At 40.1% G+C, this 144,179-nt stretch overlaps 1 protein-coding gene across 4 annotated transcripts; it reads left to right on the top strand.

The window, feature by feature from the left end:
- The first annotated feature begins 24,465 nt into the window (after positions 1 to 24,465).
- On the top strand, positions 24,466 to 139,382 carry NRP1 (neuropilin 1). Of its 4 annotated transcripts, none has more exons than XM_068173335.1 (18): positions 24,466 to 24,625; positions 24,817 to 25,263; positions 28,521 to 28,695; positions 71,028 to 71,209; positions 75,691 to 75,918; positions 83,413 to 83,568; positions 86,295 to 86,461; positions 105,530 to 105,685; positions 108,389 to 108,533; positions 109,948 to 110,279; positions 114,790 to 114,934; positions 117,812 to 117,895; positions 120,898 to 120,957; positions 128,047 to 128,178; positions 131,890 to 132,164; positions 132,654 to 132,747; positions 134,337 to 134,396; positions 135,630 to 139,382. In XM_068173335.1, exons 2-18 carry the CDS (start codon positions 25,197 to 25,199, stop codon positions 135,917 to 135,919), a joined length of 2,748 nt encoding a protein of 915 aa, XP_068029436.1. In that variant the 5' UTR covers positions 24,466 to 24,625; positions 24,817 to 25,196; the 3' UTR covers positions 135,920 to 139,382. The 4 variants fall into 4 exon arrangements, with proteins under 4 accessions (XP_068029436.1, XP_068029418.1, XP_068029410.1 ...); XM_068173317.1 differs by having other exon boundaries at positions 117,812 to 117,916; positions 131,893 to 132,164; XM_068173309.1 differs by having other exon boundaries at positions 117,812 to 117,916.
- The last annotated feature ends 4,797 nt before the right edge of the window (positions 139,383 to 144,179 follow it).

Below are 144,179 nucleotides of genomic sequence, written 5' to 3'. Positions count from 1 at the left end.
AGTGGAAAATCTCATTTTTACAGTCAAGCTTCATCTTTCAGACTAGTAAAAAAAGAAAGATATTTACAAATATCTTTTTGGTTTTTATCAAAAAAGTAGTTTTCATTTTCAGTGAAGTTTCAAAACTTGACAGAACCTTGAATATTTTTTTATCAGTCCAAAATAATATTTTGTACATTCTTAAATGTGACACAGTGGAGACTTCTCAACTTTAGAAGATGGGTCATCCTTCTGAACGAGGGTCATCCAAGGTCAATACACAATCCTCAGCACTAACAGTGTGGAGACTATGATTAATAATTTCTATACACAGGATAAAGTCATGAGACTGCATTTTTCTTCCAGATACACTCATTACATTGCACAAAAATTGGTGGGAAAAAAATTAGCCTTGAGACAGGCAGAACATCACATCTCTAATTGAGATGGCTTGTGCTTACTTCAAGATTAAATTTGATATAGTGGTTGTACATTGTTGACTAGGAATTGTTTTGATTCTGGCTGTGTGGTTTCATAGCAGCAACATTCACTTTAATGCATACTGACATCACTGTAATTAAATTGAATTCATAAAACAAAGCTAACTTTAAAAAACTTTTAATTTACTTTTGTTTCTATACAAATGCTAAAATTGAAAAATTTAAGCACATGTAGTCACAGCAGGAGCCAAGGAACTAAATATGTAGTCCTACCTCCAGACCCCTTAAATTGGCTACTGTTGAGGCACATAATTTACATCAAAAGGACAGAATTCCAGCAGAGTATGTCCTCATTCATTACTGTGGCAAGTGAGGAGATGCACAATCAGATTACCATTACACGATGTAAATGCAAAGGATCAGAATAGGACCTCAAAGACATATACTTTGGGCTTCTCAAGAAAAAGATTTCCTAAATGTTATGCAAAATATTATGTGTCATTTAGTCTTCTAAGAGATTTAAAGAAAATGTCTTCTACTTTATACATTTAAGGGAAAAAGTCTTTTCTTCACCACATTGGACAGAACTTTTATCCTTAAACTGTCAAGATGATAAAGGTATCAGCATACATTTAAATTCCTTACCTTGAAAGATGGTAAATGATGTATGCAAAAGAAAACGAGATTGCACAAGAAATTTCTTTACACAGGGATTGTACCATGGAATAAGTTCAATGAAGAAAAAGTAGGTGTGGGTTTTTAAAGCTAAAGTTAATGCATGATGAGGTCAATTTCCAAAGAAATCCAGCCAGCTAGAGGCTTTTTTTTTAATAAGAAAAAGGCACACTTTTTTTTTTCAAATAAAAGACTTTTTTTGCTTTGCTTTTGCTTATATTGACAGACTGTGAAGGTCAAGAAGAGATTGATCCACAGAGGCTAGTAAAAGTTAGAAGTAATTTAATTAGAGTTGTCCAAATCTGAAATATCTTCTAATCCGATTATATACTTATTTCTTGAGGGACAGTGTGTGGGCATCTATATTTGCTATAAAAGATCCTTTTTTGTAATCTAAAAGGATTCATTTATCAACTCTTTTTCAAGAAGCAGAATGAGTCATGAAAATAAAAACCTGAGGAATTTTTCCACTGTTAAAAAATAGAGTATGCTCATATTAGTTTATATTTCAAATTAACTGTATGTATGTGTACTTATCTTTTGCACATTATATCTATACTACATTAAATAGTCTTTTGGAGTCCAGGTGAGTGCAGGCAGAGTTGCTTAGATGTGTTGTGAGGATTTGTTTTCGTGCTGTGCTGCCTGCCTTATGTAGCTGGTGTGATTCATGGTAACAAAGGGCATAGTCTGGGACATTTAGAGATATAATTTTGTCTGACTCAATATAAAATAGACAAAATGCTTTCTGTGAAGAAGAAGGGTGTCATCCATCAAAAATTTTTAATCCCTGCTTTGCCATGGTCATCCTTTGAGGGTTTTAAGGGTACAAAATGTACAGTAACTGTGCATACAAAACCTGAGGTGACTCTTAACAACTGTGAAAGCAAATGAGTCATCATGTGAAGGTGAATATGCTGTAAATGAGAGCAGAGAGGCTGGGAAGCAAACTGGAGCATTGACTGAGGGCAGTGCAGTTGGCATAACAGAGCCCTGAGCTGTACAGAAAGGTCTCAAAATAGCAGTGCTACAGAGAGGTTTCTAAGAATGCATCCCATCCTCAGATAAGCAGAAATTGCAGCACAGGAAAAGAGATTTGCCTGAAAACTCTTCACTAAAAATCTTGAGGTAAAGTACATTTGGGTGTATAGAAATCATAGGAGAGTGAGTCCCTTCCTCTCCCTGTGCCTATTTGTAGAACCAAAACAGAAACAAAGGGGATTTTTTAAAGAGTGAATTACATTTTTAAAATTTCCCCTCCCTTTCTGTTCTTAAGTCCAGAGCCAGAAATAGCAGTGCCAAAATTCTGTGAGAAAGACCACTCTTGCCCTTCTGGGAAATACCATCGTTATCTCCATCAAGTCTGTTGCTGTAAGATTTGGAGATGTTTTGCTGACTGCAGAGATCTGGATGTTCTTCAGATAAGGAATTGAAAGTTTGTCTCATTACCAGATGCAAATCTCCACTCTAAGGTCTATCCATTAACATGTTAGACTGTTGAAGTATATTGAAGTATAACTATCGTACACATTTGGTTGGGTGTCCTTGACATGAGTTTGCAGCACTGCTTTCAAGAGATTTATAAATATGAACGGACTGGTGATGCCAGCCAACATGATTAAGATGCTCCCTAAATCAACGCTACCACTGAGTTGCCCACAAATGGCACAGAAATAGTTTTATTTTGATAAATAAAATGTCAGAGATAAAAAGGCCCGAGTGCTGTGCCTCCTAAGCTTTCACTTTTTTACCTCAGATGAGCAACTGATACAAACAGCAGTTAAGGGCTTACTTTAAGCAAGGACTTAAGTTCCATATGCTCAAGTGCTTTGCCAAGCAGGAATGAGGTTATTCATATAATTAAATATTTGTCCTGCTATTAGACAAAGAATGCAAAATTTATATCCATGCAAATTTATCCACATATAACAGTTTTGCAAATCATAGAATGTGTTGTATTTTTTGAAGCTGTCTGCATCCTGGGAAATGGAGAGTATATTCTCTGTCTCAGTGGTTATTTCACTGCACAACTGAATTTCTTGAGCAGTATTAGGCAGACCATGCATTCCTAATGATAAATATGCCAGCATGATGACAACTGGTTTTACCTTGAACATTTCCCTTGATAGTGATTTTTTTCTAAGCCGATAATAATATGGCTCAGTCTCCCAGAGGGGAATAAAACACTTTCCTAGGAGCCATGTTAGTCCGTGTTGAATGAGGGCTCTAAAAGTAAGAAGTCACACAAATGCTTTCTTAGACAAAAAAAAAAAAAAAAAAAAAAAAGAAAAAATAAAAAAGGCTGGCCTAAAAGAGTTTACACAGCTGTGAGTGATAAAATATAGCAGCCATGGCAACCCACTCTCCAGTATTCTGATAATGCATCAGAAATGAGGCTATTAGAATTATTAATTCACATTAGCGGCTATTAAAATTACTACCTGCAGATTCACAGCCTGAAAATCCTTTTCTATTTCTAAGAGAAGGTTCAATTGCAGAGGGAACCTTTTTGCTAAATAGGTGCACTGTATTGTATGCTAGACATTATGGGAAGTCCAACAGATAATAAAGCTCACATTGAGCTTTATGAAGCTGCTTTGTAATGCAAGCCTAGCAGATGTAATACTTCATTCTTTTAATGATGGCAAAGAACCAATACACCCCTAATAGCAGTAACAATAACTGGACTCTTACTGGTTTCCTGGAAGCTAATACTAGAAATCCAACTTACTGCAGGGTATTTAATTAAATAGCAAGTGACATACAAAATGTTCTACACTGGTCGGTAATAAACAAAGCCAACAGAAACCAGCAGAAAACCTGAGCCAGGCCCATAGAAAGGTTTTGTAGAGATGCTGTGGTGAGACTCAGGGAGTCCTGCAGAGATTTGGCTACATCCTTTCCATCCCCCATTAACTTAACTCAAAATGCAATTGCATGCTGTTTTAAGTAAAAGAAGAAACACTATTACACCAAGGCCACAGCAGGAAATAATCAGGGGGAACAGCAACATGGCAAAGAAAGAATGTTTTATTTATGGAAATGAGCAGAAAAAGTAACACACCAGCTAGAAGCCAAATAGGTACCAGCAAAAATGAAAAACAAGCAAAGAACATGAACTTGGATCACAACCAGTTTTTAGGAATTCACATCACAGTCTATCTCCTTTAAGATCCCATGTACCAAAAATGGTTATGACATCCAGTGTTCTTTTTAAAAACTATCATCCTCAGAAAGAGAAGAGGAAAACAAAAGTGACTGTAAAATGAAATTTAGCACATCCCCACAGGCTAGATACAGAAAATGATGCAGGTGTACACAATGGGGCCTGAGTAGCCTTAACACTAAATGCTATTCTAAATTCTTTTTCCCTGGTCACTACCTAACCCAAGAGCAGCCAGAATTTCTTAGGGATTTATTTTTTCACAAAGCTCCCTCTGTGCCTCCAGACATTTGTTTCTACATATTCAAATTTTACTTCCTGCAAAACTCTATCAATAATATCTGTAGAAGTAGATATTTAGTCATCTGAATTTCCTTTGGAGCTTGGAATGAGGGTCTCAGCAAACAAAGACACTCTTATTTTCAGAAATGGTGGCAAATAATCTTCTAACAAATAAAAAGGTGGTAATATTTAAGGTTATTAATTAGATGACCTAGGGTTTATTTTTTACTGTGGATGTCCAGAGTGACAAACACTGGATGTCCATATCACAGTCTCCCTAATGCTCTTGGGGCTGCGCCTAGAAAAGTTTAGTGCCACCAAAGAACAACAACAAAGGGTGCACTTATAATACTAAGAAGGTGGAAGTAGAAACTGGGCTTAGACCAGTTTGGAATGTAAAGTCAAAGAAATTAGGCATGTCAGAAAATGTTATTGATGGTCCTTACAAGAGATGACCAAGTAACAAAAGTATTTGTCAATGACCTTAACTGTAAAATTTCCAAGAGCTACAGTTCTGCGGTGTCAGTACCCTGCCCTTTTCCCATTTCTCCTCAGGCATTCAGACAAACATTGCTGGATATGGTATTACTCACACAAATAACAGCATCCCTGCACAACCAAAGGGCTTCATGCATGAAGAAAAGTATTTGTTATTTCTTTTCTCCTACTTGCTGTTCATCAGCTCAAGTTCATGTCAGCAGGATGACTCACATGCTTCTGTTTAGCACGTGTTTAATGCTCAGCTGAGTGGGGCAGAGCCCACTCTGGCTGCAGAGCCCAGTTTCAGCAGGGATGGGAGAGTAGAGCAGCTCGTGCCCCACGGACCAGCGCACTGGTGCCACCACGCCAGCAATTACTGAGCACTGCTTTGTGCCATGGGGAGTGCTCGCCCAGGACCCCGCAGATACAGCCACCCTTCCTAAGGTCACAGAACTGTTAGGGAAGTATTTTTGCCTCAGAACTTGCTGACTTGTGAAAAATGAAAGTTTCAGCAGAAGTGGATTTGTTTTCACAACAAGTTTTGGTTTGTTTCCCAAATTAATGCTGGAAAAAAAAAAAAAGATTAAAATCTTAAAATCTTCTAAAAGGTGAAATAAGATTTCTCTACACAGTTTCTGTACAATGGACTAATGAGCAGTTATTTTTCCCTGGATCAAAACGAGATTTTTAGAAAACATTTGAAGTAAGAAACAAACAAAACTTTGGAGGGAATAGCTGGAGGGATCATGTGAATCAGAACAGGCACTAGAAAACAATACAGAGTAGAGTAGGCAAAAATCATAAAGTGTTTTTTCAACTTTTTCATCCTTTTTCAGCTTTTCACCTCACAAGGTGAAGACCCCAAAAAATTGGCTGAAGTAGGCAGAGGAAGTAGTGGATATGATAAAACACTTCCTTTTTTTAAATTCTTGCGCACCATAAGTACATTTGCAGAGATTTGCAGTATGACATAATAAGTCCCTAAAAATACACCAGAGTACATACCCCAGAAAGCAGTCCAGTATTGGAAGAAGAGGAAAAGTTGAAGTATCCAAGTACATTATTATTATTCCTTACAAAAGTGTCCACAGTTTAGAGAAAGAGTCAGGTTTATAACAAAATTTAGTTGGATGCTTGCTGAAGGATACATGACGAAATTCTCCAGTGGGTCAAGGGGGATGGACTCCAGGAATGCCCAGGTCACTCCAGGCATAACTCCTGGGAGGTACTCCCCATGTCCCACACATCACTGCTTCAGAGTGGCTCTGCAGAGGGAGCAGACGCACAGCAAAAGGGGCTTTCCCCATTAAACTATTTCTGCTAATTATGGCATCTGACAAAAGCAGATTAAAATCATTTGCTTCTTTGTTCTTTAACATTTTCTGTGTGTTTTCCTTCAGATCATCATCTTTTACATCACCACAAAGAAGTAGCTTTCATACATTGCACATTGACTAAATGACTGCTGCTACTTGTAGTCAATTTGATTTTAAATAAATCTCACATTAAAATCTAAATAAGGGATGATTTCAGTTTTTACTTGGAAGATGGAAGGAAGAGCAATGTGGGACTGTACCAGCTGCAGCTTTAGAGCTTTATTTGGAAGGCTACAAGGACACACTTTATTTCCTTAAGGATCTCAAAGGCCTGAACTAATTAGTACTTATTAGAAAACAAATTAGAAATGCATTTTATTTCTCCATATGGTGAAAGATGGAGCTACAGTAAAGGAGTGGGATATCATAAGAGCTGAGATATTGATTTACAATGCATAATTTATTTGAATAATTTTGCCTTTTCTTTTATGTCTATTAAGAGGTAACAACTTCCTTCAATGTAACCACTGTTTTGAGTTATTTGTCAAATAATTTTTGGTATGTAACTCATCTGTGAACAATTAATTGCATATCTTTGATAATTGCAATTCAATATTATAGTGGCAAAATAGTTTATATGCAGGTTACCCTAAATTTTTATTTTTTTAATAACATAGATACCACTATGCCCCTTTTTATGTGAGTGTACTTGATTTTACTTTTTTCATTTTTGTCATCATAAATTCTTCAAAATTAACTTAAAACTGCTTGAACTAGAATTCCTGTGGAAAAGAAAACAGGTACTACCAGAATTAAATAGAATTCACAGAAGTTCAGACCTTTTTCTCACTGTTTTATGAATGTTTCTCCCAAGATGTACTTCATGTATGTAGAAGGTAAACATGGTCAGTGAGTAAACACAGTTATAGAAATCCAATTTTTAAACATTAATGAATACTCAGAGACAAAGTAGAGCTGATCTCAGTAACTGCTGTCCGAGACACCTTATGGCAGCCCTGTCATAACCTCATAACCAATTCATTATTTCTATTTGTAAAAGACAGGCATTTCCAGTATTTGAGGTTGGAAGGAACAACTTGCTGTTCATTATGCTTTGAGTACACTAGAAATGGGAACCCTGGTCACTTTGCTGATCACTGTGTTGATCTCCTCCTGACACTGTTCAGCACCAGAGGTGCACTAACGCCTGCAGAATGCTACCACAGAGATGGCTCCTATCCTGTGCTCTTGGAGGTCAGAGCATCTCAAATTCACAGCTCTTACCTCTCTTTCCTGAGTAGGACATCAGCATAAAGCCATGGTTTTATGCTCACCTCTAGCTCTGGGACTAGTTCAAATATGAAAGGATGGTGTTTTCCCCATGCCCAAAGTTCAAGTCTTTAATTTCTGAGTAGACTGCTATTCAACAGGTTGCCACCCACATTTGTTGTGAACATCATGTGGTGTGGATGTCAGTATTGCCAGTGTGTGAGGTGTGCTTTCAACCCACCTACAAAACAGGGTTCATTAGGGAAGAATGAGCAGAAATGCCAGATTTGTTCATCCCAAAGTAATTCTCATATTTTTCTGCTCCAGGCAATTTCAAAAGAGAAAATTATGCACAGATAGAAGTAATTATGTCTATATGCATGCTGACCACGTAATTGCAAGAACAATGATTCCAAATATTCCTTTTAATTCCCCCTACACCTGCCTCTCTCTAAATTGTCATCTTTAGATCCCAGTTTATGGAGGGCACCTGCAGCCTGGTCCCATCAGTAAGACATCTATATCCTTTGGAAACAACCCCATACCCTTCACACTACTAAATGTTCCAATAAAAGGCATTTTATATACCTACTATTAGAATAAAGTACAAAAAGCATCTATGTAAGCACTAAAATTTGGAGGAATTGATTTTATCCCTGGATTAAATGTTTTTTTCAATATTCGTAGATTCCAGCCAGACATAATTTATTTTACTCCAGTGAGAGGAAAAGGATAGGAGATCTGTTATCTTCCTTAAAATGTTTTTTGGCTAGAAATTGCTTCTAATTTGTATGATACGTTTCTCCATCAATGTTATAGAACCACATGCTTAATTTATACAAACTGTAAGTATGCATGGATCATATATAGATTTTCAAATTATGAAAGTCTTGTTTTTCTCTGTTTATTTCCTTTCTTGACAGGACTGAGCTCACCTTTCAACCACCTCTTTAACAACAGTTTGCTAATCTCTATGTAGTTTATAAAGTCTTTTCTCTCTTCAAAAATGTTTTCTTCAGCATGTTCCACACTCTGAACTATATTTCAAAGTACCACTTTAATCCTTTTTATCTTTCTGATAACTTAGGGGGTTGGTCATTACTTGGTTATTCTGGTCACATTTAACTGTTCTTCACTGAAATCTCAATAGAGAAAGAATGCTTTAGGCAAAATGAACTCTGAACTTTTGTGTCATCAAAATCTTAATGTAAGTATATTGAATACACCCTGCACAGCTAAGCCTAAAATCATAAGAAACATATCACATCATAAAAATTGCACCAACGCAAAAGTGGATCATTTTGTGAAAAACAAATTTCATTTCTTGGTGTTACTTCTTACAGCTCCAGGTATTTACTGAGTCTAAAAATGAAAAAAAAAGTTTTGAAAATATTTATATAAAATACAAGAATGGCAACACAAGATAACACCCAGAACATTCTGCTACTTCCTATACAAAACCTAATGATTTTTATTCCCCATAAGCTATTAAATGATTTTGCTTTCTACAATTACAAAACTAGGATGTTTTCTTCATTTGAATACTTACAGGTCATGATGACACCATAAAAGCTAATGTGCATACTCTTTTTTAAATACCATTACAGCTCCAAGGAAGTAGTGCTTATCATAAAATTGTTTTTAAATTAAAAAGATATATTAGCATGAATTAAAGTATCCTTTTCTCTTTCATTCTTTTAATACTTTGTCTCTTAGGGATCAGAAGAAAACTAGTTGTTTTCTAAAATAGCCATTTCTGTCATAGGTGTTTTGGTACATACTTTTCATGAATGTCCCCACATAATAATTACATTAAATTATCACTTCTGAAAAGGATTTTGTCCTCTTCATGTTCTGCATTAGTTACCAAACCTGCTGCTTCCTTCTTGGTACAGACCAATTTTTCACAGTTTAATACTCAAATTATTATCTTAAAATTCCTAAAATGCAGTTCTACTGTGGCTTAGCCACTTCTGCCACTTTTCAAATCACTACTTATTAATGTTAATCATGTTAGAATGCTGGGTTTTCTTAACTAGTATAAGAGCTTAAGTTTTTAATCTGAGTCTTTTTTCCCCTCACAAATTTCCAGAAAATTGCTAGGATTAAAATACCACAAAGATTTCCTTTCAACTCATGTGAGCCTGTAAGCCAGGCTGCTGAGAAGAGAACCTTTTATCTCATTCAAAGGACACACGTTCAGACTGATGTAAAGCATGATCTGCAGTACATGTGTGTTCACTCCAGCAGGACATTTGCACACCTTGCATGCTGTGGTTAACAAAAAAGTAAGAACTGAGGAAAACTGGTTACAAGCAGCTATTTCTTCATGCTGTATGTATCTAGCACTCATTTTTTAAACACATTTTAAGTGTCAGTCTAGGTTAAATACATAAGGCTTTTAAGCTGTGCAGACACTGAAGGATAGTGAAAGCTGGTTTTCCATTCAGAAGAATAAAGGTGACCCTACAGAGGAAGCCAAGCCAATCTACTTCACTGTAATTGATTACCTGGTGGAAAGGAGATGGACAAATGAACACTTCACCCTCTGCTCTCCAAGACAGGCAGTGTATCCACCTGTGGTCACACTGGGACTGCAATAGATAAATGTGACTTCTTCTCTGGCAATATGTCAGCCAGTTTAAGCAGCAGCTTGGAAGTTTGAGGAACAACTTAATTTTGCAGCCTGGATTTTGGAACTGAGTTGAGCACAAATGCAATAGACCTGATATTTCTGATTCCTCATAAGACCTAAAGACAGCATTTTCGCAAGACTGGATAACCATTAGTTGTCTTAAATGATGCATGTCTCAGTCCTTGCAATTCTGTTGCTATTATACTGCTCCACAATCTCTTTTATGTGGGTCTTCAAGAAGGAAGCTGGGGATAAATAAATCAGTTTGGAACCTTAATGTGTCCTTCAACTTTTTTTTCAGGTCCATTTGTGTTAGGAGAATAGTACAGAGGCTGTTCTAGTCTCACTGATTGGTGGTTTCTCCTTAGCAGTGGAAAAAATCTTAGATGTCTGTTGTAATTTCTTAGATCAGTCAGTGGTGTTTGATACCCATGGCCCTTGGTTGTGATAAACAGCACAGCTTTTATGCTATCACTCACTTGAGTGATTTTGTTCTTTCCTAACGTCAACTCCAGTTCCCACTGAACTCAACTGCAAAACTGCTTTAGGCTTCAACTAAAACAGGTTTGGGCCCCAGGAGATGAAAGAAAGTGATTTTGATCAATTGCTCATCTGCCCAAAGAACACTTTCACACAGGTTCTGCCAGGCTATACTTTAGTGCACCTCTTCTATGTGATGCTGAGAGAGATAATAACACAGTTTGGGCTGTTGTGCTTTCAAGATGCAGGTGACACGCTGCTCTATGCCTCATTTTCATCAAAACCAGATGGTGCAGCATCTTTGCTTTGCCTGCGCCTGGCAGAGATTGATACTTAGATAAGGGCAAGCCGACAGAAGCTTCATTTGGACAAGATGGAGGAGGGGCTATTGTGTAAAGGAAAATGGGTGTGATCTCACTTCTTTCCCACTTCCCATTTGAGAGGATTTTGACCTGGAGTGAGTTTGGATTCCTATTGCTATTTGAAATTGCTGGTGGCTTTGAGGGCCCAAGACAGATTTTCATATCTGCTTCAGTTAGACATCTATCACCTTTCTTCTTGGCTTTGGACAGTGCCATCTCTAGTCCATGCCTTTTTAAATTCCAGACTTAATTATTGTGATGTGCTCTATATGGGGCTACAGATGAGGACCAACTGGAAACAATAGTGCGTGCTGAAACCAGCTGCTTGCCTGGCTGGCAATGAGAACCACTGAGCACATACTAGATAGCTTCTCTGGCAAAAGTCCTGTTTTCCTCACCATCAAAGGAATGGTTCTCTCCCTACTGAAACTGGCTCCTACACTGAATTAGTGTTAAATGACCTGGGTCCTATCTTCTTGAAAAAACATTTCCTGCCAAGTGAAGTCTCAAAGCAATTTCTGACAGTACAATGTTAGAGCTCTAGATTTAAACAAATAGGAGGCAGTAGCAAGGCTTTTAAAACAAACAGCTCTCAGCTTCAAAATTGGCTTCCCCAACTACTCCAACAGAGACCAAAATGTGTTAAGCTTGGCACAGTAAATGACCCTTCACTTTTCCCTAGCTTTGGATTATCATCACACTTATCACACTGGACTGGTTTGAGAATCCCTTAGTAATTGCCTCTGTATTCATGAGCTTTTTAACAACATCATTAATACTGCACTGGAGTTATAGACTCCTCATGAAATTATACTAAGCTGACAACAAGAGCTTGAACTTTGGATTCTTATTTTAGAGATTCCATCCGTGACCCATTGCCCCTCAAAATGTGTGGTTCAGATAAGCACTCTCAGGGTTCAATATTTTTCTGACCTGCCTCTTGGGTCAGCAAAGTCATTTGGAAAGCTCAAGAGAGTAGCCTTATTTATTGCATTTCAACACTTATTTTTTCTAATTCTTGCTAAAACCAGGACCTACAGAAAGAAATTCTTATGACATTAAAAAACTCCTCTCAAATTCCAGAAGACTTTTTGTTTAGTCTTAAGATAGGAAAAGCCTGTCATTTCTTATTGCAGCCAAATCATCCATTACAGGGGACAGCTTAAGCAGAATACCCCTGTCAGAAGTTTTACTACAATCTTTCTAATGCAGAATACTGAAACATTTTCTATTAGACAAATATTGTTATCTGTATCCACGTCACATAATGCTATTCTCCATCAGCAGTGAAACTGCCAAAATGGTGTAAGATACTCAGGACTGAGCTATGACTATGAGAGTAACAGGGGGAGGATCTGTTTTTTATGATAATAGACCCAAGAATCTAATTCCTTCCTCCATTACTCCAGCTGGCCAGTTCAGACATATTTATCTGAATTCAACATCTCTGTCTCAAATACTCTGAATAAATGGGATTTAGATGTAATTTATAATTCTTGGAAGGAAAAATATTTCATTACTTCCTATATGGACTACATATGCCAGTAATAATTTAAATTCCTAAAGATATGCAGGTGCTTGGATGGAAAAAGTAGACATTTTGATTCCTCAGTCTCTGCTTTGCTTAACTGGATTTTACTGAGCATTTTTAATGGGTTGAGACTTTTGATCAACTTCACATTCGCCATCATTTCCAAGAGCTTTCACAACAATACAGACCTGAATATCTATCTGACAGACATATTTTTGATTCTACTAACAGTTCCTTACTAAGATATTTTCATCAAAAATGTAAAACCTTATAAAAAATTCAAATGTTTTGGTTCAGTTGAGGCCCTCAGTTAGAATAATGTCATCTCATGTCTACATGGCATGGTGTTGTTTTTATTTGGGGGCTTTTAATGCTACAGTGATAGTGATTTCAAAGGTTCTAGCTCCTTTTTAAGAGATAACTGCACTACTCTTGATTTTGATCTGTCACCACCTTGCCACAGTATGATATTCCAGGTTTCTTGTTTTGAGTAAATGTATTTTTTTTTATCATTGCAGCTTGATAAAACAGAAGCCCATTTTGAACAATAAAGCATAAGTAATGTATTTCTATTTTTATATGTTTTCTTGGACATGATTGCAATTTATGAGAAAAACCACTATAATTATGAATGCAAATGATTTCACAGTTACTGCAACAGATTTTGTTTATATATGTTAAACTATGCTGAGAAAGAGTCGGCTTTGATCTGGGAAACTCATTAATGTCTTTGCAAAACAGCAATCAGAACATGGTATACAGCAGAGATAGGGACTGTGGTTCACCAGGATGTGAGTCAAACGCCAGCTTTGAAATTCAGACACCCTCTTGTGTCAGTACACAGAGGTGGATCATAGGCAATGTAGCAAGACTTTTTAAATTAAATTGTTTTAAGAAAGTGTTTCTAGCCTGATATAAATAATACTGTAATTTATTAAATCAATAGAGTTATGTTTCCTACCAAGTCAATGCAGAAGTTCTAGGGAGGACTGACAGCACATATCCATATCCTGTGAAATCAAAGAGGCTGAGGGTGCAAGCTTGAGCATTCAGCCCTTGATATCTGCTCTGCATTCTTTTTCATAGTGGTTTGGACTATTCCCTTTAAATCTCTTCAACATGAAGCTTGGGTTCATCCCGAGGTTAGCTTCCACCAAGGAGCAGCATGGATGAGGCCATACTGTGTTTAGCTGTCTCCATCTGTCACCATCCTCCAACATTAACCCAGAAGACCTCGTACTCTCACATGCAACCCAAAATATTCACACAACACTCCAGGGCATGTGTATACTCTCCACTTCACACTTATTAAAATCCCACTCTTGAGGCTGTAAGGCGGTTTCCTCATTAGCAGCCTGGCCTGTGGACCCAGCCCTGACGACAAGTGCTGTTAACACCATGTCAACAGATGTCTGAGGAACACTGTGGAGCCAGCCTGGGCCTCACAGAGACAGCAACCCGCCTCTCAGCGTGCAAAAGGAAAGCCCAGGAGGGGAGAGCCAGCCAGATGCCCCAAATGAATCATCAGGGTATTGCACCATTCACAGGCCATACCAATTGCACCACATGAGTTCAAAAAACAGTAGTTACCCCAAGAGTATCCCAACAGCGATATCCAAAAGTCATTCCTTGCCTTCCCCTTACACAGTTCCTAATACCTATTCACACTTCAGCGCTTAACTCATTCACGGTTGGCCCAGGTGAGCTTAGAAGCATGTAGGTGGACCTTACACAAAGCATAGGGAATATCTGTGAGCCATCCAGCAAACGGGCACAGGATGGGCACTGTGCTGGACAGGCCTGAGACCTGGAAGAGGATGCCAGGAGCTATGGCATGAGAAGGGTCGTTTACCACTGCCTTCAGTGTTTTCTCAGAACTTGCCACCACACAGATGGCCTTCTACAGGTTGGTGGAAACATATGTAGGCCCCTCTTGTAGAAAACATAAAATTCACTCCTGGATGCTATGGGGATTTTATCAGCACAGCAGCATTGGGTGGTGCCCTCTGTCCCTCTCAAAGACACCCTCCTCCCTCCAGCATTTGAAGTAACAGACACTGTACCCACTCCCCCTGGCCAAAGAGCAAGATCTCACACTGTGGAATACTGAAATGCTTCCTAGACCTGTCACCCAGAGCAGCTGAAAGCCTTGTGCACCCTGGTTTTTACACAGAAATCTGAGCTATCACCTAGTAGATGAATAATAGGAAGTGGAGGGATGATGAATCCTTTGTATGTCCTAATGCTCAAAACCCTCCTAGAAACCCTTCCTGGAGGTATCAGCAGAGGGACTGCTCTCCACAGTGGGCAGCTGAGCAACAAGTATGTAGGGTCACCCTTCACTTTAATTGCTTCCTCTCCATACCAAAAATATGTTCATCTAAACTAGCCCTTCATTTTGATTAACTCTCACATTAATAGTTTTCTATTTGCTGGACAGCATCAGTTTTTGCAAAGATGTAGTAATTCTCTGGGCAGCTACTAAAGCTGTGTCTATGTTTGTTGACTGAATGGATTAGAGATTGTGCCCTGGCCTCATGGCAACTAACTCAGCCTCCTTTCTGCAGGACAGCTTCATCCAGACTTCCTCTGGGGAATGGTTCCTGACCCATGTTGCCTCCCCTAGGCACTGCCTGCATGCACTAGCTCTCAGAATTAAACCACACTGAAATCATGATGACAATTATCAGCAGTGCTCAGGTCCACCCCACACCCTCACCAGTGTATCAGTTTAACTATGGCCTGCTTAATTCTGAAATATGAAGCTACTTCAAGTTGACATAAGTAGGGATTGGAATGACTGCAAGTTACAGTGCAACACTCTATCCTTGATTTATCCTTTAGACAAAGAAAGTTTTCTTTGGACTGGAAAACAGGTTAGCAACTGAACAAAATTAACCTAATCGGTTTTAATACATAGGAATTTGAGTTTGATGAAGACAATTTTCCATGGGGCACAGGCAAGCAGCAGAGTCTCAGAAACATTGACTTAGTTCAGTGAGTGTTTCTTAGGTAAATCATCTGATTAGTTGCCAAGGAATTGTTTCTTTTCAGTGTTTGCGATACCTTACACTGCAATGAGAGCCAGCTACGGCTGGCAGCATTCTCATCCTGAGGCAGTGGGTCAGTAGGTTAATGTCTTGGCTAAAGACCCTGAGTGTGTCTTGGCAGAGCAGCAGCATGGGCCAGAATGCAGCCACAGACCATAAGAGCGAGCTTCACTGCCCAACACTCCCCTTTCACCTAGGGAGATATTACACTCAAATATCCCCAGCCTCTCTAAATACCTGTTGCTGCCTTTCTGCTGGGTTTTAGCATCTACAAGCAATCTTGTCACTGTGTCTAGGGATACTAAACTTTTAAGCTACCTTTTTTTCTTTTTTAAAGCAGTCAATGTAGAAAATCTTCTCATTTCATCTGCAAAAGTGTGGGCCTTTGGAAAAATGAGCTCTGGCATGTCTCTGATCTTCTTTAGCCATAAAAAAAGATTACATTTAAAAGCAGAAATTGTTTATTACCACTGTCTCATCATGAACTTAATTTTTTTTTTCTTCAGGTACTACATTTACATAATTAAGAACCATTTATACACTTTGGTTCTAAATTTTAATTCACCTTAAACTCTCCAAAATAATGTGTCAATACTTTACTTCAATGGAGCCTTGGAGACATCCTGAATATAAGAATGAATGCAAAATGTGTTATTTATTCACTGATTGCAACAGGATTATATATGTGTGTCACAAAATTATCTTGTAAGACAAAAATCAAGGCAGCAAATAAAAAAGAAGCCCTTTCAATAAATCCAGTAAATTCTGGTCGTTCTCAAAAATGTTATTTCAATTAGATTCAGGGAATGATACTGCACATGTCAAAAAATCAACTTCATTAATTTTCTCATGTTTCATCCAGATACTGTATCACAAAGGTCTGGAATCCCTTTTCTAATTATGGGTAATTGGGTGAAAGAACATTTGAATTTATATTAACATGTGAACTTTCTGCATGAAGGATGCAGAGCTTTCCAGCAACGTGCTCGGTGTTGCACTAAGGAGCTGAAAAAACATCAGCTACTATTCGGTGTTGAATGGCAGCTCAGGTTACTCACTCTTTTATAAGATTGCTCAGTATCTTGCAGGATTAATTTGAAGTGGGGTTCTTGGCCATTGGTCACAGCATGTTATTTTCTGCCTAGCTGAAATCATCTTCATTCCAGTCAATAAAACCCAAGCACCTTTTGGATTCACTACATGCAATTGCCAAGCTGTTAAAGTGGGCTTTGACCTTTTTCTAGTCTATATGTGGTACCTGCTTTTTGTCTGTTTATTACTCATTAAGATCTTTGTGATGGAAGAATTTACCCCAAAGGAGTAGAAAATAATTGAAGGTTTTATATGCTATGGCATGATGAACAAACCATGAAGAAAATTTCAAAAACAACATAGCATATAAATGTCAGAGAGTTTACATCCAAACACAAATCTCACTAGAATAAATCAAGGACTGTTACTAATCAGAGTCTGAAGTGATCTTAAAGAACAAAGGTGTGTGTAAAACTTTAACTACAGGGATGAAAAAAGAGACTATGTCATGATTATAAATTCTGCAATGATGACAAAGAAGCTTCAACATGGTAAAGCCAACAGAGCAGTTGAGAACAAAAAAAGCAATGTCTCTGGATAGATTTAAAATAACATTGAATTTAATTTTTTTTCACAGCAAACAAGATGTTCTCTGGCAAATGATATGAATCCTTTGTCAAGGCTGTCCAGATGGCCTTTGTGAATAAAATACTGCACACAGCAGTGACATACTTGTTGGACAGATAACTTACAGATTTGGATACAGCCTGTAGGAGAGCTCCTTCATTAAACTAATAATGTTTCTGGTGATTTGGTTACAAGAAGCCAAAGGCCTGGTGACAATTGCACAGAAAAGAAAGTTTTAGCTGCTATGACAACCTGAACAACTAAGTTTCTCCTCATGACAACCTGTCTGATTTATATAAAGTCATGAACCCACAATGAAAAATAGATTGCAGAAAGGTCTGTAAGAAATGTTAAACTATACCTGGAAGATGACAAAAAAAAAACCTAATACAATGATTCTGTTACCCTTTTCATGAAATAAGATTGAGAAAATTGTAAGGATGTTGAAAACTGCTTTGGTTATTGCTTTGATGCTTCTTTTACAAACCATTTTCCCCCAGCAAAGTAGGTAAAGCTCAAAACAGGGGTTTTTCAGTTGACTTTATTGACAACATAGTGGTCTCAACACTATGTTAAAAAATGAAGTAGAAAAGACAGGATGGAGAAAAAATATGAACAAAACATTTTTTTAAGAAAAATGAGGCTTGAAAAAAAAAAGCACAACAAATATCCAATAGGTGTTAGGCCTTTTAAAATATAATTTCGTATTCTTTTTTCAGACTGTCTTTTAATTTCTTTTTCTAATTCTATACCAGGGAGTTTAGTAATCCAATTTTCTAACACTCCCATTGGGTCTCTCTGATATCTCTCTACTGCCCCCTGTAAATTCAGTTTTAAAAAAATTTCCGCATGTATTCCATACCAAAAATGTCTATCTGTTTTGAATGTATCTTCCTGATAAAGTAACAAAACAAAATTCCACATTGTGATTTCTTTTCAAATAAATTTTATGAAACATGGTATTTAAGAGCAATATTCCTACAAACATAGCAACAAGGAGAAAATACTGAAAGAAACCAACATTCTGGAAATGAACCCCATAGATCAGACCAGTATATTTCTTGTTTTACACTTCCAAGCACTGATATAAAACATAATTTACCCATGCAGAGCCGAAGAGCTCCTTCTAGGTCTCAGTCCAAATTCTTGCTCTGCAAGAACAAGAGCAGCAGACATATAAACTAAGTATATTCTATTTGTTTGAATAATACTCCTACCATTGTATGTAATCACCTGAATAAAGATCTGTGTGCTAGTTGTTGTTTCCATCTCCTCCAATGAAGCTAACTGACTGGAGGTAATCCACTGCCTAAGAGTTAATCCCTCTGAATACGATTCCCTGAATTTCTAGTTAATCCACTATAGCCTACAAATGGGTTCTCCATTGCATGTTTAACATCAAAGTCTGCCAATGTAAATGTTCCCTCGTTAATAAATAACCCAAACAAGCATTTAGCTGAAAAGCCATTTAACATCAGCTGTAATAAGTGACAAAGAAAATTATGATAGAGAGCATCTCTTGAAGAAGATGAGAGAGGGCAGAGAAAGGGAATCTGATCGGTAACGAACGCAGTTCTACTGCTTGTTTACCACGACTGCTGCACTGTCGCTGAAGGGGGTGCATGACAATCATGCAGTGTTGCTGTGGCAGCTTCCATTCCCCTAATAACATTGCACCCTTCCTAGTATTATTCTATCAGATGAGGCAGGTATAAAGTAGTGCACATAATTCTCTATAATATGATATAATCACATGGACCTTTACAGATGAATAGATGATATGAGCAAGACACTAATTTTCCAGACAAAAATAGAGCAAGACAAGAAATACAAAGGTACATCTAACACTGTTTTTTACATACTCCTTAATGATTATAGACCTTCAGTCTGGCAAAACCTTACTTTGAAAGAATTGCTGGTTTTGGTTTTTTGCAGCAGTTATCTTAGTGTAAACATGGACACTGATATACCCATTATGCAAGCAAATGGAAACAACTGAAGCTGATAAAAACAAGTTTATAATCTAAGGGTCCATTATCATCATACAGGGCCTGCTTTTCTCCTTTGAAGTCAGTGGGATTTTGTCATTGCCACCACTGGAAATATAGTCAGATATTTAGTCCATATGGTGAATTTGCTATGTATTACTTCCTTAATCACAGAAACAGCTACTTCAGAACCCCTTGAGTTGATCAGGCATTATTAGTAAAAACATAACTGTAAATCATATGTTGTATATGCTGTCTACTTCCTATTTCAGATAAAAGCAGATTTCTCTGAGAATATACAAATGTTACTGAAGAAAGAAAAAGAAACAAAATTTAAAAAAAGAGGAGTGGGACAATTTGGAGGAACATGGTGACTGTGTCTAGATTTTGGCAGCTATAGCAATGCAAGCAATAGAGGAATTAGGCTGTGGAGAGACCTGATGAGCTTGTTGTCAAATTGAAAATGGGAGTATAATGATATGTGAGATAATTTGCCTTTGACACAAATGAAAACATTGGACTTCTGATGATCAGATAATCAGCTAATAAAGCCTGGGGCTGTGCTAATTTTTTGGAGTGGAATGTGTTTAGACAGGATGATGGACATTGATAAGGCATTTATGTCACGGCACAGTTGTGATTCCAAAGAGTTTGGTAAGTTATTTGTGAAATGAATCTGACCCTAACAATGTAGTCAGTGTGGAGATGATGTAAAAGCAAATGAATCTGATCTCTAACCAATGGAGTCTAGGATATGAGTGTACATTGCAACACATGGCCATATGCAAATTTAAACTAAGTATAAATCAGATGGCGCAGTTTATGAAAATAAATGTATTTGCAGTGGTTCTTTGGAGAAGGCTAAAATGTGCAGTGAAAGAAGAAGGATCATTTAGATTTGTGTGGCTGTGTGTGGAAAAGAGGTGTAATGTGAGAGGACAGGGTAAAAAAGCATTGGGTGTGAGAGACTGAGTAGGAGGATAAAAGATGCAGGAGATAAAAGGGCTGAGAGAGGAGAGCTATAGACAAGGTAAAATGTATGTCTGATCTTAAAGATAAGGGTAAATAGCTTTGGTTCAGTACAGTAAGCAACAGGAAGCCAAGTAGTGATTCATATGGCCAAAACAACAGATGAGGAGATGACACAAAAGCCTAGTTTTGGAGAGATTATTGGGGAAGATAAGTGAAAAAAAAAAAAAAAGGAAAACACTAGAGAAAAGGATATAAATGAGCACCAGACTGTATATGAAGATATTAGTAGACACAGTCATAAAGCAAACATATTTTTATTCTGCACTAAATACTCACAGGAAGTCTCCATTTTCAGGCTTTTAATATTATGGATGAGTTTAATTTGTTGTGTTTCTTTTTCAAAATAATACCAAATAAAGGTGTCTTCAGCCATTGATTAATCATTTGCCAAACTTAGTTTTTAATTAAATGTGCTATGTGAGTACATAAAGGAAAAAACATCAAAGTTGCTCCGTTCTGCTATTGTTAAAATGGGAAAAATGTTTTTTTCCTTTGGAATTTTAAGTTTTATATTACATGATTTAGCCCAAGGCAAATATTTTTTATGACTGAATTATAAACTTCTTGAGAAACAGGTTTATAACAGAAGTGCAGACAATCTTCAAAAAAGCATTATAAACACCAAGTCAAATTATGAAGCAAAGATGGGCCTGAACCCAAACCCCAAAGCTAGCCACTCCATTAACTTTTACATACATTGGATTCAGTCTTTGTAGCACTAACTCATCCTTGCCATAAAATCCTATTACTGATGTGAAAATGGAGAGCTGAACAAATGTGTAAGCAGTTGCAGGATCAGGACCTAAAATTCTGTGACTAAAATGTGAGAAGTGGATTATAAAAAGAGACTTCTGAATGTTTCATTTGATGCCAGTTTATATCCAAGATTATTAAAGATTAAACATTTTCAGGTAAATACATGTAAACCAAGGATAGAATGTCTTCACTCATCATTCCAGGGCAATTTATACATAGAAGAAAATTGTGCTTATATCCATGAACTAGAGAGAAAAAGATGGGTGGAAAAATTAAAGTAGTGTCATTCATGTTATGATAGGGAAGGACATTAACATACCAGACTCTGGTATATTTGCTAGGCCTTGAGACATCAACAGGAAATAAATAAATAAATGAAGTCCTATTGTGGAATCCAAAATCCCTGAACTCAACTGCTGAGGAAGAGCAGAAATCTTCTTCTATGGTCCATGTTAGCTCCAACAGAGGCCATTCCTGTTCAGCTGTACTTGCAGCCTGTTGCACATCTGTCTCTCTGCAAGAAGAGGAAGCACTGATATTTGAGACATAAGCATATTGAAATAAACCTCAGTATATGGATTAGTGATTACAGGCTAGGCTCAGGTGATAAAAACAACTTTCATCATTATCTTACAATTTCTCACATTGTACCATCTCCCCTAATGTACGTGTTCTGTCTGCATTTAAGTGTTTTCTTCCAGAGAAAGGAATTTAAAATTCACTAGCTACTAAAAAATCTATGTCTCCATCTGCAAAAAGCAACTTATTAATCAGATAGGAAAAAAAAATGGATGAAACACAATGGCTAGTTGGTTGGTTGGTTGGTTGGTTGGTTGGTTTGGAGCATCTTTACAGCACACAGCTGGCAATGCTTATTTCCTTTCTGCAGATTCCTAGAAATCACCTGACAGACAATGCTAATCCCAAAGCAAGAGGGCCATCACTGTCATGCAGTAAGTGTATTTTTTGATGTACATGCTTTCTGGGTATCTGTCACTTAGAGAATTAATCTTGGTTTCTGAAACAGGTTTTAAAACAAACATGTATGTACATACTTCTGCAAACCCTTAGTAAGCAACTATCAGCAGTAATTTCTGTTTTCAAAAATAGATTTACTTTATTTTAGAAGCTATATTGCTCAAAGAGTCAAACTATGATCAGGTCAGAACCCATTTATCTCAAGGACTGTCCAGCAGAATGAGTTTTAATAATCAGAAAGCGCTGTTAACTCTCCCCTTCCCCCGTGTTCTGGGAAGGTCTCTAAAAGAAAAAAATAAAGGGGCTTAATGTGCTACCCATAAAATATACATCCCAATCAATCAGGAAAATGCATAAGTATTGCAAATGATGATCCAGAGACTGCCTAAAGATGGGGAAATGAGACTGAACCCAATAACTCAATCTGACTAGTTCCAGCCTGCCTGTTTCTAGCCTGCCTGCAGACACAGGCATGGGCAGAAGCAGGGTCATGGGCAGGGGCAGAAGCTGACAAAGGAAAGAATTAAGTGTACAGAGAGTATAACAGGATCAAACTGCATTTTAGTGCACAATATTAGGGAATTGTAATCACGGAAGAGAAGGGGAATGTCTGGAAAACACTCAGAAAGTAGTGGTGAGAGAGTGTGCAGTATGAAACCAGCAGACAGATTTCCTACAGACTTAATCTCCAGACTTCAGCTGACCTTAAACTCAGGGCTTCAAAAGGGCAGCAAGAGAGAGTGAGAGTAGAAATCTCAGACTCAGAGCTAGAGACAAAGGGATGGAGGAGGTTGGATTTGTGTATGATTTCTGTACACAGATGTAACACATTTGTAGTTAATCTGTGTGGCTGCAGACTGACAACTGTGTTTGAAAACTATTTCAAGCAGGGCTATATCTTCAGAGTGGACAGGGGTTTACTGCCATGGCTACACTTGGAGGATGACCCTGTCCTCAGTAAAATCCAGCTCTTTTGCCACTGCACCCTTCAGAAAAACTCCTTATGGAATAGGTCTTCTATCAGGCCTTTTTCCTGATGAAGCATTAACAAAGTTTGTCTTGACTGTGCCCCAGTAACAAATTGTTTTCAAACTGCCCTGGGACATGACAGTGGCTGACATCCACCACTGGCTGCAGGTAATTTTCCTAGCACACACCCATCTTCGGGGACCATTTCACACTGTGTTTCAGCTTTCAGCCTTGGAGCTCTTCCTGTAACCCCTACCCCAGTGACTGGATTGTCCTCACATAGAGGATGTACAAAGTATTCCACATAAAAGAAGCAGTTGGGTTCAGCAAGGTGATCACTCCCCCGGTGCAGGGACAGCCTGTAAGGCAGAGCAATAGCGCAAGGAAGAGACAGGGCCCGTAGGTGGTGAGCACCAGACCGTGCAGCCAAAGCAGCAGGATTCAGAGCCCGGTATGTCCCCGCTTTGTTCCACTCCTCTGGTGCCAGTGGTGGTGGGGAGAATGCTCAGGAGGAGACACACACTCCCCAGTGGGGATTTCATGCTGCACAGCCTCCTTCGGGAGCAGAGCCGGCCCTGGGGGATCCCAGCAGCTCCTCAGCCCCTCAAGAGGCTTCATGAGAGACAGACAGACTGAGAGGGGCAAAGCTGCAACGGGAGCTGAGAGAGACGGGAATGACAGCAAAGTCATTTGCTGAAGGGAGGTGGGAAAAGGGTGGGAAGGGAGGGGCATACAGGGAGGTCTCCCCCCGAGATGCAGCTATGCAGTGGCCAGATGAGCCTGGCACCTGGGGGGTCCTGGCAGCTCACCCCACATCAGCACAGCCTGCTTCCCCTAGGACAAGAAGGGACGGTGGTGGCCCACTGGGGAAACGGCAGGGACTTCGAGGGACACGTACTCTCGCACGAAACAAAAAAAAAAAAAAAAAAAAAAAAAAAAAAAAAAAAAAAAAAAAGTGTTGGAAGGGGAAGAAGGTGGCGGAGGAGGAAGGGCGGCAGAGGGGATGGCCCGGGAAGGGACGGGGCAGGGTTCCCACGGGGTACCCGAGGCGAGCGAGCCGGGAGGTGGGCAGGGATGGGTGTGTGAGTGTGTGAGTGCGTGTCTGTGTGTGGGGCCGGGGCGGCAGGGCACAGCAGGACATGGCAGGGCAGGGCAGGGCCGGGCCGAGCCCGCGGGGCGGCGGGCGCAGGTGGTGCCGCCGCCCGCATCGGCTCTACCTGCCGTGGCGGGGGCCGCCGCCTCTCGCCCCCCCTCTGCTCCTCGCGTTCCCCCTCGCCAGTCCCCGCCTCGGCTGAGTGCCAGAGCTGGGGCTTGCCGTGTTTGTTTGTTCGTTCTTCCGCGCTGCCGATGTCTTGGGGGGCTGAGAAGGAGGAGGAGGAGGAGGAGAAGGAGGAGGGCGGGGAGGGGGAGGGGACTGGGGCTTGGGAGACGGCGGTTCCTCGGCCTCTCTTATTGCCGCTGAGTTGCGCTCCTCTTCCTCAGGCTGCGAGCAGGAGCCGCCCGGGCGCTTCCCACTTCCCCGGCCGGCCGGCAGTCCCTGCTGCGGCAGCGCGCTCGCTCGCTCGCCTCCCGCCGGGGCAGGTGAGTGCGGGGCACCGCCGGGCACCGCCGGGCACCGCCGGGCACCGCCGCCCCGGGGCTCCAGGGCTCCGGCCCCGCGGGAGCCGCGGCCGCTGGAGAGCGGGGCGGACAGGGGGGAAGCAGTTTGCCAAACTCCAGCGGGGCTGGTCCCCGCTCACGGCCGCTTTCCCTTCTTTATATCCCCTCCGCAGAGCACCCTCGCCCAGCAGAGCTCTCCCGAGGTGTCGGCAGCCGCCAGTATTTTTTATCTGTCTTGTTTGTGTGTTTGTTGGGTTTTGTTTTTGTTATTTTTCCCTTCGTTTTTATTTGGCTTTCTAGTCTCGCTGGGAATGGCAGGGGCAGCGGCGCCTGGAGAAGGAACAAGTGTGGGGAAAGGGAGAGGGAGCCGGAGCTAAATGACAGGATGCGGGCGGCTTGAGGCACAGAGAGAAGCCAGCCTCCTTCTGTCCCCGAGACTGCCCCTGCGGACCGTGCTTTCTGCTCCTCACTCCGGCTGGAGGATTTAAGGAAGAGTTGTGCGTGGAAGGCATTTTTATTTTTTTTCCTCCTTTCCCTGCTGTCGGAAGGGAAAATGGATTGGGGACTTCTCCTACACTGTGCAGCCCTCACCTTCACCCTCGCCAGGGCTCTGCGGAGCGGTGAGTGTCACGGCGGACGTCGGGTCTCAGCTCGGGCAGCTGCGGGGCCGGGCTCCGGGGCTGCCGGCGCGGGGGGCGGGCGGTGGTGCCCGGCGGGCCGTGGGACCGGCACCAACATAAACCCGGCTGGGGGGAACTTTCTGCAGGAGGAGGGATGCGGCGCAGTCCTCGTCTGAGGGTCGCCCTCCCTGACTTTGCTTTCCGACTTTATTTTCTGCTTTTTTAGGTTATTGTATAAAGCAGGCTGCTCATTCTCCCTAGATCAGGACAGCCAATTATCTTAATAATGTCCCGTCCCATAGGCAATTAAACGTCTCTCCTTCGATATCTGAAAGATAATGAACACTTTAAAGGGAAGGCTCTCTTCCTCGCCCGCCCTTTCTTTTTTCCAAAGCATAAAATTTTAGATCATGCCTCCTGCTAGCTGTGTGTGTACCTGCGAATAGTCTTCACACAGAGAACTCTCTAGAGTACCCCTTTCCCAAGTCTGCAGTTTACATGCAACTTACACTGTGCCAAGAGAGGAGCTGAGCTTCTCTGTGGAGGCTCGAGACTCCCTTCCAAGAGAAGAAATCCCATAACAAATGAATGATGTGGCTAGTTTACTGTCAGGCAACCCTTGAAAACACAACTAATTAAAAGCAGCGTGCTCCTCCTTCCCCGAACAATGCCAGGGCACTGTGAATATTCCACTGCATGATGCATTTTTAAAGATGGTCTAATTGTGGGACTGCTTGACGTTTAGCTCTTGCACATGAAACAGTTCATGTGAATCTTCCTTTCCTGACAAATCCTGAGCAATTATTATTAGCTAATTATCAAATATTTACTTTTGCCTGACTGCGTTTCAATCAGAGTAATTAAAAGAAGAGAGCATACTCCACTTACATTGGTATATTGTTTTAATAAGGGACTGCAAGTGGAGTGTCAAGCAAGAGTATTAAAATCACATGTTTTATGATGGAAGTTAATCTCTTTCCCAATATGTTTTGAGGAGGCTGCTTAGTTTAATCAGGATGAGCTTCCTCCTCCAGTGCTGTGGCACAGGAGCAAAGGTGCTAGAGGGGTGCACCAAGCCTGGTGTGGGGATGCTCCGAGAGGTGCACTTTGCTCGTCCCCCCAGCCCAGCTCAGGGTGTGGGCAGCTGCCTCCCACATAGACCCATACTGCCACCCTGTACCTCTGAGGGACGGAAGGGGGCCACCCCCATGCTCTTGTTGATCATTTCTCCCTGTGAAGAGGAGGAGAGCGAGTTGCTGGGCAGAAGCCTCCACCACGAGTGGTTAATGCTGGAGTGGTCCTGCTGGAGTCACCAAGGCCATTAACCTCCTCTACAACCTACCAGACCTACTAATGCCACCTTCACCTACATGCACTATTAGTGTCCACTAAATTAATTCATTAACCTTGTTTGGAACTAATGGTCCAAAGTCATTAGAAACTGCTCTTCTTAATCAAGTGTGAGAGAGATTGCACAGAGCCAAGGAGTCTAGCAGACCGCATTATCTTATTACACTGTCACTTTCCCAGAAGTCGCAGATTAAGGAGCGCTGGTGGTAGTGAGTCCACCTCAGCGTCCTCTGAAGTGACTCTGTCAAGTGACTAGAAGCAGCACTGCTTTATTTCAGGCATTTAACAGATGCCAGACCCTGCCATGATGTTTGCAGGGCTGGAGTGGGCTTAATGAGACAAGATCACTTTCTGAGTATGCTTACACAGGGAGGAAAAGGCAAGATTCCCTGAGAGCCCCAGACAGCGGATTAGCAAGATCACCAGTGACAGCTTTTGAGCTTTAAGCACCAATGCCTTTTGTTCTGGTCAGGGGAAAACAGCCCGTTTGCAAAGGAACAGCAGAAATATAATAAGATAGCCTTTCCCAGTGACATGCTTGGCAGTATCTGGGTTTTGACCATACATCTGAGTACCTATCAACCCCTTCCCTCCTAATTTATGGCAATTAATTTCTATAAAGAGTGTTGCTTTATGCATTTTTGATGTGCGCTTCCTCATTCATTTCCATTTGACCTGTTTTTTCCTACAATAAAATCCTGTATATTTATAAATTCATGCTGAGAGCAAGGATTGCCATTTTGCTTTCACAGGGAATGTATTAGAGAGAGCTCTGCAGCCTGTAAATACCATTATTGAGATGTAGTGATATATAGTCTTGCTTTAGTGGGGACATTCTTTCTTTCCATAGTTTACTGTCATGTTTTATTGCTCAAAATTAAACAACCAACACTTGGAAAAAGTTTTTCCTACCTAAAGGTCCACAGAAAGAAATCCATAGTAGTAAAAAAAGTCATAACACAAACCTGCACTGGACAGTGAAGTGAGTGACTGTGTAGGTTGGATTTTTTTGTCCCTTTCTTTTTTCCTATAAACCTTAAAATGCAACCCTGACAATGATGACCAAAGGAGAAGATGCAGCATACCACATTTCACCATCACACTTTGTGATTCTGGAAACTTTTGCAACTATTTTGCTATTAAAAATAAATCTTTGTTGTTGTTCAGGGGAGGAAGGAATGAAGGGAAGAGGAAGGGAGGTTGTTCTGCTCCATTACTTTCATCCAGTCTCCAAGCATGAGCAAACGTCCTTGAAAGAGTAAATAGCGGATGATTTCTGCTTCACTAGAGCTACTTTGTTCTCTTCTATCCTGGGTTTGAAGAGCACAGATAGTTTCAACCTGCCTAGATTTATGGACTGATAAAACAAAGGGAGGGTGTCCAGTGAATGCGCTTGGATCCACCAATACAATCCCAGTGGTTGGTGACACAGACCAGACTTATCCCATAGCTGGGCAGGGGTCAAATGGCATCTCTTAACATCTACTAGCTTTTCTTGGAACTTTGTACTTAAGAAGAGTATAGTTTTTGGAGTTAATTTTGTCCCATGTACCTTTCTCAGACAACATTAACTCTGTTAGGAGAATGCAAGGCCTTAACACTGTAAGGCGTACTGTTGGAGTGGAGGGCTTTTTAAAAGGATACTGTTTATAAATTGGGATGTCTTCTGCAATCTGCTGCCTGTCCAGCCACTGAATTTAAGGAGTGAGGGACGGAGAGGGAGTCCTCTTCCCTCCGGCAGAAAGTAGCCCAGATGCCTTTAAAAGCAGAAGGATGCTAAGTTAGCCTGAAGAAGGCTGCGGGCCCGCAGCATTCCCACGGCAGTCTGCCGGGTCCGCTGCTGCGGGCCGCGCCCGGATTCTTGCCGGGGGCACTTAGACCAGCCCGTGTGTTCGCTTCCCCCGCAGACAAATGTGGCGACACGATCAAAATTTTAAGCCCCGGGTACCTGACGTCTCCCGGCTACCCGCAGTCCTACCACCCCAGCCAGAAGTGCGAGTGGCTGATCCAGGCGCCGGAGCCCTACCAGCGCATCATGATCAACTTCAACCCGCACTTCGACCTGGAGGACCGCGACTGCAAGTGAGTGAGCGAGCGAGCGAGCGAGCGAGCGCTGCGGAGCGCCACGGCGACACCTGCCGGCCGCCGCGGGCAGCTCCGCGGGCAGCTCCGCGGGCAGCTCCGCGGGCAGCTCCGCGGGCAGCTCCGCGGGCAGCTCCGCGGGCAGCTCCGCGGGCAGCTCCGCGGGCAGCTCCGCGGGCAGCTCCGGGCCGGGCGAGCGGGGGAGGGAGCTGCGTGTGTGTGCCCGTGTGTGTGTGCCCGTGTGTGTGTGCCCGTGTGTGTGTGCCCGTGTGTGTGTGCGTCTTTAAAATGTCTTCACAGCTTTCTGAGGTTGTACGCTGCGTCTGAGCTGCGCCCGCCCGGTGCGCTGCGAGCGGGGCGCGGTGGTGATGCGCGGAGTGGGGGTGCGGTGGTGGTGAGGCACCGTTTGCTGGCCCGCTTGCTTTTGTAAGTCTCTTGCTTGAGTTTGAGTTTGAAAATGGAGCTCCTTTTCCTTTTGTGCCCCCACGACTACAAACAGCCCATGGAAGAGACAGGCCATTTATAAATTGGCAAATCTTAACGCAGAGTTAGTCTGGCATTTACCCTCACCCTTCGAGGGGCAGTGGACTGGAGAGCTAACTGATAGTCGTATTTCCTTCTTTCTCCTTTTCCTGCTGATTTATAGCCAGTAGCTTTTCTTTCCCCTCCTCCTGCTCTCCTGTAGTGCCCTGAGAGGAGAGAGAGCTGAGCTCCCTTTGTCCCCTGTCCTTGCATTCCCTTTGACCGCCCGTTCCAAAAGTGAGAAGGAGAATCGGAACCTCCCAGAAGCTGTTCTCCACTTTTCCCCAAATCTGTAAATCTCACAGCTTGCACAAGGCAACATATGGTCAGATCATTCCCCTCTTCAACATGCCCTCTGAATTCAGCCAGCTTGTTGCACGAGGAAAATATTTTAGTGATTCATTATTTAAATATTTCTGGAGTATCATAGTTATTTAAGTATTTCTTGTGTATCGTAATTTTTTATCCCCTACTGATAACTGCAAGAGAGTTGCAATTGATTAATGCTACCAGTCAAGATTTTCTCTGCATGTCAGAAAGATTAAACTCAATAGCCAGTGGTGTTTGGTATTTCACGGTAGTATACAGGATTTGGTCCCATAAAATGATGCTCAGTTTATCAGGAGTGGTTGTGATAGACCATGAGATGAGAATGTTGGACTTAGGGAAAGAGAGCAACTGTATTCAAGCACTTAATTTTTACTATGCATGTCTTTGTCCTATTACTTAATAAATTGATTACTTAGATCACAATTATTATTTTCTCTTGAAGTTTTTAATGATGTGTTGTGGTACTTAGTTACTTTTTTGTGGTATTTTATACTTATAGATCAGCATTTCAGTGCCATAGTTGAGTGATAATGCAGGAAAACCCTGTGCTCATAAAACTAAACTTTGTGAAAATGAGATTTTACTGTGGTGTTGGAGCTGCAGCTCATATTCACACCATATGTTCACACGCTGACTTCCCATTCTTTAATTTTTAATGTCTTGTACTCAGGCAATGGTTCACTTCTCTGTGTCTTCTTGATACAGGTTTTGCTTTCATTCTGTGGAATGCTGCTAATGCTTTAAAATATTTGTCACTCTTTGCCTCTTAGAGAGAAATTAGGAAATTGAATCAAGCATATTTCAGCATCAAATCTTTTTTCTCCCTTGCTAGAATGCATGTTTTTCCAACTCTGTAAAACCAACATGGTCTTTGGCAGTAGTAAAATGGTGTGCAGCTTACAATTATTTGAAGAACAAGTAATCTTTGTGGCACAGTGTTGTGCTAAACAGTGCTAGACTGAGCTGAACTGGGTCCAGGGGAAGGACTGACTCCCTCCCTCTGTTGCTTCCTTCTCAGTGTTCATTGTCCACTCTCTGCTGCATTATTTCTGCCCCTGAAATGGAGCCCAAAGCAGTAATGAGATGGTAGTGGGTGGAAGGAAGTCCCTCAACAGGGTTGTTTGCATTGTGTTTGCAGTGTATGATAGTGATGACTTTACCATTATTTTGTCTGTGCTGAAATGCTAATTTTCTAGGCTGTGCTAAATTACTCAGCTGCTATTTCATTTATATTGAAAATTGTTCTTTTTAACTTGAGAGCGATTGTATTTGTGGTGGAAAAACCCAACAACAACAAGAACAGCAACAAAAAAAACCCCCTTAGGACCAGAACAATTATTTCAGCAACAGGAGTTTGTCAACAATTTCCGTGGTCTGAAATTTCAGCATCTACTTACAAAATTCACATTCCTTGTACTGAATATTGAATACAACAGGCGACTAATGCAATAAATGTATCACAAGATTTTTGTGTTTTCCAGCTAAGTACATTTTGTTTCTCTAATATGCTTAGCTTATTAGAAACCCAGTTTGCAATCTAGAAATGTGTAATTTAGGTTACAGTCTAGTTTATTGAAAGGTTTAGCACTGGAAATTAATAACCACTTAAATATGAAATGCAGATAGAAAATGAGAGATAAGGGAATTCATGTCTGGGAACAAAAAATGTCCCATACAATTAGAGTAGACTAGAGAAGATTAGCTTGTTGGCCTAGCTCCCAAAATCCTCTTTATAATGCTGTTCATTGCAACTTGGACCTTAGTTAGCATTGAAAACAACTTTAATAACAGAGACCCCCTGAGCCCAGGAAGGGAAACATTTTGACTTTGGAAAGGTTACCTTCTTATTCCATAGTCCCAACAAGAAAATCAAGAGGCTTTACCTAACTTTAAAAAATGTTGCTCTATATAGAGGGCTAGATGTATTGAAATGTAAAACTGATGAAAGGTTGATTCTCTGGGGAGAATCAAAAGCAGCACATTTAAGCACTAGCTGTTACTGAAGCTGTTTCCAGTTAGTCTCTTTGTATGTTAGGGTTTGGAATTAATTTAAGAATATGCCCTTGATTTACCTACTTATTATGCTATGCTTTAATGAATAAGTATTTCTCAAATGACTGCTAATAAAATTCATATATGTATGTTTTTCTGACAATCAGAACCATTTGAGTTGTTTTAAATTTCAAGTAAACATGGTGAAAATTCCTTTTTCTCTGGAGGCATTCCAAAGGACTCAACTTTCACAGTTTTGAAGAATAAAGATACGCAAATAATTAAAAATATGTTCACACAAGCTAGGTTCATCTAATAAAGAATCTTCTAGACAGGACTACTGTACCAGCATTATGGAAATACTGGTTTTCAACAGGAAGTACACAAACGTGTCGACCACAGATTGTTATCAAGGACATATATAATGAAAAAATTCACAGTGTCTTTTTAACATTTAACTCTAATGAGTGTTATGCCTCCTCTTCAGGAAGCCAAGAAACAGAAATTATGGTTGTACATTAAGAGAAAATTACGGTTTTTTTTGCCATTTTGCCTTTTCTCAAGCAAGTCCCAATAATAAGCATGCATTCTTGGAGTCAGGAACATGGTTAAAATGAACAGAAGAGACAAAACATATGGCCACTTATTAGTTAAAATGCTCCAGTGTTTGTTGCATGTGGTAAATGCTTTTCAGCACTTAGTGCAGGCTGTACAAGTCTCGTGTTGCTGAAGTATCCTACTGTGTAAATGTAGCCATCTTGAATCCAGTAAAACTTTATACCTAGATAATAAACAAGAATGTCACTGATACAGTACTTTGAATTTATGGAACTTTTCCGGTTTCCCAGCAATGCACACTATCAGCATGATAATTTATAATGGCTTGTGACAAATGTTGCTGAGCAAAGAGGTGTGTGGTTACATTCAGATCAGATGTCATTATCTAGGGAGCAATAAAAATTTCACAGACACTAGGTTAAAAACATTAAGAAAATGAATGTGAAGCTTCAGAAGAAAAAGGCTTAAGAAAGGTGGAGGGTTGGGTAGAAAAAGCCCAACAGTGGTTTTCTTACTGACAAATTATTAACTTTGTTGCCAGACTTGACTGTATTGTTTTACAAGGTTTTCATAGATATGCCACACAGCACTATTATTGTAATGGCCATCATTTATAGATGTGGTAAATAAATATCATTCTTGCTTAACACTTGTGGATTATATACAACAGTGCTGTCAAATCTCTCAGGATGGAAAAATGACCCATTTTGGAAACATTCAAGTTATAGGAGAGAGTTACAGGAGAGATAATTATTCTTCATGTTGCATTTACTAGGGATTAGTTACATGAATGAGAGCAGAGCTGTATAGAAATTGTGGTCAGTTATAGAATATAGAGAAAAAAAATCTATGTTTGTTTATATAGAAGAAAATGCCTCCTCCAGATCCTTGGGTAAGGAAGAAAGCAAAGGTATCAGACCTACAGAGTGAAAGTATAGCTCCATATAACTCCCATAGACCGTAATGATGTTAGAAATTCATTCATCCATTTTACTTCTAAATAATGTCAATGGATTTATGCTACAAATCTGTAGGTATAATAAACTCAGGCTGGTAAAATAAACAGGAGCAAGTGAAGTCACGGCTCAGCCTTCTTTTAGTTTCTGCATAGTTCAAGCTTTCATTTGCTTTTGTCTAAATCCTGGTTCCTATTCTTCCATGCAGAGAGGTGTGCTTTCTGCAGGCCTTGTGCCTCGCGTTTGTTCCTTTTGTGCAGGGCCGGTTCAAGCCCTTTGGGCTGAGCCGATGGAGTAAGGGTGCCCATGTCAGTGCTGCCCAGCTGCAGAACCACCCATGAGCCATCCTGCTGGGCTGCCCACTGAGCCTGTCAGAAGGCTTCTGCCATCAGCTGCACACAACAGCTGCTTCTTGACTGCCCCAGGGGCACCTGGAGCCTGGACAGGCTGCCTGCACCCTGAGCTGCTCCCACAAACTGCCCCAAGGCGTTCTGGGCTCAGTGCAGCCCCACTGCCCATGGAAGCAGTGGGAACTTTGCCCTCCACTCCCGCAGAGCTGTCTCCCATCATTCGTGATGACTGTGGGGAAGGGTTCAGCGCAGGCCCCGTGGGATGGTTAATGAGTGGATCAGCTGTTTGGATAGCAAATGTCAGTCAGAGCTTCCTAATTCCCTCTGCCCGGCCACCATGGGGCTGGGCAGGCAGAGAGTGCCTGCAGCTGACGAAGCAGGGTGAGCAGCACAGGAACAGAGTTGCTCAGGTCTGTGGAAGGCAGGGGTTGTGTTTGCCCTCCACTGGCAGAGAGGTCTGAAGGAGCCAAGGCCTCTGAGCTTTCCAACAGAAATATGGCTTGACTGGCTTGGCCCCATCAGCTAGCATCAGCACTGGCCTTTTAGTGGATTTCAGCAGGACAAGGTATCCAGGAGACATGGGAATGCCCCCTCCTCACTGCTGAGGGCAGCTGGAAGGATGCCCACACTCCCCTGCTTGCTCTGGACTGGATTCACTAATCCACCCAGCCCACAGATGTGGAGTCACCCACCGTGGGCTGCGCTGCCCGGGCAGAGGTGGGCAGTGACCTGGACATGTCTCCATCAAAGCTGGAGTGGGATGTGGGCACTGACACACTGGGAAGGCCATACCTGGGCTGAAGAGGCAGCATCTTAGCCTTCTTGTCTCCCTCAAAAAGTCTGTCCCTCAACAGCTGTTTGGGGTTACCAAGAGATAATGGGAAATACTAAGGGGATGAAGGGGGCCATCCTTCGTTCTATTCCTAAAACAAGAAACAAGTGGTTTTGGCTTGAGATGAGTTGTTGCAGTATATTGGGGGCCATGTGGTATCTCATGTTTCTGGGTGTGCTTTGAGGGCGTTTCTCTGCTATATGTATTAAGCACATGGAAAGCTTTCTCAGGGAGCACTCAGCTAGACTCAGACAGCCCTTCTGGAGACCTCTGCTGTTTGGTACCCTCCATATGGCTGCAGAAAAGTTTCCTGTCAAGGAAAGGAATCAGCTCAGACCCTGTGCATGATCAAGGAAGCAGAAAACAATTGTACCCCAAAATTTTTTCTTTAACTTGAAGATTTTGCATTATGAAAGTATATAAAATGTCTCTTTGCCACAAGAAACATGTGGAAACATGTATTTGCACACACAGATGCAAGTATTTAAAGATAAAGATGCTGTTATTTTATTGTAGGAACCAAATGAGGGTTAAAAGAAGTTGCAAATTATATTTTCTGATTATACACAGTAATGAAACAATTCCTTTGGTTTTCATCCAAGCAGTTAACTAATGTGAAAGAGTTAACTATTGTCAAACTGTTTAACAATTCGTTCTTTTAGAGTAGTCGTTTGAGTTTGAATTTTCTCAGGAAAAGGTATTAGGAAATCCATGACCAAACTGTCTGGTCATAGCTAGAGAGTCTGTGCAGGACTGTGTCAGGGCTGAGAGATGGGATGCAGAGCCTGGTGTTGCACTCTGTGTATGGGTGCATCCCCTGTCACAGCAAAGTCTTGACTTGGGTCTTGGTACAGCAGCACCTTAAAACTATAAAACCAGTCATATATGGATGTTTCTATTACTCTGAACACTTAACTGTGAAGAGAATTCTGTCTAGATGTGCTACAACCAGATGCCCTTCAGACAGGAAAAATTTGAGGGTCAAATGTGGATTCCCTTAAGCCTAATCCTTCATCCTTTCTGTGAACAGAGATAAACAATTTCAGAACAAAGGTCTAAGTCCTTTCTAAATTGAAACCCAGAGTTATTGGAATTAGCCCCATGAAACTCTCAATATGTTTTCAGTCAACCCCACACTGCTCTTCTCTCCACCCTCTTATCCTGTGCTAATCTAATTGAAACAAAAACCTATGTGCTTGTTTCTGTTAGTTTCTTAATTATAGTTTATTGAAAGCTATAACATTGGATCATAATTTGATAATTATGATATAGAGATCTTTTTACAGCTAATGCAAAACCAAATTAAATTATTTTCTTTTGCAGTATTTCCAAAGAATGAAATTATGTTTGTAAACTGGATATACATGCACTCATATGTATATGTCTAGGCTTATATATCATACCAAAATGCTTGGATATAGGCAAATTTAATGTGCACCTCTTTAGGGCTGTGCATATATGCATGTATTTATGTATATGTTATAGATTTCTTAGTTTATGTAGAAGTTCCTAAAGTAAATGTACTCATTAAAGAGCTAATACCCATCTTAAGGCTGATAATTAGGTATAAAGAGAAAAAGAGACAGGATTAGTGTTCAGATCATGTTCCAAATGCCTCTTAATTGGGTGTTTGTAATCAATCCTGATTGCAAGAGGCAGTGGTTTGGCAGAATAAAGAATGAAAAAGGCTTAGCCCTACGATTCTCCTGTTAGTTGACTTGGCCGTAGTATTTTAGGACAGGACCCAGTGTTAAACAAGGTAATTTTGTCAGCCTTAGCAATCCTTATAAAACATCTAAAAAATACTTTCTAATGATATTTTTTTCAAGCTAATAACTCTCTCAAGCTAGAGAGTTATTTTTATCCATAATCTTAAAAATTGTTTTCAAGTGAACCACAGGAAGCACTTTGTTCTCCTGGCCTCAGTCCACCACTGACTTTGGAAATCATGTCTGAGTTCACTGTGGGTTTTTCATTGCATTGACCTTGGTACTTTTCTCACCAAGCCACAGTTTTCCATCATAAAACCACACAGCTTGGTATAATGATTATTTCTTTATCCTGAGTAACCAAACAATTTTTTAAACAGGGTGACAGATTTCCCTCTTGCACTGTGGGAAGCAAGCACCTGGCCACTTCCAAATAGACTTTTAATTAACTTCCTGAAGGAGATTTGAGAGAAGTTTAATAAGTCACCTGCCAACTTTTTGGGAGCATAGGTCATTTGCTTTTCTGTAGGATTTCACAAAAATGTGAGAATAACCCCCTTCCCAAGTCCTAAACTTCCATGGAGGAAATTGATTTTCATGGACAGTATCAAAGGTTTATAAAAGTATAACCTCAGAAATCGAATTTCTGATTGTTTCTCATTCATAAGGTACTGTGAAACTGCGTGAACTTTATAATAATTTATTTAAACATGATCAGATTTTGCATATTTAGATTTATCTTTAAGGTTAATATCATTACAAGTATTATATGTAATGCTACAAAATGAAGAATTTAGATGGCTCAAAAGGACCATTGAGAAAGTATCTCCATATGTGCAAGAGACACACATTTAATGTGACAATTTCTTCTGTGACAGAAGAAACTATGCACAACCCAGAAGCGCAATAACCAGCTGTTGTTCAGGAGAAACTGGCCAGTTATCTGCTGCCTTCCACACTGATGTGGAGTTGCAGTGGCCACACGTCCCATGCCTCCCCTAAATACAGATGGGCTGAGCCTCACGCTGAGTGAGAGCCTGGCTTAATCCCTTCCCTATGCTCCCAGCACTGGGGCCCTGTTGCACATTTGTGCTCTGGGCTGCTCTGTGTCCCCACGTGAAGACAGAGCCCATCAGAGCTGTGGTGTGGGAGTGGAACTGGAGCACCCCACTGCAGGTGGGGCAAGACTGAGCTCACATCTCAGCCCTGCACTGGGGCCATGCCATTCTTTGAAAAAAAAATATACTGGTAGTCCTTTTCCTTTTCCTTTTCTTTTTTTTCTTTTTTTTTTTTTTTTTTTTTTTTTCTTACAACACTGTATTAAATTGAAAGTTGGTAACCAAGAGAAAACTAGTGGTCTGTTCACACCAGAGTGATTATTCTGCCTCGAGCTTTGAGAAATGCTCCCTCAAAGCCAAAGTTTTGCTCATTCACATAAACAGTCACACTGAAGTCAATTAAAACCACAGACTCACTTGAGAAGGGCTAATGAGTAGGACATACATTTCTGGCACTACACAAATTAATAATCGCTTTTTATAACAGTGGTTTTCAGATATTTGCAGAGTAATTTACAGTACGGTAGAAGATTCAGCCTCATACTTCATAGATCACCATGAATAGGTTATTAGTTCTTCTCCAGCTCTTGGGTCTTACTAGGGGAACAAGTTCCTAAGTGCATGAGTAACAATCAAAATTTGCTTTCTTATGCCAATCGGTCATTAAGCCAGACAACTTCTACTGACTTTCTTCTGATGTATTCATCTGTAACAAGGACAGCAGATCAGCAATTTAGAAAAGGTTTAGTTTGATCACCATGTTGAAATGCAGGCTACACTGCCTATTTCCATAGTGATCACACCGCTTTGCCAGATGCAAAATGAGAGGCTTATATCCCTCATGCTAAAAGCCCTTCTTAGAGGAAATCCTAGGCTGTCGCTTCATTTGAGTAGCTTTAGCTAAGTCTAGAAAAATATGCAAAGGTAGCTCTTAAATGAAAACTCTTTTTTTTTTTTTCATGTTTCAAAGTCACCTCTATAATCTCTTTTGGAGACAGAGACATAAGATATATTAACATGGAAGGCATGTGTTCTCATTGCTGAGTGTTTTTTGACATTCCCAGAAAACCCCTGGGACTTTGTGTCACAGTTCTGTAAACTTTATCTATTTGTATATTCATATCTGGGCCTAAATCCAAAACTTCTTTACATGCATTACAGAAGACAGTTTAGGTTCATCTCCTTGTGTTCCAGATGGCAAGCAGTTAAATCAGGTACACATTTTAACCACTCCACATAGTCTAATGCTCTAATGCATTTCAAAAGTTTTCCAATGCATTCTTATAGCACAAAGACTATAAAATATACATATATAAAATAGATACAGGACTACATTGAGCTGTGAAGCAAGTGAAGACAGCTCCACTGATGCCAGTAGACTGCACCTGCTAATAGCTCAAACATAGAATACCATAAGTATATTGTATTATGTTCCTTACTGGTTTCCATTTTCATTTATTCTCCACAGCTACACTAGATGATGGCCTTCCAACAGCATAATAGTCATCTTTATCTCATTTCTCTGACATAATTTTCAAGCTCCTTATTACTGTTGAGCAGTGTAGCTAATAGTGCCCAAATTGCTTCTCATTCTTCTCATTATAGTAAGTCATTATTCAAGAAACCATCCTTTCCCACACAAATGGCTCTCCCCCAAATTTAAAACTTACCTCCAAGCACCAGTCTCACATTTGCCAATTAGACTCCTTCTACTGGCTATTACATTTATACTTTGCACATTTTTACACTTCTTTAATAACTGTACCTATGTACTCCTTGGAATTTTAATCTTTGTCTTCTAAGCCTAGTCTTCATGCACTGATTTTTGGACCAATTTAATGATTTCAGTTAAGATTTTGTTTGTGTATAGTTAAAGCAATTCAGCATGCACTGGGGGATACATATAATCTAGTATAAAGGTTTCTAATGTCAGTATTTTCGCAGAATAAACCTTGCTAATGTCAGCAGTTTGCAGCAAAGACTGCACTGCTTTATCTAGAAAGGTTTCTAAACTGGTGAAGCTATAGGGCATGTAAAAACAATGTTCAAACCTATTTCTGTGTGACATAACTAGTCACCAAGGCTAGTGGAGGATTTGGGATCTTTTGTTAGCTACATTTGTCAGCAAAAGTTAATTGGATTGCCTTTCTGATTGCAAGTTGCAAATTGCCATGTAGACGTGGCTGTGCATATTGAGGGCCTTCCTGACACATCCATTCTCTCCCAGCTTTTAGTCTTCAAACAAAAGCTTAGCCAAAGTGTCTCAGCTAAGCAGTTCCTCTGCCTGCTGTAACTTATGCTTTCCAGGAAGGCTTTTTTTGAACTTGTGTTACTAGGCAGCTACATAAATTACTGTGGTATGACCTTCAAGCACCTGACTTACTCCATGGAAATTATCCATATGCACACTCTCACCCTGTGATCTTCTATGTGGCATGCAAGTTTCTTAGTTGTTCCTCCCCCATACCTGAAATTACAAAGTAAAAACATGCTCATAGGTGTAACCACAGGTCATCTGATGCTCTGAAATCAAACTCTGAGTACTCTGAAAATAAATATCTGATCACTAGGTAACTTTTGCATGTCCCCATATCCTTAGCATAGAAAAGAAAATAAATCCTTCCTTTCAACATCCCAGCTTCAGCTCTTTCTCATCTGAGAGACACCAGGTAATTTTGATTTAAATATGTAAAGAAAGAAAGCTGTTTTTCATGGACTATATTGCTAATTTGTTTAAAGATCATTCTACTGAACTTAGCAGAACCCCAGTGATTTATATCAGCTGAGTGACGAGCTGACTCTACACTTCCACAGCTCCCTAGAAATTCTCAGAAGAAAGGTCAGTATTGTAGCTGAACAAATGTTAACTCAGAGTGAAGGCAGTTAAAGTTTTGCCATTCATCAGGATTGCACTTTAATACTTAGGCCAGATGGGTAGGAGCTTCTTAAAAGTAGAAGAAATAAAGACAAAAGTAATTCTGTATGTGTACAAAACTCTCTTTCCACTAACATCTTTAAAGAAATGCACAGGATTGGATGCTGTGCTACTGTGACTCTTTATAGTGATAACTCTCTCCTACTGCTTGATCTTGGGACAGTCAAAAATCATCTTTGTGCCTCTGTTTCCTTAGAGACAGTAATATTTCTCTGGTTTTCAAATATCTGAGGACGTGCTTATTAGTGTTTGCAAACCCTTAGAGACTGCTGGTGGAAATGTAGAGCAGTATAATAGTAATTTTCCATTGTTTTGTGTTGTTCATCTTCTAGCTGTTAATTTTTTTTAACAATACACTGCTATGTAAAAATGCATGTGGCAATCTTCTAACGTTCAGAGAAAAGTGTTATCCAAACAAAAATAAAGCATAGGGCTCATGCTCACAAGAGACACATTATCTGTGATGAGGAGAATCTGTAACAGACATGGCACTAAGTCAAAACTGTGCAGCAAACAGCATCCAAATGCAAGCAATTTCAGATGTGTGCATATTGCCAGTACAAACCAGGCCATTCTGCAAATGCAGAGTCCCCCAAGGAGCAGTGAACCTCGCAGCAGCAGCACTAATGGCTGTCTTCTCATGTGCAGCACGGGAAAGCAGCACTTTAGAGCTGCCTTGGGCAGCTGTTAAGTTATTCATTCTTAACTTACTTCTATAAAGCTGTTACTGGGTGGAAGCAGATGACACAGAAGATTTTGGACCTCTTCTGTCTGCTGTGGGGGGTGCATTCCCCATTTTTGCACACGGGGTGAAATTCTGACTTCCTCCAACTCAACGACAAAATTTCTCCCCAGTCTTGCTTGGACTGAAAAAAATTATTTTAGGCCCCAGAAAATCCTTTTTTGAAGAGCACTTTAGTGGTGCCAGTGTCTCTTGTAGGATTTTTCTCAGTTTGGACATAATTTTCCTTTCAATGCATACTATTCAAGGGCATTTGTACTGCTGGAACAATAATGAATTTAAATCAAAAAACAACCAATCACAAACAAAGCCAAAAAACACCCCACAACCATTTTCTGTTAGAGTACATGTAATGCACGAGGTACTGTGCCGGTCATCTGCCTTGTTTCTTAACCTCCTTTCAGAACATTTTAGGCTGGTTTATGATTTGCTTGTTCCACCTGATGCCTTGTCCTTCCCTATCTCCTCTCTACAGCTGATGTGAAAACTCAGACTCTCCTCATTAAAACACAGCAGTTCCCTTTATCAGTTTTGTCCACTCCAAATTTTGGACATCATAAGTCAAGCCTCAAAAAATTGCAAAACTTTTTAAATATTCTTGTATCTCAAAAATTACTGCTGGTTCCTGTTTCATTTTTTATCAAGTATATTTTGGGTGCTTTCCTCTGCCTAAATGAGAAGTTTGGCAATACCATGATATCAACAGCTGAAGCTTTAAAATATGCAACCAAATTTCATGCTACTCATGCTAAAAATAGAGAGCTGGTAATGTTAGATTCTTCCTAAAGTCACAACTTCCTGATGCTTTTGCTGTTCTCAGTCATAGCCCGGAAACTCCCACTGAAGGGAAGATTTATAGAAGAAAAATAGAACCAAAAGGAAATTGAAGTGTTAATTTATATTGATTTTGCTTCATGTCTATGTTTCTTCACTCCATGATCTATTTTTGATCATTGTATGATCAAAATTTGCAGAAATCAAAATTCATCCCAGAAAAAAAATACCTCTGATTTTACCATCCTTTTCTCTGAGAGCACATGAAATAGCATTAGGAGTCGAATCGTTATATTTGCTTGGCTTCAAAGCCAGATTATACCAATGAGAAAAAATTTGATTGAAAACCACTAAATACCAGGACATGAGTTTTGGCTCAGAAAGAACCTGATCTGCAAATTGCTGGCATGGTTGGTAGAAAGATCACACTGGCTGCTTCAGGATCCTTTCCCTGTGCCACAGCTGTCCTCTGCCAGTCCTGCTTTCGATAAATTAGGTGCACTGACACAGAAGAAACTTGCCTATGCCGTGTTCTTTTATGTGTTGTGCAGGCTTATGTTTGCAGGGGATTGTTCTCATTCAGATATTACACAAAAATATGGTGCAAAGCAGCTAACACAGACATTAAGGGACCCATCCTGCACTTAACTGTACCATTTTTTTGTCAGCATGTTTCTAATGTTTCTGAAGTAAATGAAGTTGTGGCCGACCACTTTGAATTTCCTTAATGGTTTGGATCCTTCCCTGCTGCAGTTACAGGGGTAACTGCAGTGGGTCTAATCTGATGTGCACAAGCTGAGAAGTGGATGCATAGCTCTAAGCTCAGGGGCTGTTCTGAAGACAATACTAATTTTTGAAATATTTTTATAAACTCAAGGAAATCTTAGAGTCTTTATTCTGTTATTACTTTACAATAATAATCCCAAACTGGCCTGGGAGCCATTAGTCAGTGAGCACTGGCCCCTTGGAAGGTTTCAACTTGTCAAGTTTAGCCATTTTTTGAATGCACAGAGGAAGTCATTAAGGCATATGAGGCTGTTGATTGCTATTAAACTCTGCAGAGACTTCTGTGCAAAAATCAATGCCATAACAGGGCTACAAGAATCTAAGAGGTGGGAAAAGCATTTCTTTACCCTCTGGTAACTCAAAAATGGATTAATAGACTTTGTGAAACTTCAAAAAAATATCACCTATAAGCTAGGGGGCAAATGTAAACCTCTGTGACAAAATAATACAGCTCAGAAAGCTCCAAACATGTGAAAATGGGTTTATAATGGAACTGTCACTGCTGTAACCTCAATTGTATGTTTCTGTGCTGGGGAAATCTCACACATCTGCACATCTACACATGCACGTGCTTATTTATTGCATCCCAAGGAACACCTTTTTTTGCTGTACTGCCACTAAGGAACCCAGAGGGAAAATGCTTTTTTAGTAAGGTATGATCTTAGATAGCTTTTGGCAGGAAAGTACTACAAGAATTTTCCAGATGAGTTCCATCTCAGCATCAGAGAAAGTGTTATTTAGATGACTGGATGGTTTTGACTGGGGGGGGAACTGCACTGAAAAACACAACACAGTTGCAACAATTGCTATCAATTGAAGACTTTTGTAAGAAATATCTTTATGAAGGGAAAAATTAGTTTAAATAACATTAGGAAGTTATATTGTAAACATGTATTGTATGAACCTGGCAAAGTCCATTGTTTTACTCTGGAATGTCTTAAATTCCAACTGTCCAGTTCTCTTCCCCCACAAAGCAAAAGGGAAGCATTCGGTTCAATTTTTGTCATGAATTTAATTTGAATTTTGATGATAAAATGACAAAACGTCTTTACAATTTGATTTTTTTTTTATTATTAGTCTTATATTAAAATAAACTTTTACTGTGTTGTACTGGATTTGTTTCACCCTATCCTAGGAGCATTTGGGTTAGAAGGGACTAGGAGGTCACCTCATTCAACTTACTAATCAAAGAAATTGCATTTCATTTAATGCAAAAGATAAAATGAAGCAACCCATGTAAACCAAATGTTTATTTCCATATACACACAGATCTAATTATGGTGTTTCAGAACCTTTATTTCACTGACTATCCCAGCCTTTCTGCTTAAGTCAATACTAGTGTTCCCACTAGCTCTGGTTATTAATTTTAAAATTTTAGATCAAATGTTTTTATTGAAAAGAAGTGTCATGTAGGGTTAGCGTTCCCTAGGAGGAGTGCTGAGGGGTAGAGCCACAAGCATGTCCCTGCACAGCAGTTGCAGGGCCCTGCTGGGTCATGGTCCATCCCCTCAGCTAAGCCCAGAAAAGACTTCTTTTAAAGAAAGATCATGAAGATGGGACACCTCAGTGTTAAGGCTCAGGGCAGGCAGGACTCATGGCAAAGCCTCCCAAAGTATCTGGAACCAAGACTGAGGTCTGGAGAAAAGGATCAAAAGTAGGCTTTCTCTTAAGGACTGTATCAAGCACAGTCAATGGAAAAGCTTTTAGCAAATGAGTTGTTAAAGCCTGTTGTAGTGTGTACGGTCTGGACCAGCTGCAGTGAGGGGGCAGATTGTGGACCATTGCCGCAGCATGGTGCTGGGGAAGGAGGCTCCTATATTCTCATTATAGCAGGGGAAAATCCACTTTTCTCACATGGATAATTTAGAAGTTATGAATCAGCCTGTTGTTTTTATTTCAGCAGAGTACAGACAAGAGTTGTGCAAAATGAGGCTGCTGCCTGTCTGTCAGGCAGCTGTAGTTTTTTACCCTGCAGCTTCTTTTAATGTGCATTCTTGGCAAATTCTGAAGAGAAGCAGTCACAACTGTGCACTCAGACGTTAGAGCAGATCTCATTCCCTCGCCATTGAGCCAAGAACTTCACTCATGCATCATCCCGTGTCTGACGCAGCCATTAAGCACCCTGACCCAGTAACCAGCAAACTGAATTGGTGTCTAAATTAAAAGACACTCTAAAAATATGCTCTTGAATATCTGTTTTTTAAAAGAGATTAATATTTTCTTGCAGTGTATCTGCTTTTCCCACGTGTTAAATAGACCGTTTGCTGTCTGCTGTCTTTAGGATTTTTTTAAAGTAGGTGTTAAAGCCTATTCCAGACTAGCTCTACAGGGTTTTAAGGCATGAGAGACAGTTACCTGCAGAAAAGTGCCCATCTCTCTCAAATAATTAGCAATTATCTGTCAAAAAAGCTTCTGAGCTGACTACAGTGAAAAAAATACTTTTCATCTTTGGCTTTTTTGACTCTCTCCTTCCCTCTCCTCTTTGCCTCCCTCCCACCTTTCCCCTAGCATTTTTTTGAGCAGCCTTTTCCAAAGGAAACACTGATGAAAGTATCTTTCAGTGCCTGAGCAGTTCCCTCGGACACCTCCTCCCTGTCCACCCCCAAGATTGCAAGAGACATCTGCCTTTTTACACACCATGTCAGTGTCCTGCAGAGACATTTTGTGTTCATTGTTTCTCCAAAATAAATAAGACCAGCACAGACGATACAAACTGGCTGTAGCTGTCCCATTGCTAATAACACAGCTACGTTGGTAATTGCTAATAATGATGCAGTGTTTCAGCATGGGAACACTCTCCTAGCTGCAATGTGGATAGGGCCTGAATAGAGCGACACAGATGGTAACATTATTGCATATTTCTTTGTAGAATAAGTTGAAATTTTGCTGTGGGAAATAAAAAAAAAGCATTCCTACATTTTGTTCCCATTATTTCTTTAATATTAGCAGCACTGGCATGCTTGATCTGTGAACTGTGTCAGTGGCACCTAAGGAAATACCAAGAGGAGTCTGCAAAGTGAGGAGAAGCAATTGTTTCCACTTAGCAAAGGAAGCACTTAGATGCTATTGGACAGAATTGCATTTGCCTTCTTTGGCAAGGATGACCCATTTTGATCACACGCAACAGCCAAGCAACATCCAATTTGCATTAAATCAGACTTTAAACATTTCTGTAGCTCCTAGACTGATTCTGGAGTCTTGTCTCTTGTACCAGAGCCCCCACATCTGTACCTCAGTTGTCCGTGAGTGCTTCACTGCATTTTGCAGGCCACAAACAGCAGGAACACATGGTTTGTGGGCCAACTCCTGGGTTTCAGCTTCCTTTGATGCCTGCAAACGACATGCTCCTCTGGGAATGCCTGACATCCTCCCTGCTTACGTGCACAACCACTTCAGCACCCTAGTGAGTCCCAGCCAGTGGAAGCACACAGTGCTACTTTGGCCCGACTGCAGCACGTTTCCTTTGAAAGGTGTTTGGAGAGCTGTGGCAGCATGTCAAAGATAAGAGAGGCAGGAATTGGTTGTATTTGCCAAGTGTCTGCCTTTGTTGGCTCTGTCCACGAGAGCAGCTACCCTCACTTTTGAACTCTCCGATCTTGCTGCACGTTCCTCCACAAAAATTGCTAGCTCACCCAGACCTGGAGTGTCAGGTCCAGAGCTGTCCTTCCTGCAAGATTAGGTCATATCATTAGATCAAAGTCCTATTATGCCATTTTACGCCACGTGGATGCAACACCAGCCAAGTTTCAAGTCCCAAGCACAGGTGTCTAGTAACTGTCTGAGGCACACATGAAAATTAGAGCCATAAGCCAAACTTAGAAGCTAAATTTCCTGTCTTTCCCCAATGTTAAACCTTTTTTATCCACACTTATAACTGCATTTACAACTTAGGTTTCAGAAGAGCACTGCTAATGTCTGAAACTATCTTACCTGTTGTTCCTTTGCAACTTTTTCTCTTCATCTGGCAATTCAAAACTGCTCTTAATAAGGCCCTTTAAAAGAGCTGAGAAGCAGAGATCTGCCAAAGATGCTTTTTCCTGGCAAAAGGAGTGCTGCCCAGTATTAATTTCATTGTAGAGGGAACATATAGCAGAAAACAGTGTTGGCACATGGGTAGGAAATAAACAAGGTATTTGGCTGCAGAGTTGCTGTGTAGATGGAAGTGCAAGGCATAAGCAGGAATGATAAGCAAGTGTCATTTAAAAATAATCATGAGAAAAATGGCGAAAAAGCATCAAAACCCACATAATTTCACATAATTCATCTTCCAAAAAATGTGTGTGTCCTCTAGCTGGGTATGTGGGGTTTTTCTGTGGCTTATGGAGCAAAAATAAATCCCACCTTAAGATTGATCACCAGGATAAATCATTCTTTCCAGGTGCCTTTATCTCTCTCCCCAGACTATCAAGGGATAACTAGCTCAGAGTATCTCCCTGGGTTTTAGACAACTATTATAAGGTGAAATAAATTCCATCCAAAATCCTCACAAATGGCTGCCCTAAGTGGACAGGAAAGCTGGCAGCCTTAGATAGCTGCTGGAATTCATTTCTGTCATGGCAGACACAGAGCTGATTGCCAAGGTTGGTACAGTATTGCCCATGTCAATGAGGTAAAAAAAATGTTGCTAGTGTTTTGAAATTTTTTGTGGTGTCACAGGCTTAATGCACAACAAGTGGCATAATTGGTTTACAAGAGAAAATTAAAACAGAAGATGAGCACGAGACCTTTATGTTCTGCTCTTATAAAAGTAAACTTTTCTTCAAGAACTGAAAGAGTTGTGTTGCACTGTATCACACGTTGATGTGTCAGACTGTGTTTGCTTAGGCAGCATTGCTTGCAGCGCCCGTGGCTTGGCTCAAAGCCTGTGGGAGTCTGGGTGGGACAGGCTGACAGACCTGTGCTCGCTGGTCTGTGGCGGTCAGTCACTCCTGCTGAGCACAGGGCTCAGCAGTTAGAGATCTCCTGTAGCAAAGATACTTGGTAAGGCACAGTGATATGAGCAATATCCCTGAAGTGGAAGGGAATGGAAAGAAAAATACTGGAGTGTAAGTGCACAACACAGGCTGCCTAATTCAACAAATGTCTTTAATTCACTTAGACTTCCTCATTCTTCTCTCAGCACACGCTCAGTCCTGTTTAACATATGCTTGAATCCTGCTTAATATAACGTAGCCAACTTACAATTAAGCACATGCTTTGTAATGTGCCTGAATTAAGGCCCAAAATATTCCTGCTTTAACACATGGACAAGACTGTTGCCATTTAGATGGAGCACTGCACGCTAGGATTTGTAATCAGTACAGACCACACCACATGGACGATGAAGCACTATGAAATGCTTCTGTTCAGAAGACTGTTCATGTGCATCCATTTGGGTCTGAGCTCAAAACTCTTTTTTAATCAGGGTCAAAGCAATGACTGTCTTAGACCAATTTATGAAGCCCAAATCCTCAAGTTCCTGTTGCTTTCAAAACTCCCACAGATTTGAAATGTGCAAACTGGATGCAGTTCATGGGTTCCTGGCATATGATCAGGGCAGTGCCCTTAAGTTTGTGATGTTTTGTTAAACTGTAGTAAGAGGTTCTGTTTAAAATTCAGGAAAAACAGAGGACACTGCATTTTCACTTACAGTCTGATTTGTTGTCTCTACCTTATGTAACTAAAATAGGGTGGACTTGAACACCAATAGGTTAAACAGTAACGATGACAGTAGTTTCTTTTGCTGAGGCTTTAGTCTGGCTAGGGACACAATGTTAATCTGGGGTTGTTTCTCTTTTTCCTTAAATAATATTTTTATTGAGCAAGAAGCAGATGTCAGAATGGCCTTTTGATCAGCTAAAAACAACAGTGTCTCTAAGGGAATCTTTCCTGTTTATTTTATGCTGCTGCATTTGAAAAATGCTAGGCCACAGTAGAGCAAGACTCCTTAACATACAAGAAGCAGGGGAAAACAGGATGAGGCCAAAATGGGAACTGTATATCACAGGAACTTGGAAAGACAGGAAGTTCCAAAAGAAGTAGAAATTCTTGATTAAAAGTATAATTGTACCAGCTTGTGCAAGAGGATAATGACTTTCAAATGTCAGCCTTTGTGCCTGTTCATAATGATAAAGCTATTAAACCATACGTACTGTTCTTAATTCCATTTTTCATGGCAAGTCACTTAGGTTCTAGAACTATTCTGTCCACTAAAATCCAGAGTATTTCTTCAGTTGTGTATTCAAACAGTAGATTAAAAGGAGTGCTACCTAAAGCAGAGCCAGCCAGGACTGCTGCACAGTAGTTTAAACAACATTGGAGATTCTGTTATAAGACTCTATTTTCAAGGGTTTAAATATCAGCCATAAAAATTCACTCCCACGATTAAAGTCAACCAATGAGTGAATATTTAAAGCCAAATTATTAAAATAAAAAGGCATATTTTTTACACTTAAGAAGTTTCATGTGTAAGGAAAGAATAAGCTCTTCAAACATTTTTTGTACATCTGTGACTGAAAAGTAAATCTACTTTCAAAATTACCTCAATAAGAAATTAGCCCTTAAAGCAGTCAGTGTTTTTTTTTTTTTGTTTTGTTTTGTTTTATTTCAGAAAATCAGTCCTAGCAGAGATAGCCACAAAAAGTTGCACTATTGAGCTTGGTCCAGCTCTGGCTTGCAAATGGAAAAACCTCATTTGTATCAGTGAGAATTAGATCAATGCTAACTTCCTCCTCAGGAAGTTGAAGTCTGGAAGAAAAACTAAGAGCTCAGTTTTACAATCACTATGCTTGTTAAAATTGTCACCTATAATATCAGCAAAGTTACCTCCAAAGGGAGGAAGACAAACACTGTGCTGGTGTCACCACGGGTGCCTCAGCCTTACCAGCATTTCAGTCAAAGTGTCAGTGCTCCTGATCCCAGGCTGTGGGATGGTGCTGCTTCCAGACCAAAGCTGCTAATAACAGGTTCTATAGTTATAGGCACACAAAAACAGGAAAGCTATAGAATAAGTTGCCATTATGAGATGGTTCAATGATTTTGGTGAGGAGATATTATTGGAAAATTCTTCAGCAGCTTCTGCAAATCTTACCCAGCAGGTGATATTTATGAACTGTTTACAAGACTTTCACATATGGTGTTTTAAAGGGGTTTGTAACTTTTATGCTCATCCATCCAGTTTATTTATTTTGCAAAAATCCCGCTCCAAAGGTCAGCTATGTTCTGTCTGTCTCAGCAACTCCAGGCCTAGGGAAAAATGCTGAATGTAATCTCAGCATGAAGTAGTTATACAAATGTGCTTTAAACATGGTAGAGATGGTTTTGTGTCTTGTTCTCATATATCTTAGACTCTGTGTCTCTTGGCTTTACACATCATTTAGATGAGAACACTGTTTAGCACCTCTTTCACATTCAAATGATGTATTTGTGCTCTTTTGTGTGGAAATGTCTGTATATTTTCAACACTTCTCAGTTCATGTGAAAGCAGACAGGAATAAACCAAGGAGACAAAGATTATGTCAAAGTGGCTGAATAATACTGAAATGATCATGATGCATCTATTCTTCTTTTCAAAATCTTCAGAATAAACCCTTCTTTCCATTTCCACCTTTCAAGCAGTGGAAGGAAATTTGTTTCCAACCCCTTCCAGCCTGACACCCTGCTTTGGGTGTTGGGTTCCCAGCTCTGACTCTTCTCCTCTGCTCCAGCTGATTCATGTCTGGAGACTTTGCCTTTTCCTCCTTACCTGACAGCAGAACAAAATACCTTCTCCTTTTTTTTACTGTATTTTATCCATATAACTAAATAGATCCCATGCTTAGTAATGAACAGGTGAAATCATGCAAACGCAGCTGCTCTCGTCTAATTGATTCATTTTGCAGGTTAAAAGCACGCTTGCACACAGGGAAGTCACAGATCAGCTTTTTAATGTATATCCTAAAAGTCACTGTAGCTGGGAGGTATTAAGTACCTCAAAGTTATATTTCCTGTATGTCTTGGTTTAACCTGGCAGGTAGCTAAACACCACACAGCTGTGTTTGGTCCTCCCCACACCCAGTGGGATGGGGGAGAGAAGGTGGGGGGAAAAAAAGTACAGTTTATGAGTTGAGATAAAGACTGTTTAATAGGAGAGAAGTGGAAGGGAAAACAATAACAACAATAGTAGTAACAGAAATAATAATGTACAAAACAAGTGATGCACAATGCAGTTGCTCACCATCCACTGACCAATGTCCAGCCAAGTGCATGCAGCCACCAGCCAACTTCCACTCTAGTTTATCAGCTGAGCATGACACTGAATGGTCTGGAATATCCTTTTGGTCAGCTGTCCCAGCTGTGTCTCTTCCCAGTTCTTGTATCCCCAGCCGACTCCCTTGTCAGGTGATGTGAGAAGCTGCAAAGTCTTTGACTTAGTGTAAACGCTGCTCAGCAACAACTGAAAGATCACAGTTATCGATATAATTTTTAGCTTAAATTCAAAATACAGCACTGTACTACCCACCAGGAAGAACATTAACTTTACTATGGTCAAAGCTGGGACACTGTAGAAGACTGGTTATAAAAATTCCACCAATACTTGAATAGTTGAATCTCTCATTCACAAAAACAATATGATTACAGAGAAACTATTATTTGTATAATGTTTGATTTGTGATATATGTGTATAATCAATTGCAAATGATGTGCTTTGCAAACATCTGCAGCAGTTTATTGTGAGTCTATTAGAGGATATCTAATATCCAGTAAGAAATTATGTGTAAGAAATCCATTACCTCTTTTCTGTCAAGGAGAGCCCTGTAATTCAAGCAGAGGCTGTCTATCTTCTTTTTTATATCAGCCTTCTGGATTTGAGGATTTAAGACTTTCTGCTGAACTATCATAAAAATGCATTCATGATGTTTTCATGGCTGCCATAATGAGCCTGTTTTTTGACCAAGGGGCAAAGCAGCTGTACATGTGAAATATATGTGAAAACTGGCACAGCTTTAAAACAGGCATTAGTTCAAAGTCATGAAAGAATGTTCTTAGAAAAATAAATCCATATCTTCAAGTCAAAATCACAAAATTCTTATTTTCATCAGCTACCTGGTAATATCACAAGCACTATTTCTTTTGGGAATACAACCCAGGAGTATAGATTCCCTTTGCTCTTAGGAGTCTGTCATACCTGCTTCAGAGGCAAGATATCTGGTTGCTCATAGGATACAGCAGGAGGCTTGCAGTTTCTGGCCTAATGTGAGTTTTGTCAAACCACCACAGTTTATGAATTCCACATTCTTCACTTAAGGAATTCCTCAATTCAGCTGCAAGGTATAAAAGCAGCTATTAAATATACCTACTGCTACATGTTTATAGGTGCACTAGGAGGACTTGCCTTGAGCTAGACTTCAGCAGGTTAAATTGCCTCTACTTAAACTAATGGAGCTATGCCAGCTTTCAACTTTGGTGGAGCTGGAGTGGTGGAACAGGACGGGATGAACATCCTGCAAGCAAGACCAGAAAAGCTCTGTGAGAAAGACTTGAGAATATTTTCAAATTGCTCTTTAAGAGCTGAGATTCTCCACTCAGTAACAGCTTTTCCCCTCCTGACATCATCACCTTTGTGCTGCCATACCCTCTGCTACCAAAGTCTAAAGAGTTTGGCTAGGTGCCAGAGATGAGTGTGGATCTGCAGAGCGCAGATTTTTTGGGTTCCCTGTTGGGTTAGGTGTGTGTCATGGTCCTCTGCCCAGGACAGTGGTCACACGTCTCCCTTGGGGCTCCTGGTCTCAGACACAGGGAAGAGTGCCGGGTGTGTTTTTCCTTTTTATTTTCTGCTCAGCCTGGAAAAAGTTCTGTTCTCTCTGTGGGAATTTAACTTACATAGAGACTGTGGGACTGGGACTGCAGCTTACTCTGTTATACCTAATTAACCCTGGGAATTCATTTCCACAACAAAGAACTAGGCCAAGTATATAGGTAGCTTTACAAAAGAAAATTAGGGATTTTCAATGAAGACATGGAATATCCACAATTACATTTCATATGACAAAATAATTAAGGGATATAAGCCATAATGGTTCATGGCACAATCCAAGTTCTAACAGATGGGGATACAATAAAATTTACCCATGGGAAAGTGATTTTGTAATTGTAGAGGTGGGTGTATTCCATTTACTTCTGTATTTATGTTAGATGAATTTATATTTGTATAAACATTAAGGAAAAGCATCATTTTATAACCTCTGGGTATTTTTACCATTTCTTTAAAATACAGAAGTAATTGCTGCATACTTCTTACAGAATAAAAGGAAAAAATTAAAACTCTTGGTTTTCCCACCCACACATTTCTCTTGACTTCATATATCCCAGCCCTCAGATTGCCCCTCCCTCTGCAAAACCCTGGGAAAAGATTCACAAGCACATGTGAAAAATGATAGTTTCACATGGCTGTAGTAGGTTCACATCCTTATTATGTAAATGAGTGGTTTTGGTTTGGGCGTCTCTTTTGTGGTTTTTGTGCAGATGGTTAAATGCTTAAAGACAGTGGGCCAAATTGTTCCTACTGGAATTTCACTGTCTTTGGCTAAACTACACCAGGAATCGAAATGGGCCGTGGAACCAAAATCTATTTTTTGCATATAATGAAATAGACAAATGGGTAATGGGATTGCTGCACAGTAGCAGAAAGGAAGAAGCCGCCATGAGGAGATTTCCCTTTGTCTGTTGGGTTACTAATGAAGTACCTGGAGAACAACAGATCTGAGAAGCTTCACTTTGCTCCTGTGATCTGCACTTCCTCCAGCCAGGTAAGAACAGAGCTGTGTGTGCTGGAGACTGATTAATTAGCCCAAGCCAGTTGTAAAATCGTTAGGAAACAAGTGGTGTCTGTTTTCTTCTGCACAGGATGCCAAGAGATGTATTTAAAGTGTGAGAGTCAAAGGTCAGTTTGACATCATGTACTCTAAGAAAGAGCCCTTGCTTAGATCCCTGTTTCATGTTAGAAATGCTGTCGGCAAGCCGTGAAGTTATTCTACTTGATAAAAGAAAGAGTAGGATTAATCTGCAGCAAGGAAAATTTAGGTTAAATATTATGAAAAATGTTGTAACGGTGAGATCACTTAAACAAAGTAGCAGGCTGTCAGGGGAGACAGTCAAGGCTGGAAGTGACACTTTTCTATCAGTGCGGGTTGGGAGAATAATTAATAAGCATTTCCCCGTGAAGGGGGAGTGGCACCCGGCTCCCCCAGAGGCTTCTGCCAAACCAAAGGAGCCAACGGATCTCACAGATATGCTTGGAGCTAATGCTTATGTACAGATAAAATGGAGCTTTCTGAAAGGACTTTTACAACCTCTTCTCAGCTTGTGTTACATATTCTAAATGTAAATTGAATGCAAATGCTTTGAGCTGTTTGCCACAAAGCAATTTACAATCTCCTATGCTAAATCTGACCCACTGGAAATATAAGGGTCCGTAGTAATGCTCCATATAATTCTTTAGAAACTAATTGGGTTACAACAGGAAAAAGGTCTGCTCCCAATCTCTATCATTTCTTATGCCTATTTCATTTATTTTTCACAAAATTCTTGTTATAATTTAATATCTCTAAGTTTTAAGCAATGTCTTCCTCTATCAAAGTTAATGATCGTGTTGTCATTGCATTCAGTGAGAAAATGTGTAGTTAGATGCGTGGCTCAAGTTCTAAACATTCTGCTAAGTTTTTTATCCTCAAATTGTTCAGGCTTATCTACTCTCACTGAACCAGTGATAATAAGGTAACTTTCTTTCTGGTATCTTTTATCTTTGTTCTGGAAAGATAAAATTTCCTAGCATTATATCCAAGTGCAGCAAATTGCAAAACAAACCCCTCTACATGATTTTGGGGATCCAGTGAGTATTATGTTGATTTTCAAAATCAGATTAATCTCTGTCCCTAATTTGTGCCAGCCAAATTGTCAAATCTTCTTAACAAAGGGCCTGAGAATTATTGCCTTGATAATGGCAGAAAATCTGAACTTGGCAGTTTTATAGATTGACCTGTGTCTAAAAATCTTTAGTAAATCTTGTTCTCCACCATCTCCAGCGGAGTAGTGTTTCATAAAAGCAAACATTCATTTTGTCCACTAACAGGGATTTTGGCAAAGTGAAGGGGGGCATAGGGAACATGGCGTTTAATCCATAGCTTTCTGTCTACTGCACCCTACAGAGCCACAACCCAGGCAACCAGAAGAAAGAGATCAAAAGGCTTTAAAAACGTCAGGCAACAGGATCTCATTTAAATTATTAGGTGAGATGCCCTCTTGGGTTTGACAATAGCAAAACATAGCCTGTTTTCTTCTCTCCCTTTATGCTGATTTTGACAGGCTGCTGCAATTGCATGTAGAAATTGTACTTCTGCTCTCCAGAATCACTTTGGACACCGTTTGAAAATGTGTTTTTGTACAACAGTGTAATATACAAAGGTATTTGAGTCATGCAGAAACTGGGAGATTTGTAACAGGTTCTTAACCCGTATTGACTGAAATAAAACTTATTTGACGAAAAATAACCCAGAAACCTGCCTTAGGTGAAGCCAATAAGCACCTGGGGAACACAGAAGGGCTTATCTGTAATTCTGTTAAGTGATTCAGCTTTAAGAATCATGCATTTCTAATTCACATACATATGCTAAAAGGCTTTTTTGAGTTTTCAACAATTGAAATTGTTAAAACCGTATAAGCAGAGATTTTTTTCTTGTTATTTGGATTGGCTTTATTGCAGAAAGATAGATACAGTTCCAACCTGATGTCATACTGCAGAACATTAAAACCTTTTTCCCAAGCTCTGTGTGTAACCTCTATGCTGCTAAATCCTTGTGCATGAATAGTCTCACTGACGTCAGCAAAAGCAGGGCTGCACAGTCTAATTCTTAAAATAAGTCATGTTCATATAAATTCTTGCTGCTGTCGTTTTTATCTCAGATTTTGTATGGTGGAGCATATGGCCTGAATATGAGACTGGCTGAATATTAAAATTCTCTAGCTTAGTGAGTAATTCATGTTTCTAAATCGTATGAGTAGTGGATAGTACTGATTTAAAAAGCTCCAATCAGTCAAGACTTATGTGCTTAACATAAAAGAAATACAAATAAAAGGTCATCAATATACACATGATTAACCATCACACTTAAAAGCAGTTTTAACCATGCTTCCTAATCATGGATTTGCATGTCTGTGTGTCTGTATGAAGGATGGGCTGAAAGAAGGGGAAAAAAGATCTCAGCACCGTTCTGTGTTCCTTACTTATGTTAATGCCTTTGGGATTCTTTACAGAATAACACAGATATTGCAGATTTAGGAAAACAAAACAGGCTAGTTTTAGGATTCAATTCTTATGAAACCATGTTCGCTCACCTTATAGCAACTCCCTGATTTTCTTCTCACAATTACGTTGGCTAAATGCAGATGGGCAGGAGACTGCAAAATTGAACAGAGCAGGACTTGCATCCCTAAGGATTAAAAGCATCTGGAGACAAAATGCATGTTGAGGAGGAGCAAACTTCTGGGTGTAAAGGGTGCTGGTCATATTGGCATGTCACATTCAGAATGCCTCGCCACAGCAAAGTGTTTGCTAATGTGCTCTCATTCTCTCGTGTTGCCCCAGGTACCTAAGACAATTCCTACATGGCAAATGAAGGGAGAGTCATTTATAACGTGACAGACTCATGCTAAGGCTGGCAGGGAATATCGTTAACCTCACGAGTCTTGATGTGACTGAAGAGGCTCGAGATCTGTATGGGAGACAAATCTGAAAATTAACAGCCTCATTAATCAAATCACAATGTTTTGACAGCTTCATGGTGTGTATGCAATCTATCCTGTATACAATTTAGCTAAGGCTTTTATACAACAAGAGGTTTTTTTGCAATAACTTTATGTGAAAAGACTCCATCTCACAGAAAAATTACTGGATTGTATGCTGATTAGCAAAGAGTCAAAAAGCATAATAAGATGATATTCAAATGGAAGATCCTGTCAGGATTATGAAGGAGGTAGCATACCTCCTTTTTTCCTACTCTATTTTACTGACAGCAGTATGATCATCATCATCACTTATTTAGATAGTCTGGGGGAAAGCTGGCCAACCTCTCACACCTGAGCTCAGGTACTGGAAATACTCCTCTTCAAAGCAGAAATCCTTTGAATCCACTTGCCCAATGTGTTTAGTCAAGAGTGAAGCAAGAGTGGATAACCTGCTGGAGCACCCTACCATGACGTGCCAGAGCATGTCCCTCAGACAACCAGTTCTCCAAAGCAACAGGTCACTCAGGGTAACTCAAAGTAAATCCGCGTCCCTCAAATGTCAAACGATCATTTTCTGCTGAAGTACAGACTGTGCCCAAAATCCTTTGTTTTTCAGGCTCCTTGTAAGTACCTACCCTAAGGAGCTTAGGGATACACGGTTGCCTCTTCTGCACCTAGGGATTTATGCAGAGGGCTTATTAATACTTCTGGGTATTAATTGTCTAAATCCCTGCACATCTAGGCAAGGCTACATCAATGATTATGTCTGGGTTTTAAAGAAATGTTGTTGCTTGTTATAATGGGCTTCATAGAAGAAGGTTTGATGTAGTGGCAAGAGTAGCAAAACACTGTATTCCACTATGAATATTTTGGAATGGAGAGTCACAAAAAAGACATAGTGTTTTAGGTCTCTTTGTTCTTATTATTGTCCATCTTCAAGGGTAAAAAATTTGAAATCACAGCTAAAAAGAATCAGAAGCAAGAATGAAGAGCTGTCAACTAAATATATCTATTTACAAGAGATGTATTGAATCATGAAATTAATGACAGTGTCACTAGTACTGTGGCCATCTCAGTTCATCCTGTGCCTTCAAAGTCTTTCAGGGAAATATCAATACCTGATTTTCCAATCCAGAAGGCTGTGGCAAAGGGAAGTTAGCTGACACTTGGCTTCACTGAAAAGCCATGGCAGTTGTAAAGAGCTTGCTTTCAGCCTTCCAGTCCAGTGTCTGCCCACTTTCACCCATCAGTTCTTATGTCCCTAAATGACCTAACTAAGCCCCATTGTACTGAGGGTCATCTAGGCTCACATTTGCATCTTAAAATACCAACTCTTTCTCTAATCTCACAGCTTTATGGCCCTGCTAACTACTGTGTGAACAGAACAGAGCTGTAACAAACCAGAAAGTGTACAGCTGACTGAACAGGCAACCCCTGGGCAGCCCAATTCCTTTCCAATGCTCCTGCCTTTCCAGAGAGTGGCTGTGGTGAAAGCAGAATGACTCCCAGCTTCCAACCTGCCACAGGCTGGGTATTTGCATCTGCACTGCAGTCAAAGCCGAGACTGCAGCATCCATAGTGGTGCCAGATTCTTGCCCAGTTAGTGGCAAAGCTGTGGTGGCACAGGATTTATTGCTCCTGGTGGGAACATTCAGCACTGAGCAGAGTCTGTGACATTATAAGTACCTCAGCCAGTTAAATAAAAACAGTTCAGACGTGTGTTGTAATCACATCTCCAAATGCAAGGACTGCAGTTTTTGGTAGAGTTCATCACTGCTCTGAGCAGCGCCATTAACAAGCAATACTGTGATTTTCCCAGAGCACAATGCTGTGTAGAAACTTTAGGTTCTTTCCAGCTGACATAGCCTTTTGTTGCTGGCATGAGACATGTTTCCATGATCCTTATCCCTGTGGGGAAAAAAGAGGTAATCCTTCATAAGTTCGTCTATTATCCGTCTGCTAGTTCTGATTTTTGTTGATTCCCACGTGGAATTTTTACAGGGGAAGGGGCTAAGGTTTGAAATTTTTCTCAGAGTTGTCTGGCTGGAGTGGTTCCTATAGTAGCCATGCAGCAATCATGTAAGGACAGAGGACACTTTGTGGTATCTGAGGAGTAATGTGCAGTAATTGAAGAAAAGGTGAAAAATGGGATGTTATATGCCAAATATGTGAAAATTCAATTCGGTGGAGCTGTTTCAGGAATCTGTTCATTGCAACATGTTGGTACCTTGTAGGATTGTGCCTCTCCAGTGGTCTGTAAGTCTCCTAACATCCCTTTGTTCAGAGAAAGAGGAACTGGCTTTACAGTGCCCGCGAGACCAGATCTGGGTTAAAGCTAATGAGGAATGCAAACAATTAATTTGTTGACAGGGTTTTCTGCATGTTTCAGGAAAGGGGGGGGTTATTACCATTTCCCCCCATAATAAAAAACAGGATCCTGTATCTTGGAAATGTTTACAGTGTAACAAATGAGGTTATGTTACACTGTAAAATTTTAAAGGACTAGCAGGGACACCTAGACTCAGCAGCATGAAACCCATGAGCTGTTTGGACAGGATGGTTTTGTGTTTAAAAATTATGAAAATGATGTTTCAGTCTGAGATAAAAACAAGTGGTTTTGACACAAAGGTTGAGACTTTTCCAGCTACAGACCCTCCCCTGCCAGGTACCAACAGTTTCATTCAAAGTAGGGGCTGAACAGGATGCATTTACCACCTGGCTCAAAGCCGGGTGTGCTGTTGGTTATTTGGGTGCTGAGAGAGCAAACCCACAGGTTTCTCTTTTCATTGCTACACTGCAAGGTGGCAGTGTCTGGCAGTACTGCTGGCCAGGGAGGACAGCTCCAGAGGGGCACTGTGTGCCCTGCAGCACAGCACCCAGGGGTCTGCACCACCTCAGACACAGCACGGGGAGTGTTTGCAGCAGAAGGATGGAGGCTGTGCTGCCAAAAGGAGTCCCCAAGTCCCTCTCTGCAAGTCAGACATCTCTGTGAGCCTGCTCAGAACACTCAAAGTGAGGAAAGGGATGGTGTATTATCTCATTTCCTTCCCAGACTTCCTACTACTGTTTTGGGCAATTTATACCTTTAAGAATGCATAAGGCAAACAAACCTTGTTCTCCCTAGTGTGTGAAAGCCTGTCTTTTGCATTATTAAACCATAAAGGAAAGCCTGGCGTTATCTCGCGCAGATTCTCTGCACGTACAAGAGGATCTGGCCCAAACACATTTCACGGCTTGTCTGTCTGAGTTAGTGTGCTGCTTGCCAGGAGTGAAGGAGAGGAAAGAATCAATGCTTAATACCACAGAGTCTTACACAGGTTGCTCTTAGATGTGCTTATCACCACTAAGTAGACAAACAAAAGTAAAAGCATTTATAGATGCATACTGGAAGCGTAAACTAAACAAAAGCCATCAAATCAGGATATTATCCATTTAATTGCAGAGTGTTTTCATCAGCTGTATAATGTTTTATTGCCTTTCAAGGCTTATTTATTGTAATTAATTAAAGAAGACTTAGAACACCACTCTCTTATGCATTACAAAAGGAAAGAAGATGCAATGCCATTTTTGTTTGTAATTCATTGAGTTATTTGCAGATCCCCTTGGTCTGTCAGGTAATATATTATCATAGCTCCATGTCACACTGTCCATTTCTCTAAGTAGAAAGCAAGGGCAGAAGTCTGACCCATGAAATGCAGAAAACATATAAACATCATAACCCATACTTTCTTGGACCCAGTAACAGCTCTTTCCTGAAGAGCGTCTTTTTCTTGATTACAGCTGTCGAAAGCAGCCTGTACAAGGATGGGAGAGTGGTTCTAGGAGAACATTACTTCTGACCTCAAAAGCAGCAATTTCTTTGTGAGTGTGCTACTCCTGACTTAGGTTTTACACTGCCCTGATTTCAAAGGCAGGGGTCATCTCACAGCCATGCCACTCCAAAATAGATCTAGTGTCCACTGAGTACGAGTCCAAATGCTCAGCAGATTTAAGAGAGGGTGTATCTCAAGAGTTGAACTGACGAGGAAGGAAAAGGAAGTGGAAAGAAGACAAACTCAGTCCCATTTAATGAATACTTCCTTGACATTTGTGCAGCTCCTGCTGGGGATTTGAGCTGGCATGCATGTATTCAGTATGGTCCCAATTACTGAAGCCCGTGAGCTGTGTATGTGTTTGTGTTGTATGTCCATTACCCTGCTTGCTTTCCAAAATATTAAGTATAAGAAGAAAACTATGCAAAATTTTTTAGCAAAGGCTTGTGAATTCTGGTAGGTTTTCCACTTAGTTTTCCATTTTAAATTAGTGTAGGGCAATGAACCTCAGATGCAATGCCACTAAACCCTGTAAATCCGTACCAGAGATGATGCTGATCTGCTGTGCACATTTTCCTTCCTGTAAGTCATCATCACATGCCTCTCTTTCTAAGAAAGACATTTTTATGAAAGGTGGATCACTGGGGTGGGTTTTTTTTGCATGGCTGCTTTGCCCCACATTCCAGCTATAACAATGCAGTTTCACTGGGCACTGGGTCATATGGCTGACCTCAGCTAACAAGCTGTTCCTGTTTTTAGGCTACTGGGAATGTTTATTGGCCACTGCTTTCCTCTTTTCTAAAGACATAGTTATTTCTTAAGACCCATATAAATCATAAGGTCACAAAACACATAAAAACTGTGACATTCTCTGTGATATAGGATAAAAATGAACTAAATTCAGGCTTAGCAGCTTTTAATATCTATGGTATATTTTATCATAAGATAAATACATTTATTTAAGTTATATATACTTTTCAGTTCTAGAATACCCAAAATAAAATGGCAATAAAGTTGCTCAATGGGACAAACTTTTGTATACTGATGTTTCAAATTGATACAGTCTAACTGTGAGCCATATTACAAAAACAAAGTACTGTAACTCTGAAACACTTTAAATAGTGATCTATTTGCAGTAAGCATTAAGTAATGACACTTTATAAGAAAACTATAATTCTGAGTGTAATGTTGAATTTCCTAATGCAGATTTCAAGAGCAGAATCTCAGGGAGAAGTTGCACTCATGTTGGATTGACACACTGCTGTGTGCAAAACCAAACTACACCTGTAAGGACATGCATAAGTTATCAACAAGGTTTTTATTTGTAATGTCTCTACTGAAATTAGACAACAAATTAATAGAAAAGCATTGGTATCAATTACTATAGTTTCAATCTACACAGACAGTCTGCTTCCCTGTTCTCATCTGCTCTAGTGGTTTTGAAATTAATGTCTTCCAGGCTGAGTTTCCCAGGCTGCTCTCTGGCTGAGAATGAACTTTAGGAAAAAACATCTGAAATTATTCAGGTCTTTCCTTGTATAAAGAATATAAAAATATACACACAGAAACACACACACATACGTGCGTACATGTCCCATTTGCAAAGCAGAAGACAAGCCATGGGACTTTTTCAGGCAGCTCTTCAACCACACTTAGTCAGATCAGAAGTTTGGAATTTGAAAGCACCATCCTTGAGTAAATGTTCCTTGCACTGCTCTTAGGAAATATCATTCAGATTTCACAAAGCCAGGGCTCCTTTAAAGTTGCCAACCCTAAGTATTACTCATGTGCTCAAGGGTTGTTTGTTAAAGTGGCAATGTACACAACCAAATGATTTTGTGCTGAGATAACGGCTCGCCAGGAAACATGCAGCCGTTGTAAGTGGGTTGATCTCTGAACTACAAATGTTTCTTATTCATCTTTGTGTGCCTCCTGTGCCAGAGAGCAATCCTAGATGTTATGGCCAGGCATTTTGCCTTCCCAAGTTTGTATTATAAGAAAGAAATAAGGAGATGGTTTTCATCTAGATGTTACAATAGTCTGCCAAAGGTCTTCTCAGCATTATGAGAATATTTACCTAATAATGCCACGTATCTCACACACTTAAGGACTCTGTTTTCAATACAGAAAAGACTTGAAAGTTTGGATCTCCTCTATGTCGTTCAAACTCTTTTTTCCTTGGTGATAGCTCAAGAGAGTATGACCCCCTTTTCCCCAAAAAATATCCATGGGAAAAACTCTAATACACGCACAGGATGAAACACTGACAAGCCAAAAGTTTCAAAAGCAAAGCTGGATGTTTTCCAGTAGCTCCACTTTTTAGTACATGTGCCTAATCGTGTGGCTATATACAGGTTTGAGATACAGTCTCAGCGAAAAATCAATCCAGTCATTTACATGTGTCACACTTTCAGGCAAGGAAGACCCACAGCAGTCATTTATATCACTACAAAGTATGTGAAGACACTAATCCCACAGTGGATTTTCCACTTGGCCCAAGGTCTGCCCACAGGGCTTGTGATGCAGAAATCACAACAAAGGGAACAACACTGAGAAATACTGAGCTCCAAGTGCCTAACACTGCATCCTTAATATTCCCTTATATAGTTCCTAACTGGAAATAAATGAAAATGCCCATCATTTTACTGTATTTACAGAGCTTCAGGACATAGTTGCTATGGAAGAGAATTGCCATAACTTCTGATCTAAAGCTGATATGTATGTCTGTAATTTCCTTTCTCCTTTAGCCTCTTTTGGTTTCATTAATTACAGGTATTGGTCAGAGAGGTTGTAGACAGCCCACAAGGGACAAATATCTGAGTTTCCAAAGTGTGGAACTTATTTTATGTTCTGAACTTTCACAGTTTCTGTGAAAAACTTACATCTACCTTATACTTTTAAAAGTTGAGTTCCTAAGGTTGTGATTAATATACAACATAGATCCCCAAAGGATAATTAGAAATTAATCAGCGGTTCAAAACTCCCAGACGGAGTGCTATAAGGTTGCCATAACTTTAAAGCATTTCTTTTCTCCTTTCATGGAAAGAAAAAGGAATCACAACTGATTCTGATCTCCATTTGATACAGCTCTTTCTCTGTTCTTTGGGCATTCGAGGAAGCAAACCAAGGCTTCTATAACTTACCAATTAGGCAGGCTTTTTAGTGAATTCAGCAGTACATGTACAGAGCACTAATCCAACCACAAATCATTAAACTTGTTAGGCACATAAAAACAGTGTTTGATGGATATAGAGGTGTACAGTGAGTGTGAGTGTGTATATATGCATGAGTCTCTGTATGCAAGTTATTTAGTCTAGTTCTCCTACAGAAATGTATTTGTGATTCAGTGTGAGACTTTGCAGTCCCTTCTTCCAGTCATTCTATAGCTTAGGAAAACTTCCAAGTGTCAAGCCTCTGTTAAGAAGCTTTATTTGAAACCCACAGAAGCCACTAGGAATCTTTCCATTATTTCAGGAGAAGCTAGACTGGGCTCTTATTCTTAAAACACAGTACACGGCTATCTCAGCTTTGTTACTTGCTGTTTGCAAAATTTCTGTAAGACTGCTGGCACTCAGTCTTTCGCTCCTGTCTCCACACAAGTAAAATGAGAATGACAACTTTACCTCAGAGGAATGTCGCAAAGCTTCACTTATAAACAGATTGGCATACTTGGATGAAGTTGCTGTACTAACAAGAAGTTTTCTGATTGATAGGCATCTCTTGGGAGGTCATAGAAACAAAAACAAAACCATGTAGTGGAGGTTTTAGATTTTTTTTTTTTCTTTAAAGAGCCTATTCTTATGCCTGATGGCAGTTTGTGTCATCTTTCTTTTCTCTCTTATCACCTAGGATATCTTTCCAAATCTAACCATGTCAAATTAGTGGCTAAATACTAAACTAACCCTCACACCTGAAACATACACATGACAAGCTTGAGGTACAGTGACAAATAAGAAAGTTAGTTTTTTTTAAATGTAACTATTTTTCCAGTCTCTAAAACCCTTAGCTGCCTCAACATAGATAAAGTAACTATTAAACAACCAGTAAAATTTAGACTGCATTTCATTTTGTGAAGAACACTGGAAAGTTGGCAAGAGGTAAGATTTTGCAGTGAAATAGGGAAGTGAACAAGTTGTAAATGACTCTAATATCTTCCAGATGGCATATTTTACTTGGGAACTGAGTTTAGAGTAATTAGAGGCATGTGAAATTCCTATAAATACTAAACTTCACCAGTTTGACACTAGAAAGCTCCTTCCTCTCTGAAGTCTTTAAACTGCTAAGTGTTTCTTTTTCCCCCACTTAAAGTGGAAGTCAAGCATTTGTAAATTTGTCTTATTTGACAGACAGAAACCTTTTCCATGAAAAGATAGCATTTTTCTATGCCAGAAAGTTATGAACTGAAGTTTCTCACTGAAGAGGTTTAAAATTGAATGTTTCTTCCCAGAAGAGGTTTTCATTTTTATATACTGGGATCATTATATTATAATTTATTACAGTATGTGGCAAGCAGGGAAATCGGTGGAATTTACTGTAACTTCAATATCAAATCTTTTCATTGGTGAAATGCTTTTTGCAAATAGATGTGCTGAAGACCTTAGCAGATGAATTTTGTTTTTACTTCCCTTAGGACATTGTAATGCTAAAATGTCAAAACCCAGCCTATAACCTCTGGTTCTTCTTCATTTTCGGCATGGCAATGTTGCATGCATTCCAAAAGTGAATCCTGGTGTTCTCATTTCTGTTGAAGAATTTTCCCAATTTTATTTGGTATTAATGGAATATAACCAAGTAAATACCAAGGTAAAATATTCTGTCACCACTTGCACCCTCTTTAGCTATATGTCAGTGTAAACCGACTTAGATCCATTGATATAAAGGGTCTAATCTCATTTGCAGCAGATAAAGATCTGGCTATTGTTCTCAGTGGAGCTGTACAGATAAAAGTGCAGTTACAATCTTTCTTATTTGGTTCAGATCTTCAGTTCTGCCAGTCCCAGGTACTCAAAAAACATGAGCCAAAATACAAGGAGCATGTGATAAGATGAAGGATACTCTGATTTTAAAATAGTAATGATGGTTTTTGTTACTTCTGGGTTTTGAAATGTTATTGGTTAAGATATGATGCATTTCAGATTCCTTTGTTCAGCAGAGAATTAAAAGCTTAATTTTAAACGAAAGTGCAAATCCCAGTGCATTCAATTATTCCAGAAACCAGAGTAATAACAAGACTGCTGCTAACATTAGTTGGAATTTAACTGTTGCAGTGGGTAACTGTAGATCTTCATTGATGTCTTTGTTATATCTTTTCTCTTTTTCACTATGGCATTGTGTTGTACTAAAATAGACCCTCAGTAGTTCATTCTTAATGGAGACCCACTGTCAGTTAATGGCATTAGTAAATTACTGAACAGTGGCCAAATCCCAATGGCCTTATTCCCAGAAATCTCTTAGGTTGACAGGATCTTTGTATGAGTAACTCCAGTGAATTTTGGCCCTGGGTGAACACCATAAAAACACCAGCTCACAAAAGACCAATGGAAACAAAGGCCCCCCAAACTGACAGTAAATTACAAATTGTTAATCGATTGCAAATAGTGCATTTAAATATCCAGCACTTTAAAGAACCCTGGGATTTAGATGATCTGTTGTCTCCCTCAGGGGGCTGCATCTGCACCATGAATCCAGTACAGGCAAAACCAGTTTAAAAGCCTCCTGCCGTGGGCACTGACTCCCACCTTCCCTTCTCACGGAGTTTGCACTGCCTGGCTCATCCTAATTCAGCTGTGTGCATGTCCATCCTTGGAGAAATGATCTGCTGGGCATTTTAGTAGACTTGAAGAAAAAAGGAAGGAAGGAAGGAAAGGAAGGAAAGGAAGGAAAGGAAGGCAAAGACATGCCCACACCTACGGGTGATTTGTAAAGATGGAGAAGGACCTCTCCATTGAGAAGACTGCAGTGTGTGACAGGAGCAAGCAGTCTGGTAGGAACACATCATGCAGGATCCCATGGCACTAAGCACACTGGGAAGGGGCTTCAAAAGGGAGAAAAAACCCTTCAGTTCCCATGCCACCCAGTGATCAGGGAGCACCTGTGCCCTGCTTAGACTTGTTGAGGACACAGCAGTCACCCAGAATCCTCGGAGGGCTGCATGATGCTTTCACCTAAATCAAGATGTCTTGTGAGGCCCACGTGTGAGGAATTCTATCCCCTAGGTGTAGACACCTCCACTGACAGTCCCAGCTACAGGGAAGGCTGGTGTGTTTTCACACAACGGGTCAGTCCCCCAATGCCCATGAGATGGGTTACCTTACAGGAGGCCCTGGACACTGCTCAGTCTGCACAGAGGAGGCTCAGAGGAAGAGAAATATAACAGATGCTGAAGTTACAGGCATAAAATCAGCCCATTCAGGGCTATGCCTAATTTTTTATTTTTTATAGCATGTACTTCTTTTTCTTGTTGCTAATAAACTGGGATTAAGGTTGGTGTCCCTCGAGTGCCTGCAGCTTTTAAGCTTTTAGCTCTGGGATACAGATTGCCTTGTGCCACAAGCACTGCAGTAAATCCCACACCTCTAACCCTCAGTAACTAATGGGGCACAAAGCCACAGTGCAGAACAACTTGAAGCTCTTTATTTAGATTTCTTCTTGCGATGCCTTCTGTTCAACTAAAGTGGAGACTTGTGAGGAATTAAAAAAAAAAATCTTTATAAAATAAAGGCAAAAGAAAGATACATACTAAGAAGAAAATTTTCAGAATCAAAGATAGTTTGACCAGGGTGGATAATTAATGTCAGGGAGAAATTTAGCAGCTGGGTTGGATGTAGAATCAGAGTGATAAAATAAAGAAACACTTGGGAAATTTTTTCATCCTAACAGGTGAATAGCCAAAGTATTCATAACAACCATACAGATCACAGTAGGCTGCAGAAAAAATATGGTATACTTGGATGTAAATTATAGTTTTATATATTTCACTGAGTGTTTTGTAAGATTAAATGGCAGATATTTAGATTTCAGCTGAGTTCTGCCTATTTCTTGAAAAGGAATTTTTTAAGGAAAAAGGAGGAAGATCTCACTGCCCTGGTAATAGGCAAATGTGTAGAAACAGAGTGTAGCTTGGCAGAATGTCTGGTTTCAGGAGCAGGCAGGGCACTTGCACCTCACTTTCTGCAGTACAACATGCAATGGTGGATTTCAGGGGTCTTTGGCACGTTCAGAACTGAACCCCTATGTAAGCACTGTTACCACTTACTAGAAACTGGTACTAGAAAATTCACCAAAATTTGAATTCTGTAGGTCTTTATGTTTTTCACTGCCCAGGGCTTATTTCATAGGTATTGTTTGTCCTTTCCCTTAAAACCATAATTTACACTTTCCTAAAAAAGAATAAATTCTTTGCAATTCCTTAAAGACTTTGTAAAGGAATTCTAGATTCCCTTATATTTCCACAGGGAATCTCTCCCAGACATGGCTTTATTAACCACAAAATTAGGGCTAACTAGTATGGCCTGTTCAGGCAGCAGCTGGGAGGAGCAGGAAGTGTGTGAGCTCTTGCACTGCTGTTCTTCAGTCTCCCACCCAAAAGCCTTGCACACTTCAGAGGGTGCAGACAGAAGTGGAATATCTGGAAAGACCCAGGCAAGGAAATAGGAAATGCTTTTTGCATCGTGGCAAAGTATCTCAATGAGCATATTCACTGACTGTCCTCTCTTCTGGGCAGGCATCTCCTAATTTCATATCTGAACTCATGCTCTAGTCTTTCACCCAAAACTACACTCAGTGGCTAGCACCATGTTTATATTTACATCTCTCTGCCATAAGCCTTAAAGGACTATAAAATTACAAGAAATATTTGCCACACCATTGACAGCAGTAACTGAGTGAAGAATTGCCAAATGGGAAATCCAAATTTGCAAACTCAGTGTTCTGGGCTGTGTGCCAAGTCTGTCTGGGTGCTGCGGAGGTGACACATTCAGTCTTCTCACAGGGATGCCAACGTGCCAACTGTATCCCTGGCACAGCATCTTCTGACAAACTTATGGAAAAGAGCTGCTACCAAGTCCAGAGGGACATGCAAGCTGCTTTCTGAGCTTCCTTGGCAGCAATTCCATTTCCAAGTTGTGACTGTACTTTCTCCTATTTACCAGACCAGTTGTTTGTGATATGCTGCGGTCTCTGGTAGGATTTTGAAAAGTGCAAAAATGACAGCAGGATGTTGGTTTCCAAGTATAAACTAGTGTAATCCAGAGTAATTTTATTTCTCTAAGAAAAAATAATATAGATACTCATTTACTGCAGCCCACTGTTGCCATCAGTGTGGGAGAATCCAAATCCAATTGTTAGCTGCCAAATGTAAAACATGATCATTAGAATATGAAGGTTGTGAGGCTGATCACTAAAGCTTTCTCTTTCCAAATTGTTCTTCTTACCCATTGTCTCACAGCTAAACTTTTTCCTCTGTCTGTCAGTAATTTTTCAAAATTAAAGAAAAAAAATTGAAAAATCCTCCAATCTTCCATGGGGCTGCATGACCTCTAACTTGCAAAAATCCATTAGAAGAAAGCCTTTTAGTAACCAAATTGTGTCATTTAAAACTGCACAGCAGCCAGGAAGAGTACCATAAATTACGATTCTGTCACTACAGCAGACAATGGAAAGTGTGGGCAGGCTATTGCTATAAAGGAGAAAAACTAGGAGAGTGATAGAATTTAATTAAAATGGAGGGGTTTTTTACTTATAATACTTCATATAATAGCAAAATTGGTACTTATAGGCTAGTTATTTTTTGGCTGTATATGGAAAACTTAGCAAGACTTTATAACATTGTTTATTTTTAAGGTGTAGCAGAATAAAAACACTTAATCCACTTAAGCCTTTTGAATTTTTTATCTCCTTTATATATGAAGGAAAAAAGAATGTAAAATTTGCTTAGCATATTTAGTTAATTGTCTTTCATGCCATTTGAAAATTTGTCTACTGTTGAAGCTTGAGCAAAGAATGGTGCCTGGGAAACTGGTGAAATAATGTCACTGTGAGGTAAATGAAGCAAAGACTGTCACTGAGGTGCTGTGGGTTTATGTGGTTACTCTTTCTTTTTAACAAGCAGCTGATTATTTGGAGAAAGGTTATTTTGTTAAAAATTTTCAGCATACTTTTTTTCCTAAAATATAAAAACTAGTAGCATGTATTCCTGAGTACTTTCAATAGATTTTGCATGGAATATAGAGATGGAATTTTTAAGGCTATTTCTGAGAAGGGAAAATAAAAACAAACCAGACAAAACCCCAACAATTCTGAAGTCTCTTTACAACTCTTCTCCTGGCTTCCAAATCCTTTTATACACATATCATAAAGACCTTATAGAAAGAACAGAAGTCTAATTTTAAAAAATACAGGCTACTTAAGTATCTGTAAAATTATCTCAGAAATGCATCTTTCCGCTTTGTATTTCCACCAGTCTGCACTGGGACAGTGAAGCTAGTGAGCTGAGCAATTGCTACTAGAAAAACCAAATACATAAGAAGAAATGCAGTTAACACAATATTTCACATATGTTAATGCTTACAGTTCCATCAGTGTCAGCTTTATTTTCTATTTGATATACACCAAAGCTGGCACACAATTTTAACTGATGAGGTAATGTCATTTTTAATTTAAGGAGCCTTAAGCTGTCCACTTTAACTAGTGATATCATCTTTGCAGCTGTCTCACAGGACTTGATGTAAACATAAGTAATGTGCCCTGGATGGTTTGGAGCAGAGTTGTTAAAAATGACATTGGTCATCATGAAGACATTTTTTTCCTTTGATCTCTTTAAAAATGCCAGACACACTTTATTGTCCTGTCATTTTTAGCTCTTCCTTGTATATTAATATGCTTGGAACATTTCAGTAAGCATAACAGTAGAGTATAAAGGTCTAAACAAATTAATGGCAACATTTTAATGTCAGTCGTAGTAAGATAATGAAAAGTAAATGAGATTGTCTGGCTAACAGCAACTTGTTAAATGAAAGGGCAGCGTGGCTGAGACACAGAGACACAGCGGCAGGGAAAAGCCTTTTGCTGCTGTCTGAAAGAGTCACGGGACACAACGCAAGCTCCAAATGCCACCACCTTTTAGGAGAAGATTAAGTTGATTCTACAGATATGGTCTGATCCTCCTTCCTGTCTGGGGTCAAATGAAATCATCTGCTAATAAAACTTAAGAACAGACCTGTGTCTGCACCTGCAGCTTCTCCCTCCCATGACTTTTATTCTCGTTTGCATTCCCTGGGCTGGTTTCGCACCACCAGCCTGCTGGGCTTGCTCTCCTCAGCCCTTGAACACCAAATCTGTCAGATCAGACACACTCCACGTTGGCATCTCTGGTGACAGGGCTGAGGATCCCTAAAGTGTTGCTCACAGGCAAAATTTTACTACCAATCATTATTTGGTTATTATATGCTTCTCTTTATACAGTCTTAGGTTTGATGTAAATAATCGCAGAGGTTTTAGCCCAGTCTGTCTAGTAATCACATGCTGTACAAATATGAATGTTGTAACGTGCACTTCTTGATTCAAATACCTAAGCAAAGGTGATTTGTATTTAAACAATTTTTGTCTGAGAAAAACCAAGTGCTGTGACTGAGTTGTGGATTTTGTGATGTGCTCCAAACTATTTGTCCACATAGTAAGGAAAAGAACAGATTTTTCTGCCACTGATCTGTAGCATCATGGAGTTTTGAACAAAATCTAATGTTTAGGGATTTATTTATTATTCTGTGGACATATGTTTGGAGGACAGCATATGGAAATCAAAGTATTGTTCATAAAGAGCTACAGCCAAGAAGACATTTTTGAATTCATAACAGAACTTCACAGTTTGAAAAGAATGCTGTGCATTATGTATTGATAACAACACTACACAGACAAAGGAACACAATTTAATAATACAGAATTGTGCTCGTGAGATTTCCTTTTTTTTTTTTTTTGTTAATTGGTTACTTTAGCTGACATTGTCTGCAAGCATAATGGACACCATTCTTCCTAATAGTTCCATGTTGCCAGATGATGTCTACAGACATAATGTAGTCCATTTTAATTATTTCATTTTGCTTACATCTTTCAGCATAATGCATTTTCCAAGCAAGCTAGCATTTTTCTTGATTATCTATGTTGTGTTATGGTTTCTAAATTAATTAGGTCTCCTTCTTTCCTGGAAGTTAAAAGTTTCTTCCTTCCATTTATCTACCAGGTATGATTATGTTGAAGTGATTGATGGAGATAATGCTGAAGGACGCTTATGGGGAAAGTACTGTGGAAAAATTGCTCCCCCTCCTTTAGTGTCTTCAGGACCATATCTTTTTATTAAATTTGTTTCTGACTATGAGACACATGGAGCAGGATTTTCTATCCGTTACGAAGTTTTCAAAAGAGGTAAGAAACAATTCATTGTTACATTGTGCATTGTGATTTTTACTTGGATCAGAAAGTTCACCTTAATTCTTTGGAATGGGGAAAATGCATGAAAATGCTTGAAAGAGAAAATCTTATTACCCTAGTCATTCCAAGGTGGGGTGTGTGTTCAGTGGGTGTAAATCATCATGAATCCTGTGGGTCAGCTGCAGTCTGAAGGGTTGACTCCTCTGCATGAAATATGGTAGTTTTCGTCAGCTGTTTGTTTCAACCATCTTAAAACCATTAGCTTTATTGCTTTCCTTTTCTAAAAATAATAATTACTGTATGATTTACAATGTTACTGCCTCAACAGCACTGCAACCTTCTGAGTCCCTGGGTTATTTTGGTTAGTGTTTTGCTCCGTGCTCCCAAGGGATGGCTGCGGGCTCGGAAAGGACCCGAGTACACGTGGGCAGCAGATGATGTTGCTGCTGCTTTCACAAATCATGTTTGGGAGGTAAAGGAGAAAAGCAGCTCACACTGATCACAGGCATGACCTGCTGGATGCTCGTGCCAGGAGTTAGTGCCAGTGAGCACAATTAGCTTTATGGGGCACAGAGAAAGCTCAGAGAAACAGAGAGTGCAGGATTAACCAGACAGAGAGACACTCCCTCTTTTATAACACTCTTCCCGAGTCAATAACTAGAAGGGCTGTTAAGTCACTTTTTTGGCATACATCTTCCCTATAGCTGGATGGAGATAAATAATTAATGTATTCCATTCCTGGAGAATACAGGACCAAAACTCATCATATATGAAAAGACAATAACATTTACTTTATAGGAAAAAAAATTGACTTCAACATCAATGTTTAGGGTCATATTCACAAAAGCAGCTCAAAATTTCAAATTTCCAATGCACACCACTTCCAGTCAGTGCCCCATTTTCAGAACCAGTCCAAGTCCCTTTTATGCATCTAAACCAGAGCCAGATTTTCAGCTGTGTTCAGCACACACTCTTGGTGGCAGCTGTACTGTTAATGAGGAGAAGCACAGTAGTGAAGTCTCTTTTCTATTGCTATTGCAGCTCTGCACAGTGCTAATTGGGGCCACAGACCTCTTGTTCACCATCTTCCCTGTCTGTAAATCCACTCTTGACTCCCAGAAATTCTTTTACTGACCTTCAGGGTCACATTTTTTGAAAAAATTCAGCATCCAAATGACACCAAGCTTTCCTGAAAAAATATCTCTATTTATTTTGATATCCTTTGGAGCCTAAACTCTTGAAAATGTGTTCTGACGTTTCTCAGTGCTTATATATGCAGTACCATCTTTCATAAAGAACAAGGCTGAAACACAAGAAGAAGTGAAAGAATGATCTGTGAAACAATCTATTTTAGTAACTGAACCCTTTCAAGAAAAAGGTTTTATTTATTTCCTGACAGTGTAGTGACAACTCAGAACTCTGACTGGAACATTGTGTTTATTTCCTTGTGTGGTCATTTACATGCCTCAAAGATACACATTTACCATGTTAAGATGGCATTATGAATGTGATTTTACACACATGGAAGTCAGGAAACACAAAATTATGGCTCCCAGAGCAACTTTAACTCCAGTTCATTCCACATAAACCGTATATTAAGGCAGGACAGTTATCACCATGCAGTGTTAGAAAATGCCATGTGTACACAAAGGATACAAATTATCATTGCTGTGGGAACACAGCCCTATTTAACTTCTGAAAAAATGCATATATGCTGTACCAGTTTTGCATTTTAATATCTGTGCCAAATAAAGCAGTTCACCCTTTTGCACAGGTGAAGCTCAGCTGCTCACACCAGACAAGTATGTCTGATTTAGCATATTCACAACTTAGTTCATCATTTTCTAGGTATGGGAAGAATGATCCCAAGCCCAAGGTCCTGTGGTGCCGAGCTGAAGGCCAAGCTTCATTCCAGCACACAGTGTATTTTTGCCCATTACTCTTTACTTCTCATTCAGATCCGTAGCCAGAGAGACACTGAAGAAGTTGTAAATCTAAAACAGGACTAAAACATGAAACACATTTTGCCCAACACTTAGCCCACATGAAATGTTCATCATTTTGGCTTGGGCAGACATTCTATTTTAGAGTGCATAAGTGACGTATTCACTAGGAAAGGATCTACACAGTTCACATTCAACATTCCTAACTTTAGTCAACTAAATTTATAGTGTAAACTGAAAGAAAAGAGTCAACCAAGAAAGCAAATGATTTTTTGGCTCAGTGACACCTACAGATAGCAGATTAAATTATCCCCAATGTCATCTCTTTTTCTTTGCTCTCTCTGTTGCCTCCTCTCTGTATTTCCTTCAGTTCATATCTCTTCCTTTGTTTCATACACATGTACACATGTAATTTCTCCACCTCAGAAGTATCTACTTTTGGTATCTCCACTGGAACCTTTTCTGCCAGTTTTCCATGCCCATTGCCCCATGGAGTTCCTCATAGCCTCAGTATTGATATGATTCCTGCAGCTGCTTCACAGTGTCAGTAAAGGGTCAAAATCTTTGGAGGGCATTTTAGTGAGACAGCTCCCCTGAAAACAGTTTCTGTTTCTTGCAGCAGATTGATTCAAACATGTTTAAAATAAAGCAAGCTGGCATCGAGATACCATGTGTGAGTGTGAGAGCCTGACAATTGTGCACACTCGGAGCCAGGATCTGCCTGTATTTAATAAAGCAATAATGATCCTGGCTTACATTTTATATTGCATCTTTTATTGGATTCCAAGAGGAGCACAGAGCACTTTATACTATGAATGGCATAGCAAAGCTATTTTATCCTGGAACAGCAGCTACTGGTGGGAGTGAAGAGCAAAAACCAGAATACAGCCCTCCCCTACATGACAAGGAGACAAGGGAGTGACAGGGAGAGAAGAGGAATACTCAACTAATGTGTAAGGGGGTGATTTAATTATAGGCAAAATGTAATTTCCCAAATTGGAATGGGTCAGGTTACATGAGCATCGATATCCACATCTTCCAAAATATGCCATGAAGTGTTCTGAATATTGATGTGATAGTTCAAGAATTTCCTCTCAGTGTCTGTTGAAGGGCAAGAAAACCTGAACTGAGTAAATTCATTCAGATCTCTCTCTTGCGTGCTGAATTTAGCTGGGAGGTGGCCAGATCTGTGGGGGGTAATATGTTTGGCACATTCACAATGAAAACATTTTCTATAGTGAAATAAGAGTATTCATATATGCAACAAGCCAGACTGTTTTCCTTCAATGATCTGTGTTAGGCATTGGAAATCCTCTAAGGCTCCTGACTACAGTCTCTAAGGATGCTGGGCATCCTCCTCCAGATTGGGGCCTCACACACATCATCCTCCTGCACAGACCTGCCTGTTGCAACCAAGCTGTGCTCTCTGTGTCCTTCCTCTCCTCCATGTCTAAGGACCTTCATTTGAGTCATCCTACCCCAACTCCCCAGGCCAGCTGATATCCACCAATGCCCCAAGTCCTGTAAATCACTCAATTAAACTTGGAGTGTCAAAAGGCAGACCTTGTGGGAAGATGTGTGGGCAGTGCCTGCAGCTGACTTCTGAGCACACCTGCAGGTGTGGGATCCTCAGAGAGGATTCCTGAGGGACCTGAATAAAGGAGAAATGAGATCCATCAACAAGAGAGGGATTCCAGTTTGTCCCCTGGAATGATGTACTCACAAAGGCAAATTCAGTGGTTTGGCCTTTTATACCCTTACATCTTTACTGCCAGTTTCCTGCTCCACCAAGAACACTGTTTGGAGCATCCCATTATGCCATGGTGGGAACATCAGGGAAAGCTGGTGTGTCAACACTGACATTAGGTGACTTCTAGCAACACTGCCTGTAATCACACAGTTTATCATGCCCACACTAACAGCAACATTTTACTGGTACACCTGTGTCAACACCACTCAGAATGAGTCACTCACCCCCAGTACATGTACGAATTACCTTTCACATTTAGTTTGTCAAGGAGGCATAGGTCACATCTGGCAAAGTTACTGAGTCAGTGCTCCAGGAATCCGAAACCACTACTCCCTCTACTGAATTCACTCACCCGCTTTTGTAAAAAGTTCTATTTCACCAATAAAAGCCTGTCAGCCATAAGATTTAAAGATTTGAGCTTGAAGGGGCTATAATTATTTCTCTAGGGCTCTGTCGAGATTTCTGCAGCTTACACTTTCATTGTTCCCACATGACTTTGTATTTGTCACAATTTTTTCTAGAGCTGCTACAAGTTTTCATATTGTTCCATACAAATTGAAAATTGAAGATCAGACAGTATATGTGGATTGGGCTTTAAATGACTGACTATCAATAATAGGAACAAGCTGGCTGAATGATTAATGCAGCGATTAAAATGAGGTGTTTCATTGAAAAGCCACCTTTGCTGCTGGAGAGACAATACAACCTAATTTGTTTTCCAGCTAACTGCTTTGCATAGTAGCACAGTGTTAACCCAGTTGATTTTTCTCCTTCTCCTACAGGACCTGAATGTTCCAGAAACTTTACTTCATCAAGTGGAGTGATAAAGTCCCCTGGATTCCCTGAAAAATATCCCAATAGCCTTGAATGCACTTACATTATCTTTGCACCAAAGATGTCAGAGATTATACTGGAATTTGAAAGCTTTGAGCTAGAACCTGATTCAAATACTCCAGGGGGAGCATTCTGTCGCTATGACCGATTGGAAATCTGGGATGGATTCCCCGACGGTAAGAGAAAAATAGACCGTAATATGCATAACCATTACTATGTAGTGGCCTGCAGAAGGCATAATCCCATTTTTTAAACTGTCATGCTAGAGAGATCCTTGCTTGATTTATGTGAAGTGAGTTGAATTAAAAAGAAATGGAGAAAATGCTCTGTAAATTCATTCAATAAGGCATATAATAGTGTGAATGAATTTTTTTAATGAAATATGTTCAGTTTTAACAGTTGGCTTAGCAGAAATCTCTGTGTTCAGTGGTAATATGTGATGAACCTCCTACACTAAAATAAGTTAAATGTGAAATCTTTTAATGAGTCCTCAAATTTTCACAGCTAACCCAAGAGTATAGTCCAGACATTCCCAACAAATTGCAGAAACTGGACTTCAGGTACTGACCCTCTGACTTGCAGAGGAAATGTGTTACAGACCAGCTGCCAAAGCAGAGAATTTCTTTGCCAGAGAAAATGTGGTGTCCATGCAGTTGAAATCATAGTGACTAAACAATTACACAGGTCAGTAAAGAGTCACTGAGTTATTCATTCAGGTGACTTCAGTGACTGGGCACTGCAGGGTTCCTCCATTATAGTGCTCTCTCTTCCAACAGTTTAAGTAAATCCAAAGGTTTTATCTTAATTTGTTAATTTATAATCTCTGATTAGATGGCCTCATGTGTTAGGGTGGGTGTGTTGGGTGCCCTTCTGGAATGTCTCTGCCATCTCAGTAATTTTCCACTTAGTTGTTGACCACACTTGACCTTGTGCACATTCACTAAGTGCATAGCTAGATATTAGCTAACCCTATAGAGCCAGAGAGCCCTCATTTCATCTTCTGCCCAACCCCATATCCCTGTTTTACACTGAGTCTGACAAATAAAATAGCTACATGATTTCTCTATGTTTTTCATGTACAATCTTGGGTCTGCAAGATTCAAATCTCCCCTAGGCAGGCAGCCATGTATCAATTCTCCAAGGACCCAGAGCCAAAGGCTGCAGCTCCAGCCTAAAAGGGATTGTTCAAGCTGAATGCCCAACCTTTAGGGTGCCCAAATGCCTATATGAGCTGTGTGGAAATAGCTAAGTAAAGCTGATTATTAGTGATGCCTTTTTCACTGTTTCTGTGTTTGGCATAAGCCGATAAAGAGAAACATCTTGAAACTGTCCTTTTTCTTCTTAATTTTTAATTTGTAGCAAAATTCAGTGACTGAAAATTTATGTTGTTTGTGTTGGGCACTAATTACAACTATTTGAGTTTTCCACTAGTGGGTAACCCATATTAATAGATTTTTGTTTGTTTGTTTTATGAACAGCAGTGGCAGTTTCTGCAAACTGCTAATCCTACATTAACATTTGATTTAAGTGAAAATATATAACTTAAGGAATATACCTTAATAACACATTAAAAACTTGACTGTTTTCCTAAATAAATCCTTGATGTAATTTTGCTTAAAGTTTCTCTTGATTCTGCAGGAAATTTATGTCTTTTAACATATATTTGCACTTTTCTATTCATATTTTATGCTTGATGGGTTTATCATGCCTCTTTTCAATCTATTTCAATAAAGAGTGAAGAAAGACCCATAACAGTAGCTAAAAGACTATTTAGTATTTAACGGCTCAATTAGAAAAACAATATTTTAATAGTACAATAATGATGTCTGGAACATTTAATAATAGGTTTATTTGTATATAGGCCAAATCTGTCCTGTAGAGCTTGCATTTAAACTGATATTTGAAAAGATGATCCAGTAAATCAGTTTATGTTTAATATAACCAAAAAGAAATGCATTATTGTCAGTGTAGAGGGTTTCAAAGCAGTAATTTTCTGGTTCAAGAAAGTGGCTGAGCCATACTGAAGACCAATTATCAACAGGCATTATCAGCTTTCCACAAACTGTCTAACAAACTCTCTACACTCAAAATGATCCTGACATCCACTAAGGGTACTTGCATGTTTACTTGTAAATATTCAACAGAATTTGTAGGCTGGAAAAATGTTTTCTTTGATACAAACTGTTGGAGGTTGCAGCAGTTGTAGGAAAAAATGTTTGCTGCATCATTTCACTGTAGGATGATCCTCAGCCAGCAGTCAGTTTCTCTTGTTTAACTTAACACTACAAAGAAAGAGGGAATGTGATTGCTTATAAATGCATTGCAGGATGAATCCCTGGGAGGGAGAACTGTTTCAACTGAAGAGCAAAGCTGGCATGGGAAAACACTGGTACAACCTGGCCATGAACTGAAGATAGAGAATGTCTGGATACTGGAGAATATATATAGGGAGAGTGTCTGGGGGAAAAAAAAACTAATTTGCATCCACATGGAAGTAGTGAATTTCTACACAGTGGTAAATTAGACAGAATGGTTCCCTTTGATGGAGGGGGACTCACCCAGGGTGAGTCCTTGAGCCATTTGTCCATTTCCCTTTAGTCTGTGCAAAAATATTCTGCACTATTAACTGAAACGCGGGCATGGTTGTGTGCACTTCTAATTTGCTGGTGTACACCCTTGCACAGTTTTAGCACACATCAATTTGCACTTTCCCAAGAAATTCTTAAGCGTGATTTGGAGGACAGTGAAATCCAGGGATCATTCTCAGCAGGCAAGTTGGACATGGCCAGCCAGTTTCGGAGGGCAGAGCCCCATAGGGGCAAGCTGTGTCACTCTCACTCTTAGTCTGGTCCCAGGAGCAGTCCCTGGCTACTGGCTGCAGGTGCAGAGGGTATCCCCGACCTGCTCTGTTTAGTGATATATCCATAGAAAAGGAAGTTATTTTTCTTTGTTGTAGTGCATGGCTGCTCACATGCCCAGTTGTGTTAAAGCTGCTATTGCATTGATATAAATGTGACAGTTTTTTTTAATATGTGGAAAATGTTTTTTTAAAATGTGGAAAAAATGTTCATCCCTCAGTTCACATCCCCTGCTCCACAGCAACACAGCTGTGGTTTGATGGCAGTATTGTAATAGGAGAGAGAGAACAGTTTTTTGGAAAATAGTTGTGGTCTCAACTAGAGCAGAATTAGGTGGACAGCCCCTGAACATGCATCTCTGGAAAATAGGCATGAGCATTTGAGCCAGACACAGCTAGTCCCTCTGTTCCCAGCAGAGAACAGCATCCCACTCTGACCTGTCTCATCATCTGCTTTAGGACACAGTTAATGGACCTCTGGAGTGCCTTGTCTCATTGACTGTCACGAAAGCTATGAATCCCTAAGTCAGATGTAAACTTCAGATGCCTAAGTTGGGGCAGATGAAACCCAACATAAGTGGAAAATGTTTTCACTATAGAATTTGATAAGCTACAGCCACTAGAGATCAGCAGGAAATTGCTGTTTTATACAGTTGTGGTTATTTTTTCCTTCCTTCCCCCCCAAAAAAGCAAAAAATAAAGAAGAGAAATATTCTTTTTAGCAAATTTTCACAATGATGTTTAAAAGGATATGTCAAAGTCAGTAAGCTTACATTTATATTTTATTTCTACATAATTTTCATTTCACTGATGGAAAACAATTTTCTGTTAGAGAATTTGACAGCAACTGTAAGTCATTCAAAAAGACATTAATCCTGAAATGCTCTGTCACAATCATGCAGTCCTCAGCCTACCTGGTTGTCCTTTCAGTGGATTGAAGCTGACAAGTGCTGAGTATTTGCTACTTGATTCTACAGAATACGTGCTTATCTTTAAAGCATGTGAACAGTTAGATTGCCTTCAAAAGGAATTCACCAAGGACACTTACAGGACTGAAGTTAAACAGTAGTGTAAGTGTTCTGCTGTTTCGAGAGGGGAATGGTAGGCATTCAGGAATGTCTCAAACCTGGCATTTTGTTTCGCGAAAAAAGCCCTGTTGAGGAATATCTGAGAACTACAGGTGCTTGTTGCAAATATTGTGCAGAAAAGGGACCATGGTTTGAAAGAGATAACAGGTGGATTAAAAGCAGGAGAGTGAGTAGATCTCTGAATAGAAAGACATGATTTTGTATGAATAAACCAGATACCAAAAATATCTTTGCCCAAGGCACAGATATATCTCAACCAGCATCTGCTGAGAACACTCCATTGATGACTTTGAAGAAAAATAGCCCACTCAAAACGAGGACTAGCTTTAGTGATGAATTGCTCATATTCATCATGCAGCTCTCTTTGAAGCTCTATAGGCTGTCTACTAGGACTCAAACATAATTTAAAGAAGTTTACATATGGTTTGAGAACCACAGCCTAAGCATTGCTGCTTCAGTCAATACCACAAGAGCTTCCACTGAATTACAGAGCAAAGCAGAATGCTTTACTGCAGTCATTAACATCAGTGCAAATGAAGGTTGCTATTAATCTAAGTGTGTTTCTCCTGTTGTGGTTGCTTTCTACACTCTTGTGAGAAGCCATTAAGATCTAAGAGCATACAGAAGCTCAGTGTAGTTGACTACTGGAATGTGAGGATGGAATTCATTTTTTGTTTGTTTCTTCCTGAGCATCCTAAATTGTGTGCAAGTATTTTTTCAATAAAAATCATAGTGATGTGAAAATACTGTCCACAACATACGTGCATACTTATAAAAGTAGCTTTAAAATGAAATACACAGCTAGTTAACATAACATTTGTTTTAATATTTTGGTGGGGGGGGGGGTTCTTAATCTAATTCCAAAATCTAATATTTCAGCTAGATGGGTAAAAGTGTATTTCAGTAATATTCAGAATTTCCTCATATCAATATTCTTTGTGCAGAAGGACAAACAGTAGTAAAGTAAAGAAGAATCAGTAAGGATAAGGTTTCTGTTTAGTCTTGAACCACCAGCCACTTACTATATATACTGCACTCTGATCTGTAAACCTTCAGAAATACTTATTAAGGCTAATAAAGGATTTATTCAAGCTGTAGAATTAGATTCTGCATTTTGGGAAATGCATGCAAAATAGGTTTCTTTGTTGTCCCTCCATCTTTCAACCAGAAATTGCTCAGTTTTCCACTGTATAATACTGTGTCAGTGAAAAGAAGAGCCAAAGTCTCAGAAATTGCTTCAGCATGGGCAGTCAGATGAGGTAGCTGTCTCACTGGAATGCCTTTGTTCTGCAGGTGGTGTAGGAGCATCCTTGAGTGAGGACCTAATCCAAGTGACTCACATTTGGAGTAGCCCTTCCTGAGGCATGCTGTTATAGCAACATGATGGTCCACAGTTAGAGGCTGACCTAATGACTTTTCATCACCTTCTGCCCCAAAATTCCCATCTAGAACTCTACACAGTCTAATATGAAATCCCATCTCATTTCCTAAGGAATTGTCAGGAAGATGGTAAAAAATAACCAGTGGCATAGCCTACATAAACAAACAGTCTCACCCCCTGAATGACTCCTCAGATGGGTTTCCTACCCAGCATTTATTTGATGTGGTGACTCACTAAATATTTGATAATTTACTGTCATTCAAAAGTTTTCAAGACTTGAATGGAAAAAAAGAAGGGAGAAACTTTGTGTTAGCTATTTATGGAAGAAGGAGAATTTCTATTTCATCCAGCTGTGCTCAGATCAATATCATATTAGCTCAACAGGCTAAGGTTTACATGTTGCACAAAAAAATTCAATACCTCTTTGTGTCATATTCTGCACATTTTTGGCACTTGCATGCACATAGCTGGCAAAGGGAATGGTACTGTGATGGCAGGGCCAATCTGTTGAAGACTCAAATGCATAATCACTAAATATGTCTTAAAAATTATATATCAGTGAGTCATGGGGAATCTTAAAGCCTGTCTGCTTTAAACAAAGTTCTCTTCTGTTTGTCCTTTCAAAGAGGCTTCCCTACAGGAAATGGGAGGAGGGAGGCTCAGAGTACCATAATATGGTAGCCTTATCCTCCTTATTTTCTTGCTCAGAGTACCATCAGCAGCTACAATCTTGAAAGTCATTCTAAGAAGGAGCAGGATCAGAGCTGTTTGCACACAGAAAATGCAAAAGAAAACAAAAACAAATACAAAACAAAAAATCTTCAGCAACTGGAATGTGGGGGTATTATTTTGTGTTTTTAAAAAGCTGCTAATGGTAACAGTCTAAACAAATTTCTCTCTCTGAAAAATAAAACCGTGAAGCTTTAATGATTTCTAGGATGAGAAAGAATTCAACTCATATCCTCTATAGGATGTTTCATTCTATTAATGCTGCATTGAACAACCTCAGTGGAAAAAGTCTGAATTGGCAGGTATTTCAAATGCCACGGGATTGCCAAGGCAACTGAAGAGTAGCTGTGGCCACAGTATGGATAGAAAAGCACATGCTGGCAGCAAGAGCTATAACATCCTAGCTCCCTTCTTCCTGGCAATTCTAGGGCCTTACAGAAATGTGTAGCTTACATAAGTAAGTATTAAGCTATTCCAAGCTGGAACTGTTTTACTTGTTGGAAAATGCCAATAAAGGACTAGAAAATTATGTTAGCTGTAGATTTTCTTTGAACTGTGAATAATTAGGATATCTAAACATTTTATATTTTAAACTGAAAGTGTAATGGACTTCCTAGAGAAATGACAAGGTGTTAATTTAAGCCTGGAAAGCCAGCGGTGTAAACATTAGAATGACGCCTCATGATTATTTTCATGATTGACTCCATGGGTGGGTTTTAGCATTATCTTCACTTATTGTTTGTAAGCACAGATGTACCACCATTCCACAGCCTAAGGACCTATCTGTAGGGAATGCTCAAGTGCTAGAAGGCCACATATGTTGGTTGTGAATTGAGTAGCTTAATTAAGGAAAAAGATTGTCTCACTGCACAGGAAATGCTGAAAAATACCAAAATCAGGTTTATACAGTATTAACATGAAGAGAGATCATGTAACTGTGTATGTGTGTGTATTCTGTGACATGGAGAAATACTTAAGAAATTCTTGCTCTTTGAAAGGATTAAGATTTCACTCTCAAATTCTTTAACAATATTTTTCAATATTGACCATATGGGCAAAAGAACTATGGGGGTCTGAAAGCCAAAATAAAGGGGAATGAAGAGTCATTGTTCATAGCCTCAATATGAGTCAAAAATGTTTTTCAAAATTTGAGATTAAATTAACAGATCATCTGCAGTATAGAGCATAAAACCTGGAAGGCACTGTTTGAACTCACAGCGTCTTGTGTACTAGGTTGGCAAATCAGGCCATTCAGTTGCTCTTGTCATAAATTGGTGCTTCAATCACACTTTGGAAAATACTTGTGGTGCTTTGTATGAGTAATTTAGTGCATCACTGCCCTCTCTGCACACTTTGAAGGACACTTTTCTAAATCCTGGTTCTGTACATTTTCAGAGGTTCCTGGAGTGCTGTCTGGAGCATTTTAGAAGTACGATTGCTAGGGCAGGATAAACAATTTATTGTTCATCGCTAAATTACGGATGGCATTGTTATTTTGAGCTGTTACAGAGGTTGAGCGTTTCCTGCTGAGGGACTGTCTTTGGGAGGATATTGTAGTGGCACCTATTGTTATAGCAGCACTGGTAGTTTACTATTGTATCCTGTTTCTTTGCAGTTGGCCCACACATCGGGCGTTATTGTGGGCAAAACAACCCAGGACGTGTCCGGTCTTCAACAGGGATTCTTTCAATGGTATTTTACACTGACAGTGCAATAGCAAAGGAGGGCTTCTCAGCAAACTACAGTGTGTCACAGAGCAGTGTCTCAGAAGGTCAGTATTTATCTATCCCGCAGAGCTTCTTGGAAAATACTCTCTGTTATGTCTTCTTGCACACCAGGTGTTGTCTGAAGCTTTAAAGAAATCTTAAATAAATAAGCAGGTAGGGAAGGATTGGTTCTGTTCTCGTTTTTTTCTTTTTTTTTTTTTAAGAACAGCTGCCCTTTGAAAAGAAGTGCAAGAAGCAGAATTCTCCTTACAGTTTTATTCCACTGTAATGCCAGGAAGTTGGGATAATTATTATGAAAAACTGTGCTGACCAAGGAAACGCAGGAATGCAGAGCAATTGAACACTTGCATTAAAACAATGAAACATGAACAATGAATGCACTATCCAAAGTTTTCCTTTATTACATGGAATAAGCTTTGATGATCGATTTCTTGAATAAAAAGAACCCATTTAATATATGTGCTCTTGTTAAACCATTTCATAAGCTATCTAATCTTTGTTCTCTGTCTTGTATTTTTTCTCAGTTGACTCATTTTCATGCTTACCCTTTGGACAGAGAATGAAATGAAGTGAGGGAAACAGGAAAATAACATGCTGTGTTACACCATGTCCTTGCAGATTTCATTGCTTTCCTCAATGATAAAACACACGCTTTATATCAAACTCCGTCTCCTTTTTGCATCTTCACAGAGGTTCAAGCAGATTCACACAGATTTGATGTACTTGTTTAATCAAAAAAGGAACAAAAGGAAAACTAGTAAACTGAAAATTTAACTGTAACTCCCCATCTCTCCTCCACTCCATGCCTTTTTAACAGCTTTCTTACACACGTAGGCAGGAAGAGGGAATGGGGAACACACAGCCTCTGTGGATGGGAAGCATTATACCTTCAGCTAGATTGGCTTCTCCTTATGTAGGTGCTGCTCCCATCCCTTCATAACTAGCACAAGCAGCTTGTGTTCCCATGTCCACCTCCTCCACAGTCACCCTCCCTAGGCTGTAGATGCACCATCACACTGAAGTCAGAATCAGTAATATCTGCTATGCCGAGATGCCTTCAGCTCTTAAACACAGGACAGCAGAACAGAAGCTGGTGTGTATGAAAACCGTTTTTGATGACAAGAGGAAGCATTTTATATGCTGCATTTTATATGCTGCAGACTATATATAGATGGAGAAGTGAATTCTCTCATTTAATTTCAGCCACTCTTACTCTTTGTGTTGTCTGGTCACCTCCAGAGGACAGCCCAATCTACTTATCTCAGACATGTGAGGTTTCTCCAGGAGTTACTTGTCCCTCTCAGTAGACTACAGGGAAAGCCAATGCGTCTAGATCAAAGTAGACACTTTTTAGGTATTTTGATGTTACTCCCACCTATCATATTTTGCATTCTCTGTAGTGGTTTCTGGCTTTTCTTTAGATTTGAAGATGAAGTTACTTTTCCTTTGAGTTTTACCCTACTGTAGTTCAGCTTCAGTACTTCGCCACATACCTAATACATTGAAGCAGCACAGAACTGGGGGAGAGAGTCCTATTCCACAGGAAATGCTGTTGGTATGATTGAGTTGTGGGAAGCCCCAACTACAGTTCCTATAAAATACCCTGATAACATTTCTGAATGTAAATTTTTGCATCCCTGATAAAAGATTTAAGCATTTTTTTCACAGTACTTTAATTTTCATTGAAAACCCAAAACTTTGTTTATTTAAAGCTCATTTTTCCAACTCATGGTTGTTGAAACTTTAGCTCAGCACCCACGCCCATTAGAAAAACATCAGCTCTAGAGAATATGCAATAAAAAGGAGCATATATCCAACATATATACAAATCCATTTCAGAGTTATTTTAGCTTAAATTCTAATAAAGGAATGAATTATGTTTTTATAGTGTTAAGTCCTTGAACAGAAGTATAGAAACATGGGGTTTTTTTTCTCCTGCCTTTGTACTGGGGTGCCCTTGTACTGACATGAAGGCCTAGGAGAACCTGAGTGTGAGGATCTGTCTAAAGCTAGTGGCTTCTCTTGCCTTAGTAGGGGCTGGAGTCTTTATTTTTAAAGACTGAGAGAAGAATTGAGTCACTCTGCCCTATCAACCTTTGAACTCACTATAATGATTAGGAAGTCAATTGATTCTAAATTAGCTAGATCATTTTTGTGTAAACAGAAAGAGATTGAATGGAGATGATCAACTCATTTACAATACACCGTGTTACAGTAGAGCTGGTCATTTCCTTAGGTCAATAATTTTGTGGCCCAAATTAAAATTTTGTTGATTTACTTCATTCCAGTGTCCAGAATCCAAAGAGAATGGATAAAATTTTAATAATTTTTTTAAGCATTTTATATTTTTTGTACTGAAGTAAATCGTTTTAAAATCAAATTATTTCATAAAGTCATCTAATTTGTCTTTTCTCGGTTTTTGCATAATTTTGAGGTGAACATACTTTGTTCTATATTATGAATCCATAGGAGTGTCTGTGCTAGCCTAGGATAGACACTTCTATTGTCCTATATTGAAATGGCCACAATACTGGGCTATAATATTTGTATAGCATTATTGTTGCAGGAATTGCCATGGCAACTGAAATGGCAGTATTAAGAATGACACCATAAGCCCAACACTGTCTCACTTAAAGTTGCTAAAGTATTCAAAGTCACATAAAAATAAATTCTTTAGATATTCATATTCAAAGCAGGTAAATGTTCTTATTATTCAAAGTCTAAATCAAAAAGCTGACCATAATAATGATGGTAATTTATTTTTCTTCAGATTTCCAGTGCATGGAACCGCTAGGCATGGAGTCAGGAGAAATTCACTCTGATCAAATCACTGTCTCCTCCCAGTACAGCGCTATGTGGTCTTCAGAAAGGTCCCGGCTAAATTACCCTGAGAATGGATGGACCCCAGGGGAAGATTCAATCAGAGAATGGATACAGGTAAAAAGATAACATTTTAAAGATGTTATTAATAATACTCTGTGGAGTTTATTGAATGTGGAGAATGCAAAATAAAGAAAAAAAATAACACAGTGAAGTACTTCTACATAATTTAAGAATCATTGCAAGTGAATAGCTCATATTCCCCATTAGACAGACAAAAAAAGACTTACTCCCAAAGGCATAGAAAAAGAAAAGGTCAGGAAGATTAATTCTTCTACTTCCCACATCTCTTGTTTTTGCAGTCTTCTGGGCACAAATAACAGAGATTTTGGTTTAGTGGAAAAGTCAATATTAGTTTAACATGCACTTAAAGTGGAATGTCCCAGTAAACTGAGCATGTGCTATGTCTCTAGCTGATTACAGTTAAGCATTAATACAATGTGGTGTTTTCATGCACTCAGATTTCACCTCAGAAGACCTATGTCCCTTCTAGAATATGTTACTCACAGAATGAGCTCAATGGTCTCTGTCTGGTGGCTATTCTTCCACATCCTTACACACAATATTCATTACTGAGATGGGCTGCCTCGGCTTTGCTCTGTTAGCACAGGAGAAATCCTGCAAACATTTGTTACCATGAAGAGCCTCCTTGAGTTCAGTCAGTCTCTTTGTACTTGTTTGTTATATGTTATCAGGTCCATAGCTGAATGGCACATAACCCTTAAGAGGTTCAGATTATTCATATCAATTACAATGTACAAAAAACCTACACTAGCAGGCAAGTATTAATATCATCATATGAAAAACCACTGATTATCCTCAATTTTAAGTTGTCTATACACTACTTACCTGAAACCTAGAATCTATTTCTGTTGTCAAAAGCTAAGAGAAATGCTTAACCATATTATATCTAAATTACTAATATTGAAAACTTGTTCATAGATTTGAAACATTCCTCCTACTTCTGTTATTTTCTATAGGAAATTACTAACTGGCATATAAAAACAATGCCTTATTAGCCTTTCATACGAGTGGTCACACTGATGTTTCCTGTGAGGTTTGATGTCTGCAAGAAAGCTCAAAAACATGTTGAGTAGTAGTTACTAAAGGGAAGAAAGACGGGGAAATCTTTCATTTCTTATCCCTGGCACACAACGGGACTCTCAGGTGTCCCGCTTGGGGGCCCCTATGCATCCTGAGCTCTTGCCAATCAAGTACAATGGATTTAATCAGACTTCAGAGTGGCAAAAAAAAAATCTGTTGATCCTTTTTCATTACTTAGGAATAAACACTAAAATCTCCTCCACCTTATCTAAGTGCAAGACTTGTTATTAATCATTGCCATTTGCAATCCATGGAATGCACATGGAAAAAGTATGGAATGCGTCAGAATCAAATTCCATGTGTTTCATCTGGTCACAGGGCCGCCACTTTTCCTTTGTTTCCTTCTTTTCTGCTGTCACTTGCACATTTATGACCAGATAATCAAAACAAGAAAGTTAGTCAAATCTCATCCGTGTGTTCTGTGTGCTTATTAACTTTATTAAGTTATGATAACTAGGTACCTATATATATATATATATATATATCTTAATCCTTTCACTTAGAACTAGATCTTTCTGAGAAAAAGTTTCAAAGGATTTCTTTTGCCATAAACTTCTTTAATAACAGACACATAACAGAATTTAAAGTACTCCAGGTTTTATGTTTAAAAGAGCTCAGGGTACCTCAGGCCTCTTGCACATGAATTTCTCAGCCTCCTTTTCCTCCTGCCACAAACCAGGGTGCTCAGGGGCTGAAAAAAACACTGAGTATAATTTTTAGCAGCTTTTTGCTGCGTTCAGCTACCACATCCACCCAGAAGTTGGTGGTTATTTGCATGCTGTGCTGCTCATGCCACAGCTCTCATTTTCTTCACCCAGCTCCTGGTCTGGAAAAAGCAGCATGAACCATTTCCCTGAGCAGTCCCTTGGACACCTCATTCGCTGCCTGGGGCCCATGTGGAGGGACCAGCATCCCCAAGGCAGATTTCATCACAGAGCAATTGGGCTGTAGCTGTATCCTGTTGGCAGGAGTGAGCCTGCAAGTTCTTGCTTGAGGATTCACTGTGTTGAGTAGAGATGCTTTACACACGCTACAGAACACAACCTGTGCAGCAGAAGGAACTGAGCTAATTCAGAGATTCAGTATATCATCCCCTTTCACAAGGTACAACAACTTAACTCATCTTTGGCTCTGATAAATCTTATTTGGTTCTGATTATGCTTACTTTATTGTGGTTTAGCTCTACACTGACATTGATAATTCAAACTTCCAACTGTGTTCTAAATGCTTTCCTGTTGATTGACAAACTTGTGATGAGTGCTAAGGGCTTCAGACCCCCAGAAACCACAATAAGAGGGTCCTTGTGCATATGAACCTCCATCTTCTACAAAGTCTTGATGCCACTGGCAGTAAGTGCATGTTGTGAATTTGTGTCTGGATAAAATATTGAAGTCCGATGTTTCCTCTGTACAAATATCCATGGGAACAGATGTTCATCTCCATAAGAGCTTACAGACAAACAACCAAGGACATGTAACTGATAAAGTACTCTGAAATTACCCATAGAAAAAAAATTAATATTTTATAAAAAGGAGGAAGGCACTTACATGTGAAGGACTGAGGTCACTTTGTTCTGCTTTGTTGTGCATGCTATTGTAAACTAGTCATTTATGTGAAGTATTTGCTTTTGTGCAGTGCAGCATAAATGGATTTTTGCTGCACAGTGCAAAACTCTAGAAGATATTCAACAGCAAAAAACAAAGCTGAAGGATACAGCAATGCTGAACTTAGAACTTTCAAAGTGAAAATTTCTGCCTATATGCCCTTGTCTGAGAGACAGGAGTTTTGTGTGTATCAGTTAATCATTAATTTTTTCATAATTGCAGGTTTCCATACCTACACAAACACTGCAGCTGGTTAAGTAGTGATATCTGTCTTTGAGCTGCTAATGTGCACATGGAACTAGGGTATATATATGAGCTGTGTGCAGTCATACATGGGCAGAACAGCTTGAAAATTCAGCTCCAAATATCAATTTTCTCAGAGTGTTGTTTAGTGGTTTTTTTTTTTTGTTGTTTTGTTTTTTTTTTAATAGGAGAAATATTATAGTTCTCCTTTCTCTTCCTTTTGCCTCTCCCTTCAAGGTTAATGTTTTTGTTAAGTCAAAAGAAACAGAAAACCTTGTTGAGTATCAGCCAGAGGAGATTGGTATCTATAGAGGACATCTAGAGGGCATGAGATATTATTGTCTCCTTTGAGCAGTTGAGGTCTTTTGGGCCATTTCGATGAAAATAATTAGGAAAATAGTGTTGGCTCGTTATTAGTAATGGATTTGCATGAGTTCCATCTGTGGACCTGAATCCTATTCATTTGTGGAAAAAGTAGATTGCTTCTTTGTGGCTGACAGGTATGAACCCCCAAGTCCATCTGAGTTCCACCTGCTTACAGGGCTCTGTTAAGTGAAAGTTGTCTTTCCCTTCCTTTCCTTAGTTGTTTGAAAATCAATTTCAAAGCTTAGATCCAAATAACCATAGTGCAGTCGCACTGTAAATCTGCACTTTCTCCATTTTATTTTTACCCTCAAAAACACTTTGAAAATTGTTCAACTAACATGAGCTTTGGAGTGATTCCTTAATCAGAAACAGAGTTGCTGTAGATTGAATTTCTTCTTTAAAAACACATTAATAAGTCTGTGAATTTTCCAATATGAATGGAATAAAGATAGGCATGAGGGAACAAGGGCTGCCAAAAATATGTGTGAAGGTAGTTTATTGTTATATGGGATGTTATTAGCATCTCAGCCTTAAGCTCAGCCTACTTGTTTATTGCACTTATGTTTCACACACTTGACTGCCCTTCAGTTTGAAACATCATAATTTAAAATAAAAAATAAAACCAGATCTTTAATTTAATCAAGAGCAGGGAACTGCCATTGCAATGTAAGTCATTGTCCCTCATTAACAGATCCTTTCACAGGAAAAAAAGTATAGTGTTTCCATTTCTGTAATCTGAACAACAAACATGTTAATAGGTATCAATTACCAGCCAGTTTCAGTACTTAGAACCAGTAAGAAGGCCCATGCAAGGGTTTCACATCTGGTTTTAGTGAAATTGTTCCTGTCTGTGGTATTTAAAATTTAAAGAACTCCTATTATTGTGCAATTGGGAATCCTAGGGGAGTACAATGTTAATGAAATCCATAATGCACAAGGATTTTATGATTGCATTTTCAAGGCATTCCTTCAAAAGGGACAACTGATGCCTGCCATGGCAGCAGTAATTGTGTTTTTACAGAGTAGATTTAATGTTCACATTTAAGAAAGCAGTTACATTTACACTTATCTGAAAAAATAACATGCAAAATCTTTATACTTAGGGGTCTTCTTGCATCTTGTTTCTCAGTCCTTTGAGAAGGAGCCACGGGCCATTGTGCATGGCAAGACCTTCTGGCTCGGGGATGCCCCGATGGGTTGTGGCCAGCAGCCCCAGGGCAGGAGCAGGGGAGCTCCAGAGGAGCCCCCACAGGGACACTTGAAACCCACGTGTGTGGCTTTGAGGGGAGACTGATTGCCTATTACCAGGGTCATTGGGAACCTCGGCTGCCATCAATCCTCATCATGGGCTGGGTTTTCAAACCCACAAGGAGCAACACCTTCTGGGCACTTTTACTGCAGGATCTGTATGTTTTCTATCAAAATGTTTCTTCTAATGCATATAACACAAATCTTTGCACTCCCACCAAGCTGGATGACAGTTTCTGGGTGGCACCATTTTTCTCTCATCCTGTAACAGTGAATGAGACCTCCAGCTTGCCCAGAGACCAGAATGTGTTTGTTAATAACACAAGATGTTCAGTTCACATTATGTCTGGGGTAAACCATAAATCCAGCTTTAAGAATCCTAGTATCAGATCAAAACTTTGCAGCCATGAACCAAAAAGCACTAGTCTGGTATAAATACATTCTGCCAGGTCAAATTTGTTCAAAAACGTTAACAGGGGGTTAACGTAAGTAGACATTATGCTCTGGATTGAGCATTATCTGTCTTTCTGCAGCTGTCATAGGGCCATACACTAAGATGAACTCCTTATTGTGTGCTCTGGCTAATATGATATAAATCCAGCCAATCCAGCCCAAATTTATACTGCTGGGTTTTTCAGCAGGACACAGACCTGATACCAGCTGTGAACCTCCAGACTCAGGGGTTGGCACAGGGAGCACCAGGCTCCCTCTGGCCTCTGCCTGCCAGTCCCTATCTCACTGCCCACCCATCCCTTTGGCACCTACTTGCAGTAATTCAAGACCTCTAGAGCAGTCAGCCCTAGGAGTGTCAGCTGATCTGGTGCAAAATTCTCCCTCTGCATCTTTCAGCATTCAGGAGTCTGGAGAAAGGCCAGAGAGGTAACAATAGGTCTCCAAAAAACAACCTGGGAGATCCCCCTTTCCTTCACTGATTGAAATATCAGTTGTTTATTTAACACTAACTCTGCTGTGCAAGGAAAATATACTCCCATTGATTTAAAGCATTTCTCTGTATACACTACTTCATCAGAATTGAGAGGGAACTCTGAGATGGAATTTGCCTTCCACATTTGTCTTCATTCCTTTAGTTTTTAACCTATATTCTTAATTATTTGCTCCTTTGTAAGCGTAACCCAGGAGCATACATCACTGACGTGAACTGGTATATAGAGTAATACTGATTTATTTCCATATCACTTCTGAAAATAATTGCAGTTCATCATTTGGTGTCTTGACCTTTCATCTGTGTCATAGCTGATTTCCTTATCAGGTATTCACTTAAAAACATAGTCAGTATTTATATTTGCTGCTGCACAGCACATTCATTTTATTAACAGGTTTATTCTTATGTCAGGCAGATGTTTAGGCTGACTTTACCCAGCAAGCTTATCTAAATACTTCACATAAAAAGTCATGGATGTGCTTGTCAACAGTGCCTGTTATTTTTATTATTATTTCTGTTTCTTTTGGAGTTTGGTACAGAAGTGAAGTGCAGCATACTACTGCATAGCATGGAAACTGGGAAATCTCAGCCTCCCAGTTTTCCTGGCCTTTGAAGGACAGCCTGAGAGTTCAGCGCTTTGTGGTGGGGCTTGCCCATCATTAGGGAGCACACTGACATTAAAGCACAAAAACTGTCAGTCCTTTGTCTTCTCTACCACTTTAGATTACAAGTCATGAATTTAGTTCATGTCATTTTACAGTTCATAACTGCACTCCAGAAATCACAAAAAGCAGAGTTAGCTTTGTGTAGAAAAGTGTTACAGTTATCTTAGTGGTCTTAACATGCTTTGCACATGGGCAAAGAATGACAAAAGAATATTCCTTTCTGGAAATCACAGCCAGCACAGACTGTGACACAGCACAGAACCAGGGTTAATTGACCCAGCAGGATACATTCATACCTTTATTTACTGTGACATGGGAATAAATGGTAGAGTTTCACAAAGGCAAGTACTGAAATTAAACTAGAGGGAGAGGGAGAAATAAAAGGGCCTTACAAAGTATGAAGGTTTTTTGATTATTCAAAGTGCTTTAAGAGCTATTTTAGTACCAGAAAGTTCCCAGCCATAGATTTATCACTCTGGGGAGGCTGAAGAGATGCTCAGAGAACTGTGCAAAACCATTGGCAGCCTTATTGCTGTGGAAGTGCAGGTGCAAAATGCAGTTTAGAAGAAAATCCTCTCTACCTCCCTCTGAAATGTTTCAACATCGGGCCTAATACAGAGGGGAGTCCTGTGTGGCTTCAAGCAATCCTGAGTGCAGCATATGGAGGAGCAGCAGAAGCAGAGCCCCTCTGAGCCTCCACTGCCAGCCTGATCATTATAATAGTTGCAGTTTTTACAGGGGATCCACTGTGCGGAGATCTGAGTAGTTTGTATGTAGCTCTGTAATTACCTATGCATCTTCTTCCCAGTCCAGCCCTACATCCCCTCAATGGCTGTGAGACAGATGGCCCTTTAGAGCTGAGATAGAGAATTAAAAATGTGTCCACCAAAAGCACTGATTCAACAACTACTAAAATAATTTTGTAAATTTATCTCACTTTCACTAGTTCATTCCAGGAGGCAAAGAAATTAAAATCTTTAAATCTAAACTAAAACTAGTTTGAAACTAACCACCGCTGGCTTGTTTCATTTTATTTTTGGCTTTTTTTACATCCCATCTTGTTCTTCTTTATTTCACAGAAATTAAATCCACTTACTCTGTACAAAGTGGTTCTTCTCTCTCTCTTTTGTTTTTGTTTTTATTTTTCCCACTCACCAGGTTCAGATGTTTGGCTTCACTCAAAATATTTGTTATAGTTTGCTGGGTTTTAAGCTGCCATCACGCCAAGAAATCAGTTGCTTGTGCCATTCTGCTGGGTAGGGGAGCTCTCTCCCAGACAGTTTGCAGACCCTGTGGGGGCTGAGGCAGCTTTGCCCACTCAGTACCAAACAACACATTTGCTTAAGCAACACTACAGCCAGGACCTTGTGCAGATGTGAAGGAAGGTATCTCAGAGGGGGATTTTTCTGAGTCTGGCAGAAATAAATTAATCTACGAGACTAGGCAGGTGTCAGACTAGGGTGAGGTAAAGCTCAAGGCTAGAAGTTAAGTGACTAAGGGCAGTGGCTAGAAACAGAGCCTTGGGTAGGAACACACAGCTGAGGTGTGTTATAATAAGCAGAGTTATTACTGAGCTAAAGGTCTCTGTTCTCGTGGGGCCAACCCTGGGCTGGAGATGAGAGGTGTGCTGCTGAGTGCTTTGCAGAGACGATTATGCATTTTTTTTTATTCACTCTTTCCACACCTGCACAGTAGTATGGAGCTGTAGAGTTGATGAGTCCTATGGGCCCTTCCCCATCCCAGCATCCAGGCTCCAGATTTTCTGTTGCTGAGCTATTATTTACCTCTCCTGTCCTTGTGTCATCCTGCTTTTCTGTCCCAGCTCAATTCTGTTCAGCCCATTAGGTGACATTTTCACAGCAGTAGCAAAATAGGTAGAGTGGAGAGATAAATGAGAATTCTCCCAAGTGGTAAATACCTGCCCTTCAGAAAGCAATTTGTCTTCTTGCCCCTGCAGAAAAAAGAAAAAAAAAGTGTCTTTCAAAAAGGAAACACCTAATTTCATTTTGTCTTTGCCTCTAATGTTTTCATTTAAGGTTTCAAAAAAAGTCTTTTAGAAGGTATCAGAATACCCTCCAAAGCTGACTGGTAAACAAAAGTTGCTAGCAGAGAAAATACAATTTACCAAACATTAAGCTGAGATTCGGTTCCTCTGTTTTCAGGCACAACTGGCTTCTCACCAGGGAAGTACTGTTTACACATAGCTTCACCAACCAGCTGTACCTGTGTAGTCTGGTCTTGCTCTTCATTGCAGTGTTCTGTGTTGAACACTTCAGGCTAATCTCATTTCTGGCGTTGATCCTCTTGAAGATGATGAAAGGATCAATCTGCCCCATCACATATCAGACCAGGGTATATTTTAACTGGTTGCATTTAGGTTACAGATTATTGTACTAAAGACTAAAGCGTCTTTCAGCTGTAACAGACACGGGAGCAGGTTCTTCTCCAATGCAAATACTATTAACTTCAGGCAGTGAACTGAAGGGTTGACATAGCACAGAATAATTTTTAAATGTTCTTACCAGGCCTTTAAAATTAGGAGTCCATAGGAGGGTTCCCCCCTTTCATGATATGCTTAACTAAGAAAATACATCCTGTGTTTATTTTTAAAAGCCACGGCACTTAAAAATCAATAGCTTTTCTCTTTACATAACTGCAGATAGAGTAACTTTTAGATAGGTAGAGTGGGGATACAAAAACCAGGCACCATTATCTGGACAAAGAAACCCTGTAAATAAAATCTTCCTGCCTGAATTTTGAGCATGCTTTGATGAGGGAAGGACAGAGCTGGGAGCAACCAGTCTCCCAGGTTTGCTTTAGCACTTGGGGGAAGTTGTCTTGGTAGTCAGTGACCTGTGAATCCCTTCTGCTGTCCCACTTCCTCCTCTGGCACAGGACAAGAGCAACACTCTCAGAAGTGGATTTTCCAAGTCACAGCTTCAGAAGTATGTAATCTACATGTGTTCATTTCCTCAGAGCTGTGAGGAACATACCAGAAAAAGTGAAATAACCTTTGCATGTGCAGTCTGTCTCTCATTTTTCACTGTACATTTACAGCACCCTCACCACACTGTCTAACTGTAGCGACCTGACATTTTTCTAGAAGGTAGCAGAAACTCATATTTTAGAAAAGCAGTGACTTGCTTGGTGACCCAGCAGTAAATTAAAATCATCATATACAATGTGTATGAAATAGAAAATCGAATTTTGATGCAACAAAAGTGACAGTTCCATTTAACAGAGAATAAATGAATGCAGACTCCTGTGGATGAATGACTGATTTAAAAAGACTGTGCCGATTTTCCAAGATGAGAAAACGGATCAAAAGAAAATACATGTATTTCCATGTGACACAGGTTGTACACCTATTCCAGTGAAATTAGGCTTAAAAAGTATTATATCACAGACACTGGCACTTTGTCCTCATTTTGCTGTGTTTTTTTATAGAAAACCCAAAGCCTGAACTCTCAAAAATATCTGAGTGTAGTAAATTCCAGTTATTTCAGTGGAACTGATGCTGAACGCAGAGGTTGCACAGTCAGATCTATCTATGCCACAAGGTGTGCTGTCTGAGACAGGCGAGGTTTAATTTTACACAGCATATCATCCTTTGCTTAGCATCTTCCTGCCATTAGCATAGGTATGCTGTGAAACAGGAAGAAGTTATTACTGTGTGTTTACCCATGTAGCATTGTACTTATACTCAAAATACCACAATTATAAATCAAGCCCTTCTGCCTGTACCCCCTGATTTTGACAGGATGGCAGCTGGCACAAAAAACCAAAAGAACTTAATAGGCAAAATTCAATTTTTTCCGCCCAAACTCTGGTTATTCATATGTGAAGAAGGCTGAATGAGAAGCTTTGGATTACTTGTTTCCCATTTGTGCATTAGTTGCTCAGTACACTTAGGGGAAAGAAAGTCCTACAATTATGTCCTTCCCTCAGAAAAGAGTAGTTCTGCAAGTATTGCTATAGAGTTTCTCTTTTCTATAGTTTCTAACACAAACCAGAGAAGGTCACATTCAAACTGCACTAAATAGTTGTCTTCATTCCAGATCAGAGGATTAAGCTCAGGTTTAAAATTAAATGTAAATTACAAATAAGTATTCAGAAAACGTTAATTAAAAGTATTACGTTCCTGACTCATTTATTGCTCAGCAAGGGTTCCTAAGTATCTTAGCTGGAGAAAGGGGCCATTCACATTCCTTCTTTTTTTTGACCAAGTCATTGTATATGTCTTAGGTTATCCATTTGCAAGTTAATGTAGTGCTGAAGCAAAGGTTTTCATTTTAAAGAAGTAATATTTCACAGCAAGATATGTTCCTGCAAGATGTAAAACAATCTTTTTCTAAAGCACTGGGAGTTAATCAGCCTTTCTCTCCATTGCTACAGAGAGGATTTGAATGGCATAAGATGCTGATTGCTTAGATCCCAGAGTCTATAGAAAACCCAATACGATTACATTTTCCTCCCTTTGTTATCAGAGTTTATTGTATCTTGGTGTTCAGGTTTTAAATAGTGTTCAAGTAAGAAAAATAAATTAGGAAAAAGGTATTTTCTGAGTCTTCTGAATAACGATGGCGTTGCATCAAAGACCCACATGAATGCGTGAGATGGAGCTTGCAAATGAGTGGCAGGGGGATGGTTCCGAGTCCCTGTGTGTGCCCTGGGCGCGTTTCACGCTCGCAGCGAGCCCGTCTCTCTCGGGAGCGGCGCCCGGCCCGCGCTGAGCCTGGCCCGGTGAGCGCTGCGGCCCCGCTGTCACACGGGGCTCAGGCCCTGCTGTCACACGGGGCTCAGGCCCCGCTGTCACACGGGGCTCAGGCCCTGCTGTCACACGGGGCTCCTGTGCCACTGTCACACGGGGCTCAGGCCCCACTGTCACACGGGGCTCAGGCCCTGCTGTCACACAGGGCTCAGGCCCCGCTGTCACACAGGGCTCCTGTGCCACTGTCACACAGGGCTCAGGCCCCGCTGTCACACGGGGCTCAGGCCCCGCTGTCACACGGGGCTCAGGCCCTGCTGTCACACAGGGCTCCTGTGCCACTGTCACACAGGGCTCAGGCCCCACTGTCACACGGGGCTCAGGCCCCACTGTCACACAGGGCTCCTGTGCCACTGTCACACAGGGCTCAGGCCCTGCTGTCACACGGGGCTCCTGTGCCACTGTCACACAGGGCTCAGGCCCCGCTGTCACACGGGGCTCCTGTGCCACTGTCACACAGGGCTCAGGCCCCGCTGTCACACGGGGCTCAGGCCCTGCTGTCACACGGGGCTCAGGCCCCGCTGTCACACAGGGCTCCTGTGCCACTGTCACACAGGGCTCAGGCCCTGCTGTCACACGGGGCTCCTGTGCCACTGTCACACGGGGCTTAGGCCCTGCTGTCACATGGGGCTCAGGCCCCGCTGTCACACGGGGCTCCTGTGCCACTGTCACACGGGGCTCAGGCCCCGCTGTCACACAGGGCTCAGGCCCCGCTGTCACACGGGGCTCAGGCCCTGCTGTCACACGGGGCTCCTGTGCCACTGTCACACGGGGCTCCTGTGCCGCTGTCACACAGGGCTCAGGCCCCACTGTCACATGGGGCTCAGGCCCTGCTGTCACACGGGGCTCCTGTGCCACTGTCACACAGGGCTCAGGCCCCGCTGTCACACGGGGCTCAGGCCCCGCTGTCACACGGGGCTCAGGCCCTGCTGTCACACGGGGCTCAGGCCCCGCTGTCACACGGGGCTCCTGTGCCACTGTCACACGGGGCTCAGGCCCGCTGTCACACGGGGCTCCTGTGCCACTGTCACACAGGGCTCAGGCCCCGCTGTCACACGGGGCTCAGGCCCCACTGTCACACGGGGCTCAGGCCCTGCTGTCACACGGGGGCTCAGGCCCCCGTGCTGCTGCTGTCACACGGGGCTCCTGTGCCACTGTCACACAGGACTCAGGCCCGCTGTCACACGGGGCTCAGGCCCCACTGTCACACAGGGCTCAGGCCCCGCTGTCACACGGGGCTCAGGCCCTGCTGTCACACGGGGCTCAGGCCCCACTGTCACACGGGGCTCAGGCCCTGCTGTCACACGGGGCTCAGGCCCCACTGTCACACAGGGCTCAGGCCCCGCTGTCACACGGGGCTCAGGCCCCGCTGTCACACAGGGCTCCTGTGCCACTGTCACACGGGGCTCAGGCCCCGCTGTCACACGGGGCTCAGGCCCCGCTGTCACATGGGGCTCAGGCCCCGCTGTCACACGGGGCTCCTGTGCCACTGTCACACGGGGCTCCTGTGCCACTGTCACACGGGGCTCAGGCCCCGCTGTCACACGGGGCTCAGGCCCCGCTGTCACACGGGGCTCAGGCCCCGCTGTCACACGGGGCTCAGGCCCCGCTGTCACATGGGGCTCAGGCCCCGCTGTCACACGGGGCTCAGGCCCCGCTGTCACACGGGGCTCAGGCCCCGCTGTCACATGGGGCTCAGGCCCCGCTGTCACACAGGGCTCTGGCCCCACTGTCACACGGGGCTCTGGAGCCGCTGGCAGCGCCGCTCCCGGCCCCCTCGCTGCATTTCTCTTTCCCATTTGATCTTTATAGTTTCCATACTGGAGCGATTTTGTCTGCTGAATTCTGGAAATGTCTCCAGTTAAAATGCTAGTGTATTAACCTGCTGTACTGAGTCTCTTTTGTTTCTCTTTACCAGAGTGCTGCTTGCCAATTTTTATGACTACAGCAGATTTTACTATTCAAACAGAACCAGATGGAACACCAGTTCAAAGAACATGTCAGAATTAAATATTTCTTTTTTAATTAGCTGCTTCTGATTTATGCAAAAAAAAATTAACATAAGAGTGGGAGAATGTGCCATGAATCCAGATGCAACACAGCCCACACAAGCATTATCTTTTCTCTGTCAGAGACACAGAAGCTTTTTCTTTTATTCTTTTCTTGTCTTTTCTTTTTTCCTTTATGTTTCTGGATTTCATTTTTCTTAGGCTTTCTGCATCTTTTTCTTCTTGAACCAGCCTCATAATGATGACTGAGGTTCTCTTATGTTTATCAGTCATAGTTTTTCACCATTATCCTAAATTTTCTCCTATAGAAACTGGCTGATCTGCTTCTGAGAAAAGTTGCTGTACTCAATTCTGTGACCACAGCATCAGTAGCTCAACTTGATAGCATCTTTTGACTCTATTCTTTGTTTTCAGTTGGGGGAATCTTTACACTTACCATTTTTTCTTCTGCAGAAAGGGATTTGAGCAGAAGATTTGAAGATTGTGCGAAATATATATTTCAACTGCTAAAGAAAGGTTCATTTCCCTTTTGCTGCCAAGAATTCCTATGTCTTTAGCTTGAATGTTTTCTCATCTTTTCTTCCATGCTTCCCCATTTTGCCAAGTCACATAAGCATCAGTTTAGTAAAATATGCTGACTGGGGACAGTTGTTAGGCACAGACTACAAGTTGAGCATGTGATTAGCTGCTTTCCCTTTTGGGGCTTTCAGGATGTTGCTGTCAAGGTCAATGAGAAGGGCTTCAGTCTCTTCAGGAGAGATCTTAATAAGAGCAATATTTTCTCCCCACCTTATTCATGGAGCTGCAGCAAGTATCACTGAGAGTTTTACACAAAGATTTGTGGTAGTTTACAGGCTTAACTATTTTCACTTAAATCCAGGATGAATATTTACAACCTGTCATTAATCAAGGAGTTGTGCTCTTGTAATGACTACTCATGTCAAGAATGAAGACTTTTGGAAGTAATTTTCCAACCAAACTAATTAGACTATTTTCACATTTTCTACCGGAGCCTGTCCCATTTTTATTTAGCATTACAATCTAAGAAATTAAGGAATTAAGTCATAGTTGCATATACCCCATGAGAAAGCATGATTGGCCAAATCAACAGCAGTGTTAAGAAAGTAGATCAACTCTTATTTAATTAAATATTTGAAAGAACAGTGAAGCGTCACAACAGTTAATTTGACTCAGAGCACTGTATGCTATCTAGGGAAATGACACGGTTCTCTAAAAATATTTGCTTTGGTATGTTGTGTCAAGTGATGGATTGTACAGCTTTTCAAGCCACAAGAGATGCCCACAACAAAAAGCTTCCTGTTGTTAATCAAACTCCAGCACTCAGTACTTTATTTTCTCAGGCTGTTGAACAGACCTACAGTAGGAGTGTTAAAAGCTGGCAAAACTTCTCCCTTGCTACAGCTCCCTCAGTTACTGTATTTTATTTAACAAGGCAGATTTTCCTTCTGAAGATAAGGTCTTCCATACTACAACCTAGTTATGTATGACAACAGGAAGAAGCAATATTAATTTCAAGCAGTGTATGTTGTATCCAGCAGTTTGCTCAGATTTACTATGTTATTTTAAATGTTATTTTTTTCCTTCTCCTTAACTGGTCTCAAGTAAAATGCATATGCCACCCCTTGCATATCCTTGTCTTAAAAATGTGTCACCCACCTGCATTTTTTGAAGACTAATACAGCAATAAGAATATTTCTCCTGGATGCTAGGAGATATTGTAGAATAAAGAGAGAGGAAGTAATTAATATGTAGAAACAGCTAGTGCCTTGCAATATGCTTCTGTAGGAAATAAATTGATTTTAGAAATAGGAACAAGTGAGGCTTTTTTGAAAAAAAATGAACATTTCTCTCCTGGAAAAAAAATAAAAAAGACACTTAGATGCTCCTAATTTTTTTAAGTTGGTAGTACTTCCTATAGGCAAGTCTGCTCCCAGACTTGTACTTCCAAATAATGTTCACATTGCAGCACAGGCAACTATCAAAGGCTGTGTTTTTGGATAAGGCCCTTAGGCATCATTTTCCAAGAGAGATATGCTTCTTAATCTGAATGAAAGTGAAAATTAAAAAAAAAAAAAAAAAAAGAACTCGAAACATGCTGCTGTTAGTCAAAGCTGAAAGTCTGGTCATGGAAAGATTTCAGGTTTGGAGACAGCTGCCTATCTCAGATCACAGCCATAAGGCTTGCAATAACTTACAAAATCGCTTGCATTTTCTAAAATAAATACCAGATGTTTGTTTATCATATGTGCAGAACGTTAAATGTCAAATAATTGCAGGGAAATGCATTTGATGTTCATCTTCAAAAGTACTGTATTTCAACACCACATCTCTTCACAGTCACTCTAACATGAAACACAAGTTCTTGAAACAAAAAAGACAAGAAGGAAAAAAACTAAAAGCTAGTTATTAAAGACTTATATTACAATCATAGCTGGAGTAACCTGCGTCTGAGAAAAATGGGTTACCTTTGGTCACATTAACACTTGGAGACTTCTTTGGAGAGGACATACTGTGTGGACTGGAACTTATACAGAGAGGTGGACTCTCTAGACATAAGCCTTCAAGATGCAAAAGATTTCCTGTCTGGTGACACAGCTGTTCCAGAGCTATTACCCTCTGCACTGATTCCTCTGGGAAAAATAGAGAAGACCTGTGTCTTATCACAGCTACACTTTGGTACCTTCAGGGTCCAGTTGTTACTAGCAATTGATAAGGTTGAACTTCAATTGTGAACAGTCCCAGTGATATTTAGAATTTGTGTTTTATGGACAACTTTTTGCATTTTATAGAAAACAAACTTTCAAAAACCTTTGGGACAAAAACAAAATGCATCACAAAGTGATTAATGAGGGGTAGCTTAACAGCCCATTAAAATGTGTCATGCAGTTTCCGAGGTAGTCTTCTACATAATTCATTTCTATCACCTTACTTAGAGAAGATTGCTACATTTAGCGCTTAATTTGCAAACATACTTAGGCACCACAGAGGGGTGCACAGTTGCAATTCTGTTTGCATGCACCTGGAGAGGGGCAGCTCCCCTCCGGAGGCCACTGCAAAGAACTGTCAAAGGGAAGTAAATGCCTTAAGCCCTACCTCTCTCCTGGACTTTTTCACTGACACAGAGTTAGTACTAAAAATTCCAAGAGACCCTTCTGTTTCTCTGTTGTTTAATCTCACCTTTCTTGTTTGCACTGCTTCTTTCTCACAAAACACCAATGGAGAAATGTTATTCTTCTTTCTCTTATCAGCTTGTGAGCAAACAGCCCCTGGCACGCAGCAGGTCTGGGGTCACAGCTTGCTTTTGCAAGGGGTTTAAAGCTGTTCTGAGCACTTGAGCTGTCAGACTCCAGGCACTCCAGGAGAGGACTACTGTTGATGTAGTTCCAGTTTTCAAGAGCACATAAAGATTTGCTGACCTAGAGAGAAAGCACACCCATGTGAAGAGATGTGCTGCCTAACAAGGAGAGCCCTCCTTCCTCCAGTAATGTCTTCTCAGTTACTGGAGCCAGGAGTGCTAATGAGGTTGCCTTTCCTTCCTTACTTATAGGCAATAAATCAGAAGTCCTCTCAGAGTCTCCCTCTCTCCCAGTGAGAGAGTTCTGGCAGATTCTAGGCATGAAAGTACATGTCTATATTCGTTGTGTGTTTGGGACTTAATCCTGGGCAGTAAGATGGATGCTGTAGGATATTCAGTGCCCTGGAGTTAAGAAGGTGTATTGAATCCCAGATTTCAGGACCAAGCAAAATTTGGGGGCCTGAAGTTTTCTGACAGGACAAGCCTGAGGCCTGAATTGTCAGTGACTGTAGCAATTGATAAGTCAGGCATCAAATAATCAAATCTTCCTAAGCCACCAATGTTAAATTTTAACTTGGCTTCAAATACCTAGAACTCTTGTAAAAGGCCATTGCTTGACTTTATTCACAATGAAGTACTTACTGTATATTAAAAAGCCTCTACTAGAATAATTTCAAATCAGTTGGAATGGTACAGGCTTGGGACCCTAATCATTTCAAAACTGAAGAGCTGTTTCAAATTGTAAGAGAGGCAGATCATTTAAATAACTTAGCTCTGTGCTCCCTCAGACTTCCAGATTTTCAAGTGCTCTTCAGCCTGGAAGTGAATGTGGTATTGGACATAACTCAGTGCAGCACACTTTACAATCAGCAGAGTACAGCTTGGAGAGCATTTGAAGTTAAGCTGAGATTGCTCAGAGCAATGATGCCCAGATTCCCCCATTAACTTTCAGATTGCAACAATCTAACATCTGAGACTCTCCAGTTACTTTAAATCACTTGATTGTTTTTGTGAGGTGGTGCTGGGATTTTATTTTTTTTTAAGACTGAATTTTTTTTTTAACACACAAAAACAAAATGTTGCAGTATTTCATCCCTACAGACAAGGGCTAAAATGTTACATATAGACTTCATGAGCCTTACAAACTGGGGCAGGGGCTTTGCCCTGAAAGCCAGTTCTATCTGTCACACACAAGGCTGCTATTCTTGTGTTGGAGGACTCCAAAATGCCTTGGATATGACATGGGCACTGAGAGAGTCGACACTCTGTCCTCAATAGCACTTCCTTCAGCCTTTTGAAAGAGAATGCACAGCATGTTGATTTAACTGCTCCAGTGCCTTTGGATATATGACATACATCCAGGAAAAAGGATGCCTGTGGGACACAAGACATATATTCTGCATCCTACGTACTTTGGAAATAATGAAAAAGACTGGGATATTCATGGGGCCATTCACTTGAGAAGGTTAATTCAACCTATTATTATCCTACTAGACTCTGGACAACTGAAGTTAGGGGAATAAATGACACTGGTTAATATTTTGTGAGTAGGGTCATTTTATAGTGAAATTAAATTACCTGCTTTAGGAAACAAAGAGAAGGTTCTAGCTGCAGAGAAAAAGGGTGAAGAATTTGACTTTGATTGGTTTGTTGTTATGGCTAAAAAGGCTGTAATGAAATGGCAGAGGTTTCAAAACTGTGGTCACCAACCTGACTGTGAGAAAGTTTTGTGCTCAGTTTCAGCTATTTGGCAGCTGGACTTGTGCACTGGGATAAGGGTTTCTTTTGCCAGCAGAACTGAGTAGCCAGCTACTTGAGTAGCTGTATTCCTGCACCCCACATCATTCTCCCAAATATGTTGATACTTCTTTGATGCCACATGATGAACTAGATAAGGAAAAGACCTGGATGAAAAATAAATAATGGGGGGAGAGCAAGGTTAACCTAAATCACTTGTCCATTTGTAATGGACAACGTACTTCTACAGGAGAAGGAGAAAGAGAGAAGAGTGAAGAAGTGAGATGACCTCTAACACACATTCATGTGCATTTCTCCAGCAAGTTCAAAATGACATTGTTTTCTAATGATAGAAGTTCATGGCATTTGACAGTTGGAACAGAATTACTACACTTGTGTTAATGCTTCTTTCTGTTTTCCTCAAATACATCATACAGTACTAGCAACTAATTTGCCTTTTTCCCCACAAAATCACACAGTGATTTGCAATTATCTTGTGACCAACTAATATACATTAGGATTCTTATCTTCTATTTGCAAGTGATGATCTTCTGGGTTTTAGCAGAATTCTTGTTATCATTCCATAAGTGTACAATTTTGACGTTATCCTAGTAAATTCCACCCCATTTCTACTGCCATGTCCTCAGGGTCACTCAGTTCTCACTGCATGAGTCTCCTCTGTGTTGGCAACACCTTGCAGCTGAGTGTCCTTAGGGAATTTCATTAGCATCTACGCAAGTGCTTAATGAAAGTATTAAGTAAGGTTGTTCAGCAGAGTGGTCCTTGAGGAATTTCTCTACTAAATCCTCTGCAGTCTGGTGGTTCTCACTTGCACTGATGGTGTCTCTGGTTCATCCCTCACAGAGGAAAGAGAATTCTCTGGTGTGTGAATAACATTCCTGGCTAATTAGGCAAATTTTCCCATCTTTTGTAAACAGTGATGACACTATTTACAAAAGAGGAGATATGTCTATGTTATCGTCAACAATATTTGGCAGTTTGCTTTATATAAAATCCTTATTATTTTTGTAAAACAGGGTGAGGTAGAGAGGGTGCCACTGCTGCAATGTTGTTACGCTCTGAACTGGTTGTCCTCACATTCTAAATTACTCTCTACCACAGGTAGACCTGGGCCTTCTCCGCTTTGTTTCTGGAATTGGGACCCAAGGAGCCATCTCAAAAGAAACAAAGAAAGAATATTACCTGAAAACATATCGTGTAGATGTCAGCTCTAATGGAGAGGACTGGATTACACTGAAAGAGGGAAACAAGCCTGTTGTAAGTATATTTTTTTTTCTTTTTTTATCTCTCTTCAGCTGAGGAATAATCTGTTGAGCTGTTTAGTTGTTATTATCTGTTTAAAAAAGAGGAATAAGGTTTAGTCAGGTTGATCACCACGATTTCCCAAATCCAAAAGCCAGCTTGTGTCTCAGTAGTAATGGGACACAGAAATTGTTTATGCAAAGCCTAGAGCTGCTGAAAATGGTCTAAGGTGGCGTAAGGCTCTATGTATTGAACTCACCATAATTTGACTAATTTTGTGTCTTTTTCCTGGACTGTTCTGCTGTTTCCCCGTTTCTCAGAGATTTTCTATGTGACCTTGAGAAAAACATTATACAAAATTTTCAAAAACTGTGTCTGTCCTCTAAATGCAGTGCAGCTCTGGATATGCAATGTGTCAGTGCCTCAGCTCCCTGTGCATGGCCATGCAGTACTGCTAGCAGGTGATTAGTGGTTTGTTAGACTTCCAAGTATCTCAGTGATAGGGGTCATGCAGACAGATGATTAGGCACATCTTTCCATCCTTATAGATTTTTATCACCTTTCCATTTATCAGCAGATTTGCTGTCTGTGACCTCCCTATGAAACGGCTTTAGACACTCATAAGAAAAATTGTCATTATCCGCTACCGAGAGCATAAAGCTCATTACTGAGAAGTCAGTTCTGCTCCAGCTCACACATGAATAGCCCCAGTAAGGCTGTGCCTCCCTTCCCACCTCGCTCAGGATGTGCCTGAGAGCAGCGTCCCCAGAGGCTGCCAGGGCCTGATGCAATTGGGAAAGTTTTGTGGTACCTCCCTTCAAAACAGCTTTTTTGTGACCCTTCTGTAAAGACACAGAAGAGCTGTACAATATCAAACTCTATCAGTGCAACCCTATCTAGCTCTAAATATTTGGTTACTGGTTTGTCCCTGACTCATCTGCAAGTGCTATGCCAAGTCCGCTACATTTATCTAATCAATGTGGTAGCAGTGTTTCACAAATACATCTTGCTTTTTTGAAGCACTTTGGAAAACAATAAAAAATGAGTACTGAAAGCTTCTCTCTGGCAGGTATTATCCTGGTTTTACTGGAAGTTCTGAAACTCAGATGACACAATGTGGGCACTGTACAGTGATATATATAAAGATACAATAATTGACTTGCCCGAAGTCACAAGAGGGGCCAGTGCAGTGGCTGGTATGAGACACAGGGTTTCCTGACTCTGGATTCTGTAATCTGAACAAATGCTTCTTTCAAAATCAGACCGTGCCTGATTTTCATTACCAGCTTCAATTTGTAAACTCTCCAAAAGTGTATTTTACATGAGTTTCTCTTGCACATGCTGTCTTTAATTAGTGAGAACATTTCCTAAACCTGTGTCACTTGTACAAAGGGTTCATTAAAAAAATGAGTTTTTCTAAAATGGCAGTATTTTGCTGTTGATCAAGACAAGAAAAACATATGCACCAGTCTCCCTCCCAGATATTTTAATTCAAATTAAAAGTTTGCAGCTGCAGGTCTCAAGGCAGCCATACACCAGTGTTGCACTAACTACATATAAGAATCCGTATACTTTTGAGAAAAGACTTCTTTTCTTCTGTCAGATGCAAACTTTGAGAAAAATACAGCAGGTCCTCACAGAAAAAAAAAAAAAAAAGTTGCTGGAAAGAAATGCAGTTCCATTAAAAATCTCTTACTAGATATGAAACTCTGATGTTAAATTACTTGAGCTGTAACTGAGCCTTATGAGTTGACAGCTGTGTGCTGTTGGCCTCCATTCCAAATTAATGCAGCTACTGTAAGGAACAAACAGGAAAGCAGGACAGTGTGTGTAAGAAATGGGAGAATCTCCCATAAAAGGAGAGGGGTCTGCATCCATGGAAAACAACAGGAAATTGGTCCCCTCTATGGGAGTAAGAAGCAGGAAGCTGAATCACCTTCTTTGGACTGGAACATTGCAAGGTTTTGGCTGGGCTAGGAAGAAGTGTGTCTGCAGGATCCTCAACATGAAAGCACAGCACAGTCATGTGCTTCTGGTGGAAGTCTCATTGTTCATCTAATTTGACTGCCAGCCTCGGGGGATGTAGGGAAAATCTTGGAGCCTGCTACACAGATTTTAAATAGACTTCAATCTCCGTATGCAAGGAGAAAGAAATTCTGAGACCTTGTTGAAAAGGATTTGAAAACAGGGTGTTAACAAAGCAAGGTTTGCTCAATATACCTTAAAAAATCTTAAGCCCAAGGTCAGCAAAATAATATATATTTTTATCATAACTCCATATAGGATTTTTACATGGTCTAATTGAAATGCAGATCTTTGATTTGAGTCTGAGATTCTTTAGCTTTCTGTATCGTTCTATGAGTGTACAAGAAATAAAACTGCTCTAGTGTGGCATTGGGGGATTCTTCCAGGACACAGAAGTCGTTGGGTGACGAAGACCAGTGTTTGTCATTCCTGCATATAAATCTGGGCATTAGGAACAACTTTTCTAGTATCACTGAACACCTTACATCTTCTTTCCTCCCCAAGGAAAGCAAACCTGTCTGCAAAAGTTGTGTTAAGAGATCAATGAAATAGTTTCCCATGCAAGTCTTTTGTCTCAACCCCCACAACCAACCCTGGTTAGACCTCATATCAAAACTGTCTGTAAAACACAGAACTGTAAACACCAGTTAAATGAAAGCCTAACAAATACATACTTTTTCTTTCCACACAAAGGTGTTTCAAGGGAATAGCAATCCCACTGATGTTGTTTACAGAGCTTTTGCCAAACCAGTTTTAACACGGTTTGTGAGAATTAGACCTGTCTCTTGGGAAAATGGAGTTTCACTGAGATTTGAAGTGTATGGCTGCAAGATAACAGGTAGGTGTTGGGAAAGATTATAAAATCAGGGGGATTTATTGTGCCTATGCTGTGGGATTTATTTTTATGAATAAAATTCCACCATGATCTGAATGTAGAAATGTTAAAAAAAAAAAAAAGACAATAAAAAACCACAATCCAAACATCCAGTGTTATCTCAATATTTTTATGACACTATGTTTTAGTTTTAATTACTTTTATTGCAGTCACTTTACAGCTTCATGCAAAATTCCTGAGACACACAGATATTTTGTAAATTCCCATCTCATTTTTTCCCTTCTAACCCTCCAGTCCCTCTCTCTTATGTCTGCTATTCATAGGTAGTTCTCAGCAGGTTTCTCAAGGAACAAACACACATGACTAAGTTTAGAAGGATTGCAAGGTACAAACACTTAGATCTGAAGTCTGTGCAAATAATGATGTTTGTAGTCAAGTTCCCGGTCATGATCAGTATTGTAGTGCAATTCCTTTATATCACACAGTTACCTGTCAAACATTTTTTAGAAATATCGTTTTTACAGTTTTAAGTTTTCTATAATTTCTATGCAGCGGAAGTGCCTTGATCTTTAAAGTAGAAATACAACTTACAGTTGAAAGACAATTAGAATGATTTATTAGATTTTAGAAAGCTAATTTTTCTAGCACATTTTTAGTACTTAATACAGTTCAATGGCACTAATTTTTAATACGGATTTTTTTTAAGGTGTTTCTTTAGTCTTGAAAATGTTTCTTAAAACTGGTTTCCATACAGAAAGAAAATAAGATTACTGATAACTTTGTTAGAGAATTCCAAGTCATTCTGTGAAATCTTTTCAGATTAGATGTGGATAATCAGAGCTATTTTTTCATTCTATATTAGAATTCTTAATTTCTTGTTAGCAGGTACTTCTAATTTATTTTTATCTAGGATCATAAAAGAAGCAACTGTTTAGTTTCTGTGTTACCTGAAAAAGTCTGAGAGAAAAAAAATGCATTAGGAAAATCTCAAGTGCAACAGTAAATTATATTTTAATGTATGAAGATTTCCATTTCCAATGTCACCAAAATTAGGTAATCTGCAACCAGGTTTTGGCTGGTTTTGGAAGTTTTCTCTGAGGAAATATTCACAAATTCAGATGGCCCTACACTCTTTGCCTTAGCAAGAAGAATAGAAAACAAAAATAGAATAGGATTTTCTGATCCTTTTGGTTCCCACCAAGCCAAAAATACTTGTGATATTTTGGTACTTCCTGCTAAAACTAAGATGTGCTAGTTTGAACAAATGAAAATTATATACAAATCCAATAGATTATTTGAATATAAGAAATACAGAAGTAATCAATTGTGATAATTGAATTGACTGATGTGTCCTGTTTCTGTTTTGGTGGTTGTTCAGAATAACTCTTTAATTTATTTGGATGTTTTTTCTCTGTAGATTATCCTTGTTCTGGGATGCTGGGTATGGTATCTGGCCTTATTCCTGACTCTCAGATTACTGCATCTACTCAAGTGGATCGAAACTGGATCCCAGAAAATGCTCGCCTCATAACGAGCCGTTCTGGCTGGGCACTGCCACCAACTACTCATCCATACACAAATGAATGGCTTCAAATAGACCTCGGTGAGGAAAAGATAGTGAGGGGCATAATTGTCCAAGGAGGCAAGCACCGAGAAAACAAAGTGTTCATGAAAAAATTCAAAATTGGCTACAGCAACAATGGATCTGACTGGAAAATGATAATGGATTCCAGCAAGAAAAAGATAAAGGTAAGAGCGAAAACTGCACTAAAGAAAAGTTGAGTTAAAAAAAAAAGTTTGCATTACATTTCTACACATCTCTATCTGACCCTAGAAAAGGCACACAGCTGGGGTGAAGCCAAGTAGGAGGACACCAAGGGCGACAGCCCTGAAGGAATGCTGAGGGAGCTGTCCCATGCCTGAGGGCAAGAGCTGGCCTTAGGACATTTGCCTCTCTGGCAGCAAGTTTTGCTTATTCAACAGTTAGCTCAGGCTTGACTCCTGGCAACATTGGTGCCTCTGTGGCCCACAACTTACTGCAAAATCCCATGCAATGGGATTTTAAAGTCTACTCTAAAAAGCCAAACTCTAAAACTGAAAGTGAAGAAACTTATTTAAGACGAATTTATTTGAATGACTTTTGTTTTGCTTCTTTCTGTCAGAGCTATAGAATGAGAATGGTGTTACTCAGCTCAGTGGGGTATCTGTTGTGTTTCTCAACTGCCTGTAGATTGCTTTGAGAGTTTTACAGGCTTTCTGTAATGACCTGATCCAAGTCCCTCCAAAAGAAAGGGATGAAGTTTTGGTCATGTTATCCCATCCCAAGTGAGAAGTACTATTGTACTCTCACAAGGGAAGAATCTTGGAGGTTGCTTGGGAAGACATTTCCAGAGGAGGGCCAAATGAATTGCTGGGTTAGATTCTGAGGAGAAAAAAATAATTTTGGCCCAGGAGAGTTTCTGGGAATGTATCTGTTTTGATTTGGTTTTGGATGTATGCATTTCAGGACCTAAATTATACTGGGGGTTTAGCTTATTTACACCAGATCCCATTGAATTCTTCCATCCCCTTTTGCTATCTCTGCTCACAAAGTGCATTTTTGCCTCAAAAGGCACAACTCTTTCTTAGTCCTGCTACCCAGTTCCTTGAGGAAATGAGTAGGCATGCAGCCCTGTTCACAAATTGGTGCTGTAGTACTGAGATGACCAGGGAATCATGTACTAAAACGTGCCCTCAAAAGGCAAATTGTTGTTGTGCTTGGCAGATGGGAATCCTGGGAGTTGCTCCATATATCATCTGTGTTAGATTGAAAATTAGATGTAAAAGCTGTTTTGCTGTATAGACTTATCCATTGGAGGAACCTGTGTTTCCTTAAAGGAAAAGCTGAGTGGGCCCAGGGATGCAGCTTTTCCAAGTGCATTTGGTAAATATTGGACTTCATTCTCTCCTGTTTTAATCTCACTGAATATGTCTGCATTTTCTCACTTTTCATCATTTGTTTGGGGGATTAAAACTAAATGGATTCAGCCTTTGCAGTCATCTCCTTTCTCTTGTTACCATGAGTTTTGACTCCATCATAAAGTGTGAAGGGAGTGTAAATCAACAATGGGATCTTACCGTTTTCTTTCTAAAATAGATGTTGTTTTGACATGTACTTCTACACTGTGGCTCAACGAGGGAAAAAATAATGCCATATGCTTTCGAAGCAGTGCGCCGTCTGCTGCATGGCTTTCTGTTTTCTAATACAGGCACTTGCCATCATTGTCAAAAGTTAGCAGTTTGACAAGAAAACTAGTGTGCTAACTAATGCACTGAGCCCATCCTCAGTTTTCATCACCACCAGAAATTAACTTTCAAGATTAATGGAATGGAGAGGGCTAGAATTCAAATCTCTTGTGGCATAATTATAATCCTTCCTAACAATTCAATATACTTAATAAACTTTATTCCAAAGCAAAAGTCTTCTTTAAAGAGAATAGGATAAATCCCATGATTTTGGAGCCTGAGGAATTGAAAATGTTAATGCTGGAATGTAGTGTTTTTAACTGTGAGTAGAGCTGGATGGGACAGGATGCTATAATGAGTCACAGCAGGAACGTGGATTAGAAACAGCCCTGTTATATGAAATGAAACACATCGTTTCATTTGGTTAAAGTCATGACTTTCAATAAACAAACAACTGCATTTCAGAGAAAAAGAGCAGTGACAGGCTAAACATAACAACAGAATGTGTCCAAAGGGCGAAACATCACCTTGTTTCTTAACATGATCTTGTCATTCATGCCTGCAGCTGCTTTCACAAAGACTACCATAACTCCTTCCTCTTTGACTGACCCAATTTCAGCTATTTTTGAGTGTGCAAAATGTTTCCCCCTTTGAGTGCTTTATCTCAAACATTCAAAGGAGTGAAAATCACAAATCATCAAATAACCATGCAGAACTCCATTTCAAGATCCAATTTGTATTTCTTGTCCATGGGATTGCTTACTCAAGCTTACTCCATAAAGTCATCTTTCTCTTTCATACTTTTTTCATCCTTCTACTTTTTATCGGGGTGGGATGAGTTGTTTTGTGGGAGTTTTATGCTGGGTTTTTTTAAAGTTCCTCTCATAATTTCTGGTACAAGAAACTTCAGAACATCCTGCCATTTGGAACATCCTTTTAAAATTTTTCTGCAATGTTTATTTTTATTTTAAAATAAGTTAGGCAGATTTTGTTCTGCTCACTGTCTTTGCTCCTCTTTTGTTTAACTACTCTTTATTATACCTTCTCTTTGTAGTGGACTAAAGCAATTTGTGACATAGCTTGTATAAAGGACACTCACAAAGTGAAGTTTTGCTGTACACTCCTCTCTCCTCTCCCACAAAGAGTATCAGTATGTGTTTTAAATGAACAGTCAAAATTGAATCACAGGCAGCTCTGCTCTACAAAGGACAGTGATTCAATGTAATTCTAGATGCCTATTGAATCCTAATGTCTATGTGTCAGTACTCCATAGTGATGTCTTTTATAAATCAGTTTTCATTATTATATGTTGCTATTAAGACTACTATTAAAAAAGGGAGCAAGGATTCCTCAGATACATGTGTCTGTCTACTTTTTACACATAAAATGGCATTCATTCTTTTTCATATAGTAGGTAGCTTTTCTGATCATTTGCACTATATTGTTATTCAAATATAATAATATGTAATTCCATGTCAATTAGATCTGACAGGCCCTCTACACATGAATTTGTGACAACTTTCTTCCAAGCACTAGCAGCACACTGGGTCAACCAGTGCCCCTTGAAGCCACCTTGGAGATGCAATTTCCCTAGGAAGTAGGAGAAGCAGTATTGATGTTAAATTTTTTTTTTTTTTGTTTAGTTCTTCACAGTCTCCCATCACCATTGGCTTTTGCTACTGGCACTCTGTAAGCAGTGGTTGAAAGGATTGTGATCATAATGCAGAGGTGTGCAGTAAAAACAAGTAAGGCTTTTAGAACTGCACTGAAAATACAAGAAGCAATCAGAATTACTTGTGCTGGTTTTCTGCCTTAGGAATTCAGCCAGCTTTTCCCATGGCCTCTGTTTTCTCTGCTGCAGATGAATACAAGGAGTTCATTGCAGGTTTGGTTTTGCTCTCATCCAAAATGAAGGACATCTGGTGGTTTCTTCCTGAAGAATGATTCCAGTTTCACAGCAATATCTTAGAACTATCTTAGGGTAGCACTTCTAATCTTAAATTTGACCTGCAGTTCAAAGATGCTTTTTAGAGTTTTGCCATTTCACTAATTCATGGGAAATATGAAAATACTTTTACTTCATTGTTATATGCATTTTCATATTTTGTACTTCAAAAACTTCTGTACATTATATTCTGAAGGCATTTTTTGCTATAAAATAGGGTAAAAATAACTGCTTTTGCCTATCTTGGGCTATAAAGATTTCATGCCAAGAACCGTTTCTTTGTTCAGTCGATTCCTTCTAAGGACTGATCATCTACATGGAGGCATTTGAGGTGTTGCTATAAGTAAAAATTAACGGTGCTCTATATGCAGAAGATTAGTGAAAATGAGAAACTGAAGGTATCAAACAAATGCCATTGAGAGTTGTATTATGTCTGAAGAGCCCAAAGTGCAATTTAGAGAAAAGATTTTTTGTCTGAAATGTACATTTGCTGACCTACCTTGCCTGTTGAATTATATTGCAGTTTTGTCAGGAAGCAGCTTTTTTCTCTTTCTTCTAATTCTTCTTCAATAGCAGACTCACTGGAAAAACTCTTGCAGCTACTGCTCCTGAAGTTTAATTTATGCCTTTTGAAATAGCTACAACCTGTGAAGCTCTGTCACTGGGGGAAATCAGATTGAAATTTTCTCTTGAATAGTTGGATTATTATTGTAACCACTTAAAAGGTGACAGGATCTTCACCTCAGCCATTTTTTTTCCCTGAGAAGTGTTGGAAATGTCACCCAGTTAAACCTCAGATCACAGCGCCATTTAAAAACATGTCTCATTAAACACTCAGCTCTTGTTATGACCCTGATGGATTAGTTGCTACTGAGTTTATGAAAAATGAAATGCATTACTTTTCCGAGAAGCATTAACAATGTATTTTCCATTCTCATTTAGGATAGGAATGCCTGACACTTACGAAGCCGTTAGAATATGGCCTACAGCTCACCTAATTCAAAGGCTGGAGAATGAAGGAAAAAAGATGAGTGTGAAAAATAGACTTTTCTTTCTTTTTTAACAAGTAGCATTTGTCATGCTTTGCAGACTTTTGAAGGCAACACCAACTACGACACGCCTGAGCTGCGGACTTTTGAACCTGTATCGACACGATTCATACGTGTCTACCCTGAGAGAGCTACACACGGGGGACTGGGGCTGCGAATGGAGCTGCTGGGCTGTGAACTTGAAGGTAATTGCTCTGCTAGAAATGAATGCACTTTATTATTTTCATAAATACATTCTCTACTTGGTCTGCTGCTGAAGACTGTTGTGTCTGTGCAGGCAGCACATCGGACTCTCACTTCCATGACTGCCATTAGTGCTGTTTCTTGGCCTCTTTAGTTCCTCTCTGCAACATTTGAATTTGCCCAAGGCACAATTATTATTCTTTTTCCCATTCCTTTGTTGAATCACAGTGATACACTCCACATGGTTTTCCATTCCCTTAAGCAGCCTTATGATTATACTTTTGAGAATCATAGAGCTATTAGGAGAGAATAAAGACAGGAACTTAAATTTTATGTTACCATGATACAACCCTGGAGGAGATGTTTTCCGTGAATGCAGAGGGAGCTTTGCACTAAATATAGTAATTACGTCTCTCTATCCTTCAAAGGGCCTGAAAGTCACACCACAAGCTATGGTAGGCAAAGATCACTTGACTGGACTGTGTCTGTGGTGTTACTTTTGGGGGGTAAAGGGGGCCTCTTTGTTCTTTACTAAGCATTAATTTTGCAAGAATATGTAGGAGATGAAAGACCAGGAAAAGCAAAGTTTAGACATTTGTCCTTGGACTGTGACATAAAGCCTGCTTTGATTCTTGTTATATAAACATAATTATTTAACTTCATAGATAACTACAGATAACACTATGTGAATTTAACAATTTTATCTGGTGGATGATGGTACAGTGGTGAGGCTTATAAACCACACAGCTTAAAAATACAGAATAACAAACCATATTATTTGGGGTTTCATATGACACCTCTTATGGAAGCAGCTGAACAGGCTCCCAAGATGAATGGAAACAACTCTACCTCCATTTATTTCTCACCATTTTTCCCCCAAGAGGGAAGTGGGGGAGGCATTTGCTGTGAGAACTGATGAGTTCTGTGTTGTTTTTTTTTTAGTTCAGTGATTGAATTAGTATGATTTTACTTGGCCCGGAAAGTGGGGAGGTTGGAAATACTTCTTAGTTCCTGCAGGAAGTCCTCATTTCCTGTGGGAATACTTAGTTCCTGCAGACTATTGTGCTACTTGCTCAGAAAAAAAGAAAACCCAGCACCTGCCTTATGTAAACTCACAATCTCTGGGCAAAGCCCTTCAGCCACAGGGCTCCTGTAGCCACCCAGCCATCTAGGAGTGAGTCTGTGCACCACCTCACAAGAATATATTGCTCAGTGAGATGGAGGACCCTTTGCTTTTAGGCAAACTGAAACAGCAAGTACATTTTTGTTTTTCCACTGGGACACGTTTTTCACATGTTTTCCTTCTGCTATGCTATACTTTTGATGTATGCTCACCTGTAGGTCATCCACAGATAGGTGAGGTCAATTCCCACTTGCCTGTGGGAGAAGCACAATAATGCTTAATGTTGTATAATTGCATTTTAAGGAGGGAATTGAATGAAGTCACTTGAGATTTACTGAGCAAGAAAAGAGTTGAGATAAGAAAAGAAGCGTGGAGGTTGGCACAGAGAGGAGTAGAAATCAGCTCTCCAGCAGTAATGAGCGAGGGCAACTTTTGTGTGCTTGAAGCATCCCAGGGGGTCATATACGAAATGATGGCAGAGATGTAGGCAAGCTTGAGGCTATACAGGGACACAAAGATCAAGATAAGAAACTTAACTGGATGTAGAAATCTAGAGGGATCCCCCAGAGGGGTTTTTATAGCAATGTGGGTAACAAATGTTCTGCATAATTCATAATAGGTACAGAACTGTTTCTTTAACTAGGGATAGATTGAACATGTAAAGCATAGGTCAGGGTCCTAAAGAGGCGTGTTTTATCCCATAATATAGCTACTTCAAAAAGTACCACCTCTCCTGATATTTTCAAGCCAAGAAGTCAGCATATGTGATCTTCTGAGGGCAGTAGAAGGGAAAAGAAGAATCTGCAAAAGGCATACATTATTGCGTAGCCTATAATGAGTGAAAAAGATTGCTGATGAAAATAACAGTAAGTGAGAAGAGACAAAAGCCTGGATCACATTCCAGGAGTGCTTATCTTAAGCCAGGGAACTATACGTGTGGCATGAAACACAAACATAGCACCAAGTCTCTGTGCTCTGGTTTTCCAGATGTGGCGTGCTTTGCAGATTCTGGGCTATGTGTTTCCTGGCATCTTACAGAAACCTGAAGCTTTTAAATGTAATGACAAGGTTCAGACTTTTACTGGTTAGGCAGCAGCTACCGGAAAGTCATCACCAGCGAGAAGCAGGCAGGTGGCCGGGAGGGATGACTGACATCACTGATGTCTTATTTACTTATAACTTTAACAAAACACAAGAAACACCTTCCATGTGTCCTCATTGAGCACAAAGTGATTCCACATCACACTGCCTTCCTGCTTCTGTTACCAGAATTGTGCTCAGACATTTCCTTTCTTATGTGGGCTCTGCAGAGAGGTTTCTTCAGCAGCTCATTGGGTGCTAGAGAATTACCACCTTGAGCATGCATCCCCCCCTGCTCCTCTGCACAGGCCCACTCACTGGGACTTCGGAGAGCAATAAAATTATGGGATCTCCACCTCACACACAACCCTCCAGGACTCTCATTCTGCCTGGCCAGGCTTTCACAATTCCTTGATAGGAACAACAAACACCCGTCAGCCAGTGACTAGACAGTCAGGGGCTTTGCTGCCCAGCTCTGCTCAGCCCATCAGCTCAGATATGCCTCAGTGCAGGAGGCAGAACAGACACTCCCCATTCCAAAGAAGTACTAAGCAACCTGCAAAGTAGAGTTGCTTCAATCCTCAGACACAACACATGTGCTCATCAGGATGTTACTCCCAGCTGCATGCTGGTTCTCCAGCTCATGTTTTAACTGAAAAACTGGATTTTGTTTCAGCTCCAACTGCTGTCCCTACTGTTTCTGAAGGCAAGCCCGTGGATGAGTGTGATGACGACCAGGCAAACTGTCACAGTGGCACAGGTGATGACTACCAACTGACAGGTGCAGAAACCATCCTCATTCCATTGCAGCTTCATTGTAGCTCATATCCATCTCCAGCTTAATGTTTGCACTGATTTAACCACTCAATACTAATGGACATTAGTATGCAGTTTGTATTGTTAGTGCTGTCAAAACATGGGCATCTGCCTTTTATACATGACAATACTTCTGATTGTTTTCTCAGCTATGTAATTTTTGAAGAAAATAATAGTGACTAAATGGAAGAGAGGGCAATTTTTGAGTGGTAATTGTGTCTAATAAAATCTTCTAATCAAACTTTCTCTTACTAAGAAGAAAAGCTGGACAATACTCTTGAGATTTATTGTCTGAGATTAAAGAACTTGAAATATTGCTTGGTTTACATTATAGGCTATATAGTTATAGGCTTCCTACCTAAAACTTAGTATAGGACTCAAATCTCATCCCCAAACCTTTCCCAGATAGAAACAAAATAGATTTGTTTCATCAAAGTGCACTGCCACATGCTCACACTGACAGAAATATTTCCATGAGTTTCCCTGCCTACACAATGTTACAGCCACAGAGGGGCTGATGTTCTCCAAGCTGCCATCAGCAGCAGAAAAGTAAGAGGGGGAGATGTAACATAGACTGCATCTGAAATGGAGGAAGCATGCTAGGTTTCATATCCTCACACTTCTGCACAGAATCATTAGCCCTTCTAAGACAGCTGACACTGCACCTCTATGTTTTTGATCTCTTTTCGGAGGTCACTTGTTCCACAAATCTCTGTGTCTGTTTGATTAGGTCTATACATCTGCAGTAATTGAGCTTGTTTTTAGATGCAGCAACACAAGTTATTTCATCAGTGCTCCCTGATGTGCTTATCTAATAAATGTTTATTGCTTCTTATATCCATGACATAAAATAGCATTAAAATCTGGCAATAGCTGTCCAAGAGGTCATTGGGTGAGTTTAGGTAAGAGATTGGCTTTTTGGAATGAGCCAAGTAGAACATCTGGCAACAGAAACAAATGAAAATGAAATTTCAATATAACCCTTTCTGAGCTTTGCCAATATCTCCTGTAATTGCATGTTGCAAATCATAAATTGAAAAAAACAATTATTGAGTGGAAAAGACAGTGCACAGTCACTGTCACTTCTTTTCAAATCAGTGTCTCAGATTAACCTTATTCTTTTTGAAAACAGCCATGAAGGGAGTCTGATAAAATAGTCTGTATTGTGTTAATGTAGCTCAGAAAGCTTTCAATGTTACTAAACAATGTAATTTATTTATTTATTATTCAGAAAAGAAAGATGCGGGTCAGGAAATACTAGAGCTTCCAGCAGAGCCCTACATTGTCTTGCAAAGCCCCATAGGTAGAGACATACTGCACATAGAGGAGGCTCTGTCAAGGAAAGCAGACAGATCTATGCAAGCACCTTCCATGTTCATAGTCTCTGCACTTCAAGGAGCTCAGGACTCCATCCAACATGTCCCTTAGGGAACGTTTATTGAGCAGAAGAAAAACCTTCTGGCAGCTTCTGCAGGTTGTGCTTAGGGGGCAATTTATAATCTCTAAGACGAGGGAACAGCTGCCAACCTTCCTGAGCACCATCTCTTCCAGGGAACTGAATGTTTCTCAGTATTAATACTGAAAATTACTGCATTGCCCTCCTACAAAAGTGCAGACGTTTAAGTACAATTTATTATTACAACATCTAGAAACCCTAGGCAGTGCATGCCCAGTTCTTCTGGACATTGGAGAAATGCTGCATTGTACATATGGTTTTACTTATGACAACAAAGTGCACATAACTGATTCAACCAACAAATTAATTGTAAACAGTCTTTTCTTCCTCCAAAGTGCATAGAAGGCAAGTGTGTAAGTCTTGTGGTCCATTAAGGATAGCAGGGCAGTGCAGAGGGGATTTCATGAGTGCCTTACCCTCTCTTACCCGTTCGCAGTGCAAGCGTGGCGTGCGCGCTCTCATGGGCGCCACTGCAGAGTCACTTCCCTGACAGCACTTGCACATATGTGAGTACCACAGTGAAGCCTCCCTTGCAATTAACTGTAATTGTGCTGTAGGCCAAATTCCTTCCTGCTCTATTTGGACCCCATACAGAGCTACTCTATTTGCGTGGTTTATAGCATTTCCCATCAGATCATTCTCATAAACATAAAGCTGATACAGCTTGGGCATTCATTCTCATTGGAAGTCATCATAGTCATCCTTTCTATAATGCTTTAAGCACTTGCTTGCTGGAGAAAAGAAAAGCAGGAGTCATTGGCTGGCAATCAGCACCCCACCGTGCATTTATAATTGTACTAATTTCCTTTTTGTTTCCTTATGAGTATGAGGCTTGCTTTAAAAAGTCAAGTATTTTAAAAATATCAATTAGTAAGCCTAGGAGAGGGCCATGACCCCACTCACCTCTTGTTTATCTGCATGAAGAAAAGGACAAAGGGGAAGTCCTTAATTCTTCCTTCACTTTGAGACAGAAGTGAAACCTACCTTAGACTAGATCCTAAAGTCTGGCAATTCCCATGAACCTCTCCTGTGAGCTGATCTCACAACACAGCTGTGAAAAAACTTACAAGGAGCCCCAGTTTTACCTCACATCCCTGCTATGAGAAACAGCAGGTCATGGGTAAATGGACAAAATAGTGACTCTTAGGAGGTGTCATGAAGACCAGCTGCTCACTTCCCCTGTGATTTGGAGCAAATCAGTTTCTATAAATCAAGGATGGTCACAGGGACATGGTGAGGATGATTTAGTTGGTGTTTGCAAGGACTCCAAAGATAGACAGCTTTATTTAATGAAGAGTTCTTGTGGGGCTTTTTTGATAAAGGAAACCAGACTTTTAATGTCATATTTTCATGCTTAAGCTCACATACTCAGTTACCTACATGTCTAACAAAGACAGTAATATTTCACGTTTATATATAGGTTATTCCTAATGACTGCTGTGTCCTTTGTTGTGTCACATGTATCATGATATGCATAATTTCTTTTCCAGGTGGGACTACAGTGCTGAATACAGAAAAGCCAACAGTAATTGACAATACATTACAACCAGGTAAAAAAAAAGTCTTATTAAAACCACAATAAATTCCATACCCAAATCTCATGCCAGAGACAAAATAATGAATTGCAGCACTTCCTGACTTACCATTCCTTGAAGTCTCTGAAGTAAAGAAGCATCTGGTCTCTTAGCTCTGTACAGTAAATATTTTATTCCTTTCATCCACATGTAGATACAGCAGAGAACAAGATTTCCTTCTGCATCAGCAAATGCCAAGTGCTGACAAAATTAAACTAACTTAATCAAACAGTGCACTGTTTAAATGTGGCATGTCAGTGACACGAAGTGTGTTTGCAAACTCCAGGAAAACAAAAACAGCCACACAAGCCTACTCACTATATATATCCATGGTTTTACAAAGCTAAGACAAGCAAAATTTGCCAGTTTTTTCCACCAGGGAGCTGGCAGTTCTACAATATTGTTTTCTAGCAAGTTTTCTTGAAATGGGGTTACATAAACTGCTACCAAGTACTTGAAAAGCGAAAACCAAGTTGTCAGTGGCAGCAGATCCTTGTTACTTAATAGAATAGCTAGAAGCGTTTAAATTCCTTAGTTTGCTGCTTCCTCAGCTTTCATACTCTTTTTTTAATATCCTGTACAATTTACTGGGAGTGGGGGAGAGGATGGATTTGGGCAGAAAACCTGAACTCCAAAACCTATAAGCACTGGTTAAAAATCCTTTGCATTAATAATTGTGGAGTGGTAAAGAGGTCATTTTTCAGTTACTCCCATTTCCTCCATTAAAGCACAGTCAGGCACAGTCCTGCAAGTGATTTATTAACAGGGTGGGTAAATGTTTATCATTGTTTCCTCAACCATGTGACACAATCCAGTCTTGCTTCAAATGAAAGGGACTAATGATGTAAAAAAATTCCTAAAGGACACTTATGGTGTTGATCTGATTAAAAGATAGAGCTGACTTAGCTCAGACATTATTCCCACTCTCAGCCTCTGCATTCAGATATTGCAGCGACCAATGCTTTTACTTTCCTCAAAATTTGTCTCCAGGGTCACCCAATTGCCTAAGTCAGCATACACTATTTTTACCTCTGCCCTGCTTTATGGAGCACCAGTCCAATAAGAAACACAACAGTGAGCCAGTCCCCTCTGTTGGGACACCTCTCCACCCTCCTCTTCACAGTCAGTGCTGCTGAAGGGCTGGATGGCTGCTGCTGATCTCGCAGTTCTGCAAAGGGGTTGGGGATGCAGAGGAAGAAAAGATTCTGTGCAGTGGATTTAGAGCAAAGCATTTTAATTTTTATGTCTGAAATTATCTGTTAGGTTTCTATTTTGATGAGATTAAGGATTTTTTACGTTTTTTTTAAACTATCCTCTTGCATTTAAACAAATTGCAAATTTAGAAAGTGCCTCTGTGCAGTGCAGTTTCACTCCCTCCCAAGCAGTGCCAGCTGCTTTGCAGGTTGTGTTCAATCCCCTTGGCTTGGGTGGGACTCTCCAGTAACAGATTGACTGTTTCTACCAGAGATTGAGATATCCTCATTTTCTCTCCTTACTTCCCTCCTGCACCACCTTTGCTTACTCTGCGATGTGCCAAGTTTTTTCTCTATTAAAAGACTTTCTGAGGCTCTGTTCAGAGCATGCCAATGTTACTTCCCTGCATTGTGCTTGTAGGAACCATTTCCTTCCGGGGAATAAGGGACGAGTTCACATCCCAAACTCCAGGCTCCCACATGGCAGCACATTACAAAGATCATAGATAGAGATCAGCCAGACGCTAATAAATAAGAATAAGGTTTCCAGAATTTCCAGTTTAAGTCATAAAGGTTTCCAGCTGCCTCATAATCCCTCACTGAAAACCAGCCAAAACTCCCAAAAACGGGCAGACAAATTTCCCTCAGCATGAGGAAACCCCTCCTGGCCTGGAGGAGGTATAAACACTTCCCTCTGCTGAAGGGACGTGGCTGGACCCGAGTGCCACAGTGAAACCCACGGAGCAGGGGCCATGCAGCCGGGAGCGAGTCTGCTCTGTCAGCCACAAATAAACTGTCCTTGAAGTTCCAGGGCTGCTTGGGGGCCCTGGCCCTCTGCTGCCTAAGGATAAGTGCACTCTTTCAGCTCTTCTCAAGCTGAACAAGGTAGGAATTTAACACATCAAGGACTGAGCCTTCAGCTTTGGCCTTAATTCCCTTTAAGGCCTGGTTTACCTTAAGATGCTAATGCACCATGAGGTAAATGATGAGCTCCAAGCCAAGGAGCTATTCCAGATCACTTGCAGTTTGCAGGCTCCAGCGGGTGACCCTGCAGCAGGTACATGGTGCCAGTGGTGGCCACAGCAGCTTGTGCCACAGTGACTGGGCACAGAGATTGACCAGCCCTCTCAGCAGCAGCACGTGCCATGGCACAGGTACTCTGCCGTAGGTGCCAGCGCCACGTACCGCTGTCCTTCTGCCTGCATTCCAGCCTGCAAATATCCCTAATCTTGTTATCCCAGACTAACATGCTTGTGTGTGTCAAAGCCTGAGATTATCCTATTCCAACCAGCTTTCATACACTATGGAAACAGTTAAGAGCAAATAGCTGGAAAGCCTCTGTGTATAAACAAGATGTTCCATCAAGGACTCGTTTACATTTCATTTCAAGATGACTGAATTGAAAGAAAATAGAAAGAATCATGATTTCAAAATGCTAAAAATGTTTAAAGGTTTGGAAAATTTTTTTAAGAGAGGATCTACTTTCCTCCTCAAACTTAAAAAGATGCCTTTTACAAATCCATCTGCCAAGATAAATACCTCATTTCTCAGCCCTAAGACTTTCTAACATCTAGTCGTTTTTGAACACATCTTTTTCAATTCTAAAGGACTATTTGAAATGCTTGTCTCTTAGCTATTTACATACAGAGCAAGCTGTTCATTTACATTACATGCTCTCAGTGTGTAATCTGAGTCCTTTGTAAAGCAGATTGTTCTGAGAAGTACCTTGTTTTTCACGCATGTAGTAGCTATGTTAGAAAAATATAACAAAAAAATCCTGAAGTTAAAAGCTCTGCTAAGAAATAATTTAAAGGTAGGATAAGTCTGATTCTCATTTATGCTGGAGCAACTTTGTATCAGTAAAGGGATATTAAGACTGTTAAATTATCATTTACTATCATTTAAGGTAATTCTGTGCTGCCAGCATAAATGGTATAAAAAGGTGAAATGCAAATATAAATCAGACCAAATATACTGCTTTGAAGTGGTCCAAATTATGTTTGTAATTTCCTATTTTAATGTTGATTTACCCTTTGGCAAGAGCATCTTAGAGAACATTTTCATATCATCTTTAATGCCATTATTGCTTCTTCTTGCCTCTTGTTGGAGGAGTTATAAAAATATGTCAAACTCTGTGGGCCACGAAAGATTAATGGACTCGCAAGAAACTCACTCAACTAGATTTTCAAATTACTTTCTTGTTCATGTGCAGTAATGGTCCCAGCTGTGAGCAAGATGTGGTCAAAAAGTACAGCTGTTGGTTATTCTTTGAGAGGATAAATCTGTTTTAATTCAGTATCACGTACCCTACATTTTGAAAAAGGCATATGGGATTTCGTCACACCTCCCTCTCAGATTCTCATCTGAGCTGCTGCTATTTGATTACATAATAGCTGGTTTTCTTTGTCCTCTCAATACACACAAACCCAGAGATCAATCACCTATTGGCAGGAGAATTATCCTAGCATGGGAATGGGCCAGCAATGCAGAGGGAGCCCAACAATTGCTACTCGTCCCTAGTTTCCTTCCTTCCACCAGAGCTGCCAGGCTATAGTTCAAGGACAAAGGGGACAGATTGCCTGTAGCTTGCTGTGAGCTACTGTATCAGCCCCCTGGGACCTTTAATAGAAGGGCTGAACTAGCCTGTCTTTTCTGGGGCAGATCCATTGTCCATACTGAGCCATAATGAACCTATCCTGATGCTACAAGTGTCCATTATTAATTGGCTAGCAGGCCTATTTTTCCTTTTTTATGAGTCCCTTGGAGAAGCACTGGAAGAGACATAAGAATAGGCAATAAGAGATGGCATGTTTAAGAAGCTCATAAAATAAGAGCACTCTGAAATGCCTTGCCTTTGACCTTCAATCCCATTGCTGTGATTGCCTAAGGAATATAGTAACACAATAACTTTTGAGAAAACAATAGGAACCTAGCAAGAAACAGCTAACTGCGTGCAGGTTACTAGTCAAATTCTCCTCAGTTTCAGTGGATTCTACTTCTGCGTGGAAAACAAGTTCATTTTTATGCTACACCATGCTGTCTCTTGAGTCTGAAGCCAAGGAACACAGGCATGGCCAAAGCATATCAGACTTAGGCTCTTTGCCAATTTCCTGGACTATATATTTCAAATGAAAGTGTAAGAAAGTATTTATTAGATGGAGCTGTGAAATTTAGCTCTGTTTTGAAGCTCTCCTTCTGATCCCAGTGTTCAGAACTGTCATCAGAGCATGAAGTAAAAGGCTTTTGTCACTTCCTGCACTTTAGAATTAACAACTAAATTCTGGATGTTTTCCTTGTCCGTGTCAGTGTCCAGTTCTCTTTGAATTGTGTTCAATCCTAGCAGCATTCAAGGGAGCAAGTACCATTCACATCATATGAGAATTTTTCTCCTTTGATCCACATTGAACTTCACTGGGTATCTCACATTACTTAGGCTGTGAAATGGAAAAACCAGAATATTGTTCTGTTCTGAGGCTCTGGATTCATCATTCATTTACATACTTCTCCTATGTATTCTGCTATTTATTTTTATTCAGAGTTGAACAATACCAGTCCTGTCTTTGTGCTATGTGCTCATTTCTGCTGTGTGGTATCTTCAGATGGATGTGATCTATCTACCACTGTTCTCCTTTCTTGTGGTCTGAATACCACACAGGCTATCAGTACTTTGAGTGATATAATCCTTTGGGATTAATAAGATTAATTTTGTTCTACATTTTCTAAAACCTTTTCTAAAGTTCTGTCTCATGGCTCTGATGTCAAAGCCATGCAATATAGCTCTCCCTAGGCCTCCTTGACAATGAAAGGCTATTTGTCACAATCTTAAAACTCTTTAATTCATTGCTTTTAAAACCCCCCATGATTTTCAGATGTCCCCTTTTGGGTAAGATGTCTTTGATCCTGGCCCCATTGTCTAGAAAAAAATACCTAATACACTGACGAAAGAGACATAATTCCAGGATTGCCTTTCTGCACTCGTGTGTGCATAGACTCAGTTCTGCTTCTTCAACGTTTTGAGCCCAAAGAGAGATTATTCACCCCAATCTGCTTTTTTCCTAGAAAGGGCTAGGGTGCTCCAGGAAACATCTTTCCTCCACATTGAATTCTTGTGCCAGACATTATCTGTTGAATTAATTTGTTCCCAACTAGGAAGCTGCATTCGTGACAATGTGGAGTAGACCCCTCTGGAGGCCAGCAGGAGAGAGGGGGGAGGCAGACAGGATGGGGAGGATGAAAGAAAGGAGTGAAGAATGAGGGCTCAGTGCAGAGAGACACCACAGCACAGCCAAGACACTGACAGGCAGAGCAGAGAGGCAGGAGCTGCCATAGGCTCAGATGTCTCTGCTGACAGAATGAAATTTTCTAGGGGCCAGAGGGGAGAGGGCACGGTGGCCACAATGCAGGAATCCAGTGAGTTGAGAAAAAACTGTGTCTGGGAGCAAGGGCCTGCCAAACAAGGACACAGCAGGCAAGGAAATCACGATAGATGAACCATTTTTATATCCATTCTGTCTCAACATACTCACCTGAGTTTTTGTGTTGTTAAAATTATTATTCTAGTTTACCTTCCATTAAAATCTGGGTTGTGAGTTCAAAAGCTTTACCAGTCTTCCCTGGCAGCTCAGGACATGCAGGAGGTCTTTGCCTCTTCAGACTGGAAGAGCTCCACCTCAAAGGTCTGGCCAACTGCAGGTCTCAACACACTGCCCATATTTCTCATTATTTTCCCACAATAAACAAGCACATTCTAAGAGTTGCATTATCTTTCCTGGCTTTTTTTATTAATAATGGGCAAGAAACACAATTCTTCCCCCAGAGCTGATATTGATGGAAGCATAGAGTCCTTTGTTCTTAGTTCATACTTGCACAAAGCATCTCATTAAAGTAAACCTAAGTTATTCCTTTAATAAGGCATGAGTCATGCCTGAGAAAATACTCCAAGATTTGGTCACATTGCTGTTGGGAGGGTATTGCTCTACTGGGAGTTGTCACTGCTCAAGGTGAGATAAAAGTTCATACCAATGGGGTAGGAACCAAATGCTCAAAAGATTTCAAACTGCTTCTGAAAATAAGAACTGCAAAGGATTTATATGCTATCTTTGTATAATCTTTCCATTGAAATTCCTAGTTCTATTGGAGAAAATAAGCTACTATGTATTAAACCTTTGGGCAGAATTGAAAAGAAGCTGAAAACAAGATCTGATCTCATCCTGACCATAATACTAGACTTCCCTTATTTTAGGCAGAACTTGTTTTGCAGAATATTTTGAGTTCATTTGGCAATCAGCCACATTTGTCCCTTTTCCCTCTCAATTTGTCCATTTCAATGCTGCCATCTTGTGGGCCTACTTAACTGTCTGGAAGATGCTGAAAAAAGTTCCTTATTGAAGCCAAGAACTGTAGACTTCAGCAGACATTCTTTCCTGCCAAGGATATTCCATTAATATTTCTTGTTGTACTTATTTTTGTCCAAATCTCATTGAGAGTTGCAAATTGTGGCACCATTATGGTGCAGAGATATTGACAACCAGAAAATACATCTGATAAGTAAGCCAGAGCTTTCTTTATGAGTCTTCTGTGCTGCAACGCAGTTATCAGATAATGCGGGTGAATCAGAGGAATTAATCTAACCACAGGAAAAAAATCCCATCATATGGGTCATAAAGAGACAAGAAGCAACCACATATTCTACAAAAAATAGTGATTTTTTCATCTGTTTCCCAGGAGGGCTGTTCTTGCTATGGCTTTTCAGAGTCTCAGGAAGGAATGGTTCTGTCAATGGTCAAATGTATGCATTTGTTTTGAAGTACAAAATCCAAATTATGTAATTAATAATCACATTTCATCCCCCCTTTTCCATCTTTCCTTGCAGAGCCACCACTATACAACTGTGCCTTTGGCTGGGGATCCCAAAAGACTTTGTGCCACTGGGAGCATGATAACCAGGTGGATTTAAGGTGGGCAATCCTGACCAGCAAAACTGGGCCGATTCAAGACCACTCAGGTAATCATGAGTTCATGATATAGCTGCTTTACATGGGATGAGATTGTTCTTTTTAATGCCAATGTTTTCCAAAATCACAGGAGAGTGAATTATACCTAAAATACATAAAGTCACAAAGATGGTTCTCTAGTAAACCTAATCCTTTACCGGTAATCACAACTGACTGTAAATGTCCTTTCTGTTGGGGAGTAAAGATTGTTTCGTGTCAGGAACTGAAGATATTCCCTTCCCCTGACTTGCCTTTGGGTAATCATCACCTGGGGTAGAAAAAAATCTGACCCACCAAATATTTTGCAAATATTGCTGACCAAGTAATACAGTCAGTCAGTTAATGACCTCACATTACTCCTGTTTGTAGTTACTGGGACTATCCACCATAAGAAAGTGTTGTATGTAAGTGAAACTTCCCAGATGGGCATCTTACCACACCCCTTCTCCTTTCCAGCAGGAGTTGGATATTATAGGCATCCTCTGCTCACAAACAGTTTTTCAAGAAATATCTCGCTGGGGAATTGATTGGTTTGTTTTGCAGTAACTAACTCATAGCTCAGCATAATTAGGCAATAAATTTGCTGCAGGCTAGTGGAGAAGGGAGGGCACTGTGTGACCTGCACAGCCTCTTACTTTAGTGTTCTCTCTTGCATACGTGCAGATTAATCAAATGGGTTGAGATGAATCCCCCTTCCCACTTCTGCTACCCTTTGCTTAATGAGAATGACAAGGAAATTAGACAAAATTGGACTTTTTAAATTCTGAGACACTTTCAATTGAATCTTAAGACAAGTATAGTAGTTTCAGGGGGAAAAAAAAAACTTGTAATACTTTGACTATAAATGGCATTGTACAAATAAATGGCATCAAATTAACTAAATGCAGTTAGTTGAAGTGAAGGCTGTAATGGTGGAAAAATTGATGTAGAGTAAAGTGAAATGGCTCAGTAGGATCTGACATTGAAAGGAGGTTAAAAGCTATGTTAGCCAGAGACTGACAAAATCTAAAAGGCATGCATAAGTAAAGCTCTAATTAAGACAATGAAGACAGAGTTCCTGACCTGGCACTGCAATAATATTCTGAAAATGAGAGCTATCTGCACTTTGCCATCAAGGATTATAGAGAAAGAACCTGCCTTCAATCAGGAGATGAAGAAATTATATTCTTCAAATGAGATTTTGTTGTTTCCACTGGGCCCTGCTAGTACAGAAAACTTATTTGTTCCATGAGCTGTAGCTTTAGTAAATCTTAAAGGCAGTCTCTTTTTCTTCTACTGCACTTTCAATATTTTCCAAGATTCTCCTTGGACTCTAAGTGCACCTTCACCTGCCAGTTTCGTGATCAGGCAGAATGGGGTGGGTGTGAACACAGACCATGAGCAGTCTGAATGGCACTGATGTCCCAAACAAGCCCTCAGCTGCACAACAAGGCCATCCTATGTATTGGGAGAACCACAGTGAGCAACTCCCAGGCATATCTTTCTCTCAGACACATGTGTAAAGCTGAAAAAATACACAGAAGTTATCGTCAACAGCAATTGCTTGTAGACAGCAGGATACACTGTATGTCACTTCAAATTATATATCTTGTGATGAAGTCTGGCCAGTGTTAGGTCTTCCAACTCAGTCAGCCATCCTAATGCTGAGATTATTTTCCTTTTTTCCTCCCTCTGGATTTCCCCATTCTTTGATGAGATTTGCACGTTGTGCTGCTCTGCACAGAAGCAATGTTGGATAGAATGTATACACATAAGCATTCCTGCTTAAGAAGCTGGACAAGGTGTTACTGCAGAAAGACAGAGGGAAAAAACAGCTTAATTTTTTTTACAATATAACATCATCTTCTATAAAATTCTTCAATATGCATATTGGACAGGATACCTCTACTGCTCACAGAAAGATCCAAACAAAAAAAAGCACCCTTGTCTCATGTTAGAAGAAATATGCTCCTTTCTTGTTTATTAGGTCTGGTCACTGGGTTTAACCCACTCCTCTTCATTCCTAGTTCCCATCTCTCTACTCTGTCCTTCTTATGCTTACAAGAGTAGCAATGCTTATCTTCCTGTCTTCATTGGTGCAGGACTATACCATTGCAATCCAATTATACACTATTTCACATGAAATTCAAGGACGTTATGTATAGGCAAAGACCAATGCTGACAAAACACCACCCTTCTGTGACACCTTCTTTTGCCTCTTTTTACTTTTCTTTCTTTTGAGTGTCGGTATAAACAGTGATATGTATACTTATTTCAGCAATACTCAAGAAATAGTATTTTTTCTTATTACTTTAATCCTTCCTACTCTCAATAGGATGATGTCAATAAATGTTGACTCCATCCTTTCGTGTGAGTGCATTGCACATGCAATCTATTCTTACACACCCCAGGATGAACTTTGTGTTTTTCCACCATGACTGTCTGCACAAAAGCTGACTGGAATTGTGGCTGATGTAATTCAGAAACACTTCTCTGTAGTCAGTATCTTACTTAGCAATTTTCTGTTACCAAACTAATCACACTCCCACATGCTTCTCTCTCAGCATGATTGAGAAAGTAAATTTCCAAGTTACTATTAAGTGTTCAGATTTCAACAAGCATAAATCCATTATGCCCTTGAGAAAGTATCAGCTATAATCTTACTCTTTCAGGAAAAGGGCTCACAAATATATAGAGCCCAACATATTGTTACAAAAATCAAGGGCATAATTCTGACACCATCTGTGACAATGCTCAGCCTCTATTTGGGAACGTGCTTTAAATCTCTGTTCCCGATCTTTGGCCATGGCTGTTCAAAGCCATTTCACCCTTCTCAGCATTCTTCCCATCCTAATTTTGCACCTTGAGCACAGATTACTTCAAACAGAATTTTTTTTTTAATAGCTCTTTGTACAATTAACATAGAGTCGGCCCCAGGGATTTCTCTCTAGACTGCTGAAGCAGGGATGGCTGTTTTCAGGAGGTGCACACTGACTAATGGAGCACATAATGCTGTCTCACCAAACATGCTTGTGCCTCCTTCCCTTAACGAAAGCAAATGCCTTGTGTGTTTCATGTGGTGAGCACGTTGTAAGGGCTCACTCTTGGCACAAAACATCCCAATGAACAGCAGAGGAGATGGCCAGAAAAAAGTGTAGAATAATAGAATTGCTTGGGTTGGACAGGACCTTTAAAGATCATCTAGTCCAGCCTCCCTGCAGTGACCAGGGACATCTTCAAGCTTGACCTTGAATGTTTCTGGAGATGGTGTGTCTTCTTCCTCTCTGGACAACCTGTGTCAATGATTCACCATCCACCAAATTTCTTCCTTATATCTAGTCTGAATCTACTCTCTTTTAGTTTAAAACAATTACCCTTTAGGCTGTCACTAAGGGCCCTATTAAAAAGTTTGTCCTCATCTTTGCTGTAAGTCCCCTTTAGTGGCTGAAAGGCTGCCATAAGGGCTCCCCAGAGCCTCCTCTTCTCCCAGCTGAATAACCCCAACTCTCATCCTGTCCTCAGAGGAGAGGTGTTCCAGCCCTCTGATCAGCTTTGTGGCCATCTTCTCAAAGCATATCAGCTTTCCTAGAGCTCCCAAAACAATGCACTCTGACTCTCTTGTTTGTGATGCTTGACTCATCAGCATGGAAAGAAAGCAAAAGATATGGGGTGGTCAGGGATTCTTATGTTGACAAAGAAAATTAAAGCTGGTGGCTATTCTTAACACAGTCCTTCTGTCACAGTAGGAGATGGCAATTTCATTTACTCACAAGCTGATGAAAGCCAGAAAGGCAAAGTCGCCCGACTGCTGAGCCCCGTGATTTACTCACAGAACTCTGCCCACTGCATGACGTTCTGGTACCACATGTCCGGCGCGCACGTCGGCACCCTCAAGATCAAACTGCGCTACCAGAAGCCCGATGAATATGACCAGGTGCTGTGGACCCTGAGCGGGCACCAGGCAAACTACTGGAAGGAAGGACGTGTTCTTCTCCACAAGTCTGTGAAACACTACCAGGTGAGCTTGGCTGTTCCTCGCTGAGCTACCACGGCCAAGGCCAGCAACACCTTGCTGGTCATGTTTTATACCCCACAGTAAAAGATGTCACCGAAGGATTTATGTAGACAATATTACACCTACAGATGAGCTACGTTTCTGTGACTAATAATAGTGAAATATTTCATGGTATCTCAAATTACTGTGATACGAGCACTTTCTTATCAGAGGCCAAATAAATACTTCATATATCATTTATCATCAGTCACAAAACTGCCTCTTTGCCACAGTTTTGCTGATGTAAAATTCTTTCATAAAGTCGTGTCAGTGCATAATTTACATTTGCCTGTATAAGTTCATAAAAGCAATGCTGATTTTCTGGCCACAATTGAAGCACAAGTGTGACATCAGGGCAAGTGAAGATGTGTGTTAATAACTAATTAAGAAATCCTGACTGCAGCAGTTGTATGCTAACATGAAAACAATGTGAACACTATCTTGTTTTTCCAGGTGGTTATTGAGGGAGAAATTGGAAAAGGAACTGGAGGAATTGCTGTGGATGATATTAAAATTGACAATCACATAGCACAAGAGGATTGCAGAAGTAAGTGTGACTAGCAAGAACATAGAGAGTTCTCATCCAAAATATGGTTTATTTCATTTTGATAGCTGGTTTTATCTGTGAGAAAGAGATAGATAATTATTAGTTATGTTTCCACTGAAAATATCCTGATTCAGCCCATAGCTTTATTCATAGTCAGTGCCACTGGTGTCACCTTGGTATGGCAGCAGTCTGGATCAGAATTGGCATCCTACTGACATGGGTCACAGCAAATTCACAATTTCATGTCTCTCCCTGTATTTCATATTGCTGCCCTTTTTAAATTTCTCTGATTTTCCTATTGCAGGACCCTGTTTTACCTAATGCACAAAATCCAATTTTATTTCTTCGGCCTTTTTAGATCACTTACTAGGCCTTCTTAATTTTTCTTAAAGGGCCATATCAAAGCCTTACAGGATAAGCAGGAAGGGTGAAAAGGCGTCTCCTCTGTCCTCTGCTGTCCTGTCATTCTGAGTTTGCTGTGGCTCATTTGCTGTAGTCGTCAGCTCCCAGACATGTGGGACACAAAGCAACGTTAGGACATGGCCTTTCCCATATCTATGCCAGGCTATTCCTGAGATGCTCTTTGAGCCCTTTTATTCCTGGCCAGTTATTTATTCCAGCCCTTGAGTTATTCCAGTCACTGCTGATCATATGCACATTGCATACTGCACGTAATTTGGCAGCAGCAGCCCCAAATAGACACAAGCAACAGAATGCTGTCCTTCATAGTGGAGATGAAGCAATTATTTTTATATAAAAGAGAGAATAGAAATGAGAACTCTTAGCACTAAGAAGATACATTTATTCTGTGTGAGTTAACAATACAACTAAGAGAAATAATAGAGGGTGTTCCTCACCTTTTGTAGCTAACATCCTTTTGAGGGTAACATGACAGTCTTCAGCTAGGTGGTAATTTCACTGCAGGATGAGGAAACAATCTTTCTACCTCGTGGTCCACCCCCTGGGGTTTATCAAATGCCACCAGAGTGGCAGTTGGCAGGAAAGGGAGGCAGGACCCACTTCTTAGTTCTCCTGCAGCATCCCCAGTGCCAAGAGAGGTGCTAAGACCACAATGTCTGCATTTAATTGACTCCAGCACGAGAAAGAAATATAACTTCTTTCCTACCTCTGTGTTTTGGTTGTTCAAACCAAATGTTGAGCAAAGATTTCTGCCTGAGGGAGCTAAACCCAAAAGCTCAGTCTGAAATCCAAACACAAGTGGTTTGTCTGCAGCCAGTGAAACTATTCTTGTGATTAACTATGCCTAAATTGATGAAGTGTTATGGAATTGGGCTCCAAAATTGTAAATACAGTGAACGAGATGCTAATTCATCACACTGATTTCTCTTTCCCAGGCATGGAAATCCCCTGCTGATAACTAAAATTGTGCCAAGACTGGGCGGAGGGGAGTTTTTTAATCTTTCTTTTTTTCTCCATTAATTTTCAGAGCCCATTATAATGAGCAGCTCTGTCAAGCCACCATAATGATGCTCTGACACAGGAAAATCTGCTATACCATTATTGCCAGCATGATAGTCAATCAGTGTTTGTAACCCTAATAATCAATGTCATTTCTTTTGCTTCATTAGAATCAACTGATGTGGAGAATGAAATAGATGAAGAAGAAGACCCAGAAAGTAATCAAACAGGTAAAATTTGTGTTATTTCCTAAAAGGAAATGAATTTTAATGTGTATTTTAATGTGAATTTTTGCATTCTATTTATTTATTTATAGATTTGTTCTCTAACTGCATATTGTATTAAGGTGTTATGATTTTTCTGGATGAGATGATAAGAAGACTTACATTTATTTGGAGGTTGTAATAGTTTTATTCTTCCCTGTCATATGGACTTATGTCCTTTTTATTATTTTTGCCTATCTCAAACATTTCAAATTTCATATACCTAATTTGTTACATTATATTCATATGTATGCAAGCACATTATAGCCCCTCAATATTTTGTTACCTAGAAGGCTTGTCCACTGCTGAAGAAAGCACTATCATTTTATCTTACAATTTATGACTCGCACTGTGCCTCAGCAATTAGGCTCAAAACTCTTCAGGTTAAATGTTACACAGACCTGGCTGAAAATGCCATTTTATGACCAGTCTAGCAAAGCATTATCATTTCCAATGATGATAATGGTAAATGGATCATTAAAGGGATCATAATTTTCATATTGTTCCAATAATAAAATATACTTGCATTTTTCAGGCAATGAGCTTAATTTTTTTTTCTGTTACAGTCAACAGGATTGCTATAATTGATTTCAGTGAAAGAGAGTGTTTTTGTCCAAAAAGACTTTTTGGCTTTTCCAGCAACAATTACAGGGTTTGCTGCTTTTGGATCATTTTCATAAACTAAAAAAGTTGAGGGAAATCATTATGATACCCAGTGAATATTTTACAGAAGAGGACATAGTGCTCTTCTGTGTCTGTTCTGCCACTATTTGCACTTCAAGATCCAATCCTAAAGTAATTGAAGTAGAAATAAAATGGCTAGATATTCCTAACTGATGTCTAACCTCTCACACTGAGCTGAGCAGGATTTGATAAACATTTTTGAGCTATATATTGCAACATGGCAAAATATAATTAAAAGGCCTCCTTATTCACTCCCAAGACTTAATCCAAGGCAGAACCACAGCTCTAGTAACAGATTTAAAGATTGGAGAACAGTCTGGAAAAAATTCACAGCTATTCGGGCCATATTACAGTTTTCAGCTATTTATGACTATTTGCACAAGCTAGGTTTTAAAATTATGTAAAAAAAACTTATGTTAAAAAAAATTGATGGTCTTCTCAAAATTTCCAATTCATTAAACAAAGTTCTCACTAGGATCAGTTCTGAAAATTTTGCAATTCTTTATTCAATCTCAGGGTTTACACCTCCATACCGCACGGGTGACGACTATGATGACAACATCTCCAGGAAGCCAGGCAATGTCCTGAAGACCCTAGATCCAATCCTCATTACCATCATAGCCATGAGTGCACTCGGGGTGCTTTTAGGAGCCATCTGTGGAGTTGTGCTGTACTGTGCCTGTTGGCACAATGGGATGTCAGAGAGGAACTTGTCTGCACTGGAGAATTATAACTTTGAACTGGTCGATGGTGTAAAACTGAAAAAAGATAAACTAAACACACAGAATTCATACTCAGAAGCATGAAGGCATAAAGCAACTGGAGAAGTCAGAGAGTTGGGATGGAAGGACATAGCTCGGTCGTGCTGGGGAACTGTTGATCTTTTACTGTACAGGCTGAAAAGTGCATTGATGACACTGAGCCAAGCTTTTCTCAGGAGCTTCAATGAGTGTGTAACCGATGAACATGGACAACAATCTGTGTTAACAACCTGAATCATGTACAGTCTGCTTTTTCTGTTGGTTTTATTTGAAATAATCGAATGCTGGTGTTGAGACCAAGTATGATTGACTTATAGTTCATTTTGTCTTTCTTTCTCTCCCTCTCTTTTGTTTTCCGTTAATGGATAATTTTGTTTTTACTGTGCAAAATCCAAGATGCTGTCACAAAATGTATTCAGTGGGGTCCTTTGGATGGACATGCTGTCTGTAGCTCAGTGCCCAGAAAATATTGGAGTAACAGCAATTTAGTGGACTTCTGCACCTGTATTTGTGTATAATTGCTCGTGTTGTGCATAGGCAAAGAAGGGTTAGGATGTTTTTGAAAGTACTGCTGCATCAGTACCGATATAGCGTGTCAGCTCTGTTTACGAAGCAATACTGTCAAATTTATTGATGTTTTTCAGTGTTGTACTAAATTTTGTGCTTGTGAACTCCATAAAAGAGTATGTGCCATCATCAGACACAACTGGTAACCAAGTGTACTGCCTAAAAACTAAACAAAAAAAGTCCTTGGCACTGGCTAGTGTATGTCCTCTCAAGTGCCTTTTTGTTTGTACTGCTTCTCATTGTGTTAACATTAACTACAGCTTCTCTGCAGTTATGCCCTTGTCTTTAATCATATTCTGATGGCTCACTGACTAAAAGAAAAGTATATTTTAGTGTAAGAAAACAGCCTCAGTCAAGGCAAGGGCTAATCAGATTTGACAACCTGGCTTGATTTTCTGCTTTCTGTATTTCAATTCATGTCTCTTGACCCTTTTGTATAAAGCTGCAATATCCCCTTTTATTGTTCTTTCATATAGAATGTATTTTCAAATGTAAAATCTCTCTCCCTTTCTCTTCTCTTTCTCTCTTTGTCTCTCTGAGTAGGTTTCATAAGCATTTGCCATTGCCAAGGAAAGAAAACTTCAGCTTTAACTTGCTGGTAATGGCAAAGGATTTTATTAGAGTTTGTGTTAAAAAATAAGGGAAAATTCTTAACTTTATCCTCCAAAGTCGAACTTTGGGTTTCTTCTTAACAGCATAAAGTGACAGTATCTTTTTTCCTGATGTCATGAAACATGTCTTTATCCTGAGCAGCTTGCCTGTTAATTACACTGGGGAAAATGCTTCCCTTACAGAAAAGATTGCCTTTAAAACGAGAAACTTTCCTTCTCCTGCCCCTACCTGAACTCAGAGTTCTGTTCTCTCAGTAACCATGTATTTTCATGCTAATCAATGCTAATTGGGCTTAGGAGTGTGTACTGAGAGCAGAATGAAATCCCACAATGTATGTAGGGTATGTTGTTACTATCATGTTATATCCAATTGGCATTTAATACCAGGAGGTTTCTGTTTGACCACAAGTGCAGGCAGTGACCAATGCAGTGAACTGAGTACTCTAAGCTGTTGGGAAAATGTGCTTGACAATGCTGGGACAATTTTTTTTAATATTTTCGGGCAAATACTATTGGTCAAATAATATTCAACAGCCTGTGCAGCTGGTCCAACAGGGTAAAAAGAAACAAGAGCATGTTTCCCACAGGGGTCTGTACAAGGTAGTGAGAGAGCAGAGGGGTCATTCCCCTCCTGCAGGTGCAAGGGGAGCTCCTGGGTTTCTGCAGTGACCTGCACACAGCACAGCCACAACTGGGGGGCTGCGTCAGCCTTCCCCTGGGTATCCACCAACCAGCAGAGAAAACCAGTGCAAACATGGGGAAAGGAACATCCTACCAAGTGCTGAACTCATGTTTTTCCTCATTGAAATTCCTGAGTAGAGTCAGGGAAGTGGTTGGGACTTTCTGAGTTAGTCTTTCCCAAAATTGCTTTTGTAGAAGAGCAATAAAATCTCCTGTCCAGGATTAGGATTAAAGAAGGGCTAATTCAGCCTTGAATTACTTGGAGCAAAAGAATCCACCTCTATTTATACACTATATGTTTTGAAGTGTATAATTTCACCAGTATGAACTATAAAATAGAAAAATATATAGAAAATCCACTAGTAACTCAAAAATTGAAGAAAAAGGAGTGAGACAGCAGGTGGAAATGAGGTTTGAAGTTGAAAATATTTTAAAGGATGACCCAACAGAAAAAAAGCATGGACAGTTGCTACTTCAGAAGAGTCCTAAAGGCAATGACTATCATGAAAACCCAAACACCCACTTCAGGTCATCAAACCTTAGATTGATGGAAGAGCTACCTCCCCAGCCTCCCAACCTTGGGTCCTCCAAAGGTGAGACAGTGCACCTAAGGTCTGAAAGTTTTGCCTAAAATTAGTCCATGAGATGTCCCAAGCGACAGACTCACTTTGTCAGAGGTAGAATTTTCATTGGTTTCTAAAACTGTAATTTGACCATAATGGCATTGCAGCAGCTAGTTAATTAACCCAAAGAAGAAAAGGATTTTTCAAAACTATTTTCAGCAGACAACCACTGTGTGAGTCAGAAATTAAGAGTCTATTCTCCTTAGCTGAAAAAACTTCTAGTCCACTAACTTCACTAAGAGTTACATGCTTATTTTGCCTTGAAGAGAAAATCCCATTGGGGAGCCCAAGCCCAAAACCTTTTGAAATATTCCCACTGATTTCAATAGATTCCAGACCAGCTTTGGTTCTTGATCTATTTGAACAGAAAAGCTGGTATTTGGTGGGCTTTTTCCTTCTTTTAACATACTGAGAATAGTGAACATTAAAAAAAAATATCTCCTTTGTGGTCTTCAGACATAACTATGATAATGAGGATCTAGCACTGAAGATTTTACTTCTCTGAAGGTAATAGATCTAAAGTTGCCCTTCAAATAAAGGAAAAATGATACTGCAACTTTACATTGAAAAGTATCTTGCACTGATAAATATATTTAAAAAAATTATATGTTTATAAAGTTATTAATTTGTAAAGGCAGTGTTACAAAATGTTCAGTTTATATTGTTTTAGATTGTTTCATAATTTTTAAAGTGTAAAATAACATATTTTTTTCTTTATTGAAAAACTATAAAAATCTTCTGTAGTAAAATGATTTCATTTTACTGGTATATTATTGCTTCATGTTTTGTACCATCATAAAACTTTGTGCAAATTTTTTTTACAGAAATTTTTATTTTCTATGACAATATGACACTTGTAAATTGTTGTTTCAAAATGAACAGCGAAGCCTTAACTTTAAATGACATTTGTATTCTCAGACACTGAGTAGCATAAAAAAACACATAGAACTGAACTGTAACTTAAATTTCCAAACTATGACTACTACATTCCAAAGAAACAGTTGAATTAAACATTTTCATAAAATATCCCATAGCTGATGTATTTTATTATGCTAACATTGATTGGTATGATTAAATGGATGGTTTTATTTAGCATCTTGCCACAAGCACAGTGTATTTGTTAGTAGACAGCTCCAATGGACATCTTGGTGGGTTTGTTCATTGTTTAGGATAGAGGCACTCACCTTTGCCTGACCCATTCTCTTTCCTTGCTGGAATACACTCCCACAGCCTGTTTTTTAGCAGCTGGGATTTAAGACGACAAATTTGCCACCACTGGCCCTTGCCATGGGCCGCCCAATGTCACACCCTGTGCAGGTGTTACACCCACCTTGGGCAGGGGTGAGGTTTACTGCCAAGCACTGCCCGCTTTTGATGTGTTACTCCCCAGAGTCTCTGCTCCTGTGGTAAGGTTTTCACCAATAAGCTCCCTGCAAATTTCCAGGGGAGTCATCAGGACTTACTCAGCCGTGGCCAAATTTCCCAAGGCAGAGCACAGGTTGACGATTGGAGCAAATGCAGACAGGGTGGCCTATTGGGCCTGGTTTGGCATCAGCTGGGTGCCAAATTCACCTGTGGAACATATGGCCATGTGCAGAGAGACCTTGACTAAGCTTGCATCCAGATCAGAAGCTTTAGATTCAACATTTCATGCTTTATGCAGTACTTACCTATTTTGTTTCCTTTTAATACTCAGCACTCTGCACATTAAAGTTTGACAAATCTTTTCTTTACATTGCACACATGAACAAAGCACAGACTGTCAGTATGTCATTAGGTGGAGTATAAACATTTTACTTCAGCTGCTTTACTACTGATGGGAAAAATACTGTACTTATTACCATATACTTGATCACTGTTAGCACTTGAAAAGAATGTATTGAATCTTGTCTCCTCAAGGGATCAGCGCTGTGTGTACCTGTTTAAAACATGAGATGGAACTCCAGCAAGCACCTGAGCAAAATTCTTGCTCAGAGTCGGGATTGCTCCCAAAAGGTGGTTGTGAAAGTTGCTGTCCATAGAACCACTATACCCAAATTCATTAGAGGGGAACTTTATGGCACTCTGTTTGCTTCTGTGATAACCAGCCAAAATTAATGGCAACGGAACTGATCAGTGAAAAAGGGAAATCTGTAAAGTGAATCGGTGGAGGATGAAGCTCAGGAAAGAGAGACAAGTATTTAAAGTTAAGAAAATTCTCTTTCATTCAGGGAACATTAATTTGCCTAGAAGCTAACAAGTGCTTGGCACTAATCCTTCCATCTTCCACACTAAATAGGATGCATAAAGCAAGAACAAAAATGGTGCAATGCGATCTGAATTACTTTTCAGAATATAACTTGTAAACTTGAAGAAAAAGAGCAGATGGAAATAACAGATGGGTCAGCTACAGAAAAACAGTGCCAGAAGTGCACAGCTATGAGGGTCATGGTCTGTAAGAGGGGTCTGTGGCAGGCTGTGAAAGCCAGCCCCTTTATTATTTCTCCAATCAAATGTACCATCCCACATCCAGCAGCCACGTAGCCAGTCCCATTTCCTTTCCTTTTGGCAGGACATAAATTGCACAGCAGAAGGCAGATGCAGAGGAGAGGGTGGGGGCAGCACTACTGGTGTAAGGTTGTGTGAGGCCTGTGAGCAGCATGGAAATGACAGCAGTGCTCACCTGTGCCACCCTGCCCTCTGGAGTGAAGCTGCCAGTCCTGGTGGAGATGAAGCCCCTCCAGTCTCAGAACCTACCTTTTATGAGGCATATGAAGACCTGACAGGTGCAAGCTAATACAGCCATCATTTTGACCCTCACAAGTCTTTTCATATGTACAATTAGTGCGTGCCCAAGTCAGTTCTTCTAAGCTGTTTTGCCAAAGTCAAATGTCAAAGTTGGGTTGGATTTTCAGATTGTAGCATATGGACATTACATCCCAGAAGTAATTCCCTTCCCATTCCTTAATTGTCCTGTCCTTTGCAATACATTATGCCTAACAGCATATTGGTTCAAGCAACATTAATTTATTAGAGCTTTAATTTCCTATTTTATACCATTTTATGCCTCAAGTCACCCATAACCACAATTTTATCTACAAATGTCTGTTAAATTGTAACAGAGTATGCCTGATTTTGTTGGTTTTTTTTTTTCTTTGCCACAGGATACATTGTATAGCTGTTTTATTTGCTGATTAGTCCCCCTGTAGTCCCTAATTGCTTTTCCACAGTAGGTCAGATCTCTATATACATTTCCATTCTCATAGCTACACACAATCAAGCTCTAATCTTATCACCTCAGGACTGATGGTGTTTCAACGTTTATAACTGAAAATCTCATTAAAAAATCTTCTGGCATTTTTCACAGATGGATGGAGCCTTATCATGTGTCCAAACCTAATTCCATCTTCAATAATCATATTCTCCTATTTAAATTTACATTGTTTTTACTCATCTCTCAGACATTTGATTCATGTCCCTGTCGTCTTACTCCATCACTATGCATCATGCGCTCTATTTTATTACAGATAGTTGTGTTTCCATAATGAGTGAGGTGGGTCTGAATTGAAAAAGGAATTGCAGTCTTACTGAAGCACTATTGGTACAAGAGAGAGAGGTCTGGTGTTTCTCTCAAGGGTAGAAGGTAAGGACAAGGTTTGGCAGGGTTTGGCAGGTGCTGCCCTGACAAAGACTGAGGGATTCGATGTTGAGGGTCTGGAGGATAAAGGGCTTGCCTGAAGAAACAAGTGCTTCTGGTAACTGGAGCTGCTACGAGAATTACCAGGAAACTCCCTTCATTTTGATTACTTCATTTTCCCTAACAGAATAAAAAACCCAACTTCACAATTCTAAAAAAAAATATCTTCAATATAAAAATGTTTCTGGCATCTGCCAGGCACTTTTTAAATCCACAGGCATGGAAGAAGGGAATGGGGGTACCAACCCATCTGTTAGCTGAACCTAAATGGTGGATTACTCAATTCAGAGAGGCAACAGATGTGGATGTGACTTTGAAGATCCAGGCAGCATCTCAGGGCTGTAACACTGGCATTCTTCATGCATGATTTTCATCTTGAAACCTTTTCACCTTTATTCCCTTTCCTCTGTAACATGTTGGTTTACGCCACTTGTTTCAAACTAAATTGCCTGGGCTGAACTACTGGCTTGTGTGGTCTACTATTAATATATTTTTCTGTAGTGCAATTTATGATTCATTCACTGCTCAAATGCTTCTGTATTTCCCTATGCATTACTAAGGAAGGAATGGCATGAAATAAACCACCCAATGCCACACATACCATGTGTCAGAAGAGAGAAAAACCCACTTTTTCCAGCACCTCCGCTTCCACATCCCTGCCGGGGATGCGTACTCCACGTCAGAGACTCAGACACTACATCTTTAATAAATAATCTACCTTTCAGGAAGCCTCAATGCTTTCAACATCATGCCTGGTATCTTTGCATTAATTAAATATTGATATCAATATTCTTACTAAATATTTACTTACTAGCTTTATAACTGTGAGCATACCAGAGTGGGTCAGTGGGTCACACTCATTTTGCCTTTTGAGACTATTAAGTAGACCACAGTGTTTCATCTTTCTCTACTTTTAACCTGCTAATCTATGTTTCTCATAGGTCTATCATCAAGAAAAACAAGACAAACAACACAAAAGATAGTTCTATCCACCTTCTATTTACATTACTTTTAAAAATCCACTGAATATGTAAAGAAACATAAATTTCTTTTTATTTTAAAATATATTTTTGTGGAGTGAAGAGGAAAGTCACCAGACTGGTTGAAGGTAGTATTTGAGATGTCTGTGAAGCAGTAAGGAGACAGCCACTGAAACCTTCTGGAAATTAACCTGTAACATCTGGAAAGGGTTAACAAGTCTGCCAAGTGATGAGAACACAGGAATATCAAAGTAGGCAAGTATTGGTTTTACCCCTAGCATGGCTGACAAAATGGAAGAAAAGCAGGAAAATACTTAGTGTTAAGAGTAAATCAGAAAGGACCTTATTGTTCTTGGTTCTATTAGTTTCTCTTTTAATCAGTCTTCAGAAGATGGGAGGCAAAAAAAGGAATGGACTGAACTACAGCTTGGTCCCACCTACAACTCACATGGACTAATCCATGTTCTAGAGTTAGCACGTTGCATATAGGTAAAACCTTCCAAAGGGAAGGCCTTGTAAAATCATGGCTCCAGCCTGCTACTTCAGCTAAGCAGAAAAGGACTGTGGGAAAGTGACTCAGCTGAATATTAGAGGTAGAAAAACAAGAAAAATAAGAAAACAAGAAAAACCATTGCACGTTCACATTGTGGTGGTTGGTTGAACTTTTTGCTGTGATTAAAAACTATGTAGCTGATGACCAGCTAATTGCTTAAAAATACTGGGTTTTTGGAATAAAGGGCTCTCCTTTGCACCTGCCTGGGGATCCTGCGTCACTTCAGACCCTCTCCTCACACCCATGCACCTCTGAGACTGAGGCAAGGAAAGGGTGGTACCGTGACTCTTCATGTGCAAGATCACAGGCCCTCAACACCAAACCCTTTGCATGTTCTCCAAACAGTTATATGCAGGAAATGATACCATTTTGTACTCATAACCTGCATTTCAAGTGCATTTTTCATGACCTACACCACATTACCTTCCTTTCTCATTTCTTTGGCCTTTCTTCTTCTTAAGATGAGGGCTGCCAGTTAAGCCACATTTCCCCAGGCTCTGTCTTGTATGGTGCAGGGCGCCCCAGCTCCCATTTACCAGCGCGGGAAGCCCAGTGTGGTATCAGATCTCCCATTCTCTCAGCTGATGCTGCTCCGCTGACCCAGCCTCTCCTGG

The sequence above is a fragment of the Anomalospiza imberbis genome, chromosome 1 (genome assembly GCF_031753505.1).
Source record: "Anomalospiza imberbis isolate Cuckoo-Finch-1a 21T00152 chromosome 1, ASM3175350v1, whole genome shotgun sequence".
Taxonomy (NCBI): Eukaryota; Metazoa; Chordata; class Aves; order Passeriformes; family Viduidae; genus Anomalospiza; species Anomalospiza imberbis.
Note: the sequence above shows the minus strand (reverse complement) of the source record. Positions and strands in the feature narration are given on the sequence as shown.

Bases quoted from the DNA above. Each gene is read 5' to 3' on its own strand.
- NRP1 (XM_068173309.1), top strand. From the start codon at position 25,197: ATGGATTGGGGACTTCTCCTACACTGTGCAGCCCTCACCTTCACCCTC. The intron at 105,686-108,388 runs GTAAGTATATTT...TTCCACACAAAG, and splicing joins AAGAGGGAAACAAGCCTGTT to GTGTTTCAAGGGAATAGCAA. The intron at 114,935-117,811 runs GTAATTGCTCTG...ATTTTGTTTCAG, and splicing joins GCTGGGCTGTGAACTTGAAG to CTCCAACTGCTGTCCCTACT.